The following is a 114588-nucleotide window of genomic DNA, read 5'->3' on the forward strand; positions in this document are numbered from 1 at the left end:
GTTGGCAAATTTATGCTGCCAAAATCATGCTTCTTTCTCTTTCGTGCTTTGTAGCAAAAGATTGAATTTCAATTGGCCTTGCATCAGTCATCAGGAAAATTGTTCTAATATACAGCTCTTCTTGCTGTTTCTTATATATTTATCATAACAAGAGTTGTTAAAGTTAAAGCAGGTAAGCCCTTGGAAGAAAAGCTTTGAAGTAGAGACTATTGGTAGTGAGAGAAATGTCATCTAAAGAACGGCAGGTGTCATCCCCGCTGATTGAAGGAAAAACTCTTCGCTGTGAACACTCTTCTATCTATCTAAAAATCATATCTTTTTTAAAAAAAAATAGGGTAAACTGTCCCTAATTAATTGAAATCAAACTAACAAAGGAGGGAGACAAAAAATCTGACCTCTTATGTCTGATAAACTCCAACAAAAAAGATAAACAAAAGCTCAATCCGGCATGTGTACACTCACCTATGCAAAACCATATATATATAAAAACTCCTAGCAAATAGCAAACCCTCAGCCAAGAAACCCTTAATTAAAGGACGAGATGAAGATGGTAGCATTGGCAGACAGTTGTGAAATACCAAGAATAGAGAAAATAGACATATCGTGATGCTTCTTGTAAGGATGAAAAGAATGCAGAGCAGACTCTCTGAACAATTCCAAAAGATGATGTTGAGCTTCCAACACATTAAAAATCTTACATTCGAAACGCACCAGATTCCTAGTGATCCAAATAAACCAAATTATATTACAGGAGACTAGAAACCAAAGTCGACATTTAGGTTTTGGGAATGCTGAAACACCAACACCATTAAACACTTCATCAAGAGTACCCCAATGCGAGAATGAATGAGAAAATAGAAGACAAACCCATTTCCATAAAGCCACAATTTCATAACAATGCAAAATAAGATGTGTACTCGATTCCGCATGACTTCCACAAAAGGAGCAACGAGATGGAAATGAAAAACCTTGCCGTTGTAAAACATCATCAGTTAGTAAACGCCCATGAAGAGCCTTCCAAACAATAAGAGTTTTGCGGGGTTGAGTTGCTTTACTCCATATCACTTTACCCCAGTCTTTATGCTCACCATGATTTGAGAAGAAAACAAAAGCTTCTTTTGCTGTCAGAATTCTTGAGGAGGAATGCGGCCATAAAAGAGAGTCAGATGTGTCTGTATCAGGCAGAGCAATGCGCTCAATTTTTTCTGCTGCTTGAGGGAATGAAGAAATAAAATCTGCTGGGAGAACCCAATGAGAATCAACAATAACATCACATTCACCTTAGCATGAAGTAGAATAGAGCCACTTATTCCAACACTAGTAGTAAGAGCCTCACCCAACCAATTATCTTGCCAAACTTTTTTTAGACCCAACCAGACTGAAGATCTCTCGTAAGACTTAATAGGTTGTAAATCATCTTTCAAAAAACGAGCTCTAAGAAAAATAGAGGTTGGAGAGGAAGAAGAGAGCATCTCCCAACATCTCTTTATTAGAAGAGCACGATTAGCCTCAAATAGATCACGTAACCCCAAGCTCCCTTCCTCTTTGGGTTTACAACAGTGACGCCAAGCAACAAGAGGCATGCCCATTTTCAAAGGGTCTCCAGTCCAAAAAATTATTGATCCAAGATTGAAGGTCATGAAGTAAACCAGCCGGCCACTCATAAATCTGAAAACTATAAACCAAAATGCCTTGAATCACTGACTGAATAAGTTGTAGCCTACCCGCTTGCGACAACAGAGAACCTTTCCAAGAGGACAACTTGCATCTCACTCTATCTGCAATGGCCTGAAAATACACCCTCTTGGGACGTCCCTAGAAAATCGTAACCCAAGGTATGTGAATGGAAGAGACCCTTGCTTGACACCCAAAATTTTCCGGATAACAAAGCGTCTACAGTGAGCATATTTCCTAAGAAACACCAGCGATTTAGATTTATTGACTCTTTGCCCTGAATTCAAGCTATATTCCTCCATAAACTTCATTAGATTCTTCAAAGATCTCTTGGTACCCCGCATCAAAACCATAATGTCATCTACAAATAGAACATGCGAGGGTGGAGTAATACCAAGATGAGCTGACAGTAAATCAATAAGTCAATCCTCAACCAGCTTAGTGAAACCTCTACTTAAAACCTCTTCCGCAAGACAAAAGATAATATGTGACAAATGATCTCCTTGACGAACACCACGAGAATAAGGAAAAAAACCCTTCCATCTCACCATTAACTAAAATTGATAAGTGTGCAGACTCCAAAATTGCTTTAATCCAGTCACAAAAAGGATTTGAAAAACCAAAAGCCTTCAAAACCCGAAGTAAGAAATCTCAATCAAGCGTGTCAAATGTCTTTTGCACATCAAACTTAATTGCAATGTTACCACCCTTACAATTACGATCCAGGAGGTTAATGAGGTCTGCAATAGTGCGGCCACTAAGAAAAGCACTTTGGTTGGGTGAAATAATCCAAGTAGCAATACTTCCCAAACGGTCAGCTAAAATCTTTGTGATAAGCTTGAAAATAAAATTCGCCATAGCAATAGGACGCAGCTGCGTTACGGTGTCTGCTCTAGGGACTTTAGGAATCAAGATCATTAAATTGATATTGAAGTGGGGGAGAATGTATCCAGTATTGAAAAAACTCTGAACAACTTTGGACTACCTCTGTACCAACAACTGACCAACATTTCATAAAAAAAATTCCACCAAAATCATCTGGACTAGGAGAACTATTATGATCCATGGAACACATAGTCTGAAATATTTCCTCAGATGTGGAAATAGCTGTTAATATAGCATTATCCTCAGTAGTCACGAGATTATGAATTACCTGAGAAACTAGACCAGTGTCTCTTATAAAAGAATCTGATGTGAAAAGGCCATTGAAATAATTTACCACATGATCATTAATCTCTTTTGGGTCATCAATAATACTGTTTCTATCTCTCATAGTTGATAATGACTGTTTAAGATGCCGGACTTTAACCATTGCATGGAAGACAGAAGATTTTCGGTCACCTTCAGTAAGCCATTTTATCCTTGATTTATCCCATAAAAATTTCTCTTGAAGCAAAAGAGCCTCATGAACTTGAGCACTGACAACACTCTCCTTGGAAAGCAAGTCATCAGAAGGACCCAAGCTAGCAATTTCCCGTTGAATTATATGCAAATCATCAAATGACTTTTCCACCATTATGTTCACATCCCCAAACTCAGCTTTATTCCAAACCCGAATCCATTGTTTAAGAGTCCGCAACTTAGAAGCCAAAACAAACATTGGATTACCATAGAAATAAGAACCCTGCCAAACCTCATGCACCAAAGAAAGAAAACTTGGAATGATCTAGAACCGAAATGGTGATCTTTGGTTAGGTATAAGCTTTGAAAAGGACACTAAAAGAGGATAATGATCTGAGGAAAAACGAGGAAGAGTAGTGCACTCCAAATTGCGCCAAACATCCATCCAAGAGAAATTGCTAAGACACCGGTCAAGCCTCATTTCAACACTTGCACCAACACCCGTTCTATTCGTCCAGGTATAAGGCAATCCTTTAGTAGGAAGATGAACTAACTCACAATTAGTTGACATGTCCTGAAAGTCTGAACATGAAACGACATTGGGAAGAATTCCACCTCGTTTTTCATGAGCACCCAGGACACAATTAAAGTCACCCAACACTATCCATGGTCCCTGAAGAAAGACATTTTTAACATGAAGCAGATCATTCCAAAGCCGGCGGCGCTCTGTTACCGTAGTTCTTGCATAAACCCAAGTCAAAATATAATTAACATTCTCCAAAGTGCAAGAAATTGTGAGCTGCTAGTCTGTAGCTTGATAACATAAGAGCCAGATATTTGGAGGTTGGTCCCCCTTGTCATTCACAGCTGCTGGAAACATCTTTAAAGAATGTCAAAAGGAAGATTTAAGTGAACTTAAATTAATAAAAGGTTCAAAAATACCAATAATAGGAGGTTTTTATTTGCGAACCATCCTACTCAAGACTCGACGAGTGGGGACGTTGCCCATACTCCGAGCATTCCAAAAAATGATCTTCATAGGTTGAGGCGTGAGGTGGGAACCCTGCTACGAGCAGGGTAATGGTCAAATGCTTTTTCTTGTAGTAAATTCTCACGCATTTTTTTTTGCTTCTTTTGTTGGGATCTAGAAAGAACAACAGTCATACCATCCTCTGGCTCACGAACCACAGTTGCATTGTCCTCTGTCCTCGTTGAGGGGGTGGGGAATGAGCCATCAACATCATCTAAAGCCTGATTGGTAACCACCATTGAGTTCTCTACATCAAGGGTCTGAGCATTTGGCCCCTGGAACACTTGGTCTGCCAATTGCTCAATTAATTCATTAGCAACCCCCACAATAGCCTCATGAGCTAGAGTGACAAACTGATTTTCACTAGAAGTAAGAGTACATATCCTTGGAACCGAAGCTCTATCATATGGAGTACTAACTCTCCTATTGTATTTAATAGTTCTCTCTGCATCAATGTCTCTCCCATTGTCTTCAATAGTTCTCTCTTCATCAATGTCTCTCCCTTGATCACACAATGCTACCACTGTACATGTTTCTGTACGTGATGGTACCGTACCATTAATTTCAGTTGGACTAACTGATGGTTGAGTCTCTATACTTTGATCATTTGAAACATTCTCTTTTACTCTGTATTCTTGTCGGACCTTCGGTTACGAAATCGGCTTCTCAGAATGACGAGGCTTTGAATCACCTTGTAATTGTCTACAACGATCGGCCATATGCCCAACCATACCACAATAAGTGCACATATTCTCATAAACAATCTCAATAGGAAAACAATGTGCCTCACGCTTGACCATGAGTGAAGACGGCAGTTCGTTTGCAAGATCAACATCTACTAGCACACGAGCATAGTAACCGAACTCACGCTCCTTGGTAGCCTTGTCCAACTGCAAGGGCGTACCCACTCCACGAGCAATCTCCATGAGGTGTCGAGGATGCCAGTAATCTTGGCTCAAACCATACATCCTGACCCAAAGTTGGGCATGTGTTTGTGGAAGGACATCCCCCGGGAAAAAGTCAGGTTTCCATTGTGACAATCGGAAGAGACCATCGGGTAGAGTGCATGTACCACCCCCCAAATTCTGCGTAAATCATCCTTAGTGCCAAAGTGAATATCAAAGTAGCCATTCCCGAGTGGAACTAAACGCCATGTCACTGATGGCTTCCATAAATCGGTAAGTAAACTCTTGAGAACATATGTTTTCATTGGGACAAAACCCTTACGCAATAACAACCGACCAATTAAATTGGTTGTGAAGCTTTTCAGTTGCTCTTGGTAGAAAGCTTCATTGATCTTGACATAAATCATGTCTCCGCGTATGACCGGAGCAGGCAATTGGCTTAGAGAGACCGAAGACTCAATTGAGTTGGAGAGAATAGAGGCAAAGGTTTTTGCTTTGGGAACATGTTGAGGACGAGAAGCCTCCTTCAGTGGACACAAGAAAGTCCATGGACACGCGGCTGTACCTGCGCTCATCGCCAACATGGCAACGTCGGTGGAAATCTTTGCTTCTTCGGATGGTCCTCTCTGTAGTGTCGATACCCTGCACGTACGTTACTGTAAGAGTTCGTTTCTCATAATAGCTGGAAAACCGTATGCATAGTTTGATTAGTAGTTAGTTCGGTTTCCTCTCTAAAAAAAAAAATCATATCGGTCAATGCCATAATTCATTTAGGCAATGATCGAAAGGAAATAAACTCAAATCATGTTTTTCATTGTATCTGGTGTTTGGTGCTGCAGAATGTAAATAACAATTGCTTCACGTATGAGGTGAATGTTATCACACAAGAAGATTATGTTATTAAGCACAGTAAAGGGAAAAGCACGACTCCATATTGTCTGATATAATGACATTTTCCATAAACAATGAAAGGCAATAACCTTGTGGAACTTATATACTGTTTGGCATACAGTATCTAGTTGGAAGTAGTCTTGTCCTCTTGGAAAGCTGCCTTAAGGAAGTCCAAAATAGTTGATGCTAACTCGGCTTGGTGAGAGCTATAATAATGATCAGCTCCTTCTATAACGTGTAACTTGTGGTTAGGTATTATCTTGGCAAACTCCAGTGCATCTCCTACGGGGATCACGTCGTCATCAGATCCATGGACAGTCAATACCCTGCATATACAGAATCACCAATATCTTTGGTCATGCATAAGAAAAATCCAAAGAAGAAATAAAAAGGTAAAGGAAACAGAACAAGACATTAATAACGGTTTGCTTACCGGCAATCTTTGCTAATCTCAAGGCATGATTCATGCATGTTAGTATTCATGCGATCCAGCAAACTGTCCTCCGTCACACGACAATCAAAAGTTCCTACAAGCATCGCAACCATTATAATGTCAAGAGACTATACAGAAAGGATTGCCCCTCTTTGGTCATGCTTGTATCAGTGATTCAGTACCTGTCTTATCCTTAATATCCAGATATCCTTGCGTCTGTATCCTTTCCATGAAGTTTTTCCCTAAGAGTAGCTCAAGGCCTCCGTTCAGATCATAGCGTCCAGAAACATTGACAACCGTGCGAACGTCGCCATATTTTGAAGCATACAGAAGCACCTCATCCCCTCCTGCAGTAACATTACATGGTATTTTTAATATAGAGTTATCCAATATCAAAAACAGTAACAATTTGCAAGAAGCTAAGCTGCTAAGATCTGGTTGATACATAATTAACTTTTGGTGCCTCGCAAAGTAAGATGCTACACATTAATTAATAAGTCATGGACCTCATATATATTAATTTTTTTGATTCCCCTCTTATCTTATTACATAGAAAATTCACATATTCAGTGTCTGCAAGAACCAACGCACCTTTACTGTGGCCAAGAATTGCACTTACTGTATGGTTTGTCCTGGAGTAAGTGTTGGACTACAGCATGTAAGTCATCAACCTCTTTCCAGTAGTGACCAAACTGAAAGGTACCTTCACTTTCTCTATAATCCAAAATACCAAAACCAAGATAAGAACATACTAAACACTGAGCCAAGCGTACAACTACTAGATAAAAGAGGTCCCAAAAAACTGAATTCTTCACAGAAACATGTTAAATTCAACAACTTCTAATAGGATTAGTACACAACTTCCATTTCCAGCAAAATCGAAGCGGAAAACACTAATTCCATCATTTTCCAATGCAAGAGCAAGTTTAGTCATAATATTGTCTCCCTGATTTATATCCAATTTATCAGACTTTTCATGAATAATGCCAACAAATTACAAAAGCAACTTCAGCAATCACCAAGAATTTAGAAAAAGGAACAGAGGCAATTCATTAAGCAACAAGAATCAACCTTGTGGGATCGGGCTCCATGGCACAAGATCACAAGCTCTTTAGAACCGGTTTCATGCAACAACCCCACAAGCTTTTCACCATGTTTGTTGGTTATAACTATTTTCTGTGGCTCGCTGACTAAAACAGACATGTATGATAGAAGCTCTTACCTGGGTTCTGGGCTGCCTGTGCCTTATGGATTGTGCTGCCAGTTTGGTACAGGTTCTTGAATAAAATAAAACAGAGCTCTCTGGAATAGGATTTTTAGCAGAGAGAGAGAGACAAGTGGGAGAGGCCTTAATAGTCCAAAGTCACAGAATTTGAGCAGAAATGTGGGAGAATCGCACCCAACTCAACACAGTCGCGACTCTTTTATCATCCAAATATATCCGACACGTAGAGTCTAAAAAAGAGTGGTGCTTGGTGCTTACGCATTTGCCAATTGTGATGTTCTTGTTATTTCCATGGTCGACAAACCATGGACAAGTCATCGGCGATTCGATGGATATATATCTCCTTGTGAACAGAACAATGGCGTGCCGTTACAGTATGAGCGTCGACATAAGTTGTCCGAGTTGCTACTGTTGTTATGAAGAACAGGCGATAGTAGTCATGCACTCTTGTGCTCAAATTAAGTCTCGATGACATAGCAGAGTTTGATGTAACCTTAACATGTTCGTTGGTGAAATTCGCAGGGTCGGACGAAAAGAAAAGTATATTTTGGACATTTTATAGGTAAAAAGTGTGTCGGTAAGTGTGGATTGTAATTTAAGGTATGCAAATTTTACTATTCAAATTATATCATCTAAATGATCTCACGGTTAGTCGTTGGTGTCATCCTCACTTCATGTTTCATAATTGGCTATGCCAACCTATGGTTGAGGCAGATCTAACGTTCCAGGTAGATATAGATATTTTCTTAAATCTTTTTCCTTGCCTTTATGCTAACATTTTCCTAGTTACAGACCATGATATTGATTAAAATTTATATTTGGGCCGTTATATTTCTGTGGTAAAATCGCACAATGAACTGCAGCATCTTTGACATAACTAATGCAGATCGTAAGACAAATTCCTCAAATATGAGTTTATGCGAACGACAAATTTTTCAGGAAAGCAGTCGATCGATTCATGGGGAATAGATGTTTGGATCATGAAGTTCTTCACTATTATTTAATGCACCAGATCATGGGAAGACAACAAACTCAACATCGATCATTGATGGACAGTAGTTTCGAAAAAATATTCAAGCATCAGAAGATAAGCATATTAAGCAACAAGCTTAGGACACAGGAGACATGCACGAGATGAATTTGAGTGATGATTGATAGGCATAGAGTACCGAGCTAGTTGAAAGTAGGCTTGTCCTGCTGCAGAGCTGACTTGATGAAATCCACAACAACCGTGTCTAACTCAGCTTGATGTGATGTGTAACAATGATCAGCACCTTCTACAATATGTATTCTGTGGTTAGGTATGATCTTGGCAAACTCAAATGCATCTGCAAATGGAGTGGACTCATCAGCAGATCCATGGACTATTAGCACCCTGCATAACAGAATCTCCAATAAATGTATCTTGGTCATGCAAATGATGCAACAAATGAAGAATGAAAGAGAAAAAGGAAACATATGAAATAGTTTATAACAGTTCGCTTACCGGCAATCTTTGTCAATCTTGAGGCACGATTCATGCATATCAGTGCTTAGGCGATCCATCAAGCTTTCCTCAGTCACCCACAATTTATCACTTCCTGCAAGCATAGCATTAACCGACTGTGTGAAAGGCCAGCATACACATTCACCCCTGCCCCTAAGCAATCAACGCGTGCATCTGTTTCATATATCTATTAAGCCGCAAATTTAGACACAGATCACAACTCTTTGTACACCAAACATAAACTATGGTAGCATATTACCAATATCAATGAATCCTTCCCTTTTTATCTTCTCCATAAAGTCTTTCCCCAGGCGTCCTTCAATGCCTTTCTTTAGGTCATAGCGTGCAGAAGCTTCAACAACTATAGGAATGTCGTGATGCTTAGAAGCATACAGAAGCACATCACCACCACCTGAAGTAACATTGTGTAGCAATACAGTATTCTCAATATTGTTTCATCCAAAATCATCAGTTATGGATCTATGAAGTAACAGAGAAATTTACATACCTTTACTATGCCCAAAAATTGCACCGACTACATGGTTTGTTCCAGAGAAGTGTTGGATCACAGCATGTAAGTCATCAGCTTCTCTCCTCATGTGACCAAACTGAAACGTGCCTTCACTCTCTCTGAAAGCCAAAAGAACACAACTCAATCAGTTCCTCTCCTCATGTGACATAATATATTTTTTGATACAACTATGAGTATGAGATTGATTAAAGAGGATTACCACAAAAGCAGCTAAGTTCAAGATGTTTATATGAATCAAATACCACTAGCTTTTACCCATTTCCAGCAAAATCAAAACGGAAGGAACTAATTCCTTCATTTTCCAATGCAATAGCAAGGTTCTCAATAATAAAGTGGTCCTGGAAAATCAAGAGATACGGGCTATAAAAGTTTACCCAAACAGATTGAATGAGGTCTATATTATAATTCACCGAAATTCATCAATGTTGTGACAGCATTTTAGTCTGATGAAAAATATCAAGATATCATCATTAATGGAAATGTGAGAAAAAAAAAATCAAATGAGTCAAATCATCTACTCATTCCTAATCAAGCTGAAAAGTTTAAGCTCCAGAAAGACAAGCAAGCAATCACAAAACGGTCAAAACCCAACCTTGGAGGCTCGAGCTCCATGGCACAAGATCACTATCGCCCTTGAACCAGTTTCATGTAATAAGCCGACAAGCTTTTCACCATAGCTGTTGGTTACAATGACTTTCTGCTTCTGGCTCACTGAAATAGTGCAGTTCACAAAGCAACCACCAATCAAGTATTCTCTAAACAATTGCTAACTTGGTGAGAGTGATCTAGATTCTAGTCACAGAGATAAACATTTCACAGTTCCAGTCTGGCTCCCAAATTTTTTACTTTTGATGCAAAGTACAAAATAGACACACATATATCATACACTATGTCAAATTGCCAAAGTATGAGTGAGATAGTGAACTTCCCCACCTAGCTGCTGTGCAGCCTCTTGCATGTTATTCCCAGGTTCGTTTTGCACTGCGATTTCGATGAACAGTAATGTAGATACCTAGGAGTGAACAAACAACTCTTATGCAGCACAAACATATTATTGATTTGTAAAACACAGTGTTGGAATTTTATTCACAGTGCAAAAACCTCATTGAGGAAAAATAGCACCATGATTAACTGAAATTAATGTCAATGATTTACAAACAGTCAAGACGATCTCTTGTCCTATCTAGAAGAGTTCATTCAGCAACAATTCATCATTGTTGCAGTTCTAGACATCTTAGTTCTATATCACAACTAAGTCTAAGAACAACCTACTCTATACACAGTAGATTTTCTCTAAAACAACTCTATATCACAGTTGCAACCTCTTTAGGAGAACAAGAACTCTTTATCACAGTCTTGATCTCCACACAGGTTTTACTTTTATGATTTTGACTGATGATCAGTTATTCCATACTATCTACTCAGCTGTTGTGTTCCGCACATATCACTCCTGCATACCACAATGCAGTATGATCTGGTTTTTGCACACTTGGCTGTCTATCACACCTACCATAAGAGAATATCAATCAGTCATTTTATAAGCATGATCATGAGAATGAAATAAAACACTTTAGCAGGGAGACATGTATCTGTTACTGAGGTTGTTGCAGAATAGCAGGGAACATGTTCCCAGAAAAGCAGGAACAATTTTTCTACAGCAATGGAAGAACATGGAGCATGTTTTCAGAAAGTAAATTTTTAGCACACCGATCCTTCCTTGAAGGTTTAACACTCCCCCATAATTGATGACTTCCAGATAAACATTTTAATCATGAATGATTTTTGTTAAAAAGAGACAGAAGGATCTCACCGTGCTTGAGTTTTGCTTATTTCCTAAGTTGACTAGGAAAGCCAATATCTTCATTCTCCCCCATTGGCATTCATATTCAACTTTATTGAAGCATAACCTGCAAAACTCAACTGAACACAACCCAGCCATATATAAGAAGTTCGAAAATGTAGGGATCAGTTTCCATCCTTTCCCTTTTCTAAATGACAGAACAAAATTTAAATGTTTAGACCAAGGTACTTTTGTGCTTAAGCACTTACAAACCGAAAGCAGGAAAGTAAACGAAACCATACAATAAGCAAAGATGTTCAAAATGAAGTTTAAATTAAACTGAATCAGCAAGCATCTCACTCTACTGCTTCAACAAATTCTCCCCCATTGAATATGACTGCATATGGGTTCCAACGTGGCCAGCCTTTGGATGGTGCAATAGGAGAGGTGGCAGCAGCCTCCCATGGATCAATAGCTGAGGCAGTAGGAGCAGTAGGAGCAGTGGTAGAGGGATCAACGGTCTTTGGAGGAAGCACCAAGCGAAGAAGAGCTTGAACGATGAGCATTTGTTCCTGCAGTTGCACCTGAACTTGAGTGAAGATGTCAAGACGATCCAGGATAGAGGTGACAGAGGTGCGCATGTTTTCCTCCAAAATCATGAGGTATGTCCCAAAAGCTTCCATGGTGTTTTCTTCAGGAGGGATTTGAGGGCGCCAGGGTTCTCCTTCAAATCTGCAGGGAGGGATCATGCCAGTGTATCCTTCCATGTTTGGAAGAGGAGGAAGACGAGGCTCTACATGGGGAATCCGGATGCCAGGAGGAAAGATGGGGAGAGAATATGTCCCATCAGGATGAGATGGTGGAGAGGAGGAACGAGGACGCTTTGAGCGGCCAGAGGATTCACCAGGAGATGGTCGAGTATTTTTCTTTTCCTTCATTCTTTCGAAACCTGCATAAATAAAGCCAATACCGATAAGGGAGTTAGGGTTAGTAAATGCAAATGAAAGAGAGAGAGTCCATTTTTAAACTGAAGAGGAGGGTAACTGTAGCGCCAAAGTGGGGTGTGGACTAAGAATTGAAAACGTCCAGAACTATAGTCCACCAACTGTAACATGCACTATTTGATTCAATTACAAGTACCAGTACAACAAGACTTTGAAAAACGAAGCGTTCCTTGATAGAACAAAATGCCAGTCATAACTAAACCATTTTATCAAGTTGAATACTTTAAGAATGGCACTGATCCTTTAACAAGATTCTGGATGGATGTGATGAGATGGATGCATGTTAATTAAGGGGCATGTGAAAGATCACTGGCAAAGCACATTAACAAGGGATGGACATGCAAATATTTCTCATACCATAGAGTCTTTTCGATATAACTAAAAATATGGATTTTATCAACTGAACCAGTCAAGGCATCACCACGAATTCAAGAGTATCAGTAGAGTAAAAACTGTTCATCTGATAATATGGAGAGTAGAACAAGCTGAGTAGTTAATATAATGTAGCTTCTCAATATACACAACACTCCCCCTTATTCCATCCTATAACAATCTTTTGTGGTCTGATTTCTCAACCTTTGTAGCAAGCGGCAGGGAACACTCCCAAGTCATCTGACTTTAGGGTGCTAGGTATAACAAGGATACCATGAACCCCGAGACTCAAGTTGGAAATTGTTACCTGCATCCTCCAGTGGACCAAGTCATTCATGTTTTTGTCCCACCATCCCGATTAGGGCTTAACCAAGACAATGATTACTTTAGGAATAACCTGGCCAAATGACAGTACCTTGAGAATATAATTTTTATTTTTTTTATTTTTTTATATTATTTTTTTGGTCCTTATATCTTCTGTATATATATTTTTATCAATGACCAGCTTTTTCTTTTCTCCACAAAAATCACATTGTAGTTCATCCTGCTGATACACAAGATACAAGAGAGATGCACCAATGGTGCAGTCCAAAATCAAGGAAAAATTATTTCTAGAGAAAAAATGGTAGAGAAAAATGAGTCAGGTACCAAGTCAAGTTAAGTTCCAGTAATTCTGCATCACATATAATCATTTAAATGGAACATGAAGTGCAATTATGTGATGGAAAGAATTTAGTCAAGGTTCAGTGCAAATGCCAAGAGCATTTCTTAAGTACTCAAAACGAGCTGTATCAAGTGATTTAGTTAAGATATCAGCAAGTTGTTTTTCTGTTTCAACGAAGCACAGTTCAAGGATATCCTTTTCAACTAAGTCTCGAATGTAGTGATACCTGAGATCGATGTGTTTGGTTTGAGAGTGTTGTACAGGATTTTTGGCAATGCTGATGGCACTTGTGTTGTCACAGAATATTGTTAACTTCCCTTGTTGCAGACCATAATCTCTGAGCATTTGCTTCATCCACACCATTTGTGTGCAACAACTACCAGCTGCAACATATTCAAATTCAGCTGTAGATAGTGAAATCCAATTTTGTTTTTTGCTGTGCCAAGCCACAATATTAGTTCCCAAAAAGAAACAGCCACCCGAGGTGCTTTTTCCATCCTTCATACTTCCTTCCCAGTCTGCATATGAATATCCTGAAATCTCTGCATTAGATTCATAAGTGTAAAAGATGCCACAATTTGTTGTACCTGATACATATCGAATTACCCTTTTTACAGCTTCAAGATGTGACTCTTTGGGGTTGGCTTGAAATCTTGCGCACACACCAACACTGAATGAGATATTTGGCCTGCTGGCAGTGAGATAGAGCAAGCTTCCTATCATGCTCCGATAGAGAGTCTGATCTACTGATTTTCCTTCTTTGTCTTCATGTAACTTGGTAGTAGTGCTCATTGGATTATTAACCACTTTCTTACTGGTCAAGCCGAATTTTTTTACAAATTTTCTGCATAATTTGTTTGAGAAACAAACATCACAGAGTTCATCTGTGTTACTTGTCCAATCATTCTTTCTATCTTTCACAGAGCAAGCTTCCTATCTTGTTTCACCAAGAAATAAGTTGAGTTCTCCAAGATTACTCATCTCAAATTCACTAGTCATGACAGAAGCAAATTCGTTGACTAGTTTGTTTGAGGTAGAGCCAAAAACAATGTCATCTACATAGACTTGTGCTACAATAAATTCATTTTTAAAGATTTTAACAAACAAGGTTTTGTCAATTGAGCCTCTGACATAACCTTGATTAATTAAATGACAAGAGAGACGATCATACCATGCCCTTGGAGCCTGCTTGAGTCCATAAAGTGCTTTGTGTAGTTTGTAGACATAATCTGGATGGTGAGGATCAACAAAGCCTTTAGGTTGTTCCACGAATACTTCTTTATCAATGAATCCATTCAGAAATGCAGTCTTGACGTCCATCTGATAGAGCTTGAACTTCAAATAGCATGCAACTGCCATTAACAACCTAACATGAGCAAATGTTTCTTCATAGTCCAATCATTCTTTCTGTGAATATCCCTGAGCTACAAGCCTAGCTTTGTTTCTTATTACTGTTCCATGCTTGTCTGATTTGTTTCTAAAAATCCATTTTGTTCCAATAACATTTAGATTTCTAGGTCTAGGTACAAGTTCCCATACCTGATTTTTAGCAAATTGATTGAGCTCCTCTTGCATGGCTAAAATCCAGTCTGTGTCTAACAATGCTTCTTTGACAGTTGCAGGCTCTATTAATGATACAAAACCAAAGCACTTGATTATGCCTGAATCCTTGACATGACTGCTGATAAAACAGGTTAGAGCCTTCTCTATTTGATCACTTTGAGTGACTTTATTCTTGTTTCTTGTCTGAATTCCTTCATCCAGGTTTCCTATCACATCATCTTTGTTGTGATCTTTTTGCACTTGTTTGAACCCAGTTCTTTTTTGTGGAATTTGTTTGAGATTCTCATCTTCTTCATCAGCCCTTGATTTACTGTCATGTTCATCATTTTGTGCATCCTTTCCTTTTAAGTCACTCATGCCTTCATCAATATATCTATAAAACAGATCATCAATTGACACATTAACAGTAACTATGACCTTTTTTGAGACTTTATTGTATATTCGATATGCTGCACTATTTAGATCATAACTAACAAAGATACCTGGATCAGTTCTAGATGCAAATTTGTTTAGGGTCTCACCTTCTCTAAGGATGTAGCTTGGACTTCCAAATACATGAAAATGACCAACACTTGGTTTTTTACCTTTCCAGATTTCATATGCAGTCTTGTCACTTCTAGCTCTAATGAAAACTCTATTAGACACATAGCAGGCAGTGTTCATAGCTTCAACCCAAAATTTTTCACTGAGTTTGGCTGAATGCAGCATTACTCTTCCCATACCAAGTAATGATTTGTTTTTCCTTTCTACAATTCCATTTTCCTGAGGAGTTCTTGGAGCTGAAATTTCATGAAAAACTCCATTCTCATGGCAAAAGTTAGTAAAAGACACATTCTTAAATTCAGTTCCATTATCTGACCGGATTCTGGCCAATTTCAATTTTGAATGTTGTTTTTGTCTGGTTAATTGTCTACTTAATCCAAGAAAGGAATCAAATGTTTCAGTTTTGTCAACAAGAAAATGCACCTAGGTAAATCTTGAAAAATCATCAACAACCACTAGAATGTAAAATTTACCTGACATGCTTGGTGATTGAGTGGGTCCCATTAGGTCCAAATGCAGTAGTTCCAAGCAGTGAGTGGTTGCAGTGGAGTTTACAACCCTGCGTGATGCCTTAGTTTGTTTACCGGATTTGCAGTGACCACACATTTTATCTGTTCTTCCACTTAATTTTGGCATTCCTCTAAGACACTGCTGATTTGATAATTTTTGAAGATCCTGGTAGTTTACATGACCTAGTCTCCTGTGCCACAGCTCAAAAGTTTCATCAATAGTAATAGTTTTAAGACATTTGTTAGAGAATAAAACAGATGGATCTGTTGAAGCATGATAACAATTGTCTTTTGATCTTTTATCTCCTAAAACAATATTACCTTGATCATTGAACACAATGCATTTTTTCTTGTTGAACCACACATCTTCAAAGTCATCAGTCAATTGACTTACACTTACCAAGTTTGTAGCTGATAGAGCGTTTTGTTAAAACGTCTATAATAAACCCTGTAAAACATCATCATTAGTATAGAATAAGCAGGGATCGTTCTTTCCGGGGAATTGAAGGGAACTCTAAACTTTTAGTGTTAACAAATAATGGGGGGTTTGAGATTGATTATTAGCTACTAAAATAAAACCTAAATTACTATTTACAAGATCGACTTCTCTTTAACAAACTTAAACCAAATTTACCACTACACCACATAATTACAAGTTCGAACCTATCATGCATTCTAATTCGACCAATTACATACTTTTTAGACACCAATACAATTAGAGTCTTATGAGATCATCTAATCATGCAAGATTTCAATTAACATTTAGATTGACTTAGGGCCTAATCTAAATTTGCATGCAATCGAATTCAATAACACTTAGAGTAGAAATCAAACAAGATTACATTTAAGCACCAAATATTTGTTGGAGACATGTTTCATGTATGGCGTCACCCACCATGGTTTCACATGCAAATTTCCAGAATTTTTTACCACTTTTAATCAACACAAACCGAACCTACTTAGGGCATGATTCGATTTGTGTTAATATGGTTAATGAATTTAGCACTCAAACACAATCTTAGGGATTGCATGCAACCACTAAATTCATATGCACATATCTGAAAATTATCTAAAAGTATGAGAAACATGATTAGAACACAACAATAGAAATACAAACTCATTAATTATAAGAACATAGATTCGGCATAGTCTCAAAAAAAATATCAAATATAATTTGAAAATTCTAAAACAAATACAAAACCAATATTTCCACATAAATAACAACTTACAATCTTCATAGACAAAGAATTGTAGATTAACACAAATAGACGAAGCAATAGAGATGAGTTGCGAGAATCACACGTTGTAGGAACCTTGGAGTTGTGTCTTCAATAGTGAAACTCGGTGGAGATGATGATAGTTTTGGGGTGGACGGCTTGGCTAATTTGTGAGGGAAATTTATGGTGGTGTTTTAGTAGAGTTTTGGCTCTTGAATGCTAATGAGAAGTGATGATATTTGAGAGGTGAAGCCATATATATATAGAGGAAAGATGGAGGGTTTGAAATTGCTTCTTTCTTCCTATAATAAATGTCATGCTTTAATCCCTTAAATCATGGAAAGTTTTATTCCCTAAAACATGCCATGCTTTAATCCCTAAAACATGTCATGCTTTAATCCCTAAAACATACCATGTTTTATGCCTTTAATGATCATCTTCTATTTAATTGTTGCATGACTTGGCTCCATCTTTTTTTTTTTTAATTATCTCTTCAATCCAATCTGAAAATAAGAAAATAAAATCATAAGTAAGAGATAATTAGTTTCAAAACCTAACAAGGATTCCTAGTCAAACTAGGACTCTAAACCAATTATGCTTTTTTAACTCATGTAAGCACAAAAATGCATCAAATACCGCTCAAGACTCTTATTACGACTCAATGACTCAATAGTACAACAATAAGGGCTAAACAAAATACAAATTGAGGTAAAAACATGTTAAGAACGTCGCACAAAGTGCTCCTATCAGTAGCCAGTCCTGCCACATATAATACATTCTTCAGTTTTCCCAAATTTTCTGATTCAACAGTTCCCTTACCTAGAATGATTGCTTTTCTTGCATCTCCAAATGTTACTTTTCCAGTAACTCCTTCCTCCTTAATGTCAGTAAAGTAGCTTTTGTTTCCACACATATGTCTTGAGCATCCACTATCAATGTACCACACATTTTCATTTCTGGAGTTTACAGCAGTTAAAGCAACTAGACATGTGGCCTCAATGTGCTTCATAGTAGGATCAACAGTTGCTAATAAACAGTTTCCTTTGAAGACCTCCTTTTTCTTCCAGGTCTTAGCTCCAATGTGATTTCTTATCCTGTCATTTTTCTCAATAAACTCATTAGATTTAGGAACACGATTGCATTTGTTTTCCAAAATTTTTAGTCTAAAAAATACTTTATCAAACATATCCTCATTTCTTATGAAATGTCTATCATGTTTTTTACATTGTTCCGAGAGATCACTGAATGAGAGATTATTTGTTTCCATCGAATCAGAAAAATTGATTTTCAGTTGATTTAATTTCTCTTCCAAGGACTCCAATTTTTTTGTTAGCATCGACTCTATTGAACAAGTGTTAAGTTTTGATGAGAGTACCTGAATTTTCTCACCTTTTGGTTATGTGTCTTTGCTGTCATTGCTAAATTTGTGACTATCTTCATTTTTGCTTTCAGGAACAAATTTGAGAACCGATGCACTTTCTCCAACATAGCCTAATCCAAAACTTTTCTTGAATTGTCTCCCTGCTCCAAGCATTTTGACAGCAAGATGATAACTGTACTGAAACTGCTTGAATTTATCATTTGCTTTAGTAACCTGCTCCTGCAAAAGTTCTTTCTCAAGGGTGAGTTCAATAATAATATTTTGTTGATTATTTACCTGTTTTGATGAATTATCTAATTTATCCATTAGTGATTTTCTCTCAAGTTTCCACTCATCCTCAGTGAGTGTATAAGACAATTCTTTCAATTTTACTTCAAAGTCCCTTTCTTTTAGTTCATACTAACTTTGTTGTTCATGACTCGCTAGTTCCTGTTCATCTACTGTTCTTTGAAGGGAAGATACTTGTAGTTCAAGATCAATGTTTCTGGTATGCACTGTTTCTACAATGTCACATAGTTTTGTATATCTTTCATTTATGTCAGAATAATCATCATCACTGTTTACCTCAAAATTGCCAAGAACTTCTGATTCAGAGTCAGAATCTGACTCAGACTGATCAAAACTCAGGGAGGCTACAAGAGCCAGATTCTTCTTTATGGACTTAGGGGAATACTCCTCATCTTCACTTTCAACATCACTCCATGAAGCAGTTAAAGCCCTCTTATTTTCACCACTGTTTTTCATGTTACCACAGTCAACTGAAATGTGACCTAGACCACCACATTCATAACATTTAGGTTTAAAATTAGGATTTCTCCTGAAATTAGTCCTACTTTCTCTTAAGTCTTTTCTAGTTTCAGAAAACCTGTTCTTTTTATTCTCATAATTTCCTTTGGAAGTACTAGGATTATTATTTTTGTATTTTACGATTTTCTTAAATTCTTTGGTTAATAACCCTAACTCGGAAAGTTCATCACTTATCTCTTTCTTCTTAGTTGCTTTCAGTGCTAGATTTTTTGACTTCCTTTGATCTATTTTGTCATCCTCATTTATCTCAGCTTCATAAGTTTTCAGACTTCCAATAAGCTCATTCAAGGAATAGGTCTCGAGATCTCTTGATTCTGAAATGGCTGCTTTTTTCATTGCAATTTTTTTCGGTAAAGATCTCAAGATCTTCATCACAATATCATCTTGAGAGATTGCCTTTTTTTCATTTATGCTCCTTATGCTGCTAGTAATTGAAATCACTCTCTTGTAGAATTGATCAATAGTTTCATCCTCCTTCATCTGTAAGTTTTCAAACTCATGTAACAATAATTGTAACTTATGAAGTTTAACCTTTTTATTACCTTCATAGGTGAGTCCAAGAGTGTCCCAGATTTCTTTTGAGTTTGCACAATGCTTGATCAGTGCTCGATCATCTTCTGATAAAACAATAAATAATGCATTTTTTGCTTTATTTTCAGCTTCACTGTAAGAAAGTTCCGAAGCAGTCCATCTGTCAAATTTCTTTTCCTTTGCTTCTTCAGATCCTTCAGATGCTTCTTCATCTTTGGGAGGTGTCCATCCATGTAGTATACACTGCCATGCCTTAGAGTCTTGCGCGGAAATGAATGCTTGCATCATGCCTTTCCAATCATCAAATCCTTCACCTTTAAGCAGAGGCGGCATATTGATTGATGTTCGCTCCATTAGTCCCTGGATCTCACTAAGTATATCTAGTGGACCAGCTCTGATGCCAATTGTAGATACCTAGGAGTGAACAAACAACTCTTATGCAGCACAAACAGATTATTGATTTGTAAAACACAGTGTTGGAATTTTATTCACAGTGCAAAACTTTTTGTCACAGTCTTGATCTCCACACAGGTTTTACTTTTATGATTTTGACTGATGATCAGTTATTCCATACTATCTACTCAGCTGTTGTGTTCTGCACATATCACTCCTGCATACCACAATGCAGTATGATCTGGTTTTTGCACACTTGGTTGTCTATCACACCTACCATAAGAGAATATCAATCAGTCATTTTATAAGCATGATCATGAAATAAAACACTTTAGCAGGGAGACATGTATCTGTTACTGAGGTTGTGGCAGAATAGCAGGGAACATGTTTCCAGAAAAGCAGGAACAATTTTTCTACAGCAATGGAAGAACATGGAGCATGTTTTCAGAAAGTAAATTTTTAGCACACCGATCCTTCCTTGAAGGTTTAACATTCCCCCATAATTGATGACTTCCAGATAAACATTTTAATCATGAATGATTTTTGTTAAAAAGAGATAGAAGAATCTTACAGTGCTTGAGTTTTGCATATTTCCTAAGTTGACTAGGAAAGCCAATATCTTCAAGTAAATATGGTTAAGGGATAGCAACAAAGGAATCGAAGTTCAGGAATTGAGAGTAGTAAGAAAGGAAATGGAACTTACAAGTCTTTGCTTCCGGATCTTCAGTTCTTCACAGCTGAGTTTGGTACCCTAGTTAGTACCAAACAGCTTATATTTATATATCTATATATATAACTTTTCACATAAGGAGTTATTTATCTTAGTTTAAGTTACGAATTTTCATTTTTGACCAACTTTTAGATCGATTTTTCATATCACCACCGTCCAATATCTAAGTTATAACATATAGATTATCTCCAAAACATTTCAGCCGATTTGATGATCGTTAAGGTATCGAACTAATCAAAACCAATGGATGTATTGAATTTGCCGAACCTGAACCGTTCATATTTTGAGTAGAAAATCGAAGTTATGAGTATCTTAACGGTTATGAAATCGGCTAAAATTTTGTGAAGATGATCTATACGTTATTACCTAGATATTTGACGGTGGAGATGTGAAAACTCGATCAAAAAGTTCGTTAAAAATGAAAATATGTACCTTAAGTTAAGATAAGGACATTCTTACTTCTGGAGCAAACCATGTAGTCGGTGCAATTTTTGGGCATAGTAAAGGTATGCAAATAAATGATTGAACGAAAAATTTATTTGTACGCAGCTGGTGGCTTAAAAATTGAGGGAGATGATTGTTGTTCACAACACGTGAGAAAAGATGCAATATCTGTAAAAAATAAATTTTTCGTTCAATCATTAATATGAAAAGATGGCACATTATTCAAACATTTCGAATATCAATAATCGGAGCTTTGCCAATCATTAGTGAAGAAATGGACAGGTGAAGGACGTGTTTGCCTCAGAACAATTGGGGTCAAAATCACGGCAGCTAGCTATGTCTTCAGATGCAGAGCTACCTTTATGTAGTCCACAACTACTGATCGGTGCCTATTCAGTTTCTGAGGCGTAACAATGATTTTCTCCTCGTAGAATATGTACATTGTGATTAGTATTGTCTTCAAAAAAAAACTCTAATGCATTTCAAAACGGGATGCCCTCAGAACACCCTGTTATGGTCGCCAATAAACCTACGGATCATGCAGAAATTGCAAACAATGAACAAAGAGGAAACAGTTTACAGTCTGATTGAAGGCGAGAGCATAAGTTTACAGAGCTCTTCTTATTGTATGAGTTTCTGCATCAAGTTTACATTAGAAGTAATTATATGAGCTTCTTTTGACAAGAGCTTCTTTCCCCAAGTCTCCATTTTTAGAATTCTTTCAGGCAAGTCTACACCAAGAATTCTTACTTTGGCTAGTCTTCTCTGACCAATATGATACCATCTGCGAGAAGTCCCTATTCTATCATTTGACTCCTGCTATTCTAAGCTAGTATGTCAGTCATATATAGGCATATGGTGGGGATTTGCACAAGGATGAGCTCAACGAAGAAGCTGTGAAGACCAAGATCACATTTGCATATAACTAAGAAATTTTGCCAAGAATGTCAGTCCCGGAAGGGTAAATGCACCAAGGAAGAATTTGTCAAAATGTTGTAGATATATACAATGATAACAACAAACCAGACTCTTAGGCTCTTAGCTGTGAGTGCCATGATGTCATTGATATGGAAGGCGATTACTGAGCAGAAGATGTAGCTGCAGCCGTTCCATGATAGCGTGGTGGCAAGTTATTGTGGGAAGCTTGGCTCTTTTTTCCTGGCCGATGATTTACAGCATTCTAATGTTATAATGGAGTCAGGACTCGGGACTGATCCTTTTAAACTGAACCTTCAGTGTCACAAAATGATTTTTCTTGTGGACAGAATAAAGTTCACATCAAAGCACGACCATCACTGACAATGGCCGAGTTAATTTACTGGTTTGCATCCTTAAGATTTCGACTACTGCGAACAGATCATGGCAACGAAATGGAGTTAACTTCTTCAGGAGAGAAAAGTGTAACGGTTGAACCCTTGAAATTTTCTCAGAACCACAATGATAAGATACAGGTTTTACTAATAAGCAGACTTATTGCAAAGCATATATGACTAATATGAGTGCATCAACTACATCCACTTCATGGATCACCCTCCAACACATATAACAGGTACAGTTCAGGAACTTATATTCTGATGGGAATAGAGTACCTAGTTGGAAGTAGTGTTGTCCTGCTGCAGAGCGGTGTTTATGTAGTCCACCACAACTGAAGCTAACTCAGCTTGATGCGAGGTGTAACAATGATTAGCACCTCGCACAATATGTAATTTGTGGTTGGGTATTATTTTGGAAAACTCCACGGCATCATCCACAGGGATTATCTCATCATCAGATCCATGCACCGTTAACACCCTGTACATACAATAAACTTGGTCATGCAGAAATTCACGAAGACAAAACAACCAAAATAGATAATTGATTACAGTTTTCTTACTGGCATTCTTTGCCAATCAGAAGGCATGACTCATGCATATCAGTACTAAGGCGATCCATCAAACTTTCTTCAGTCACGCGGAAAGCAACACCTCCTACAATAGAGAATCTATTTTATGCGTAGAATGCCAACATAAAAATAGCTCCTTATGTTTATTATGACTCGTAATAATCAATCATATTGCTAAACCTTCCTTTCACTCCAAGATAATTATAAATACAAACGGATGGTAACCTGGCTCGTCATCATTTGCTGACATGTGATCACAGTAATATGTTTAAGGAATAGATGAATTCTTAGACAATAATCTGGGACCTTCACATGCTTAGCGTTGTGCGTGCTTATGTGTCAACAAAGTACCTGAAGACAAACCACCATAACTGCAAAGTTTATATCAACATTTATCCATTCCATCTCTGGTCTCAGATATTAATGTTAGATTACCTGTGTCATTCTTGATATCGAGAAAGCCTTCCTTCTTGATCGCTTCCATAAAGTCTTTCCCCAACCGTTCTGCAATGCCTTTCTTCGGATCATAACGTCTAGAAACATTGACGACGGTATGAATGTCATGGTAGTTAGAAGCATACAGTAGCACCATATCACCTCCTGTAGTAACACTATTCAGCAACATTTTTGATCACATGTTACGGGAATTATGTGCTTTCATATGGTCTTACACCCAATATCAACAGAAAGTGATCTATCAACAACTTTGGTGATCGTCATCAAGAAACAGTAACTTTGGTGACAATTAAGCTGCTACTATCATATAGCCCTAAAATGAGTCGCATTCCAAATTTGCAAGAATGACTATTGCTCAAAGATGCCTTCACTTTCCCTGCAATCCCAACAAATTATTACAGTTAAAGCAACATCACTGTAACTTAAAGATCTGAATTTACCAAGACTCTTCTTCAGTTCTTCATAACAAGATTATCTACTAATTATGAGGTCACACTTACAAGGTCCAACAGTTCAGTAAACAAAACATATATAGTTTTATCACAGAACCTGTTAATATAAGTGTATACAGTTCTTTAGCACTGACACATTTCCAGAAAAATCAAAACGAAATGAACTAATTCCTTCATGTTCCAAGGCAACAGTGAGGTTCACCATAATAGGGTCATCCTGGATTCCTGGAAATCAAGAGAGACACATGCTATCAACCTTGCCCGAAATGAAGCCAACTCAACTTTAAAGTTTTCTTATCCATGATAGATCATTAGCATATAGTCATGTAGTACAGACATAGCTCAAAATTCAAAGCTTTTCTCTAAAGAAGCTAAAACTTAATATCAAAATGAAGAAAAGAGCAGACCTTGGTGGATGTGAAACCATGGCCATAGAACCAGTGTCATGTAACAAGCCCACAAGCTTTTCACCATGTTTGTTGGTTATAATGATTTTCTGCTGCTGGGTTACTGAAACAGTGCAATTCAGTCTTTTAGCACTTTACACACAAGTAACAAAGACTCATAGTTGACCAAAGACTCAAAGATAAGATATTTTGAAGAAATTGATTACCTGGGTTATGAGCAGCCTCTGCCATTTGTTCAAGATTCTCTCTTTTGGGTACGATTTTGGTGAAGATGGTTGATGTTTAGTGAACACAAAGATAACGGCCTTTTGCTTACAGAGCTGTCCTCAGTTTAGTCTTCCAGACTTGGGTCTTCGGTAAGTGACTTAACTAGAGTCTGGCGTGAGAGAGAGAGAGAGAGAGAGAGAGAGAGAGAGAGAGAGAGAGAGAGAGAGAGAGAGAGAGAGAGAGAGACGTCTTTGGCTGTTATCCATCTTTTGCCGAATGATTGGCGGATGAAATTTTCCATAGAATGATCTAAAGTTGAGAACATATTTTCTTAATTAATCTGAAGAAAAATTTACTACATTGACAGGAGTTGCAAGAAAATGGTTCCATACAGATGCCCGAAGTTTATAAGATAATCCCTATACACGTATGAAATTTGATTTGCACACAATAAAGAGTGTAATTCCTCTAGAAACATAATTGAGGTCGATATGTATCTAATTTCTCTGGTGGAGCACCATGTTGGCCAAGAAATGTCGTCGGCAGTTAAGAACTTCAACGCAAGCCCTAAGAATGGTCAATAGAAGAAACTGCAATTTGTATACTGATCCCAGACAAAGACTAAGAGGTAGACTTGTCCGGTTGCAGTGATGTCTTTATGAAGTCCACAACAACTGATGCCAATTCGGCTTGATGTGAGCTATAATTATGGTTAGCTCCTTCCACAATATGTAATTTGTGATTAGGTATAATCTTGGCAAACTCTAATGCGTCTTCAACAGCGATGACTTCATCAGCAGACCCATGGACGGTTAACACCCTGTATAAGCCGAAAAACTTGGTCATGCACAAAATGCAAGAAATAAGATCAAACAGGAAGGAAGAGGAAAATGTTAAACAACAAGACAGATTTAGCCCTAGTTTTGCTTACCGACAATCTTTGTCAATTCGAAGGCATGCTTCATGCATATCTGTACTTAGGCGATCCATCAAACTTTCCTCAGTCACTCGATAACTTCCTGCAAGCACATATCCATTAAGTATGTGTAAGAACACTATCCCAGCTTGTGTCGCTGTTGTCTATGAGAGTGATTGCAGTATATACTACTACAGGCTAGTAACGCAGCCAGGATAGTTTATCTCTAGGTTAACAAAAGCACTATTCTTCAGACATTGTCTTATCAGTCACTTTGCCTAGTAAGTTATCAAGAGCAAATATAGTCTGCCTCAAAAGTTGCCACTTTAACCAGTATTATTTCAAAACCTCATGGTAGGAGTGTAAGACATAATTCTCTCCCTTGTTCAGAAGTTGGTCTTTCAACATTGCAATGGAACCACGATTCCGCAAAGATTAATGTAGGGAAAGAAATAGGAAAAATGCATTATTGTACAGAACTAAGATAGTATAGGCCAAGGTAGATCTAGAACCTTGGATATGTTCTTACTAAATAAAATTGCAGATGACATTGTAGTGATTGTACTGATTCCAGAAAGTGAATGAATACATAATCTGAAACAGTTGAAAGATTATATTTAGGCCATTTTCTTCCCTACAGTAAGAGCTTTTGGAGAAAGCACCACAGAAAAAGTAGAATTATCAAATTACCTCTCTTATCGTGAACATCAATAAATCCTTCCTTTTTGATTGTTTGCATAAAGTCTTTTCCGAAGCGTTCTCTAATGCCTCTCTTCAAATCATAACGCCCAGAAACATTGACAACGGTACGAATGTCATGATACTTGGAAGCATATAGGAGCACAGCATCACCTCCTGTAGCAGCATTTTCAGCAATGATTTTGGCACAAGAGAAACAAAAACTATTTTTCCAATATTACTGGGTGGTATCTAACTGTGAAAGATGAAACATATATCAAAGTATGAAAATCAACTTTACAGGAAAACCTCAAGCTAATTCATGGTAAATAGTGTACAAAAAGCCAAATTTTAGTATATTAAAATGAGTTTTACTAAAGGGACTCACCAAGCTAAGGTACAGTAAAATATCCTTTTGTTAAGTACCTACTCTGATTATAAGGCAGCCCACTGTACCTAGCAGAAGAAAGATTAAGGTGCAAGACTATGTCTTTGTTTTGCAGATTACCATACATTTAATGATAAAAGTAAGTAACATTGTTCTAATTTAAGTGCTAATGCTGAGAGAAAGGAGGCAATTAAACGTGAACCCATATCTATACGGGGTGGGGGTTGGGTCTCATTGTTCTAGTATGCATATCGGATGGTAATATACCTTTGTTACCTTTAAGCCATAACATATTCCTGTATGACAAAGTTATTATTTTCCTGGTGGCAACAATGATAACAATCCAAATTGCTAAAAAACCCAGATTGGAGCAAAGTCGTTCACACAGAACTCAGATATCTTGAACACATAACAAGTTCGAATTCATCATAACCAACTTTCCAACAAATGAAGCACAAGAGTACAAAAGGGAGTTAAAGGTATCAAAGGTATTAAACTCAGATATGATATCCTCTTTAGTCAATAAGAGTAACAGAATCAAAGGTATTTGTTTTTTCACAAAGATTGCAAAGCAATCGAACACACCTTTACTGTGCCCAAGGATTGCACTTGGTACACGATTTTCCCCAGAAAAGTGTTGGACTACAGCATGCAAGTCATCGGCCTCTCTACGATAGTGACCATACTGAAAGGTACCTTCACTTTCCCTAATAACAGACAAACCACAGCTAAATCAAAAACATTACAATGTATATACTGAACTATATATTCAAATAACCTATTAAACTCAAATACCGAATTCCACAGCCTTACCCATTCCCAGCAAAGTCAAAACGAAAGGAACTAATTCCTTCATTCTCCAGTGCAACAGCAATGTTTGCAATACTCTTCGTTTCCTGAAAAGCGAAATAGAGCCTTAAAACATTACCAATTATAAAACCTACCAAGCATTATAGTTTTCAAATGAATGAGGTACTGAACTATGAATTAGATACTATAACCAATCAAAATTCCAAAGCCATTTTCTTAATCAATGAAGCTGTAACTCAATCTCAAACTAACCTTGGAGGATCGAAAACCGTGACATAAGATAACAATCTGCCCTGAACCTGTGTCGTGTAATAAGCCCACAAGTTTCTCACCATGTTTGTTGGGTACGGTGATTCTCAGTTGCTGCTTCACTGCAATTAACAAACAAACCACGTTTGTAACTTGATTCCTAAAACATCGGCATTCAAATGAAAGCTCACCTGTTTCAGAATTCAGACCTATAAGATTGATTCTCGAATCAGAATCTAAATATGAATTACCTGGGTTTTGGGCAGTCTGGGCCATTCTCACGATTCGTTTTGGGCTGCGATTTTGGTAAAGGGTGAGTTTTGGCGATGGGAACTTTGGGGAAGTTAAAGAAAATGAATTTGAGAGCAGCATTAAACTAATTGTATAATTAGAGACAGGTGGATGACTGACTTTCCCTCGAGGACCTAGGTGATGGCTCTTCTTTCTCTCTTTGTTCTGCAACACAGTTTTACAGAGGTCTAACTCTTTAACTCGAGCATATTTGCTTGTGATTGGCCAGAAAACAAGGAGTTCCTACAAGTTCCAAGTTGGATGGAAATCCTTATATGCACAGTGAGTACAATGTAATTTTGCTTTTAAAAATAATAATTTATTAGTCTAAATTTCCAGCGTTGTTAGCAAAACTACTTAACGAACTAGGCCACAACTTACCGACTCCTTACACAATAATTACAAGTTTCCATTACCGACTCCTTATACATATTCACAAAGGGAAACGCACAGAAGGTTTTGAACAACTAAATAAACTTTGTCTGGATGTCATTGCTTCAGTTGACATTGTATATAGGTTACAATAATTACAAGTTTCCATTAAAAAACGGGATATCCTTACTTGGGCTATTGGTCTTGCGTCCCGTCCCACCAAAATCAAACAGGACGGGGAACTAACGATGCTAGATTGCAATCTCGTCGTCCCGTTTTAATAAATTTCGGAACAGATTCGGGATTACATGTATTTACACCCTATCTAAGATCATTAACGACTCCTTATACATACATGTTCAGAAATATTATAGCTTTATCCATGTTGGCATAACATGAAAATAAAGTTCGAAAACTACAACATAATATTAAAAACATGAAGATTTTAGAAGCATTTTATGCTTTGATTGTATTGTTTAAATCCTCATATTTTCTATGTTATTCTCTTATTCATTATCATTTTGACTTATATTATTATTTTAGGTGTTTTTGAAAGCAAATGAGAGGATTATGGAGAAAAGATGCATTCAAAACATAAAATCTGCCAGTGCAAAACAGTCAACTACGACGGATTATAGCGGGCAACTCACATGGTGGAAAATTATGAATCATATATCGATGGAAATCCCTTTGAGTCTACTTTCCAGATCCGTTGGAATCACATCAATATCATAAAGTTATGCACGATTTAGCGAGCAAATGTCTGTATGGCTGATAATCACGTTGTGGATCGAAAGTTATATTTCAAGGCTCGGACCACTCCAAGCAGCCCATGGACAACTTTTGAAGTATAATTCTGACATATATAATATTATGGACGCAATTTATGAGTCAAGTAAGATAAATCCTATAAGGAAACAAAGAAGACATCCCTAGTTTGAGAAATAAGTTTGTAACTCTATAAAAAGGGGTTTTCTTCCTCTTCTCCTCTTCTCTCTCTTCTCCTCTTCTTTCTCCTCTCTACCCTATGGGACAATAACCTCTATGTTTTTATGTAGCTAAATTCTTCTTGTATGGACGAGGTTAGAAACCCCGAATATGTGATAGACATGATTTGATTATTGGTTTCGTTATAATTATGTTTTGTTATTATTAAGTTTTTGAAGACGTTTATTTGGTTTTGTTTAATGAAAAACTATTACTTGTTTATGTTCATGTATGCACAACATAGAATATTATGAACTTGTGAGTGAGGCTAGAATTAGATTGACTGATCTCCTAAACGATTAGAGGAATAGGACAATAGGTGAAACCAAATAAAGAGGATTGCATACTAGGTAGGCGTTTCCACACTAGTAGTTTGCACATTTGTTTTGATCAAACTTTCATTGTAGTTATTTCTTAGGATAATTCAATGAAGGGATAATGTCTATACCTGGATTGGTTATTCTAAAGATTACGTAACGGTGTGTCATCTTGCTCTAGTAGTTGTGGGAAGTAATAAGAACTTATGCACTGCGTTCATGATTTGTTCTTGATTGAAACCGATTCTTAACTTAATAGTTGAACCTAAGATTTTACACATGTTTTGAACGTATTCGGTGGTGGACAACTGAATCCATAATCTCATATCCATCTGATCTTTTATCAAGTTTGTTTTAATTGGTTATTAATTTTTCTTATTTTCTTTTTATTATAATCGAAAAACCCCAAATTCATTGATCTAGTTAGTTTAGTTTAATTGCTTTTATGTTCTTGTTATTTAACGTAAATTGTGAAAGTACCCTTAATTTCTGGTATCGAACAATCTCCGTTTATTCTATACTACGATTGACAATCTTTTACATGGTTAATTTTGAGGCTATCTTGACCCTATAGAAGACTGGCGTTTCATTATGTAGGATAACTCTCCCAGGTGCTTGGAATAACAGAAAATATAAATTACGAATTACAGTATTTTTACGAACTAGAAAACTTAAACAGGACTTGGGCCTTGGAGGGCCGAACATATATATTTGGCTATATTGCTATAAGCCAAGCGACACACTCTTGTATCGTTGGCATACTCTATTCGATCAAAAGGACATGTTGTGAATCTGAAAGAAGATGGTTACGCTGCACGCCTACTAGTTGGCTAATTTCCTTCATCCTCGTGTCAAGTTGTTGCATAAATTCTTCTTCAAGCTCTTCTATATCACCTAAACTTCCGGCTTCCTTTGGGGCAATGTTCTTCACTGTCAGCATGATCGATACATTCATATTACGGCAGAGAGTCTTATCCATAGCAGCGCCACACTTTCACATAATATCCGGATGAGGACCAAAGCTTTTTCTAGGTTTTCGACGGTCACAAGGAGCAGCTTTCTTTACACGTTTTGGGGATTTCGGGTTAGGATCATTATGAGAAGAGTAGTATATCCATTGGTTTTCTCTTAATGGAATTACATGGAACATGAGGAGGAGTGTGGTCTATAGTCTATACTCGTGATATCGTAAAAACTATTATCGCTCAGTAGACATGGAGCAGGATCAGTGATCGGCGTAATGGCAACGTACTGTTTCTTCATGTACTCAGTACGTAGTCGTGCTGCTACAGCTGGAGACAACATGATTTTCTAATGGACATGGAGCGGGAGTAGTAGTTGTATTGCCGAGTGTTTGTTTTGTTGAACCTTCCTCTTTGTCATCTTCTTTATATGATGGGAACAGATCAAGAGTAACCAGACTAGGGTTTTTGTGTTCATGATTATTCAAGTCGACAATATCGCCACTATTCGTTTGCTCATTATTCATGTCCGGAAAAAGATCGAGAGGTACCACAGTGGGGTTTCTTGGTTCATCATTCAAGTTGGAAAGGACCAGAGACGCCACACTAGAGCTTATAATTGGTCGATCGTTCGAATCCGCGAGAAGAACAAGAGGTGCCAGCTGACAAGTACTTTCGATGGGCTTAACATTCAAGTCCGGGCGGACGTCTAGCAGTACAAAATTAAGAGGATCACTGATCGATCTCAACCAAGAGTTCTTCTTTTCCATTTTTGAAACAATTGGAGGCGAAATAAACTTTTTGAATGATTGATTAATTAATGAGGATTTCTTGATTATATACGTATAAAGAAGCCTGAGATTAATTGTGGTTTGTAACTTTGTATTGACTCTTATTGTTCCTTGGAGGTAGGAAAACTCTTTCAGCTGGGAAAGTTTTAAGCAGAACCGTACTTAACTAACTTTTTCTTCTTCTCAATTTTGCTCTTCTTCAGTTCTGCTTGGCTTTCGTCTCTGTTCATTCTTGATTGAGTCTTGGTATTTCTCTTTGGAGTCTAGTTTAGGGTTTTCTCATTCCAGAACAAATCTTGTCGATCTCATCATCTACCTAAACTTTCTCCAACCTTCTTCAACACCAAAACGTCAAACCTCTACCCCGAGAAAACTCTAAATCCACTTCTACCCAGTTCTTTCTTCCAGCTTTACCAATTACTGATTCAAAAGCTCAAAGCCTCAACGACAACAAAACAAATACTCATGGCCTCGATGTCGTCGGTGTCCATGACCAAGGTGGAGCCATGGTCGTCCATATTCTTCGGTATCGTCGTCGGTCTCATCGCCGTCACCGTCAGGTGTTGATCTTCTCTATCTCGCAGAGGTTATAGACGCGGAGCGTGGGGCATATTGGGTCTCCGCTGGAGAGCTTGCCTTTTTCTTATCTGAGTCTCCTTTTCAACTGAAGAACTGAAGAAGATGAGGACGCTTTGTTCAACAGGGTCAAAGTGGGAGGGAATAAAGTAAAATATATAAGCTATTTTCAGATGTTTTAATTATGCGGGACCCATCATTTTGCCCGACTTGGAGAAGAGTCAAGAATTGACTGCGGGCCTGGTCGATTAGGTTTTGAACTTTTGATCGGGCAATGAACATGCGATGCATTTGACAAAATCCTGATTAGGAGGCAAAACCGTGGTCTTGCCAGCCCCGGTGCATTTGCTCTTACCTATTTCCAGCCGATCTGATTCGATCAATATTTACTGAATAAAGTTGCTCTTACCTATATAAACAAATTAATAATGATTTAGTCGCCAGATGTCAATTAGGTAGTAACATAGTATATTCTATAGAGTAATTATTCTTTGTATATGAAATATTACGTGACACTGCTATGTGGTGTACTCAGCCAATCAGATGACTCCATGGTATGATAAATATGAGAAATTTTTAAGTTCTCCCGGAGAACCACATGGTAATATCTAGTGGTCCTCTATTCTAATCGACATTTGACCCTCAGGATTTAATATAAAAAATCATATTTAAGTCATTTTATTAAATGTTATTTTGAGTTTCTTTCTAAAACCCTAAACCATACACTCTAATACTCTAAACTCTAAAACCCTATACTCTAAATCCTACACTCTAAAACTATATACCTTAAACCCTAAACTCAAAATTATAGTTTAAAATCATCAATACCCATGAATGTTATCTCACAAATAATAAAAATATGTAAAATTATAATTTTGGTGTAATAAATCTACATGTCAAACTTTAACAGGTGAGGATGACCACTAGACATTATCACACGGTTCTCCGAGAGGATTGAAATTTTTTTCGATAAACATGCACGCGATGAAAACGGAAAATATTATTTAAATATAAGTAACCAATAAGAAATAAATACAGTAAAAAATAGACCAATAATATTAAATGGGTACGTCATGTAGACTATATACCAGGTATATATAATAATTTTTCTTATAGCCGATAAAAAAACAAACACAATATCTTTAAATGAAATGTTTTAGCGCCACAATATGGCGCTAGATTTGACGCCACAATCCTATGAGGCATGCCACATAATCTTATCACGTCAATAATTAAAATAGTCATAAAATATCATTTTTAACAAAAATACAATCATATCCATGTTAATTCAACGGCTCTAAATTATTATAAAAATATAATTTTTTCTTTGTCATTTATTCTTATTTTCATTACGATAATGCTTTCAAAATATTTTTTTATATTTTACAAAAGTATGCTTATATATATATTTGTGTGTGTGCGGGCGTAAACTCATTTTCAAAATAAAATTATTTCATCCGCGAAAAATAAAGACATGTGTGCGCGAAAAATATATTTAAAAATAAAATTATTTTGTCCTAAATAATTTTGTTGGATATTTTTAATTTGATAGAATATATATATATATATATATATATATATATATGGTAATTGTCGGCCATATATGATCATTGTCGGCCAGTATTAATTTTCATGAAAAAAATAATTTGTTACCTAACATGTCCCATAAAATCTAATAAAGTGTCATAAGATTATAATGTTGTTTTCATTATTTATAAGGTAATTTTTTGAACAAATATAGTAAAATAATTTTCGAATAAATGTAAGAATGTTACTAAATCGTTTGAAATTTAATTTATATTTACAAAATATGGTATCCGAATTATGTCCATGAAAATATTTCTTTTTTTTTATTTTTTTTAATTTAATAATCATAATGAATAAATATTAAACAAGTATATGATTGTCTTTTTGTTTAAAAATTACTATTTTAATTACTGATGTGACAAAGTTATGTGGCATGTCACGTAAGATTGTGGCGCCGAATCTGGTGCCCTAGCAATGCTCTATCTTTAATTAGATACCAATACATAGGATCCTCGTAGTTGCGATTTAATTGACTAACTAACAATCAGAGTAGAAGATGCTCTAAACAAAAGTATAGACAAAAGAAAGATGTACCAAAATTCATATGAATGTTTTGGTTATTAACCATAGTGCAAGCACTAGTGGTGATGCATATGTGTAAACGCAGTTTTCTGCAGTTGAGTAAAAATAAGAAGTTATATAATTTCAATTCAGATAGCTAGGATTTATACAGATTTGAGTCATTTGACAAATGACGGAGGGCCATAAGATCGATGGGATAACTATTAATTATGTGCCGTGGCTATGCTTCTCTTACATATCGCCCTCTTGGGATTCATCAACGACAAGATGCCTTAGTCAAGGATTTGACCACCACCAATTCAAAACGTTTTGGTGGAGACTTGTACGTGGATCCAAGTTTTTTCTTCTTCTTCTTTTGGGTAATCCTATATATTAGTCCTATAATAATTGAGTTTGTATTTTCCCAGGAACACTTCTCAATAAATTGATTAATGAGATTTAAAAGATGTTCACACATCTAGTCGGTATAGGTGATCAGGATGAATTTCACCATTATTTAGATTTTAACATCACATTATGAGACTAATTAAACAATGAACTTTGAGGGTTTCAATAGATCTCAACTTCTAAAACTAAAATCCAATAGCATGTGACCATAATATTGATCATCACGTGTGATTGATCGTGTGATCATCTGTGAAATTTAAGGGTTAAAAATTTAAATAACCTAATTATCAAAATCTTTTAACGTGACATCGCTCTTCCTTCTGCTTTACAAGAACAAGCTAATAATAAAGTGTATCAACCTTGCACGTACACTTAACACTTAACCTTTGATTTCATTACCTTTTTTTCTCTAGGGTACGAGTCTAATAACGTAACTTGAGCAAATTGATAAGGCTGCGAATATTAAACAACCCAAATTAAACTCGTAGATAAAATAAGGGTGTCTCTTGATAACCAGCAGTCCTTGCGGCAGCTCGGACTTGTCAAATTTCTAGAGTGATAGAATGGTATATATGAAATTGAATAATCGATGGTGCATGCAGGCATGGTGTGAAATGCAAGAGTAGTCAACCAGCTATACCTTGTAGCAAGACACTTTCATTTACGCACTCCCGAAAGTTTCCAACGCTACTTGAATCTAGCTATAGCTAAGTGAAGCTTCGATCGGCCGGATCGATCAGTTGAACATAGAGCAAGTGTACGTACACCCGTTTTGCATTCTTCATATATACTCTTACGTGTTAGCAATTAAAAGATGACTTTCAACTAGAAGTATTTAGTCATAACCTAATACAATCGAAAACAAGCCTTTAAGGCTTTAACGAAACATATGCATAATACAATTCCATTAACTATATATAAATTATAAGGGTTAGATATTTCTTCAAAGAATTTAACTATGCTATAGATTGTTAATGTATACTCCCTCCGTTTTTTTAATATAAGTCGTTTTAGGTTTTGATTTTCATTTCAATATATAAGTCGTTTTAATTTTTACTCCATGATATTTTCTAATTTGTCTATGAGCCACAATAATGACAAAAATTTTCATTGGGAATCGGTATCAATTATCATTAATTTCATTGTGGGAATTTATATCAATGAAGCCTTGAATATGAATTAAATTGTCATTATAATTGTTTCTTAATCTGTGTGAAAACTCCTAAAACCACATGTAAGACGAGTTTCAACTTCGATAGGTACGTAAATGCGAGATCATATATGTTGGAAGTTACAAGGAAATAGTGATTTTACCATGTGGGAATTGAAATATGGAGAGAGAAAAGAAACATATATATAGAAGATGGAACGGGAACTTGATCGAGATGTGTATAGTGTATACATGCATGAGATTATGAGAAGGAAAAAAAACACTCAGAAAGGGACAGTATCGTCTGCCTTCCTCCCTTGACCTTCTTAAAATCTATAAGAGAATCCAACCCAAGTGGCCAGGGATGCAGATTATTCAATATATAAGGTCATTGGGGTAGACTTTGACCACTACTTTTCTGTTTTCAAATCTCAAACAACTGATCGAGCATGCTATTAGTACAAATGTTATTATTGCTTTCCCTTCCTGCCTGGCTGCTTCTCATATTTCTCTCTCCCTCTCTCGCTTTGCTTACTCGATTGCTACTACTTTTCAAGTTTCTCATCTACTACCACTTTCCTTGTTCCTAGTCATAAATCTTCACTAAACAAACCCCCACCTCCCCCCCTCTCTCTCTCTCTCTCATGACGCAAATCTGTACGTAGCTGCGTAGCAAGGGACCTCTTCTTCTAGCTTCTTGTTCCAATTTCATGCCTCATCACTACTTTTCAACTCGATATCTCCGTATTCTTTGTATCCTTGTCAGCTTATTAGATTCTTCTGTATATGGGACACTCATATATATAGCATATAAGGACTCTTTCTATTCCCTCTAGACGTCCTGCATATTTGTCAAAATGAAAGACCAGGCCAGAAGGAAACACAGTCAATTCAGACACACTCAATCAAATCGGTAGCAACAGAGATACCTCTTAGCCTCCGGCCTCCGGCCTCCATTGTGCGTATCTGTATATGGACACTGCGTTCGAGCTCGATGAAGGTTCTCGCGCCAATTTTCTTAAGCTAGTTATGCAGTCGATTAGTTGCTCTTACATTTGCTTATGGCGGTCTTTTTTTCCCAAGTATGTATCTCACTTTTCCAGTTCTGGATCTGTAGACTAATATAAATATGCAGCCACTCATGTATATGTGAATGGTTATTGTAAATGTGCAGCTGTTTATTGTTTTTTGATGGTGTTTATGATGAAGAAAACCGACCCGCCAGCTCTTCGTCTTCTGGAGTTAGTCTAGCTCGGAGGCTTTTCGATGAGTATCGACGGTCAATGATCCCAATCGTCCAAAATGAGTAAGCACATGCATGTCATGATCAGTACTAGTCTTCTTATATAATTTGGCTGATATCAAGATTGATAAATTGATATTAGCTAGTCTGATTAATTTCTTTACAATATCCGATCAGATGTGTTCCAGGATTCGCTTTCAGAAATAGCCTTGCCTATGTAGAGCTACAAGAAACGGACCTCCAAAGACTGGCATCAGTTCAAATTCAGAATCAATTCTATCAGGAAGCAAGAATTAAGGTAGGTTGCTAGCACTATGATGATTCAGTGGATGTTAGTCATGTTACATACACTGATACACACATTTATACAAACACCCAATATATAATTATATTTACTCATTGCATGTGTACACCTTTCTCTTAGTACAGACTGCAGTTTTCATGGGGTGCAAGAGTGGAGAGATTGAACTAGGATTCTCCAATGTGTCTCAAGTAAGACTATCTTTCATTTTCATACACAAACTAATTAGCAGATAATTATCTGAATTATTGAGCTTTAATTAGTTTTGTTTTTAATTCGCAGATGAACGTAAAGAAAGAACTGATCATGAGAAGCTGGATGCTGGCAGAAGCTTTCTCTAAATCCCAATTTTCTCCACGTACAGTTGAAGTAGTTAGGGCAAATACTGAGCAGCAAAACCAACTTTCATCATCTACCTCATCTTTGAGATCGCCATCAACCATGGATAGCCCCGAATATTCGTCCCTCATCTTCAACACTATTCAAGCATCTACTGCTACTACTTCGCTCCATATCCCATCTGATCAAGTACTCTTTACTAATACAAACTTTACTTCATTATTCCAACCAACTGTATCACCAACTACAAACATTATTAGTAGTACTAGTACTAGTAGTAGTAGTCCTCATCAACAAACCATGCAAGCAATTTCTCGAATTCGAGGGAATGTCCAATTACCAGCTCCTGAATTCGAAGATGCTGAGATTACAAGAGCCATCCTTGCTGTCCTGACTTCTCCTTCTTCTTCCCCTTCTCCTCCTTTTTCTGTATCTCCACACCAATCAGTAACTCGAGCATTGAGTAGTGATTCGGCTCCTAGTCCTAGTCATCATGGCCTGCTTAACCCGAAAGCCGGCAGTGCTTTCAAGAATTACATCTCATCGCCATTGGCCCCAAGAACACAAATGAAAGGCGCTGCTAATTTAGGAGTGCGTAAGCAAACTATGGTGAAGCGATCGATTTCCTTCTTGAGAAGCTTAAATCTAATGAGAATTCGCGATCAAGGTATGCAGCAAGCTGCAACCCGCCCCACGACCAGTCAGTTGCATCATATGATATCTGAGCGCAAAAGGCGTGAGAAACTCAACGAAAGCTTTCATTCTTTAAGATCCCTACTTCCTCCTGGAACCAAGGTACGTCAAAACTCTTAATATGTAATGTTGTCAAGTCTGAAACAATTGTCAAGTACTTAAAATAACAATTTACAAACTATGATGATGACGATTGCGTACTGGCAGGTTTGGTTGTAAGGTGTAATCTTATGTTTAATTTGCATTATGCATGCAGAAAGACAAAGCATCGGTGCTTACAACTGCAAGGGATTACTTAACTAGTTTAAAAGCTCAAGTTGATGAGCTTAGCAAGCGAAACCAGCAGTTAGAGGCAGCTGCAAAGCTTAAAACTAAAGAAGAAGAAGAAAAAGATCCAGAAGAAGATCAAGAAGAAGTGGAAGCAGCTGCCTCCTCGTCCACCGAAAGAGTTAGTGTTACACTTACGCATGTATCTAGTTCGAGCACAGATCAAGATCATCAAATTATTGCCCTGCAAGTAATGGTGAGATCAGGAGAATGTTCGACCGAAGATATAGTAATTAGAATCTTGGAATTCTTGAAGCAAGTAAAGAACATGAGCTTGATGTCCATGCAAGCGAGTACTAGGAAAACAGAATTGCATCCCAATATCAACCGCGTGGTCTTGATATTAAGAGTTAATGATCAGGTATGCAATCTTATTTATCTAATTAATTACTAATTAGATTATATAACTGTGTCTGCAATCTGCATGCAAACCAAAACCTCGCTTAATTCCTAGTAGTTCTAGGAAAGTTCATAAAATAATAACTGCAACAAAAGTTGAAACTTTGAGATCGCTACGTAGCATTAATTAACTATCTTTAGGATGATTCCTAATTATATTTTGGTTGTTGTAGATTTAAATACTAATTGTCACTCTGGGTAAAGGTAATTTTCATAGCGCCATTTTAGCATGCGATCTAAAACTAATAATTGAATAACAGTATGAAATTATTAAATATACAGGACTTGATAATAATATAGGAAATGAGAAGGAAGGGGTCTTTACACTTTAATATATTACAAAATTAGTGATTAGAGACTAATTAATTAATTACTTTGTGCTTATGTAGGCGAACGAATGGGACAAGTCTGCCTTCCAGGAAGCAATCAGAAGGGTCGTTGCTGACGTGACATATAAATAATTGGAATTTTTCTTGTAGAATTTTTGACTCGTCAAGATTTTGATATGTGTATGGCTTTGTTCTTCGGATGAGAATCCTCTCTTGATTTGAAAATGCCTGAGTTTTTTCCTGATATTTTAAGACAGAATGAGATGGTGACACGTGGATTTATCGAATCCAATGGTCTACAATTCCAATTCATCTCCTTTGGTTTCTTCTTTCTTCTCTGTAATTAGAAAAAAAATCCATTCCCTTCCCTTTCCCTTTGTCTCTCTTCTGTTGCTCTTTGGTTTGTCTCCAAAATTATGGATTTTGTCAGTACTTCCTCCATCTCATAGTCATAGATGAGATAAAGTGCTTCTTTAAGATCACAATTCTAATCAAAATCATCCATTTGTGTGCAAAGAAAATATGGGTTCTTACAATTTAACTCAAGAAACAGGAAAGGTTCAATCTTTGTTGAAATCTCCAATATCTTGACCAAATTTTGTGGGCAACAAAAGAAAGCAAAACATTAGATAAGTCATAATAGTTGAAACAATTCCAACATCGCCTGACTGTTCTGCGAGCTTTATGACATTTAGGGACACATATAAGTGGTTTCCAATGTTAAAGCATAAGTTAAAAATATGGTTTTAATTTAGTTTGTGGGTCTCCATAGTTCCGCTATCGATCTTCGTTGTTCTCTATAAAATCACTCGTTATGTTTGACGTGCATGCGTGAATGCTTTGACAAAATTGATGCTTTTGTTTATCTCTTTACATGGTTTTGAAACATAGTTAGTACGTGGGGTTTACAAATTACTATGATAAGTATGATTAGTATTTCCTTCATGTTTGAATTTGTTTAACATGCATGAGCGTACAGAAGAATGCAAGTTTGGTTCATGGCATACATATACATATACATGTTTTATTTTTTATACTTAAATTGGAAATTGGGTGAGGTTGGTAGAGAGAGAGAGAGAGAGAGACTGGGTCTGGGAGAGCTGGGAGAGCTGGGAGAGAAATCTTCCATAAACGAGAGAAGAAAAAAGAAAAGTTGTCAGCTATTGGATGAAGTTTTAAACACGTGTCGCCAGTTTCTAGGTCAGCAAGATCAGGAGATATAATAGATCAGGAGAGGATCCGGATCCTTCTTCTTTTGGCATTGGATGCATGCTTTCTATTGAGTTTTTGGCCCTCACATCCGGCTATCTTCAACATCCGATTAGTTTCCCAACTCATAATCTATTTCATTCAATTTTTTTTGCTGCGCCTCTATATTTTCGATTAAAATTTTCAATTACATGTAATACGCAATAGCTAGTAACATGCACCTAAGTCTCAATTTATGTACTAAAACGTAGTGCACTCGATATGATCAAGTACTATATCGAAAAGACTCCACCACAAAACTACATGAAAAAAAAACATATTTATAAAATGAACACTAATAGTGATTGAACCTGTATATAACAAAGTAAACAACTGTAACGACCCCAAAATTTCGAGCTTAAAAACTCAAAATTCTAAAGTCGTTAAACACAAAATAATCTCAAATAAATCGAAATCATTAAAGTGTAACAGCGGATCAATTCTGAGTTCTCAATACAACTCAGACAACCAATTATTACAACCCAAATTTATAATCCATACATAAAATGGAAATGTAATAATCCTCACAAATCACTCACAAATCTCACAAATAAAATTACACAAATTCTCACACACAAATCCACGCTAAAACCTCACCACAAGTAGGATACGAACGACGTAGAGCCTCTGTAGTCGTCACTCAACCTCCACTAATCAGCACCTGCGGAATTATCCCCTACACCATCGAATTGGTGCACCGGGATTGTAAACACAAACCCGGTAAGCTTATAGCTCGTATGAGTAAAAATCGAAATATAATTCGCATATCAAAATATACGAAAGATCACAAAACAACAAATATAAATGCCCTCATGAGTCAATGGACAGCCCATCTGGTTGTCCCAAAGAAATATGAAATGAAACGCTCATGAGAAAATTAAGTAACTCTTCTGGTTATGTAATAACCCTAAATTTTAGACAATGTTAGTTTGATTTGGAATTCTATAAAATTTCGAATTTTATTAGAATGAACGTATTTGGTTGCGACGTTAGTAAACGAGAAACGGAAACGTTCTCGGAACGTTTAAATTGAAAAACGTTACATTTCAGTAACGTTTATATCGACTTTTATTCCGTCGATCGGTTGCGAAAACTTCCTTCACGAAAGTTGTAGAGCTCGTCGATACGAGTTTGTGGATATGTGACACGTTCGAATCGGCCGTCGTACGTAAAAGTTATTAACGACGGAAGTTAGTTTCCGATTTGGAAAAGGGTATAAAAGGAAAGAACTGAAGGGTTAGGGTTTCCATTTTCGGAAACCCTTCACCCCGCCTCCCTTTTCCCTTTTCTCTCTCTCCCCCTCGCGATTTTCTCCCTCCCCGAGCTCTCTCTCCCTCACTGACCTCGCCGGCGATCTCCATCGCCATTCGACCGTGGCCTCCACCGCCTAGCGCAGGAGCACCGCACGGCCCTTCTCTGCAGACCCCGAGGTCGACGCGTCTCCTCGCGATGTCGTTAACCTCCGCGCTCCAACCCGAGACCGCAAGCATCGCGCCACCATCGAGCACCACTTCGGCGACGCAAGGGCACGGGGGAGAGCTCCACGACGCCGATCCTCTCCCTTAGAGCCCTCCACTATCGACCCAGGGGCACCCAAGTCCTCCCCGAGGAATCGAAGGTCCACCTACGATCCGAGCGTTTCCGACATCAAATCGGAGGTTTTAACTGCGATTAAGGTATGATTTGTTGTTATTGATGGTTGGATGGTGATTGTGATGAATTTTGGGATCGAATTGAGGAGATCGGAGGTGTGTGAGGAGGAAGGGTTACCGCCGCCTAGAGGCGGCGCGTGGAGGAGCGTGGGAGGAGTAGGAGGCGGCCTAGGACCGTAGGAAGGAAGAGGGGAAGGAGGGGGAGAGTTTGGAGGCGGCGGTGGCGTGATACGCACCGTGGTTTGCCTCGGCGCGTGGGCCCCACGCGCGGCCGACCGGAGGTGGCGCGTGTACCACACGCGCCGCCGTGTGAGGCGGTGTAAATAGTTTTGACTGAAAGGGTATTTTGGTAATTTACTGTGTAACGGTAAATGTAAATGTAAATTTTATTTACTACGGTAAATGTAATTAATTTTTACCTTCGATAAATGTAATTATAAATTACTTTCAGTAAATGTAAAAAGTAATTTGTAAAAGGGTAATTTAGTAAATTTTATTTACTGAGTTGTATTTACATTTAAATCGTACGTATACGTATTAATGTTTATACGTACAGAAATACGTATTAATATTTATACGTACAGAAATACGTATTAATATTTATACGTACAGAAATACGTATTAATATTTATACGTACAGAAATACGTATTAAAATTTATACGTACAGAAATACGTATTAATATTTATACGTACAGAAATACGTATTAATATTTATACGTACAGAAATACGTATTTAATATTTATACGTACAGAAATACGTATTTAATATTTATACGTACAGAAATACGTATATAGTATTTATACGTACAGAAATACGTATATAGTACTTATACGTACAGAAATACGTATTAATGGAGTATTGCACAGTAACTGTGAATAGTGAACCGTGAACAGTAACTTCGTATAGACCAAAATTGCTGAACAGTAACCGTTTATTACTGTTTTGGCATTTAAAGGTTTACGAAACGATTCTAAATGCATGTCTTATCTTTTTAAGGTGATCGCTAAATCGAGGAAAGGAATTAGCATCGCGAATTGTGGAATTACGCTCAAGTCAATAAGGTGAGTAAAATCTCACTGAATTACGAATCTACCCTCGTGGTGATTCAACATTTTTGCAAGTGTGTTTATTTAATGAATTACAACATGTATATAACTTAGTGGACTACGTATATATATAGTATAATGGTAATAAATACATATATATATAGTTCATTAAATTACATACTGTTATTAATTCATTAAAATAGTCATTTCGGTGACAGAAAAATTGTGCATGTGTGATTTTAATGGTACGATATGATGTGAGATTATCGTACGTAATTTTTCAGGTGTTTATGAAATATGACATGTATATGATATAGTGGACTATGTATATATTGTATAAATGGTAAATAAATACGAATATATATAGTTTGCTATATAATATACTGTTATGATTTTTATTATGGATATACTGTGAAAGTTTTAAAACGTACAATATGATGAGTGATTATTGTACATGATTTTATCACGGAAAATGTGAAATATTGTGATTTGTCTTCGGACGTGATGTGTGGTACAATATGATGTGAGATTATTGTACATGTGATTTTATCACGGAAAATGTGAAATATTGTGATTTGTCTTCGGACGTGATGTGTGGTACAATATGATGTGAGATTATTGTACATGTGAGGCAAGTCGGAACCTAGCCTTTGGCCGGGCGAAAGTTACGATACAGTTAGAGCTCTAGTCTGTCTGCCATAGTACTGCATGAGGTAACGGGTGGTTATCTGATCATGGGTACTCAGCTTGTTTGGATGTTGGGTGGCGGGTGGTTACCCAACATCAGCGGTATACTAAGTGAGGGGTAACGGACGTGTACCAGCGCTCATTAGTTACCATTTTGTGAAAGTATTAGAGTAACCAGATGGGTTGCTCGTTTCCTCATGATTTTCATTTTACTGTGTTGATGTGGAGTTGTGTCTTTTATGAGACGAGAGTTATTTTAATATTTTACTCATACGAGCTGTAAAGCTTACCGGGTTTGTGTTGCAATCCCGGTGCACCAAATTCAATGGTGTAGGGGATACTTCCGCAGGTGCTGAGTAGTGGTGATTGAGTGACGACTCCGAAGACTCGGAGTCGATCGCATCCAGTCGTGGTGAGGTTCCAGCGTGGATTGTGTGTGTGATTTGGTGTGATTTTAAATTGTGAGGTTGTGAGGATTATATAATTCCATTTGTTATATGTTGAATTATCATTTGGGTTTGTAATAATCGGCTTGACTGAGTTATATTTTAAACTCAGATGTGATCCGCTGTTACGCTTTAATGATTTCGATTTATTTGAAATTATTTGGTGTTTAACGACTTTAGAATTTTGAGTTTTTAAGCTCGAAATTTTGGGGTCGTTACAGGTTACCCAATGCATTTATAATACGGGTACCAAGAACACTGGTACACATCTGTTACCCCTCTCGTAATACACCGCTGATATTGGATAGCCACCCGCTACCCAACATCCAAAATAAACTGAGTACCCATGAGCAGATAACCACCCGTTACCTCACATGCAGTACTAAGGCAGACAGACTAGAGCTCTAACTGTATCGTAACTTTCGCCCGGCCAAAGGCTAGGTTTCGACTTGCCAAACACGTACAATAATCTCACATCATATTGTACCAAAAATCAGGTCCGAAGACAATTCACATTTTAACAATCTCAATGTTAAAAATCACGTACAATAATCTCACATCATATTGTACAATTCAAATCACATGCTCAATATAATCACAATAAAATCATAACAGTATATTATATAGCAAACTATATATATTCGTACTTATTTACCATTTATACAATACATATATAGTCCACTATATCTTATACATGTCATATTTCACCACACATGCTCAATACACAAACTTCCGTCATCGAAATGACCATTTCTAATGAATTAATAACAGTATATAATATAATGAATTATATATATATATATGTACTTATTACCATTATACAGCATATATGTAATCCACTAAATTGTATACATGTTGTAATTCATTATTAAATACTCTTGCGAAAATCTTGAATCACCGCGAGGGTAGATTCGTAAATATGTGAGATTTTACTCACCTTATTGACTTGAGCGTAATTCCACAATTCCCGAAGATAATTCCTTTCCTAGATTTAACGATCACCTTGAAAAGATAAGAAAAGAATTTAGAATCGTTTCGTAAACCTTTAAATGCCGAAACAGTAATAATCGGTTACTGTTCAGCAATTTTCGGTTTTACGAAGTTACTGTTCAGTGTTACTGTTCACTGTTAGTATTCACGGTTACTGTACAAATATACAATTAATACGTATTTCTATACGTATAAATACGATATACGTATTTCTGTACGTATAAATATTATATACGTATTTATGTACGTATACGTAATGTTTAAAAGTAAATACAATCTCAGTAAATAAAATTTACTAAATTACCCTTTTACAAATTACTTTTTACATTTACCGAAAGTAATTTATATTTACATTTACCGTAGATAAAATTTAATTACATTTACCGTACGTAAATAAAATTTACATTTACCGTACACAGTAAATTACCAAAATACCCTTCTGTCAAAACTGTTCACATCGCCGCACGTGGCGGCGCGTGTGGCACACGCGCCGACACTCCCAACGGCGCGTTTCACGCCACCGCCACCCCAAAACTCATCATCTCCTCCTCCTCTTTCTTCCTATGGTCGCAGACCACCCCTAGACTGCCCCATACCCCCTCACGCGCCGCCTAAGGCGGCGGTGTTCATCATTTCTCCCCTCCTCCCCGATCTCACTCCAATCTCCTCCACAATCAACCAAAACATCCACAATACACACCACAACAATCACCACATCATTTAGAATTGAAACCTCATCTATTATTGGTCTTGGAGGCACCGAAGCTCGTCGGAGAGCTTGGTGCAGTCGTGCGGTCCGGCGAGGCGCGACGAGCTTCACGGCAGCGAGTTGGCTCGGGTCTTGCTCGGTGGTGCGCTGCGACGTGCCTGCGATGTGGCTGGTGCCGGCGGTGAGGAGCACGTCTCCTTGAGATGGAAGCTTGGTGGTGAGACCGAGAGAGGTGAGGGAGAATCGGGTGAGAGGGAGAGAGTGAGGATCCGTCGTGCGGTGATCGGGGTTGCTTGTAGATGACCTTGTGAGGCCGCAGGGAGTGGCGGTGAGGGACACGGCCGGCTGACGGAGGAGATCGCCGATGCAAGCTTTTTCGGAGGGGGAGAGGTCGAGCTCGGGGAGAGAGAAGGAGAAGGGAGGCGGGTCGAAAGGAGAGAGGGTGTAACGACCCCAAAATTTCGAGCTTAAAAACTCAAAATTCTAAAGTCGTTAAACACCAAATAATCTCAAATAAATCGAAATCATTAAAGCGTAACAGCGGATCACATCTGAGTTTAAAATATGACTCAGTCAAGCCGATTATTACAAACCCAAATGATAATTCAACATATAACAAATGGAATTGTATAATCCTCACAACAACCTCACAAATAAAATCACACCAAATCACACACAGAATCCACGCTGGAACCTCACCACGACTGGATGCGATCGACTTCGAGTCTTCGGAGTCGTCACTCAATCACCACTACTCAGCACCTGCGGAAGTATCCCCTACACCATTGAAATTGGTGCACCGGGATTGCAACACAAACCCGGTAAGCTTTACAGCTCGTATGAGTAAAATATTAAAATAACTATCGTCTCATAAAAGACACAACTCCACATCAACACAGTATAATGAAAATCATGAGAAAACGAGCAACCCATCTGGTTACTCTAATACTTTCACAAAATGGTAACTAATGAGCGCTGGTACACATCCGTTACCCCTCACTTAGTATACCGCTGATGTTGGGTAACCACCCGCCACCCAACATCCAAAACAAGCTGAGTACCCATGAGCAGATAACCACCCGTTACCTCCATGCAGTACTATGGCAGACAGACTAGAGCTCTAACTGTATCGTAACTTTCGCCCGGCCAAAGGCTAGGTTCCGACTTGCCTCACATGTACAATAATCTCACATCATATTGTACCACACATCACGTCCGAAGACAAATCACAATATTTCACATTTTCCGTGATAAAATCACGTACAATAATCACACATCATATTGTACGTTTTAAAACTTTCACGATATATCCACAATAAAAATCATAACAGTATATTATATAGCAAACTATATATATTCGTATTTATTTACCATTTATACAATATATACATAGTCCACTATATCCTACACATGTCATATTTCATAAACACCTGAAAAATTACGTACAATATTCTCACATACACATGCTCAATTTTCCGTCACCGAAATGACTATTTTTAATGCATTAATAACAGTACGTAATTTAATGAACTATATATATATTATGTACCTATTACCATTATACTATATATATGTAGTCCACTAAATTATATACATGTTATAATTCATTTGATAAACACACTTGCAAAATGTTGAATCACCACGAGGGTAGATTCGTAAATTCGGTGAGATTTTACTCACCTTATCGACTCAAGCGTAAATCCTCAATTCCCGATGATAATTCCTTTCCTCGATTAATGATCACCTTAAAAGAATAAGAAAAGAATTTAGAATCGTTTCGTAAACCTTTAAATGCCGTAACAGTATTAATTGGTTACTGTTCAGCAATTTTCGGTTTTACGAATTTACTGTTCACGGTTCACTATTCACGGTTACTGTGTAATACTCAATTAATACGTATTTCTGTACGTATAAATACTATATATATTTCTGTACGTATAAATATTAAATACGTATTTCTGTACGTATAAATATTAATACGTATTTCTGTACGTATAAATATTAATACGTATTTCTGTACGTATAAATATTAATACGTATTTCTGTACGTATAAATATTAATACGTATTTCTGTACGTATACGTACGATTTAAATTACCAAAATACCCCTATCGGAAAACATTTTCACACCGCCGCAAGTGGCGGCGCGTGTGGCACACGCGCCACCTCCGGCGGGCCGCGCGTGGGGCCCACGCGCCGAGGCTAACCACGGCGCGTATCACGCCACCGCCGCCTCCAAAACCACCCTCTACCTTCCCTCTGCCTTCTCACGGCCTCACACCGTGCCTAGCCCCCTCTACTCGCCCACACGCGCCGCCTAAGGCGGCGGTACCTCCCCCTCAATCCAACCTCCGATCTCCACCCCAAAACATCACAAATCCACACAAATTTTCAACAACAACATCACAACCATCAACCTAGGCTATACTCACCCCGATTTAAGCTCGAAGACCACCGGAGACGTGCGTAGGAGCGGCGGAGTCGGATCGTGTTAGGCGAGCAACCCACGTTCGTCTGAGCTTCGATCTCTCTGCAAGGGGGGTGCTAGGGCGGCGTGCGATGACAACAAGCTGGTCACTGATCCCTAGTTCTGTCGGCGACGTCGCGTGGAACGACGGAGCTTCCCTCCAAGCCTCGGGTTGTCTCGAGGATGCTAACGGCGGCGAGACACGATGCGGCGAGCTAGTGGGTAGTTGAGAATATCCACGCGAAGCTCCTTGGACCGGCGGTGATAGACACGCAGGCCGGAGTTCGCCGGATTGAATCGAAGAATTTTCTGAAGGGGGAGGGAGGAGTTTCGGGGAGAGAGAGAGAGAGAGAGAGAGAGAGAGAGTGTGTGCGGCGGAAATGAAGGGTTTCCTGTTATGGAAACCCTAGAAAGAAAACAATTCCTTTTTATACTAGTTTCCAAATCGGAAACTAACTTCCGACGTGAATAACTTTTACGTACGATGTCCGTTTCGAACGCGTCACATACCCACGAACTCGTATCAACGAGGTCTACAACTTTCATGAAGGAAGTTTTCGCAACCGAGCAACGGAATAAAAGTCGATAAAATCGTTCGGAAACGTAACGTTTTTCTTAACAACGTTCCGAAAACGTTTCCGTTTTTCGTTTCAAAACATCGCAAACAATAAGTTTCATTTTATTTGAAATTCCAAAACTTAATAGAATTCAAATTAATTCAAAATTGTATTTGAAATTTTAGGGTTATTGCAGAGGGAGGGTTTCTAATTATGGAAACCCTAATCCCATAAATATCTATTTATACTAGTTTCCAAATCGGAAACTAACTTCAGACGTTAATAACTTTTACGTACGTCGTCCGATTAGAACGCGTCACATATCCATGAACTCGTATTGACGAGCCCTACGTCTTTCGTGAAGGAAGTTTTCGCAACCGATCGACAGAATAAAAATCGATATAAACGTTACGGAAATGTAACGTTTTTCAATTTAAACGTTCCGAGAACGTTTCCGTTTCTCGTTTAATAACGTCGCAACCAAACACATTCATTCTAATTAAAATTCGAAATTTTATAGAATTCAAATCAAACTAATATTGTTTGAAATTTAGGGTTATTACACAATTCAAGTTCACATGTTCCTTTAAGACTGATTTGGAATCGATCTAGGTAATTATAAATACAATAGTTAATTAAGTTTCGAATCTATCTAAAACTCATGTACGATTTTATATAGGACAATCGATTTTTAGGGACATCCACCACTTTGAGTCCACCAAAAATTGGTCGTTTGTTTTCGTAACTTTCCTTTTAGGGTTCTAGAGACCATTTTTAGTTTCTTGCTGGTATCGATCAGTGTCGCCCAAATTGACCGTGCATATACAGAGGAGCCAAGCAAATACTGTAAAGTAACCGCCAGGAATGAACAAATCAAACAGAGATTAAAATTGATTGATAATTTTGAATCTTTTCATCTTTTGAGAAGTTCAAGACATTGGTCCAGCGTCAAATTTTCACTTTTTCAATACCATATATATTATTCTACAGCACCATGTCAATGCCATCATGGGTGGTTGGGAGCTTTAGGTTATGATAGATCAAGATGTATATGCACGAATCCGAATCCTAGTATACATATACCAACCATGACCTATCATGCATGTTTAGTCGTTTAGAAATTCCAAAGGTTAGTCAATCACTTTTCTAATTTTGAGACGGCTGTTTTGACTAGCTCTTGGTAATGTTCTATGGCATATATGCACTTCTTCAGGAGTAGCGTAACAATTAGACCATGGTATTGTTCTCTTTAATCTAATTTTGGACACCGGAAAGATTTCAGTTGACGACGAAACTGCTAATAAAGCCGGTCTGGAATGAGTTCCAGTCTTCATGTCTTTTAAGATATAAATTGATGTATGCCATAAGTTAACAATATTACACGTTGCTTAAGATTATTATAACCATTCAGGCTAAACCCTCGCTCACCATAAGATGAAAAATCAAATTAACTACCTATTACTGTACGTGCGTACAATTTACGTCGTACATAAATTTACCGCATGGCTGATTACGCAAGTAAAACTAGTTGGCTTTCATGGCTGTATTTTGATGATAGAAGAGAGTTCTTTTTTTTTTCTTTTTTCTTTTTAGTCTTAGGCGGAAGAGAAGTCACCCGATCAACTATTTCCTTGATCTGACTCCCAGAAAGAGTCTCTTGCTCGAGTAATGCATTAGCTATTGCATGAAGCTCTTCCAGATGAGTCTTCAATATGCTTTTCGCATTCTTGTAAGCCTTTTCCAACAGTTCTCTCACCTCATTCTCAATAAGAGATCTAGTTTCGGCACTCAATGTACTTCCGCCTTCATCGTAGTCGTGGAAAACATGCCCAATCTTCAAGCTCATTCCATATCTTGTGACCATATCTGTTGCCAAATAAGTTGCCTCCTCGATATCAGATGATGCGCCCGAAGTAACTTTATTTTCTCCAAATATTAGCTCCTCCGCCGCACGACCTCCCATACAAACAACAAGCTCAGCAAGCATCTGCTTCCGCGTACTTATTATCTCATCATCGTTGTCGGTCAGTTGCGTAACCATTCCAAGAGTCATTCCTCGTGACACAATCGTAGCCCTTTGAATCTGAAGTGCCCCATCGGTATGAATGGATACAAGTGCATGTCCGCTCTCGTGATAAGCTATGAGCTTTCGTATTTCATCAGATATCGATTCAACTGCCGATTTTTGCTCGGTTCCATCTGTGATCCTATCCGTGGCATCTTCAAGATCAGCCATACTCACTTGTGCAGAACCATCAACTGCTGCTTTCACAGCTGCAATGTTAACCAAGTTTGAAAGATCAGCAGGTGAAAACCCAGTAGTTCCTCTAGCAATAACGCCCAAGTTTACACCATCTGCCGCAACTACTTTTGACATGTATGATTCCAATATCTCCTTCCGGCCTTTAACATCTGGCATAGGGATATCAACTTGGCGGTCAAATCGTCCAGCTCTCACTAGGGCTTTATCCAATAATCCAAGGAAGTTAGTAGCGCCGATGACAATTATACCTTCGTTTTGTTTGAAGCCATCTAGTTCAACTAGCAGCTGGTTCACAGTAGTCCTATAGCGATCATATCTTCGTGATCCTCCAACAGCATCTATTTCGTCGATAAATATAATACAGGGGGATCTCTTCCTTGCAGCATTGAAAAGATTTCTCACTCTTGCAGCTCCAACGCCCGCCTCATCAAACTCGCTACCACAAGTTTCGTAGAATGGAACGTTGGCTTCTGTTGCAACAGCTCTGGCTAACATGGTCTTACCTGTGCCGGGTTCACCAACAAGTAGAACACCTCTAGGAATTCTACCTCCTAAGCGGGAGAATTTCTACAAAAGAAGAAGAAATCAATCAGTTTAGATTACTAACGTACGATAGCTAGGCTCGATCCAATTAATATTAATTATATTATATCCGCATATATGAATTCAAATGTACCAACCTTGGGATTTCGAAGATATTGAACAATTTCCTCCAGCTCAGCTTTAGCCTCATCAACACCCTTGACATCTTTGAATGTAGTATTACATTTTATATCGCTAGGTTTAGGTTCTTGATCAGCTCCTGCAGCTTTCGTGACCAAACAACCAAGGATTATACTACAAAATAAGCTCCCTACTAGTGTGAACATACCAGCCATAAATTGCTTTCGGCTGACTACTATCTCGGTTAGAGTAGCAGCAGAATATGAGACGAGCCTCAGCGCAACATGTTTTTTCTTAAGAACTTTAGGACAAAAGTTTCCTGGCCGTTGTAAGCCCATATCAACAACCCAAGTTGGACTGAAATTGGACTGAAATGCAACAAGAGGAACAATGGGATGGGTCGGATGATTCCCAATAAAAGAAACTTGAGACGTTCGGGGAACACGACCGCGGCTAATCTTTCCAAGATTAGGAGTATCACCACCCTTAGTGAGGGCAAGGGAAGCAGTAAAACTCGCGGTAATCGCAGCAATAGATGCCATGGAATCGGATGGAAAAGAATGCTAGGTTGTAGGCGTGGAGGCTACAACTAGGATATGGTGAGGGAAAAACTCTCCTAAGGTTATGTTTGGTTGATCAGAGGAAGACCCTCCTGTTTGATATAATAATTGTTTACACTTCACAATCTTATATGTATGTTTACTAGGTATATATAGACACTGAATTTATGATGATGAACAAAGCAGAACATTGTGGGAATCCCTTTAATGTTTCGACTTGGAGCCTTTTGCCGAATAAGAAAAGAAAAAGGAGAAGGGTGTTTAGCTAGTACGTACTGCTAACCGAATTTTTTTTTTAATTATCTTTTCTCTAGTTGCGATCCCAAAAGCTCTGTTTTATCTTAAATGTGAGTTAAGAAACATGAATTGGTATGCAAGTATATGTAGGCATCTTGATGATAAGCAATTACAAACAGCCTCGGAATCCCTTTAATGCTTCACCTTGGAGTCTCTGGCCGAGCAAGAATGGTCTCCCATAAATGGATGTAAAAGAAGACAACTTACTATCCATTATCCATATAGGTTTCTATTTTGCCTTAAAGAGGATTTTTTTTTGCTTGAAATTTAAGCAAATTTACAAATTTTTCTAACAATCGAGTTGATTGTTTGTTAATTTTCTATCCCTGTATGTTTGAGAAGACGCAGGTGCTCCAAGTTCATTGTTCTCAAACATAGTACAGTAGTGCTGATAATAACTAACAGTGCAGAGAATTCATATAGCTACAGCATACAACTGAACATTTAATAACCACCAAAGGTGAATTAAGATTTTCGAAAGACATACACTCTAAACTGCCCCGGAATATCCACAAAATTTCACTACACGACCTAATGCCCTATATAGTGATAAGTAACGATACTGATATACAAGGGAGCAAGTGAGCCTGAAACAAAGGCTTCTTGACAATTCTACTTGAGCCAGCTGAGCGGGAGAATAAGGCAGTAGCTCCTCAAGCATTACTTGAAGCCGTTGAGTTGACACTTTTTTAGGCTATCCAAACACTTTACGCTCCAACTGCTGTAACTGCATCTTCATCAGTAGAATCTGGTGAAATAATTTCCTCAGTTAGACCTTCATCCAAAGGTTCGGTTTCAAGATCCTTGTCTTCCGCAACATCAATTAGCTTCTCCCTCAACTTCAATGTGAGTTCTTCTTTAGCAGCATCATCCTCGGACAGAAACCTTTTTAAAGCATCTTTGCCATGGAAGTTTCGACCATTTAAATTATAATGTGCACCACTCTTTATGATGAATTTGTTCTTTAATGCCAAGTCAATGAGCTCTGATTCACGACATAAACCCTTCCCAAACTCAAGCTCTAACAGAACAGTTCTAAATGGTGGAGCAAGCTTGTTCTTCACTATCTTCACTTGAACCTGACTACCTACTGTCTGCATAACAAATCGATCTCTTTCAAAAGGATGTATCAACGCCAATACATCTAATCCTACAACCAAAAGATGAAAAAGACAATAACACGCATGCCATAATATATTTATATGTAGATTAACTAGTAGCTAAATTCAAGACAAGAAAAACTTCGGACTCATTAACAGTAATCATTTTAAAAACAGTTCAGATTTAATTAATACCATTGATAACAGTTACCAAAGACAGCATCACTTCTACAAACAAAGTTCAAATCTATTCACAAAATAGACAAATGGCATTTGTACATACCTCCTCACCCTTCTTGATAAGCCCTATTCGCCTAACATTTAGGCGTACTGATGCGTAGAACTTCAAAGCATTGCCACCACAAGTAACTTCTTGAGGTCCACCAAATCCTCCAAAAGTCGAGAGCTTAGACCTGACCTGGAGATAAACAGAAACTATTGGAGAAGCATTTTTAAAATGTAAAAGAATAGGAACAGAATAAAAACCCAAAAAGTTCAAGTGAGTCTGTAGACCAATATTACTAAAATTACAGGTTATTTTCTATATAATTATTACTTTTCTTATTATAGTAGCAATAATATCAGAGAAACCCAAGGACTGATACCTGATTTGTAAAGATCAATATTGTCTTGGATAGAGATAAAGAGTGACTTAATTTGCGGAGCGCCTGACTCATTAACCTAGCCTGCATTGCCATATGAGCATCACCCATCTCCCCATCAAGTTCGCCTTTAGGCACAAGGGCAGCCACCTGTCATCTTACGGCATCCATATCATCTATCAGGGCAAGTCATTGTGGAATGTAAAGAGAAACTGTGTCTAGGCAAGTACAATGTGCCAAAGCTGATACGAAGAGGAACATTCAAAATGGATAACCACAAGGAATCCAAAAGAACACGCCAACCACGTTCAGATAACAAAATAGAACTCCATGGATAAATTAACCACATTAATATATATGTTAGCAAAGAGCACCTTACTTACACTGTCAACAACAACAACATCAACCGAACCGCTCCTAATTAGAGTGTCTACAAGACTGAGGGCTTGCTCGCCACAATCCGGTTGCGATAGAAGTAGATTCTCGGTCTTTACCCCAATCCGCTGAGCCAGTGTAGGATCAAGAGCATGCTCAGCATCAACAAAAACACAGTAACCTACATGAAAAAACAATGGTAATTCCCTACACAAAATTAGAAGTTCTGAACTACACAAAAAATATGGTCAAAACCTTTTCTTCAGTAAATGTCAAAACATGTTCTACAGGAAAAAAGGTGTGTTCCACATACAATAGCCAAACTAACTATAGATGATGAAACATGTCACTTTACCTCTAGATTAAAAGTAGAAAGTATCATAAATATGGAAAAACTACATCAAACAAATCAGTTGTGTACTAGGCTACTAGTCAGAGAAAGATAATATGTGTTGGGGATTCAACGTTACCTCCTTCTTTCTGAGCTTCAGCAATTACATGTAACGCGAGAGTAGTTTTCCCAGATGCCTCAGGACCGTAAATCTCTACAACACGTCCCTACAAAAATTAAACTAAGGGATATCACAAACAGAGAACCCACTCCACATTGAACTACAATATCTGACTATCAGCTATACGAATCCTATACAATTCAACCGTTTACCTTAGGAAATCCACCAGTCCCCAGTGCTAGATCCAGAGAAAAGGACCCCGTGGATACAACTTCAACATTTCTAGGAGTGCCGGCGCGACCAAGCCACATTATAGAGCCTTTTCCAAAGGAATCCGTAATCTGATCAAGCGCTTGCTGGAGGGCTTGATCCTTCTTGGACATATTCTCTCCGCCCGAGTCACTTCCGTCAGACTTGGACTTCTTTCTCCCTACAACCATAATATACAATCCCACATCAAAGCATGTCTTATGCAGCATATACTCCAACAAAGTCGCTCATTCGAAACAACTTCAAAAACGTAGATTTTAACTACTTTTCACCTCAAAAATCATAAAAAAGGTAAAAAGCTTAACATTTCACAGAGTAAATTGTTGAAGGCACAAAACATAAGAACAAAATAGAGCGAGGAAAGTTAAAGGAAGCACCTTTACTGGAAAAACTGCAAAGCTGAGAAGAAGTGCCCAGTAGTCCTCGTCTATATCCCTGCAGAACAAAACAGAATCAGATTCACACTCAGCCACTTCAATGTTCCCAAAAATAAAAAATTAAATTACTAAAAAGCCAGAAGCTTTGAGTAACGGAATGAAGAAATGAAAACCTGCGGCGGTAAGAGGAAGCGTTTCATAGAGAGAGCGTTTTGGAGAAGCCTCGCCATGGTTGAACGGCCTCCGAGCTTCGAAACCTCCGCAGCTTTCGCCGGGAATCAAAATAGAGAGAGAATCGGTGACTGAGAAAAGTAGAGATTAAGTGGGGGGAGATTGATTAGAGGAGTAGGTGGGGTCAGGCCATGGGTATATGGAAGGGGAAGGGGAGGGGGAGAAGGAGAAAGGGTTCCCTAGGGTTTTGGGTTTTTGATTTCCCTCCTTTTTGTGTGTATCGCATCCTGTCTCCACTCTGAGACTAGACCTGACGGTTTGGGCCGGGTCACGACTTTGTATGGGCCCAGGCCTCCAAACTATGATCAAATAGTAACTATTACTTGAGGTTAAATTCTTTCGATTTACTAGTGGATTGATGTATGATTTCTTAATCAGTGGTCGACTTGGTAAGGTCATCTTCAACCTATGGTGCTACATGTAGTCCATGGACCATGGCTAAATTATAGCACCCTAAATTGGCTAGCGTCAATTGGAAGTAAATCTTTAATTCTTCTTGGTGGCTAAGGGGATTAAGGGTTGTGACAAAATCCTCTGATGTATTTGCTGAGAATTTTTAAGATACAGATTTTGCTCATAGCGGGAAAAAACGGAAAATGATGATATTATTTTGATGGAGCTTACAATACTACGTTCGAAAATTTCAATGTTCCGTTAAGTTGCTTGAAACGCAATCGGCTTCTCTAATTGATCTTATAACTTGCAAACCATGATCTAAACCGTAATTGCCCAATAAATACTTGAACCCAGTTCTGGAGCAAGAATAATGCTTTCTGAAAGTACTTGTTATTGTCATATTTTGAATTGGTTTAATTACTTGGTTCAAGTCGACTGGATACCCATAATTCCACATCAAGACTAGCCATATAGGGCAAAAGATAATTACCAACCCCATACCATTAAAACAATGAAACATGAGCCTGAGACACTTTCAAGTTGCCTTCAATCAAATGCCAAAGAATGAGGCAGAAACCAGAATCATTTAATAAAATCGAGGACCAAAAATTACACGCATCATTAATAACCAACTTCAAACCTTGTCCATGAAATAGTAATATGATTTAACAAATCACAACCATCCCTCATACTGTGTCCCTAAAGAAACCAGAAAAGAAAGGAAAACCAGAATAAAGACTCCCACTAAGAACACAAGGTAAATATATATATTGAATGACCAAGCACCATACAAAACTGCCCAACAACCCTCTTCTTCCACAACACTCTGAACTCTCACTCTGCTACTCCCTTCCTTCATCAATCAGATTTCATCTACTGCTGTTTGCACTCTGGCGGCCTCTCACCTTGTTGAATATCACCAAGTTGTGCTTTCGCACTCTTCTGACCTGACGCCTGTGGAATCGTTCACCCATTTTACAAAGAATAAATGCCACCATTTTTCAAAGAAATTGATCAAATCCTGATATGAAATAGATTGCTAAACTGAAATTATACCTTCTTTTTGGCCCCACCTTCATCTTCATCATCGTCCTCATCCTCTTCTTCCTCATCTTCCTCATCGTCCTCATCTTCATCCTCGTCATCATCGTCCATGTCTATATCATCATCCTGGATAGCCTCTCCAGTAAACCAGGAGACAGCATGCGGGATAATCTTGTCCCGAATGGTTGACCTAGGCATTGTTAAAACCGATAATAGAATTATTAGGTCAACAAATTACGCTATAACTCCAAACATCAAGCAACAGCTCATTTAACAAGAAAGTGCAGAGACTGCAATCATACAAGAACACAGTTATGCACTCACCCAATATCATAATCTGATTCCATCTCATTCTGGAGCTCCTCAGCCTATTGAAAAAGAAGAAGAGATAAATAACCACAAAGGAAAGGACATCACAAACTATCAAAGATCTTAGACAATATGATGGTGATTGGCTTACAGCTTCTTCATCAATATCTTCATCCTCTTCAGGGACTTGAGGTGGACTGAAGAAGTTGAAGAAGCTCTCACAATCTTCAGTTTTTGTAATCGGCTTATTGTTCTTTGATCCCTTCTTAGGCTTCTTCTTAAGGAGCTTCTGCGTTAAACACTTACCCGGATACCACTCAATTTCAGTCCTACAAAGCACAAGGTGAAAACCACATGTCAAATAAATTGAAACAAGCATGCAGATACCATCCTTATAACAGATATGAAAACCTGAAACTAAGATGTCATCATAATCGGAAATGGGAGCCAAACTCACCCAATTGCCTTCTCAAGAATTGGCTCATCATCATCTATCATATGATAGATCTTCCTCAAGACGGTGTTCTTGAAATAGGGATTAGTGTCGAAGTAGAACTCAAGTATAAATCCCTTAAGGTTATCCATCCTGGACCACTTGATGTCCTTCAGATATTTTAGGGCACCTTCATCACGCTCTGTAATCTGATTCAAACAAATAAGATGAATAAGTTAATTTAAACTGCATAGACATTAAATACAAACACTATACACAAAGCAGTGAAAACACCCACCTCCTCGGAGAGTACATCGTTGTTTTTCAAAGCATTCAGCCAGAAATCAGGCACTCCTTTGACTGCAAATTACATAAGAAACAACGATTACATACATAATTGTCACAGAACATAATTCATTATGATAAAGGGCCTGGTCAATTATAAGACTGTACCTTCAGCATCCTCTTCATTTGTGGGTGCTTCAGTAGCAACTCCTTCAGCTTCAGCGGCACCAGTTACAATCTCGTAACGCTGTCAAGTAGATCATTAAAAGAATACTTTAGAACATCAGAGATAACAGGAACCCAACAAATCCTATAAGAATCACAAATCAGCCCCTAATGCATCTTTTACATAGGTCAGGGCAGCCAACAATGGACAATTCACAGAGCCACCTAGGCATTTCAATGTAACCTAGTCATATCCGCTATGAATTAATCAGGATAGTGCACACGTTACAAGGAACCTTCAAACTTTTAATGCATCAGGACATAACAAACAAAATAAAAGTCATGCCAATAATATGCACTCAAATACCTTGGTGTAAAGAGGCTGATACAACTTCTGATACCTAGCTTCCAGAGCAGCTCGCTCCTCGAAAAACTTGGCCTCCAATTCATCATGTTGGCTCTGCAATTCGAAAAAAAAAATTAAACAATTTGAGTAAATGGAAATGTTTCTCATCACCATATAAAGCATCACAGACCGAAACACAACGACACGAAAATCATACCTGGATTTCCCTAAGAAAATCAACACGCTTCCTGACATTAGGAGATAAGCTCCTGAGGACCTCCTCCACATGCTGGCCACCAGCTAAACTCTGCAGATTACCAAAACCCCCAACTACATCAGCCAATCAATCACCTAAACACTGAAAAAAAAAGGCTCCGAAAATCGAACTGACCTTGAAAGCGTTCAGGATTCCTACATGGTCGTCTTCCTTCAGAGCTGTAGTAATCAAAATCAAAATCAACATCATAATCACAAAAACGCAGTGCAACTTAGACAAACCACATCTGATTACAACCGTATAGAGAGAGAGAGAGGGGAGTAGTAGAGCTCACCAGTGGCGAGATCGGCCATGTTGATGTTGTTGTCCTGATCGCTGCTCATTCTGAAAGGGTGGGAGTTGCAGAGAGAGAGGGAGCGAGAGGTTGAAGAAGAAGGCGGCAAAAGCTAAAACCCTAGAAGCGGTGCGAGGAGTGAGAAAGGAGAGAAGAGAGAAAGCGGAGGGTTGAGGCCTCCGTTAAATCCTTTTCTCCCTCTATTTAAACCTAACACCTGGGTCTCTCTCTTTATGATTATACTCGTGCTCTGCTGTCTAAATATTTTTAAATTTGGGATTAGTGTTAATTAATTTCTATGTTAGTGAAAAATGCATCCGGCCCAGTTTGGTATACGGGGTGGGGTAGGTGGATCTGGGGATAAAGGCCCAAGGGCCAGATGAGGAAATATTACAAGGTTCCAGAGCCTTGGTGGTGATTTTTATTTCGGAAAGATGATGTTACTTAGATGGACGCTGACGTTAAGTGTTCGTTATGAAATTAATCCGCGAAACTTAAAAGTTGTTTACGAGAGTCAATTTGGGAAAAAATAATAAGGTGTTTTCGCGCTTTAATTTGTTTTGCTTTTGTAAATGAAACTTTACGCGTATGTTACGAAATCTAGAAGAGTTATTACGAAAGTGTTGATTTTAGAAACGTGTAACATGCCCATAACTTTACTCTCGTGAAGGAAACTTTACGTGTGCCATGATAGTTCGTTATGCAAGTGTCTTACATGCCCATAACACATCAAAATTCGCGCGTTAATTATTTTGCCCTCTCGAAAAAGCTTTGTATGCACGTCACAAATGCAAGAGTTCTTCACAAGAGGGGCGTTTTGTAAAAGCCTCATGTTTGGATTTACATGGTGAGATGTGAAATTAAATGCAAATTATTGACTAAACTGTGACAATTTTCTAGTAATTGACATAAACAGCAACCAAATTAAAGTTATGCAACAAAGTATCATTTATCTACTATCTTTGCAAAAGAGCTATTTTAATTAAGTATCAAAGATTGAATACCAACTCTGTAAATCCATCATTACTCCTATTACAATATCTCATTGTTTTGAAAATGACATCAAATCTGAAGGTACTGCAAGCTAAATCGTGAGTTGGATTTGTCTCACCAAACCTCATAACCTAAGGCAGGAGCCTTAGCCAGCCTAGGTTGGGTTGGATGAGTTCTGTCCTATAGTCTTTGTCCCGATTTGGCTGCATCAAGAGACGTCTTTGTAGCGAATGAAGACATTTCTAGTGCTTTTAGAGTCGAGCACATAGAACATCTACGATGCAGAATACATCTACACCTTCAAATGGACTCGTCCCTAAAGAATACTTGCTTCCTCTGATTGGGTTCAAGAATCAAGAAATTAGATACACATAACTGAAATATAAACTTCTTTCATAAACTAAAAAAAATCCATCCATTTCCCACAAAAAAAAAATCCATCCCATACAATAATTTTCTGGAAAATATGTTATATAGTAGCTGGATCTCATTTCTCAGTGTTTAGCCCTACATTAAGTACATAATCTCTTCACAAGCTGCTCTCTTTTCCAATAATAAGAACAATTCAGAACCGATCGATACCATGCTGCTTGTCCTGCAAGCCGATATGGAAGATTGTTTCTTGCAACCTCCCTGGTCCTAAAAAAAGATACAGAAGATATATTTAAGAAAACATCTAACAAATTTGTAGAAAGTGAGTTTTATTGAGTTCTTGCGCCGTCTTAACCATCATTAACATCAGCACTTTCCGCTTCTTTTTCTTCAGCAGTTTCAGCATCTTTTGCTTGATCACCACTGCCTGGCTTCTCAGTAGCCAATATGCGTCCACTCATAGGATCTACAGGCCGTGTGTCACGTGGCCCACCCTTACGTGCCATTGCCATCATTGGCGTCGGCGGTAACAATCCTGCCCTGAAAAGAAGGCGTTGCACAGGATCTGAAGGCTGAGCTCCAACAGATAGCCAATACCTGCAGAAGGTGTGAAGAAACTGAGTGGATAGAGTGATCGACTTACAGAATCACAAACTAAATTGCTAATTGCTACTCCTACCACAATTAATATAGTAAATACTGGCAAATCAATGGTTGGCCTGGCTAATAATTAAGTCATTCACATCTATTTATCTCCTCAGATGCATAAATCGTGTTTACAAATGCTATATAACAGAAATCATGAACTGCTACCACAGGAATAACTGAACATAATAGTGGTTTTCTATAAAACTCATTTCACCTTCTTCAACTTTCTAATATTTTCCCGCTAACTAAGTTCTTGTTGGCTAGCTATAGCCAACTGACAAGCAGTTAATCCAGAAAATCCAGATCAGTCTTAGATCCCAACCTTTTCCAAAAACAACAGCCCTCCATCTAACAACAACTTTTGATGACTTAATTTCTAGTTCATTTTTAGTAAGCAAACACGGGACGGACTTATAGACTTGATCACTATAAAGGGGGCAGACTAATACATATAAGTGATATAGTGATATGACATCTGCCACAGCTCACAATGCATATATTACTTCACACCTTAATCGTAACAATCACGTGATAGTTTGAGTACATACAAAGAACATTAAGCAAAACCAATAATCCGCTCAGAGCATATACTGCTAATTCATATGTTACTGTATCGAGACATATAGAAAACATCAAAATCATATTTGAGAAGCTAGTACCTCAGCGAAAAATGATACAAACAAATCGAGACATAAAAGAAGCTCACTTACTTTACTCTATCAAAGTTCAGACCCATCCGTTTACCCCCATCTTGGCCTGTGCAAAACACATACACATTGCAAAACAATCAGCATCTCTCAAATCACAGTAACCCAATACCAAAATCATCAATCTTTCTCTCAATTCTGAAATGTAAACTACTAAACTCAATCATTCCTTGCAAAAACCAATCCCAATTCATCATTCTGATTCAGAATTCACACAACTCAGCCCTACCAACTTAAACACTACATTTCTTGATCATACAGTAGCAAAAACCTATAAGAATCCAAGAACTAATCGCGAAAAGAAAAATTCCCAAATAGAACAAACCTGGTAAAGGATTGTAATAGCCCAAAACCTCAAGGTGCTTGCCGTCTCTCGGCGACCGGCTATCGGCCGCCATGACCCGGTAGAACGGCCGGTTCCTGCATCCGAACCTCGCCAATCGGATCCTCACCACCATTTTCACCTCCTCCACTATCTCAGTCCTTCTAGGGTTTAAGCTTCTCCCATCAAATATTTATACATAGTTGGGCCTGAATGTATTTAAAAAACTATCTTGGGCTCAAAGCCGGCCCATGACCCCCGGAGGCGGTTCACACCTAAAACCCTTTGGAGCTTGGTCCTGAGGAAATGCCGATGGATGAACTGCTGGAATTTGAGAACGGGAACGATGACAGCACGCCTAAACCGTCAGCCGGAGCATTTGTTGCAAATGATAGTGTGAACGGTGACCAAGAACAATTTGATAACTCTCGACGTGATGCTACAGTTGGACCGGAAATTGAAGGAGAGTCTAATGAATGCATAAGTGCGCTGTCGAAGATTAACACGGCGGATGTAGAGCCGATAATCATCCAACAGAAAGCAATGGGGACTTCTGTGTCTTCTAGTGGTGCAGAGGAGTCTCTTATTCCGATTGCTGAAGTTGCAGGGTTCGAGGGGCCAGAGCTCGCCAACCGAGAGGTACCTGGAGCCTTCAGTTTCTTGTTGGACAAAGATATGGTTGGCAATGCTTCAAAGCCTAGTGAGAGCAGAGGTAAAAGTTTGTCTCAGATAGCTGATGATTTGGAAGAAGAGCATGAAATGCAGTCAAAGGAAAACCAAATGGAAATGGTTTCCACTAGAAATGCTCCGAATCATATGAATGATGGAGATATGGAAGAGGGAGAAATTTCAGATGATGATGGAATGGATGACATATCAACGGATATGATCTTGTATGATACAGTAAGGCCTGAGGAAAATAACAAAGTTCAATTACTAAAAGATGTCGATGATCCAAGAGAGCACTCTGTCAAGGAAGCAACTGTCAAAGAATTTGACTCCAATTCCTTTCTGTGGAGCATTGCCGACAATGCCCAAAATCCGAGAGGAGAGGAACTCAGAGAAAGTAGAACGAATCCAATTGGTAGACCTGGAGTTGTCCGGGGGGAGACTATGGAAGCTGTAAAGGAAGGTGGCTATGATCCTGAACTAGAATGTCAACGAATCGAAGGGGAAGATAGTGGAATTGGGAGGGGTATTGGCTATGAAGAAGCTTGTACTAATAACCAAGCATCACAATGATCACATGAAAAAATCTCAGAGAACAATGAAGCTGGAAGCTGCGGAATTACCTATGATGATAAGGTATATCTTTGACTTTCATAGTTTGTTTCATTTTCTCAGTAAATTCTTTACTAGAAGAGTACGGAACATCTGATTAAATATGTTCATATGCGGAGTAGAAATTCATACATCCTCCATGTTGCTCTTTCTTATGGAGAATGAATGTGAATTACACCTCTGAGCATAATGTCTGTTCTTTATCTTGTATTATGTTGGTGCAGCCTTGTACTTATTTTGCACGCCAGTCGTGCATGAAAGGGGATAACTGTGAATTTGATCATCAGCTTTCTAAATATCCCTGTGATCAATTTGTTAATAATAATGGCTTCTGCATCAGAGGTGATCGGTGTTTGTTTTCACACAAGGTACATTATTTCCCAATAAGATGCTATTAGAGCTACTTGTAAATATTATTTTTTTTCTGTCCTTACTTCTTTCATCTGCTACCAAACAAGTTAATGAGTTGATCATATTTATAATTTCTTTTTAGATTCCATCCAAGGAAGAAGGTGCTATTAGCAAACCTGAATCGGTGCCTCCCTCCGTGCAGAGTAGTTCCAGGTCTGCACAAGTAAAGATTGGTAGTCCATTCCAGACGAATGCGTTGCCCCACCCCCCAGGGACTCATTCTCACAATAATACCGAACTGAATATGGCAAGGACTCTGTTGGAACAACCTATAATGTCTACGAAAGGATTCAGCTTCCTTTCTACCGGAACACCATCGTTGGTTCATTCCAGTATGTTGAAGCAAGGAGTCTCAGCCCCATATAGGAATACTGGGGCCAAAGCTGGGAACCTGGTGCAACAAAGTCCATCAAGATCCGTTCCGAATACCAAAGAGAATACAACGACATCTCCTTCTGTAGTCACTCCCAAAGGGATACACTTTTTATCATTTGGAAAAGCATCACCAGATGGTTATAGTGGCAAAAACCAGGATCACCATTCAAGCCAAAGTGTGCGAGAGACTGTTCGAATCTTTAATGTTGCGCCAAAGGTAATCCAACTTGCACAACCAAAGGCAGCAGACTTTCTATGTGTGGCTCCCGTAACTCATTCTAGTGATGGAAACCCTTTTAGCTTGACGTCAACTTCAGATTATGATAACAGAACAGGTTTTGGTGAGGGTAAAAGTGCATTTATTAAACCCCAAAACTCAAGTGCAATCTCGTCGAGGTTGCCACCCTCTCCACTTACTACAGGTCAATCTTCAGATTATACAGCATCCAGGTTTAAAGACACGGTGAATCAGAGGGCACTCTTTTCAACACTTGCATTTGCAGCAAAGTACGAATCAAAAGAGACCAATCAATCAATTGGTTCTAGTTTTGCACAGGTTGATAGGGAGACCAAGCAGAATGACTCGGGGAAAGCTTTTAACATATTGGATTTCTTGTCCAGTATTGGCAGTACAACCAAGCAGTAAATGTGATATCATGGTGTATGACAAATATTTTAGCCTTGGAACGGATCAAATGGGAAGATGAGCTTCTGCATCCAATATGTAGGCTTTTTTTCATCAGTTTGATCAGAAAAAAGCACAGGGTAATTTCCAACATCTTGTCATCCTGAAATCAGCAGACATAGTAAGTCACTCTTCTAATTTAGCAGCTGTCTACACGGTACAATTTACATCTTTCACTACTGTAAGCAATAGAAAACAGTTTGTTATCAGGTAAAGGCTACATTTTGTTTGTCTTTTACAGGAATTTGGTGGGTGCAATCGTGGTGACTGATAATTTTCGTTGTGCGATTTCAGCTGGGATTAATATTGTAATGGTTACAACTATTGTTGCTCAGTGGACAGCTCTCTGATATCATTGATTCACTTCCATCGTAAAGTTGAGTCTTTGGTGATATCTTACCGTCAATTTCTTCGTCATTTTACCCTGGATCTTCTTTGAATGTATTGTGTAGGAGACCTAACTTTTCTCCTGCATATTATATTGGAAACAGGTGGTCGTCATAATGTAACCTTCTTTGGCTATGGAAAACTGGGATTATCCTCCTGTCATATTTGGCGTCAATCTTAGGTATTAGCTTCACTTACCAATTTTCTATGCATTGGATTATGTGTTAAGAGCCACTATGTACAATTATCGGTTTAACGCCGTACTGTGACTTGTTGTAACTATCAATGATATATTGCGTATATAATTTAATAAGCTGAATTATAAATAATTATAAATCAGAAATGAAGAACACGAAAGAAATTCAACAAAAATACCGAACGATTTGTGATGGATGAACTAGTCGAGACGTGTGTGATACTACACTGTCCTTAAGACGTTTACGCCTCCTCTACCGGTGCAAGGATGCTTGGCGCTTGTCTCCCAGGATATAACGACTAAACAATTCTAGAAAGTTGCACTACTAACTAGAACCCTCAACGAACTCGAAAGGTACATCTATCTATCACCAGAGAAAGAACTAAGAACTTTGATAGTGGGAGAAATGTGTTTCGAATGAGATGATTTTACAATGAAAGGATGGTGGCTATTTATACTGTGAGGATTTGCAATCAGCAATTAATAAGATGGCTGTTATAGAAATCAAAAAATCATAACACACAATAACTCAGTTGTTACAAAAGAAGAATTTGAACAGTCAAAACCGAATTTTCGGAAATGCAAAAAGAATCTGCGTTCCGACCCTCAATTCGGTGTTGCATTCGTGTCCGCAGGTCGCACGGGCATACACGAGTTTCCCTTGCGACCTAGGATTTGCACCCCCCCTGCGCGTGCGCGAGAGGGTATAAGGGGGCTTACACACTTTACAATCCATACACAATGGATTCTATATAAAGTCTTTTCAACACTTCTCTTTTCCAATGTGGGACAAATACCATTCCCTCATTCTAAGTAGCCATCTTTGAGTGACAATTTCTTATTCACCCACAAACCAAATTATACAAACAAACATATGATCTTGTAGCCCTCATTATGGAGAACTCAAATCTATGTTCATCTTTGATTAATTATAAGTTTAACTTAATTTAATTAATCAATTAAAATTTGGTTTTAAATGGTTTTTCCAACCATTTTCCAACATGACTTGGATCCTAAAAACTCGTACGTTTCTTTTTTTCGCTAATAATGCAAGTAGTCCTGGATCTGATGAAGATCTGCACTGATGTTGTCTCCAATACAGGAGTCCAAATCATATTATTTGTACCGTGTAGTTGTGGACTTGTGGTACTTGACTGAGTTATGTCTCATATAGGCTCTACTGGTCTTCTTCTTCATAGCCAAGACCATGTGCATGAATTGTTCTATAGTTTTTACAGGAAAGAGTGGACCTTTTTTTTGCTTCAATTTTGGGGGAAAAGGATAAAAAGCATTGAATTGTGGAGGAAGTCTGGTTACTGTGGGACTATGTACCGACTTGGTAGACCGTGGGGCCATTAATAAGGACTTACAATATGCACCCTCATTTCTTAAAATCAAATTCATTGAAAAGGTCACTCCTCTGTAGTCAAATCTAATGATGTTGGAGCTCCTCCAAATTCCAAATTATCATATGCTTTGTTCACTTTTGTGGCAGTTTTGAAAGAATTTCGAGGGAGTTTGATTTAATCAGTTGTCTGGTGATATCATACTTTTTCTCTGGCTGGAAGTTGCTTCTCTTTTCTTTTGGGGCCTAAAGGAGCTTGAGAACCCGTGCGATCTAATCATAGACCCTCCACTTGAGCCAGACCAATTCATAACTAGGCCTCTTACCGTAATGATTCATTCCTTGAAATAAAAGGAGAAAAGAATGAACTAAACTTTAGTGAATAATTCTAAAAGGTAAATTTCTACTACGGTAACTGATGTTTGTTTATTTAGACAATTTGGTACCTGATGTATGAAAATGGACAATTTAGTACCTAAAGTTTTCAAATTTAGGCCATTTTGGTACTTATGTCAATTTAAACCATATTTTCAGGGTTATTTTAGTCATCTTATCTCTACTTTACTTCATTTTTTCATACTGCCAAATTATCACTAAAAATTTGATAACTCATTTACTTAATATCTGTGATGATTTACGCAAGGTTCAAATGTTATCGGAGATATTTTATGTTATCGGAGAAATATCACAGATACGGGAAAAAATAAAATATTTATCCCTAAAATATATCGTTTTTTTTTAATGGAGATACCGGAGGATATATCGGAAATATCAGTGAGATTTTGTATCTTGGATTTACGTATATAAGTTTTCATAATGTAGCTATCAATCTAAATTAATTTTAATTATAAGTAATTTAAAATATATATTTTAATAAAAATTACAATTGTATAAAAACAATTTATTTCCTTTGCAGAAAATAATTAGGATACAATAAGTATATTAAGAAAAAAATGTATTTTCGATATATGCGAAGTATATGCTAAGTGGAGTAGATATATCAATTTAATTATCTCCAAAGTATTTAATGAGTTTAGGGCTAGAATAACAAAAATAATCCTAAATAAATGATCAAAATTGATAGAGGTACTAAAATGGCTTACAAATGAGAACTTCAGGTACCAAATTGTCTATTTTCATACATCAGGTACCAAATTGTCAAAATAGTCATACTTTTAGGTACCATAGGAGGAATTAATTATGGAGATGATTAAGGTGGAATAACCGGAATATAGTTGAGATTCAAATGCAAGGATTAGGGAGGTGATTAAGGTGGTTAACCAACTAACACGGACTTTCCTGAATTTTTCGCTCCTAAAAAGATTTAAAAGTATCTTCATTCTCTGCATCCTTTCTTCCTTCCCAATTCCAACGAGCAAGTCTCTCTAATGGCGACCTCTCTGAAAACCAATTTCATGCCTCCAAGCTTGATCTCGAATCTTCAACAAGTTTTGGCTCTCAAAAGCGAGGCTGGAGAGAAGCATGCTTCTGAAGCAAATAAAGTTTCTTGTAGTTCTTCATCTTCATCTTCAAGTTGCTCTTTGCTGCCTTCGGAGGACACGAAAGATAAGCAGTGTCCAAAGCCAGTGGTTTTAGTCACAAATGGAGAGGGAATTGAGTCTCCTGGTCTCACATATCTCGTCCAAGCTCTCCTTGATTCTCATCTTGATGTTTATGTCTGCGCACCAAAATCGTTAGTTCTCTGCATAACTTCACCTTAGTTTCATGTTTGAGATATGAATATAAAGTAAGGTGTTCTTTGCCAAATGCAGAGATAGATCAGTGGCTGGCCACTCTGTGACTGTCGGTGAGACAATTTCAGTGTCTTCTGCACAAATCAATGGCGCCACGGCCTTTGAAGTCTCCGGTAAAGCTTCTCTTTCTCTTTGCATATACTTATTTATTAATCCGGAATACACATATATGTAATTATGAGCTTGATCATTGGATTATTAGGGACTCCTGCCGATTGTGTCTCTTTAGCATTATCAGGCTCATTATTCTCCAATTTTTCAAAACCTGCCTTGGTATGCTACTAATAGATATGCAATTAATTTCTTCAGATTTAATCAACTCAATGAAATGCTTACTAGAGATTCGATGTTCAGGTAGTCAGTGGCATAAATAGAGGATCAAGTTCTGGAATCAACATGTGAGTGTAAACATTTGTTTGCTCAGATCTGTTGTTCTAAATCTACTAAAGGACATCTTTCGTAGAACATACACCACTTCAGTTTGCTGTGGTTAAGTTCTTGATAAAATGTGCTGTTTATGGCTTGATAACAGGTTCTACTCAGGTGCTGTTGCTGGGGCTAGAGAGGCATTGCTATGCGGTGTACCCTCTCTGTGTTTATCAATGAATTGGTGATTACATCTTCCATTCGATTATGTCACTGTTTAGTTTTGTTTATTACACATCAATAGCAGTACAGTAGTGTAACACTGTGTCTGATTTCAGGAAGAAAGATGTAAACTGTGAAAGTGATATGAAGGATGCAGCAACTGTGTGCTCACCGTTGATATGTGCAGCTGTAAGAAGCATCCAGGAAGGACTTTTCCCTAAAAGTTGTTTACTCAATTTTGAGATCCCTAGTTGTCCTTTGAGAAATAAGGTTTGTTCTTCAAATTGAAACAGTTATTCATGAGGGTTCCATTGTAATAAACAAAATATAATTGAATAAGTACTTCGATTTAATAGGGCTTCAAAGTGACCAAGCAGAGTCAGTGGAGGTCTTCTATGAGCTGGAAAGCTGTGTCAACAAAAAAACATCATCCTCCTGCAAATTTCATGTCCAGTCAGCAAAGCCTTGGTATTCAGCTAGCACAGCTCGGGCGTGAAGCTTCAATAGCTGTAAGTAGAACTAGTTTCTTTCTTGGCTATCAAGTAATGATGTTATGCAGTTACCGGTCATTTTTTACGGACAAAATGCTATAGCTCCTCTGATCCTTCAGTGTAGCTAGCACTTCAGTGTTGATATGGTTACTCTTGAATGGCTTACCCTTTCTGGGATGTTTTCAGGGTGCAGCTCGCCGCTTGAACTCTCAGCGCAAGAATGAAGAGATTGAATCAGTTGGTGTAGCCAGAAAAATGTGCTCCCAGAAAACTATAAAATTCTTTCGTTTAGAGGTATAAACAAGTGATGAATAATTCAAAATGCCAGCAAATCTAACCCTGATAGAACTGTTAGCAGTTCTGTGTTTTCATTTTTTCAATTGAAAACTGGAAAACAACCAAATGAGGTATGTTTATGCATCTGAAGCTAAACCGTCAAGTGCTTTTCGTGCAGTTCTTAGAGGAGCAGCAGGAAAATGTAGATAAAGATCTAGATATCAGAGCACTTGAGGATGGATTTGTGAGTTTAAATTCGATTCATTTTTCAAATACATGTATCATAGTGTCTTACACTGCTGATTCAGGTTTGCCTTATGGATGACAGGTCGCGATTACTCCAATCTGTTTATCTTCATCTATTCAATCTGACATTCAAATGTCAGTATCAAATTGGATTTCGAGTGCCGTACTTTCCAAGAATCAGTTGGCAATATAGTATGAACCAATATGTATTAGTTGATGCTTTAGCGTTTGACTTGTATTGCTGGAGACTGTGATCTGCTTTGCTTGTTATTGGATTATCTTACGAAGAAATCAAATCTCTATATATGATTGTGTGCATCGACAAAACTGGTAAGGGCACAAAAGGACTTGTGAAATATGATCCCAATCTCAAATTTCTGCTGGTTGCATGAGAAAATTTGGAATCATTCCCCCAATTTCATTCATTTTTTTAGCTTATACTGCAATATTTACTAAAACGGGAAAAGCGATTGAGGTATCAAATTTGTATTGGTCACATGAATAATCTGGAATCATTCTTCCATTTTCATTCCTCGAGAGAGGGAGTTTAATAGTCCGTCTTGACTCGTGTTTCTAATTTGATTCCAATGATTCAACAATTAAACATGTTATGAGAGCGACTCATTCTCTTTCCCATTCCTTCTCTTCTTAAAGTTCTATTTTCTCATCTCATTCAAGTTTAATAAAACTGTAAAGCCACTAAACCAGTTGACCGTCAAATGAAGAATCGACAGCTGGACATCGTAGACCAGGTTATCTACCGGTAAAACCTGTTTATTTCTGGACTCTGGAGTAGCTCCAAACTGCATATCAGTAAAGACTATTAGACTTCGTGTCTGAAGTGTAGTGGGGAAGATCATGTCATCCAGGGCCGGCCTGGAGGAGGGCAGGCTGTGCAACTGGGCTCAAGGCCGAAAGTACTAATTTTTGTATGTTTGCTTATTAATTAAAAACCACGCTTTGTCAATCAATATCATGTTTATCGTATTCTCCTCTTCTTTTTCTTCGACCTTCAGACTTCAGTACTTTACAATTCAATCTTTTTATCTTAAATTCTTAATCTTCTAGACTTTTCTCTTATTATGAAGAATACCCGTTACAAATATCAAAGAGTTCGGCTGCCGATTGATGTTCTCTTAAACGAAAACTTTTTTCTCTGCTACCTCTATAAATTCATGATCCTTCACAATTCTTCATCATCTCTTAATTTCGCACACTCAATTTCTAAAGAAGGTTATTCTAATATTCTAAATTTGACGGCTTGTGAGTTCGGAGATTCATATAATTCTATATTTTTCTTTCTGGTTTTGTCATTGAAGAATGTTTTAAGTTTTGTTTTGAATTTCTAGGTTCTAAACTCCAAATTTTTCTTCTTTTTTTGAATAAAAAAATTGTATAAGGGCCATTTTTTTCCGTATTGGGCCTTGAATCTCTTAGTGCCGGTCCTGATGTCATCTTATGGTGAATCACTAATCAAACGTGGTTTCTTCTCCTATATCTGTTGTTTGCGAGAGAGAGAGAGAGAGAGAGAGAGAGAGGAAGTGGCGAAATGCTAATTCAGTGTCGTATGCTAGCTTGGGAGGTTCAGCTGTGCAAATCGGAAGCCCACACTTGTGTATAAGTAGATGAAGACATGTTGGCAACCCGGTAAACGTGGCCTTGTTCTAGCTTGCACTTTCTTAACACAGTCACTTGGAAAATCCAGACTGAAGCGGTAGAGATTCATCTCCTGTGTATATATACATGCATGTATAACACCGCCATTTTCACTAACCGCCATTTTCAACTTATTATTCGGTTCACTAAAACCCCTGTTTCAAAATGGTAGCTTCTGATGGTGGTGGTGATGGATCTTGTTCACCGTTGATTTCACAACCCAAAGAGGCTTCAGCAGACGTTATGGAAGTTAAGGAAGAAGAGGAAGAAGAAGAGGCAGTGAGTTGTAAAGGTGGTGGTTCTGACGGGTCATCTTCCTCATCTAATTCCACTTCACCAAAGCTCACTAAGCAAATGGATCAAGCAAACAAGTCCCAGGAGTTGCTGAAACCAGAAGTCGTCCAAGTCAAAGAAGAGAGCATTGAGTTTGTGGTGGACGATTTTGATGGAACAGAGTACTTCAATTACGGTAGTGGATGTGATACCAATGGATCATATTCTTCATCCTCTTCAATGGTGTTGCCTAAACCCATGGAGTGTTTGCTGGAAACTGGGCCGCCACCTTTTCTGAACAAGACATTTCAGATGGTGGATGACCCGGAAACCGACCAAATTGTGTCATGGAGCCAAGCTCGCCAAAGCTTCATTGTCTGGGGCTGCCATGAGTTCTCCAAGACCCTATTGCTTAAGTACTTCAAGCACAACAATTTCTCAAGCTTCATTCGCCAGCTCAATACTTATGTGAGTTCCTCTTCTGTAAACTTCCCTTTGATAGTTTAATTTGATTCATATGTGACTTGATTCATTTTGATCTTTGTTTTAGTATACTTGTTGCTTATTGAAGTTTGAGCCTTCACTTGAGTTTCATTTATATGTGACTTTAGAATATTATGATCTTAGTTTTAGTAGATAGTTGCATGTTGTTGAAAGTAAAAGTTTGAGCCTTTACCTCAGTTTGATTCATATGTGATTTTAGTACATCTTGATCTAGTGCTTGTTGCAAATTGAATCAAGTGATACAATATCAATATCAGTTGACATGGTCTAGTTATGTGGTGGTTGTACTAATTTTGAATTCAGGGATTCAGGAAGGTTGATCCGGATAGGTGGGAGTTTGCAAATGAGGGTTTTCAAGGAGGGAAGAAGCACTTGCTGAAAAGCATCACGAGAAGAAGCAGATACAACAGGCAGCGACCGGGAAGCAATGTCTCAGCTAATTCAACCCGAAAAGCCAGTTTAGAAACCCAACTCGAAACTCTGAAGAAGGATCAGGATGTAATGGAAGTCGAAATCTTGAATCTCAAGCAGCAACAGAAGTACTCGCAGCATCAGCTGACTGCTGCCGAAGAGAGGATCCGAAATTCCGAGTTTAAGCAGCAAAGATTGCTGCTTTTCCTGACCAAGACAACAAGGGTACCCAATTTTGTGGAGCAGCTAATGCAAAAAGGAGCGGTGAAGAGGGAGCTCGAGGGACGCGATTTAGGAAAGAGAAGGAGATTACTTTCAGCCCAAAGGTTCGAAGATTTTGGTGATGGTGGAGACCAAGTTCAAGTACTTTGTGAGCACTTGCCGAAAGCAGTGGTTCCTCAACAGCCAGAAACCCCATTGCCAGCTTCCTTGGTTGATAAGTCATGTAGTCCATTTCAAAGTAACAAGTCACAGACAGAAATGCACTCTGTTTATCATGATATGTCTGAGAAAATGCTAGAGGAAAGTTCAGTTCTTGATGATGAATGTGCAGTCAATGACTCAAACTTTTACCAGGAATTGGAGGATTTAATTATCGGGCCACACGATTTCGATGAATTGATTGTCTAGCCACGTGATTGGAGTCCATGGTAGTATTGGATGATCAAACAAGCTGCTTGTGTTGGTTTAATGCCTTGATAAGTTGATATCAAAGGTAAATATAATTATCCCTTTTCAATTTGAATGTGTTTCAGTTTCGTAACGGGTAAAATGTAATATCTTTCTGGGAAATCATACAGCTGCGAAGATCTGAGAATGGAGATGCAAACCGTTCAGGTTTCCAGGTGACTCGAGGACTCCTTGACCAGCCATGGCGTCCTTTCTAGTAGTTACATACTTCTGTCACCTTAATTCCCTTGTTTTTACATTTTCCCCAAGGCCTAGATTGTAGAAATGTTTCTCCTGAGGTATCAACTTGTCATATATTATGTAAATTAGAACATATTTTGTTTTTGCTTCGATTCATAATAGTAGTTATGGCCTTATGGGATATATATTGCTTCTGATTCTCCATCAAAATAGAATGATAAGGCAAAAGCATTTTGGATACAACTAGGAACTGAGTTCCCATTCATCATTCATGATTCATGCATTGACATTTTGCAGGATACAGCAAGAACTCTTCTTACAATATATGATACACAATTATGATCTTGAGAAAGATGGTGAAGAAGCCAAGAATAAACATACAGTGATACAGAATGATAGAGGTTTCTGCCCCTTTCGGGTTCTTCTGCCCTTTCAGACTCAAATGTTAATCAATGAGGGTGAGCTTAGGCCTCACTGCCCTTACTGATGTAGAAGATGAGGATGATGACATTCCAGAACGATCAATATCCTGTTTATCTTCATCGAAAGCCTTACTTAGCACTTCTTGGATTTCCATGTACCTCCTCTTTGTGAGCCTTACTTCTGGAGTGTCATTGCCTGTGTATATAAGCTGTGACATGTCATCGCCATCCATGATCTTGTTCATTACTTCTGAACAACGAGGAAAGAACCGTTTCCCAAGTTCCACTGTCCACATGTATAAGAGAACCCTATTAAGACTTTGAAGCTAAACGCGAAACATTGGTGATTGATTTTTCTAAAAATGATTCTTACCAGATTGGCATAGTGCTCTTAGTCTGGCAAGGTGTTCTTCCTTAACCTTGAAGGGTGCCTCGTTCAAGTCCACTGTCGTTGTCCGGGATCCGGCAGGATCATTCAGGCTCCGGCAGTCTAGTGGAAATGCTGGAGTTTCGTCGAGATGAGTGATACCCAGTACAACCTTTGCTTCCATGGGGAACAGGTACCTTGCAAGTCCCACTGACACAAGACACAATCAGTCAAAAGATGAGTTTCAGGGTATGCATTTGTGTTTTAAGCCTATGTGCGTAGCTGAATACAAGTCATATGTAAAGAAGAGGAATGATGGTAAGTATTCACCTCTATTCTCAAGGTACAAGAGCTTCATACGCAGATCGTCACCCGCCATTGCAAGTGAAAGAGAAGCTTCTCCAAGTACTGGATCCCTCCTTTCTGCTTGCTCCAATATCTCTATACACAACCGGTCATTGGAAGATTTTCCCTCATCATTCGACTTGAAAAAATCGGCAGCTCTTGTAAGACGCTTAGTAATCTGAAGAGCTTTCCTGCCATCTGATGTAAGATCCGAGGGACGAGCACCCTTTGTAAGCAGTGACACAATGATTTTAGGCTCCTTCCTCGCCGCGGCAAGGTGCAGCACAGTGTAGCCCCTCAGGTTCCTGCAATTGACATCTGCGATTCCGAGATCAAGCAGCTCGGCTGTGGTCTTTGCATCACAGTATGCCACAGCATAGTGAAGTGCATATGCCTCATCAAGATTTGTATGCCCCTCTTTCAACAGCATTCGAACCAACTCAACATCATCGGAGTCCAAAGCCCTATGTATCCTCCTTGTGTGTTTGTCCGGAACGTTACTCGCAGAATTACTGCTCCGCCTTAAATCCGTGATTTGTTTCACGGATTGTTGAGGCAATGCTTTCTCAAGAGTGACAGTATCAACATCAGACTTCACTATCATCTCAATACACCTCCTCACCAACACCTCACAAGCATTGCCGCACATATTCGCAACATATAGAACCACCAACACATCATCTATGGCTGTTTTCTCAAGAATATCAAGCAAACACCTCTGCAATTCCAACAGAAAATCAACAGTTTTGCTTGCTAAACATAAATATAGCTTAAACTTGAACAAACTAATTTTCCCGCCTTTTTTACCTGGTAAAGAGTGACCAGTTCTGAGATTTGAAATTTTGAAAAAGCATAGAGAACCTCCACCATGAAATCAACAACAGGGCGACAAGCGACATGAGAACAAGCGTCGTCTACACAAACACATACGCCTTTAGGCAAAGACCTGAGCTTGCCGCTGTACAAGTAACCCAAAACAGCCAAGAGCGAGTCCAATCCGACATCGTACTCCTTCGCCAACTTCTTCAGTTCAAACCTGGTAGAGCTGCTACCTTCTTTCGCAGAGAACACGTTCCTGAAAAACGAGCTCCTCGCAGCGAGGATGCAGCGGTGGACAGGGACTTCCCGGCCGTTGCTGACTACGATTGTTGCGTCGGCAAAGAAATCAAAGTCAGATGAGTTAACTATCAGTTCGAGGCTATCGGAGAGGTGCTTGAGGGATGTTATATCAGGAGGAGGTGAAGAAGAAGAGGGATAGTGATGGTGAGCTATACTTAGGCTACTGCTTACAACCTCATTCGAATCCGAAACACAAGTTTTTGTATTTCCCATGGCAACGTACCAAAGATGAACTTGAACATGAAACTGGAGAATACTGGTTTGGTAGAGCAAAGGCTGCTTAAATATGTGAAAGGAGCCATGGATTTTTGATACATCAGATGATCCATCAGACGAGTGAAGAACATGGCTGACGATGAATGAATACAAAAGTCAAAAATCCTCTCTCACTCAAAAAGGTTACGAATTCAATTGGATTTGTCCCTACATTACGATCAATACACAACTCAGAGCTTCACAACCACCAGATCAAAAAGTGTTAGTGTTGGGACTCAACAATATGTACTGTATGATATTCCGCTTAAAGTCTTTGAATCTGTTGGAGAGTTTTTGGGGATCGTCATGACTACCGTTTTGCTGTGCCTTATCTCTTAAGGCAGGGCTTCCACATACCCTGTTTCTTTGTATTCTAGCTCTAGTTTAATTCACAGAAAAGAAGTACTCTGACTCTAGTATATATATTAAAAGGCAAACTGATAGGGTTTGGATAGAACTAGCAGAAGATATGTGATCTGAAAATCTGGGTTTATTTAAATACCACTTCCAACATACCAGGCATTGAAGGGAAGAAAATTATATTTCAACATGGCATTGGTATATAAATTCCTCCCATGTAGGTGTTTGTATTCAAATTGATTTCATATTTAAAAACTTTGCAATAAAATGTCAATAAAAATGAGTAAGAGATGTTACAAGTTTATCAAACCCGGCTAGTCTTTGTTATTACTGCTAGGAGATCACACTTTCTCCAGCCCTTTTCCGATCGACACAGCCAATCCGCCTTCCTTATTATTGGGTGAGGAGACTGGACTCTTCTCTTCTTTCTTGGGATGCATTGTCTGGACAATGGCCTCAATTTCTTCCTTTGCTCTTTCAAAGACGTTAGGAGCCTTGACGTGGTCCACTGGGGTAGTATTGTCGAAGCCATCGCTTGTTCCGTGAGTCTCTTTGTTGTGAAGCTTTGGCGAATTGTCATGGTGCATGAATGTTTTAATCTTTCCCTTGGCATAATCTAGAAATCTAGGTGACTTACCATTATTTTCTGCAAGCATGAAACATAATCTCAGGGCTACTAAAAGACACAATTCGTTTGTTAAACTTGAAGATGGCATCACAAATGTAATTTGTACTGATGACATAACAAATCGGATACTAACAATAGGGCCTGTTCAACAAAAATTGCCAAGAAACCATCTAAGATAAGCAACATTGTCATGAATCCTATACCTGATTTTGTATCAGCCTTTTCCTGTGTTTTAATTTCAATAATTGGATCAGATTCCTTCTTGGAATGAATTGCTTCAACTACAGCTTCCAACTCCTCCTTCACCCGCTCAAACACATTTGGAGCTTTGACTTCCTGTAATGAGGTCTTTTCATCGATGTCTTCACGCAAGCCATGAGTTTCCTTGTAATGGTGATTTGATTCGTCTGTGTGATGCAACATTGCTTCAATCTCTTCCTTTGCTCTCTCGATCAAATTTGGTGCCTTTACTTCTGTATATGTAAGACATAGTAGACATTCACAACAAATTTGACCCCATCATTCAACAATCCATACACTTTTATAAACAAGCAAATGAAACCCCTGAAGAATCATTGTAGTTAAATTCAGCACATCCCAAAACAATCTCCAATCTCATCAGACTCCAACTTCTAAGTACGCATAGTTCGTTCATATAATCTCAACCCATCACAGGGAAAGAAGAAAAAATCCAATCTTTGCAATATTATTTCAAGTAAATGAAGTATCAAATTGCACGATTAAGCAAAAAGAGTATCAGCCTATTAGGATCAGAACGAGTAATTGCAGATTAGAAAGCTGGAAAAAAAACTCGTACCTGATGAAGGTTGCGTTAAACTGGGTTTGGTTTCGGACTTTCGGCCATTGATGGTTGGCAGACAGAAAGATAGAAGAGGTTTGAAGAAGAAAATAATAAGATGAGTTTTGGGACAACGCAACGGTTGGGTCCTACTTAACAAACAACCTTAAACAAAGTGTAACGGCGGCGGCTCAGATCCGCTGCCAGGTCAGAATTGTGGTTCCATTCCGATTTGCTTGTTTTTTTAGGTGTCATTATCGGCGAGGCGATAGCTCGCTGTTTTTTTATTTGTTTTAGGGTAAATTATATAGTAGTAACTTAAATTATAAAAAGATTAATGAAAAAATTCAATTATAAGATGGTCATTTTATTTAAATGTAAACTAGCGTTTACGCACGCGTCTGCAACAATGTTCAAGTGATACCAACAAACATTGCTTGCAAAAAGAAATTGTTCTCAAACTAAAATCAAATTGTGCAATAAAGTTATAAGGTTGCACACTCAGATATTTTAAAAATTGTTTTCACTTCTTCTTTTTTCATGTAGGGATATCAATTTAAATGCAAATCATCTAAACAACAAACATGTTATATCTTTACAAAGACCCCAAAACCAAATATCCCAAAGATACCTAAGGAAATGAAAATTCTCAAATTATATCTTTTTACGTTGGCTTGAGTTAGTCTCTACATTGATAACTGATTTCCCATTTATTGTGGAGAGAGAGTCTGAACTTAGTTCAAAGTTGTGGAAGATGTGGAGGGAGGGGGGGATTACGGGCAGTTAGTTTGAAATTTAGGTTTTTCTATCCTGATATCTTTCCCCAGTTTTTTACTGTTTTGTCATTTCACTATACAATTATAGCTTGGTTAATCATTATTAGGAAGGGCAGTAAAAGGAAAAAAGTGTTTGGCAATTCCATAAGACCTATTGGCTTAATTAATACCGATTAGAAAAAGTTAACAAGTTTAAGAATGAATGCATCAAGTTTTGGAAGGAAGTTGATCCTCCTTGGTTATATGTCTTGTTCATGTAATGTCTAGTTAATTTAGGGGTGTGGTAATCTTTTTTACTTGCTTGATCGGGCAGAGTTTTTGTCAAGGCCACATTAGTCTCTAAGAAGTAATGTCCTTTGAGTATTAATGAAAAAAATTTTACGATAAAAAAATAATTCGATAAGTTTTAAACAAAATTAGAAAATAATTACTTCTTTTATTTTTTCTGACAATTTTGTCATTTCTCACATTCTTCATCTTTCTCTTTTTTATTCTTCTTCTAATTTTGGTCATAACTTTACCGTCCGGCGATGGATTTGAGCGGGTTGGTACCGTTGGAAAGATATATCATCTCTCTTTCATTTGATATCATAATACCCACTCCGAACCGACCACCATACAAGGTCCAGAAACTTTCACAAGGCATTGTTGTCGTCCATGATGTGCTCAAAGCTTTCCTGGCGAAACTGAAGCCCAAGGCTTTATAAATCTAGCTATTCTCTTCATTGTGAGCACATGCATACCGATCTCCTTTGAATATTAACATAATTATGCGGATTTACAAATTTCTCTCAGCATGTCACACTTACAGTCACACATGTGGTCACACTTGCCGTCACACAACCAGTCACACGAATAGCTACAATATTAACATTATGACTGTCATTGCATCTAGTAGTGTGACTACCCCTGTATCTGGTAGTGTGACTGCACTTGTGACTGAATTATATTACTATATTGTGACAAGAAAAAAATATGAAAAAATAAATAAGTAGAATTAAGGAACATTTGTCTGTTATTATGTGATTTTAAACTTCTCAAATCAACTAATACGATTTAAATATCGATATCGATGTTGTCGTATAAAATACCAACAGTCACACAAACAATTCGTCAGTTATACTATCAGTCACACCGCCTATCACACAAAACATTCGTCATCTACACTATTAGTCACACTACCAGTCACACCACTAGTCACATAAATATTATTCTGTGACATGTAGCGTGACGCGTAGTGTGACAAGTAAATTATACTTGTAACTGTGACCAGTAATGTGACAGGTAATGTAATGGGTAAAATAATAGTTACAAAACCAACCACACAACTAGTCAAATTATCAGTGACACCTACTAATTTGAAATCCACACCCATAAGTGTAAATTTCATCAAGCTTCTTCCTCGAAGCCACCATTGCTAAAGCAAAAATGTCAGCAATCGAAAACCCAACACACATCAAAACCAAACCAAATACGACTACTATTTTGAAATCATACCAGAAAGGTGAGAAGAGAAATTGGCGCGGAAGTTAGGGGATGATGAGTTGGAGACGACCTCTTTGACCACAAATGGGGAAGCCACCTCTGCCGAGCTACCTAACAATCTTGGAGCAGTTCTAGTTAAATTTGAAGATAAAGAATAAGGGGTATGGTGCTGAGCTCATGTCAATGGATAAGTGAATTGAATTAGAACCCAATAAGCTTGTTGGTTTCATTGGCCGACGGCAAGACATTGACGTTGGAGACAGAGCGAGAGAGAAACTTCGTGGTGACGTCAGACAAAGAGTCGTTGAAATTGACGAAGGCTTAGCGGGGAAAGGCTCAGTGGCCGGGAGTTTGAATTCGGAGCTCCGCTTCGGTGTCGAATATTGAAGAAGTAGGAGATGGTGTCGCTCTTTTAGATTTAAGACCAGTGGGAACTCTGTAAATATTAACACTTCAATGGCGAAGCTCTAATAGATTTAAGAAATTGACTTTTTTATAATTTACAAACTTTTGATGACTTTTTTATAATTCCACTACACAAATGCGACTTTTTTATAATCACCCCTATATTTTAAAAGGAAAAATAAAAATTCACACAAATCTCACAAACAATTTTTTTTATAACGTATCAATCCCCGGTCTGATAATCTATTACACGTTTCTAGCTATTTCAACTTTTCAAATTAACGGATCTAGTTACATGCAACTGATATTTGTTCGGGAGAGAGCAGGAAGGTTGATGGGGGCAATATGTCCATCTAGAACTTCTTATATGCATGACATGCAAGTACACGGTACAAGCGTAGTCATTCATATGTTATGTTCACAGTGTATCTATATTTGAAATCACATATATATCTTACTATGTTGCATCGTGTGTTTACAACTTGTGTGCGTACTAAAGACTCACTAATACTCACCATGGACAAGCGCTTTCCTTACTAATGGTCTATTGGAAATGAAGTCGGAATCAGGTGACTACTGACTCCCTAGTGAGTAGTGACCTACTGACTAGCCCTAGATAGAATTTTTCTATGAGGCCTAGCCCAATGATTTCTCCTCCCCAGCCAGGCTTGCATATATGGGCCAAGTCCCCAACTGCCGCAAGTTGATCCAAACAGATAGAGAAGCATCAAATGAGAATCTTATAATAAAGATCAAGTCATGAATTTTAAATAAACGGTTATATGAAATACACATTGAAATTTAGAAATATTAAATAAAGTTAAAAACACCTATCCAATCGTTTATTTGAAAGTTCTTAGTTTGTCCTCGTTACAAAATTCCTATAGAGTAAATTTTTTACTCATTTAGTAGCAAATGTACCAGATTTAGGGGCTCGACGAATCTTAAAATAATTATGTATAAATAGGCATATGGCTACTGTCTCCATAGGCAGCTAGTCATAGTTATCGAAAAAAAAAATTTGAGTCATAATAAAATTATTTGAACAACTATGATGGTGAATAATCAATTAAGACGTACGTACAAACGTGTGATAGATCATGTGGAGAAGATCAGATTTGCTTGTTTGACAAGCATGTCGAAAGGACATACATTATTCCAATTTTTTTAATTGACTCTTGACTATAACTAGTTGAGTTATATAAATAGCTACCTTGCAAGTGTAATAGAGTTATGTACAACCTTATCATGTAGTAATGAAACACGCCTTCTACTTCATAAGCAATAACCTAAATAACATGTTCTACAATCGTGTCTTTGCTATTGACTTGCTTCAGTTTCATGGACTAGTGATAGTGAAATTATACGTTTCTTTATATATAGCACAGAATAGAGAGTCGTTAATATTAGTAGTTTAGTGGTCGTTGGTTTTGCCCAAATACTAATATGAATGACTCTCTATTATATATATATATATATATATATATATATATATCGTAATTTCATATGACAAGTAGTACAAATGTCATCATCCGGTCATTAGGAATAGTGTTTTATCTACAATTGTGAAGTCCCCAGCTATCCCATCATTTATCATGAAAATAGAATGCTTAGCATCACAAACTTACATTCAATGATCTTTTAAGATGAATTGATGTTAGTAGAGGTGGGCATAAAAAACGGAAATTTCGATCCCGTTCTGATCTCGTCCCGAAATTCATAGGGAAGGGACGGGACGGGACGGGACGGAGGTCTAAAAACGTTCGTCCCATCCCGATCCCGTCTCATTTCATAATAGTGGGATGGGACGTGGGACGAATAATTTCTATCCCGCTTCGTCCCATCACACCTTTAATGAAAACTTAAAAATTCTTATACATTTGTATCAAAATGAAACTAATTTATGTTTTTATTAACTCTAAAATTATATCAACTCAAATAATAATGGTAAATTATAATTTTTTGAACAAAATATGCATTTTTTTGTTAAAATTTCATTATTGAATGTTACTTTGTTATGAAAAAGTAAAAATATAAGTTTTTATTTAACTTCATAGGAATGTGGGATTTGTCTCGTCTCGTCCCAACCAGGATTAATCCCGAGTGTGATGCATTCTTAAAAATTCTCGTCCCGTCCCGATTCAAAAGAGTAGGATGGGACGTGGGATGAGCCTCGTCTCGTCTCATCTCGTCCCGTGCCCACCCCTAGAATGTTTTGCTTTAAAATGATTTGATTGATTTAGTTGTGTTCGTATTGTTTAGGTGTTTGATGCTTTCATCCAACAATGCTGATCGAGGCGTTATCACCCCCGCTTGCCAAGTTCAAAACTAATCCAGAAGATGAAGCAGTTGGTCGTGTTTCCTCCAACATGGGTGATCTCTCTCATCATCATCACCGCCAATTAACCGATGTTAATTACAAGGAGCCAAGGAGGGGGTCATTCCAAACATTTTCTTTGAATTTTTTTGTTTAATCAGATGATAATTATATTATTTTCCAGACATTCAAGAAGTGTTTTATTGGATGTATTGTGGGGCACCAATGCAAATATCCTCTACGGCTCGACAACCTCCTAGGGTAGGTTAATGTTATGTTTCATTAGTGATGACTGTTGCTGCAAACTGAAAATAAAAATAATTCCATAATAAAGTCATATATTTTGCCACCCCTTGGGTTGTTATAGCCTTGGGCCTTGGCTTGGGTTGTTATATCTTATGTAGGAGTGGGCATAAAAAACGGAAATCCCGATCCCGTCTCGATCCCGTCCCGAAATTCGTAGGGACTGGACGGGACGGAGGTCTAAAAACGTTCGTTCCGTCCCGATCTCGTCCCGTTTCATAATAGTGGGACGGGACGTGGGACGAATAATTTATATCCCGCTTCGTCCCGTCCCGTCCCACCTTTAATGAAAACTTAACAATTCTTATATATTTGTATTAAAATGAAACTAATTTATGTTCTTAATAACTCCAAAATTATATCAATTCAAATAATAATGGTAAATTATAATATTTTGAACATAATATGTATTTTTTTGGTTAAAATTTCATTATTAAATGTTATTTTGTTAATGAAAAAGTAAAAATATAAGTTTTTATTTAACTTTATAGGATGGTGGGATTTATCCCGTCCCGTCCCGATCCCGTCCCGTCCCAACCGGGATTAATCCCGAGTGAGATGCATTCTTAAAAACCCTCGTCCCGTCCCGATCCCGTCCCGATTCAAAAGAGTGGGACGGGACGTGGGATGAGCCCCGTCCCGTACCCACCCCTAATCTTATGTGCATATTGTAATAGTTCCAATCAAAAGTTAGAGCCCAAGGTGGCCTCTCACTTGATTCGGTTGTAATCCCAGAGGATGATTCTCATCATATCTATCTGCACATCGGAACCATCCTTTTCCTTCAAGCTCCTTCTTGCTAGAAAAATACTAAACGGCTTCTCGAACCATCTTGACGTCGAGCACATTCCGAGCTCGTCTGATCCCAGTCATTCCACCCGCTGATCTCGGCGACCAATATTGACCAGCAACAAGCCACTTGTTTGGAAGGACTCTGATGACGTTGACGGCATTCTCCGGCTCGCCGGATGTTCACCCCAGTCAATTTTTGAATTAAATTCAGTCGCCCCAACACGTCATTAGCTAGCGTCGAGCTCCTTTACACTCTTGTCAGTCTCCAACTGCTCTTCGGTTAGGGGTATCATTCGTAGTGTGGTCTTCATATTCACACGAGATGAGTCGTAAAGAACTGAGATTGACTGATTGAAATTGCTATATCAAAATCAAATAAGCTGCATGATATATAAGGTCAGCAAAACATAAAGAAGTCAAAGAAAAGGAGATTAATTTTATTCCGCTCATCTGCATCTACTTTTATACTTGGTAATATTCGATCAGTCGACCATCCAGTCATCCACACACTTATCCAGTTTCCTTCATATATTCATCATTAAACATGAAATGTTTAAGTTTCGGAATGTTCACTGAGATCTTCACAGTGTGCCCCTGATTATCGTAATGAATTTAAGGTGCTTTTCCTGGACGTAGATGTTCTTCAGGTTATGACATCCATGCAGAATCAATTCGTTAACATGTACATCTGGAGATTCTGAAACCAATGTACGTAACAGATTCAAGATTCGCACATTCAGCTACATGGACTTGACAAAAACTGTTTGGGAATCGGCGACTTGGCGACCCGGTTTGGTTCGGAGATCAAGCTCGGGTGATAGTCTTGAATCCTCTTTGATTTGGATGGAGAAGCCTCCGGATCTGGATCAGAGAAGCGTCGTCATGGTTGATGTAGGTGTCGATTTCTGGAGGCATTCAGAATTCAGAGGTTGATAATATTAAAGTCCTTGATGGCGGTGACTGGCCGGTTGATGGTTCCTCCGTTGGCGGTGGGTGGTATGCCGCTGCCAGGAATTGGGCAGCGGGAGGTGTGAAGGTGACGGCAGGATGGTGGCAGATCCTGCCCTTCCTAGGGTTGCTTGTGAGTTGTGACTGAGCTTGTTGGGCCATTTGGGCTTCGACTATGGTCACCTCTGCCTCAGGCCCGCCAAGTTGTCAGCGCTTGCTTCTCCTAGGCTCTTTTGGGCCGGGATCCAACTTGCTAAGGATGAAAGGCTGATGGAGAAGTCGGATGCTACTGATCCTACGGGAAAGAAGGATAGTTATATAATGATTTGGTTGTGAAAATTTATCTTGTTTTTACATCATTTGTATGTTTTTGGTTTTGTGTTTCATGACCATGAAAAAGTGTGAATATTGGCTTTGTTGGCTAGTTTTACTTAAAGATAGCTAGTATGTTTACTAGTTTTACTTATGGATAGTTAGTTATTTGAGTCGGAAGATATATCACTTAAATGTTGACATTTGAGTGTGTTATTCTGATTCTACTTGTTGAAATACAATTTAATTAGACGTGTCAATTAAAAAAAAAAGCAACAGATCTAGTTGGTAATTACAACCGATATTTGTTCGGGGGAGAACAAGATGGTAGATGGTTGCAATTGAATACCACTATGCCCACCTAGAACTTTTATGCATGACATGCAAGTATACATCTTAATCTTAGTCATTCATATATTAATGTTACAATGCATATGTAGTGAAGTCATAGATCTTACAATATGTGTATGGTGTCGTATATTTAAAAAATCCCTAAATATTCTCTAGTGTTCACCACAGACAAGCGCTTGCCGTACTCTCTAGTGTTCACCATACATAGTGTATTTCCAGCAATGTTCTAAAAAACGGTATAGGCGCTAGGAGGTCACCCACCGCCACGCTTTTTGCCTCGGCGGCCATTTGTGGCGTTTTGTGAATTAGGCGGCCGCCTATGCGGTTCTAGGCGGTCTTAGGCGGCCATATTCAGTCCTAGGCGGTCTAATTGGCTCTATTTAGTCCTAGGCGGTCAACCATCATTTGACATTAAAAAAACTAAAAGATGCCGCATCTCTCACTCTTTGTCTATTTTATGAAAACTGAATCTTATCAACAGAAGAAGATGAAAGAAATATGAATATTAAGTTTGAGTATGATACTTAATGAGTTAGGAAATAATTTGGAGAAAAATAAATTGAGATTTAGTATTATTGCATTTGTTTTATTATTTATCTTTTCTTCAAATATTTTTATGGACTTTCTACTTAAGTTATGTGAATTTAGACTATTTTAAGTATTTTTAAAATTAATATTAAACATCATTATATATTTTTAATCATTAAATAGTTTAAATATATGTATAAAAATAAATAAATATTTAATAATTCAAAACCGTCTAGGCGCAGCTTAAGAGGCTGCCTAACCGTCTAAGCGCTAGAAAGTGGCTGTCCTCCTGCATACCGCCTAGCGCTTTTTAGAACCTTAATTTCTAGTAGACAAGTCGGAATCGGGTGACTACTGACACCATAGTCAGTAGTGTGTGTGAGTAGTGACCTACTGACTACCGTAGAAAAGCACAATTCCTTCTATGAGCCAGCCCAATGATTTCTCCTCTCCACCAAGGCTTGCATATATGGTCCAAGTCCTCAGTTGCTGCAGTTAATCAAGTTGATACAAACGCAGAAACTTTTTTATTATAAACAAGAACACTGTTTTCATCTTTCCACGAACAGTGAAGACTTGAGGAAGAAGGGGAGCAGACAGACATCAAATTTGAAGTCCTGAAGGTCAAGAAGAATATCTTCGCCCACATTATCTTAAGCATTACAGGCTGCATCATATTGGCCTAAACACATAAAAAAGGAATCATATATATATATATTTTTCAATGTAATGAAACATCGAAATTTAGGAAAGTTCAAGCTAAACCGATCGCGAGGCGGCTAATATGATCGACCTAATTAAGTGATCAAATCCATCTGTCAACCTAATTTTCCAGTGTATCTCAACATTTTCCATTTTCCTTGCCCATCATTTCTTGGTATCTGCCTTAACACCACGTGGTAGCATATTAAATTTTCTCCTTAACTAGCTACCAGACAAGGAGATAACTAAACAAAATATCTTAAACAAGATAATTCGGTCTGTTTGGTTGAAAGAGTAGTGATGTCCCATGCTCGTTTTGAATACTAGTATATATGTATATACTTATCTATCGAGTTGTGTGTTCAATTGTGCTCAACCATAGTTGAATACCTTGAATTGTATCACAAATAAAGAGTAATTAGATAGTTAGTTGATGTTATAAATGCATACAATATCATAGTGTGAACACATTTTTATAAGCATTAAATCTAGACATGTCTATGACCCCTAAACTGGAATTTTTGTTAGGAAACATATGTGAGATCTTGATGAATACATACGGACCTTCATATCATCACGGTCAAAGAAACAAGAACCAGAAGGACAATAATGCATGGTTGATTCCAAGCTATTGAATACAGGTAGGTATATTTATTCAATACTTGTACATATGTTGGATCATGTACATTAGATATACTCGTATTTATGAAGGACCTTACTCACCTTAGTTTATTACAATTTGACTTTACCAAGAAGAAGAAAAAACAATAACTAAGCAGAGTTTCTTTCCCTCTAACTCTCTAAGCTAGTAAAACTGTTGGTGGTAAATGACGGCCGGTAAGCTACCGTGCGCTTCATTAGGTATGGCCCCTTCAAGAGTGATTTTGGTACAATAACAATGTTGGTGAAAGATGATTCATACCATACTCTTATTGACTATTTACTTAAATACATAGAGATAATTCATAATTTGAATAAAAAATAACATTTTGATCCTCGAACACATAATTTAATTTAACCTAGCTAAAGCGCAACATCCACTAAAACAAAGATTCATCTTCTCAAATCTCAACCATTTTGGGGGCTGGAAAAAAAGAAGAAATATTTCTATAAAGAAAGCGCGTAGTAGATTTGCGGCTTGAAGACTTGACGGAAATACAATTTTAAAAAAATGATAAAATGTGTAACCAAAACCATGCACACGTTCGTCAGCAGATTGATTAGTCGACTACCCTGACAGCCTGTGGCGGGAACTGGGGACAAGTGGACTATCTCAACGGCTAGTCGATTTACCGAACTACCCCTTCCCCCGTTTTCCAGGAAATTGTTGGAATTGACTGATTTGTCCTCTTGTAGACCTGTACCCCAAGAGAGAAGAAATCTTGGTCGTGTGCATACGAGTCGAGTATGTGTTTTGTTTGTTTCATAATGAAAACTCTTTCCTCAGGACACGTTATCACGTATTATACGTTCTTGGTTGAGACTTGAGATTCACATTCGTTTGTTGCATGTATTTCCATTCACATAAAATGGAGCTGTTTTGGGATATATAGATTACTACACACTTGGGGCACGTTTACTTGATGTGAATTAAATAAAGTGAGTGATGATTTCCCGATTATAGTATTTTAGCGTTTACTTACACATGATAGAATTGTAATATAGATGGGTCTCACCTCTTAATCATAAATTAAATCTTTAATAACTTAGATTTGAAAATCTAAGGGAGGAAGTGGGTATAGGAATGAAACATCAGGAATCAAAATTTATTCCAATAATACCCTATATTAATTTCAATGGCCATTTAATTTCAAGATGTAATATTTGTATTAATACGTAGTCTCATGATTATGAAAAATCAAAACAGTACCGCTTGACTTATTAATTTTACATAACTTCTCAACTAAGGCTATCAATACGAAAAATTAGAGAAAACCGTATATATAAACATATAAGACAATTTACAATAAGAGTGACTAAAATGTGTAAATGTCTTTTTTAGGATTATTATAGAAATCAAACTATAAAATATTATATTCTAAATTATAATTCCATATGGTAAGTAAACAACTTAATAAAAATGAAAATCTCTCTACTTATTTCATTATGTCTCTCATTCATTTACCTTCTTATTCCTAATGAAATTCATCTTGAGTAAGTAAACATACCCTTCGTATGTGATATACTTGACATTATGAATTCTAACATGATAATGAAATCTAACGTGATATATGTTCATGCATGAGTATCGTTCACCAAAACATTAAAAGTAACACCATGATAAATTATATGGAAGATTAAACATCGATGCACCATGATCATGATCATGCATATACACTAATCAAAATGTGTTTGATGTGTATTTTGCTATAACGAAAATGATCATGATTATAACCTTATCGATTAAAACTATGACGATTTATAAATTCGTATGATTGATGTGTCCCATTGGCTGATATACGATACAGTTAGAGCTCTAGTCTGTCTGCCAGAGTCCTGCATGTGAGGTAACGGGTGGTTATATGCTCATGAGTACTCATATTTTTGGATATTGGGTAACGGGTGGTTGCCCAATATCGACGGTGTATTACGAGAGGGGTAACAGATGTGTACCAGCATTCTTGGTACCCGTATTATAAATGCATTTGGGTAACCAGAATGGTTACTTAATTTCTCATGAGCGCTTCTTTTCATATTTCTTTGGGACAACCAGATGGGCCGTCCATTGACTCATGAGTGCATTTATATTTGTTTGATTTGTGAATTTTCGTATATATAGTAATATGCGAGTTATATTTTCATTTTACTCATACGAGCTGTAAAGCTTGTGTGAGGATTTTGTGTAGTGGATAACTCCGCAGGTGTGGATTAGCGGGAATTGACGGACCGCTCAGAGGACTTGAAGTTATTTATCTCCAGCTTGTGTGAGGATTTTGTGTGACTATCTTGTGAGGTTGTTGTGAGGATTATACATTTCCATTTGTTATAATGTTGAATTATAATTTGGTTTGTAATAATCGGTTTGACTGAGTTGTATTTTGAACTCAGAGATGATCCGCTGTGGCATTTTAAATGATTTCGATTTCATCGAGATTGTTTGGTGTTTAACGACTTTGAAATTTTGAGTTTTTAAGCTTAAAATTTTAAGGTCGTTACATAGTGTTTGAGGGCTTTTGGGTTTAATGTTCGAGGACTTCTACGTTTTGAGCTCGTGGCTTTCTGGGTTCGAGGATGAGGCTTTATGGGTCGACAAAAAGATGAAGTTTTCTATGTATTCTTCAATTTAAATTTTGGTCCCAAATTTTTGGGGTTTTATCTTTTCAATTCATTTTTAAGGTTGAAATGGTATTCATTTCAACTAATAGCATATCTACTGGCATTTTCTACTGGTAACCTCTATTCATCTTCTTTTAATTTCAATTTGGTCCACAATATTGGGTATTAGGTTAATTCTGTTTGATTTTGGGGTTCTTTGTTGGATATTGCTTTCGGCATTTTGGAAAATTAGGAATTTGATATGACAATTTGTATTTTTGATCACTATTGGAGTATGTATTCTTGAATTATCTCTATTTTTTGTCTTCTTGGTTTCTTTATCTCTTGTCTGGGATTTGCAGGGTAATTTAATTATTAGTTGATTGAATCCTTTTAATTAGCTTCTTTTGTTCTTATTCAATAAGAATGAAGCTAGTTTGAAGAAGGACAGATCAAGTTGCTTTGCATTCGGAACATCCTAAATGAAGCAAGGTAATAGTATTATAAGTTCTTATATCTTAAACCTTAATTAACTTGTGCACATGGCAAGGTAGCTACTAGATCATTTTTATAAGGACTTCATCATTTTTATGAACCTTGATAAAAAGAGGACTCATTTCATGTTTTTTTTGTTGCGTAAACCTAGCTTTGTGTTGAAAATTTCAAAATTCATTCTTTGATTTCGTGTTCAAAATTGTTGTGTATGTATTCACCACATACTATTTTCATCCATAGTAGACAGTGTGGTATATAGTATACGACTACAATTAGAACTGACGAAGAAAGAACTGTTATGTCAACATCCTTGCATGTTTAGACCTATTTCAATAACCTCATTTCAATTGGTTCTTTATGTGCTTTATTTTTTGTTAGTTTGTGCTTTTTATTTGCTTGTCATCTCTTAATACTCAGGGTGACTGAAGAGGGAGTCGATGCAACTGAAAGAATATGTGTGATGAGAAGCCTATGGGGGAGGTAGATGCAGCAAATGGCAGCAACCTTTTGATATCCATTGGTTTTTTTGATATAAACACAGGTGTGTGCTCTAGTTTCTAAAACAACAACAGAAGAGCAAAACATATGACGTCCGAAGAGTACAACAACAACACATATGAAAACAAATAATATGTTAAATGATGCTATACTAACAGTTAGATGACATATATATGGAAAAAATGTTACATGAGAGGTTATATGTCGCCTTATATCAAATATCACGACTAATATTTGTTCTTTCAAAAAAATTACAACGACATTTATATGTCACTAGAAGACCTAATTAAACAACTAAAAGAGGGTTTCAAATGTCACCTCGTATTGAAAATTCAAATATGTCGCCTAGTAGCCTATTGCCGTTATAGCTATAAGGCGACATATAATATTTGTCGCTGGAAAGAATATTAGGCGACATATAATATCTGTCGCTAGAAAGAATATCAGACAACATATAATATATATCGCTAGAAAGAATATCAGGTGACATAATACTTTTTTCACATATGTTGCCTAATACACTTTACAGCGCCTAATAGCTATAACGACGACAGACTAGTAGACGACATATTTGAATTTTCTCCAGCGACACAACACATATGTCGCCTGAAGACATAATTGGCATAATAATATGCTCAAAAACTCTATCATAAGCATTTAAATGTTTCAAAGGAAAAAATAAAATGCCTATATGACAATTGGTTTGAATGGTAGAAAATGCTGGCTATAAACTAAGTGCAATAAGTGAGAAATAAAAAGTGACGAAAATGTCATGAAAATGGGTGGGAAATAAAGCCACTAACGATGTTAATTGATGGAAAGAACTAAAATTAGCTTAAAATATAAACTTAAAATACAAATGCGATAACTTTCAAACATAAGGTATTAAAAGTTAGAATAACCAATAATTAGTGTGTTGTTTGTTGAATTATCCCTTTCACTTATTATGGTTGGATATATGTCCAACTCATAAGTGTTTACGCACTTGAAATGTGAGGGAGCATTAAGACATAAGTCTAATTAACTCATCTAGAGCGTGTTTACTCACTATGAATGCAAGGGAGTGAGAAACATCAAATGAGAATCTTATAATAAGGATCAAGTAAGGAATTTCAAATAAACGGTTGTATGAAATACGCTTTGGGATTTCAATATCAAATGATATTAAAAACACTTATCCAACTATTTATTTAAAAGCCCTTAGTCATCTTTTTATTCAGGGTTATCCTATTAACACACTGTAAATTACTATTCACACACCTCTTTCATTATCATATCACTATAATTTAATTTAACTTACAAATTTACCTCTAAAATTCGCTTCATATTTAGCTCACATGTGTGAATAGTAATTTTGAGTGTGTTAACGGCAAAACCCTTTATTTATTAATAAACTTTGTAAATGTACCATATTTAGGGGCTCGATTAATCTTAAAATAATTATGTATAAATAGGCATATGTGATAGAAGCACTTTGTGCAACGTTCTTAACATGTTTTTACCTCAATTTGTACTTTGTTTAACCCTTATTATTGTACTATTGAGTCATTGAGTCGTAGTAAGAGTCTTGAGCGGTATTGGATGCATTTTTGTGCTTACATGAGTTTAAAACGCATAATTGGTTTATATTCCTAGTTTGACTAGGAATCCTTGTTAGGTTTTGAAACTAATTATCTCTTACTTATGATTTTATTTTCTTATTTTCAGATTGGATTAAAGAGATAATTAAAGAAAAAAAAAAGATGGAGCCAAGTCATGCAACAATTAAATAGAAGATGATCATTAAAGGCATAAAACATGGCATGTTTTAGGGAATAAAACATATCATGTTTTAGGGATTAAAGCATGTCATGTTTTAGGGAATACAACTTTCCATGTTTTAGGGATTAAAACATGACATTATTATAGGAAGAAAGAATCAATTTCAAACCCTCCATCTTTCCTCTATATATAGATGGCTTCACCTCTCAAAATGGGATCACTTCTCATTTGCATTCAAGAGCCAAACCTCTACCAAAATACTACCTCAAACATCATTCACCAAAAGAGCAAACCATTCTCTCCCATATACAAATTCCATCTCCACCGAAATCACCATTGAAGACACACCTCCAAGGTTCCTACAACGTGTGATTCTCGCAACTCTTCTCCACGGGTTTGTTCGTTTTTGATTTTTGTACAATACTTTGTCTATGAAGATTGTAGTATGATGTTTGTGTGTGATTATTGTTTTGTATTAAGAATCGAAATTTTCAGATTGTTTTATTGGATTTTTGGTTCTTTGCCAAATTGATGGTTTCCTATAATTAATGAGTTTGTATTTCTATTATTGTGTTCTAATCATCTTTCTCATACTTTTAGATAATTTTCAGATATGTGCATATGAATTTAGTGCTTGGATGTAGTCCCTAAGATTGTGTTTAAGTGCTAGATTCATCAACCATATTGACACAAATCGAATCATGCCCTAAGTAGGTTCGGTTTGTGTTGATTAAAAGTGGTAAAAATTCTGGAAATTTGCATGTGAAACCATGGTGGGTGACGCCATACATGAAACATGTCTCCAACAAAGATTTGATGCTTAAATGTAATCTTATTTGATTTCCACTCTAAGTGTTATTGAATTGGATTGCATGCAAATTTAGATTAGGCCCTAAGTCAATCTAAATGTTAATTGAAATCTTGCACGATTAGATGTTCCCCTAAGAGTCTAATTGTATTGGTGTCTAAAAAGTATGTAGTTGGTCGAATTAGAATGCATGATAGGTTCGAACTTGTAATTATGTGGTGTAATGGTAAATTTGGTTTAAGTTTGTTAAAGAGAAGTCGATCATGTAAATAGTAAGTTAGGTTTTATTTTAGTAGTTAATAATCAATCTCAAAAACCCCCCATTATTCGTTAACACTAAAAGTTTATAGTTCCCTTCAATTCCCCGGAAAAAACGATCTCTGCTTATTCTATACTAACAATGATGTTTTACAGGGTTTATTATAGACGTTTTAACCAACGATCTATCATTTTGGCGCCGTTGCCGGGGAATTGAGAAAGTCTCAATTCTTTGAAGTGTTAATTTTGTACTATATTGTATATTTGTAAAAATAAATTCGTGTAAATAGTACAGTGAACAGTATTCTTCAATAAAAACAATTATAAGTTTTTTTTTTACACCTAAAAAAAAAGTAAATCTCTGTAAATTTTTTTTTACTTTTTTTTGTAAAGTGTAAAAATGTAAAATACTTGTAAAAAAAAGTAAAAATAAATTTTGTACAGTAAATAAAAAAAGGAATAATAAAAATAAATGTATATGAACAGTAATCAGTAACAGTAAAGTACTCACAGTAAATAAACAAACGTGAACAGTAACTTTGTAAAAAAAATTAACTTTTTTTTATTCTATATTTTAGTGATAAATGTTTTAATTTTGTTGTAGTATGCATATATGATACTTGATTACAGTTAGATAATTAAGGAAACTAAAATGTTTATTTATGCTTAGTTTATTGTAAGTTATAAAGTGAACGGAATATGTAAAGTCCATTTTGTTAATATTAGCTTTAACCCTCCATTTGTATCTTGCTAAGGTCACTTGGGGTTGAGAGCGGCTTTTATTAACACTTTGCGAGCAGTCTAACACACAAATTTATTCCAAGCTGAGTAAGGGGCATGCTATTTTCATTACCCTGGTTCAAGGTTTACAAAATTGGATCTCAGAGGCTCATAGACTGACATACATCTCGGTGATGGAGTCGATTGGGAAAACATCCTTTCGAGGATGTGGCCCCCGTGGTGTCCAACAAATGAGTCATGCCTTGTGACTATCTATGATTCTAGCTATCCAGCCTTCTGAAACAAAGGAATGAGTTTGTGTCTAGACGACATACTTAGGCCGCACGTCCACCTCACTTTATAACTTAGAAAATAACTTTGTATAAATAGATGTATATAGTTTCAAAAGAAAATGATATTGTAACTTTTAAGGTATATCGGATAAAGCAAGACCCTTACCTGGGACTATTTCAGTCCATTGCACAGTTAGCTCCTCTGCTCCACGTACCTTAAATGTTAGGATTGTGTGTGAATAAAATCAATTAGACTTAGTAATACTTTACACTTGTAGATTTTGTAAAAAAAAAAAAACAATCAATCTGTAACAAACAAAGAAAAGAAAACGAAAGTGAAAAAAAAAAAAGAGTTTGTATTTACTTATACTTGTATTTCATACTTTGTAAAGTACTAATAATTGTTCTTTTCAGGCTCATGAATGTCCAAGATTAGTGGTTGGTCCGAAGAGTTTAATGCACGCCTGAAAAGAATTCAGCCTCAAGATCAGTTTGATAACGTTTCCATTGAGTCAGATTCATTTCAAGAAGAAAGAGACTTTGGGTTCATTTCGCCATTTCCAGGTTCATCAAGTTGTGGTAGGCTCAATCCATTGTTCTTTGAGGATTCAGAGTTAGAATTGTTGACAAGTCCGTGTCCTTTGGGCCAATTAAATTTCGATTTACCTGATCCAGTGCCCACAGTTCAAAACCGAACAAAGGAAAACCTAGTTCCAAAACCAGAAATGGCATCGATCAGAGAGCAGAATGGCCAAGTAGAAGGAGCAGTTGGGGGGACATCATCCTCTAACATAGCGTACCCTGTTCCAAAGGAGGGCAAGACGAGTGATTTTGAGTTGAAGAGTGGGTTCCTGCATCATTTGCCTAAGTTCCATGGACTCTCAGGAGATGACCCCAATCAACATCTCACTCTGTTCCAGTTCAACTGTGAGACTATGTGCCCTAGAGGAGCAGACATTCAGATTGTGAAGATGAGAGCGTTTCCTTATTCATTGGAGGATCGTGCTCAAAAGTGGTTGTTTGAGGTACCTGCTGGTAGGATTACTTCATGGACAACAATGGTTAATGAGTTTTTGTCGAAGTATTTTCCCTCATCAAGGGTGACACACATCAGGAAACAAATAACAGGAATCAAGCAAGGACAAGATGAGTCATTCTACAATTACTATGAGAGGTTCAAATCTCTTGTAGCATCATGCCCAGCCCATGGCATTAGAGAAGGTATGTTGCTTCAGTATTTCTATGAAGGATTGCTACAAATGGAAAGAGAGTTCCTTGATTCAGCTGCTGGTGGATCGTTTTTGGACAAGAGCAATGTAGTAGCAAAAGATCTTTTGGAGAAGAGAGCTATGAACAACCAACAATTTGGAACATCTGCTAGTTCTACACGGCAGGTACATGAGACTAACTCGAGTTCAAGCTCTGCTCTAGAGGACAAGGTTGATAAGTTGTCCAAGATGATGAATCATTTCATGAAGACTAGTGGAGCTCAAGTTTGTGGAATCTGTACGGATGGGCACCCTACTGATCAGTGTCCTCAAGTTGCTTCTACTAGAGGGTATGAGGAGGTCAATGCCCTTGGTTATCAAGGAGGTCAAAGGTACAATCCATTTTCGAATACCTACAACCCTGGCCTACGTGATCATCCAAACTTTCGGTGGTCCAATAATGAGAATGTACTAAGGCCACATCAGAATGCTATGCAATTTGGGCCTCGTCCGGCTGGTTTGTTTAGACCACAAGCTCCACTACTCAATGTTCCACCTCCCAACGTGGCTAGTACTCCTAATTATGATGAGATGTTGAAATCTTTAGTTGCTGGACAAAGTCAATTGAATACCGTGACTCAAACTTTGGTGGTGGGTCAACAAGCGAATAGCAAAGACATTGCGGAGCTAAAAACGCATATGGGCCAGGTAGTAGACTTCGTGGGCCGTTTTTCTGAGCAAGGAAAGTTGCCAAGTGGTGTCATACCTAACCCAAAGAATGAGCAAGCCCAAGCTATCATGACAAGGAGTGGGCTCGAGCTAAAGGAGCGGCTTATTATTGCTAGGAAGGCCCAAACAACCCATGTTCTTGAAGAGGGTGATGAGATGACTATGATGAATGTCTTGGAGAAAGATCCATCTACCTCCAAGAAGGAGAGTGTGCCGATCCATGAAGCACACAAAGGTACAAATGCTAACTCAAATGAATTAGTTAAAACTAATCCTATTTCGTATGTACCTTTCCCTTCTAGGTTTGCAAAGAGCAAGAAGGATAAATCTGATGAGGAGGTGTTAGAAGTCTTTAGGAAGGTGCAAGTTAACCTTCCATTGTTAGAGTGTATCAAGCAGATCCCTAAATATGCGAAATTTCTTAAGGAGCTTTGCACTTCAAGAAGACAAATTAGGGAAGAAAAGGTAGTGAAGATGAATGAGACAGTTTCAGCTGTCATACAAAGGAAGCTACCCCCTAAGATGAAGGATCCGGGAAGTTTCTCTGTCCCATGTAAAATTGGTAACACATTATTTGATAATGTTATGCTTGATCTAGGTGCTTCGATAAATGTCATGCCATATAATGTTTATCAATCACTAGGATTAGGACCTTTGAAGAATGATAATGTGATTATCCAATTAGCAGATCGATCTAACAAGTACCCTAAGGGGTATGTTGAGGATGTCCTTGTGCAGGTCAGTCACTTGATTTTTCCTGCAGATTTCTATGTGCTAGACATGGAGGTATCACCCTTGGAAACAACTCCACTACTTTTGGGGAGACCGTTCATGAGAACTGCAAGGACATGCATCGATGTTGCAAATGGGAGTTTGACGATGGAGTTTGATGGAAATGTTATCAGCTTCAACATTTTTGAGGTAATGAAGTACCCAGTTTCTGACATTAACTCGTGTTTTTCTGTGGATGATTCTATTGCACAAGTTATGTCAGAGACGTTGGAAGCATAGCAATTAGCTATGGAGCAAGGGGCCGGATTTGACAAGCATGGGGACCGTGTCCCAAGAGAGGAGTGGGCTGACTTTGAGCCCAAAATTTTTGAAATAGTGAATGAGCTTGAAACTCAACCATACAAAAGGTATCCCTCTTTCTTGTCAATTCCCATTTCCACTAATAAATTGTTACCATCTGTGGTACAAGCCCCAAAGTTAGATTTGAAGGAGCTTCCAGATCATTTGAAGTATGTGTACCTTGGAAAGAATGATACTCTACCAGTTATTGTGTCATCAACACTGAGTAAGCAACAAGAAGCTAGATTGATTGATGTGCTTAAGAGGAACAAGACCGCTATTGGATGGACTTTGGCGGATATCAAGGGGATCAGCCCTACAACTTGTGTTCATAGGATACTTTTAGAGGATGGCGCCAAGCCTACACGTGATGCTCAGAGGAGATTGCACCCACCAATGATGAAAATCGTGAAAGAAGAGGTGATCAAGCTGCTTGATTGTGGAGTGATATATCCTATCTCGGACAGTCGGTGGATTTCACCAGTGCAAATTGTGCCTAAGAAGAGTGGGGTGACTGTTGTGAAAAATGAGGCGAATGAGTTGGTACCCCAGAGGTTGGTGACCGGTCATAGGATGTGCATTGATTATAGGAAGTTGAATGCTACAACACGCAAGGATCACATGCCTTTGCCGTTCATGGACCAGATGTTGGAGAGATTAGCTGGACACGAGTTCTATTGTTTTCTAGATGGGTACAGTGGGTACAACCAGATATGCATTCATCCGGATGATCAAGAGAAGACGACATTTACATGTCCATTTGGCACTTTTGCCTATCGACGCATGCCTTTTGGTTTGTGCAACGCACCAGGTACATTTCAACGATGTATGCTTGCTATTTTCTCTGACTTTATCGAAAATAGCATTGAGGTCTTTATGTATGATTTTAGTGTTTATGGAAAAGACTTTGATGCATGTTTAGAGAACTTAGAGTTAATCTTGAGAAGGTGTGTAGAAACTAACCTTGTTCTTAATTGGGAAAAATGTCATTTCATGGTGAATCAAGGGATAGTTTTGGGACATATTATATCTGCTAAGGGTATTGAGGTAGACAAGGCTAAGGTTGATATTGTGCATCACTTACCCTCTCCCACAACTGTGAGAGAGGTTCGTTCTTTCCTTGGTCATGCAGGATTTTATAGGAGATTCATCAAGGATTTTTCCATGGTGGCGAGACCTATGTGTACCCTATTGCAAAAGGAGGTGTCGTTCATATGGGATGATGCATGTGAGAAAGCGTTTGTGAAATTGAAAGAGTTGTTGACTAGTGCACCCATCATTTGTCCTCCGGATTGGAACTTGCCCTTTGAATTGATGTGCGATGCTTCAGACTATGCAATTGGGGCAGTGTTGGGCCAAAGAAGAGAAAAGAAGCCTACAGTGATTTACTATGCATCTAGGACTCTTAATGAGGCCCAGATAAATTATTCGACTACTGAAAAGGAGCTTTTGGCTGTAATCTTTGCTTTAGAAAAATTTCGATCATATCTTTTACATTATAAAGTTATTGTGTATTCTGACCATGCAGCCTTAAGATATTTGATGACTAAAAAAGATGCTAAGCCCAGGTTGATCCGGTGGATACTGTTGATTCAAGAATTTGACCTTGAGATTCGAGATAAGAAGGGAAGTGAGAATGTGGTGGCTGATCATTTGAGTAGGATCGTGCAAGATGAGGAAAGAGAGCCACTACGTGAGACTTTCCCAGATGAGCAACTCTTTGGGATGAATGTAAGTGTGCCTTGGTATGCATACATTGTCAATTATTTAGTTACTAAGACTTTTCCTAGTACACTTTCGCATGCTAATAAGGCTAAATTGAAGAAAATGGCTAGACATTATATGTGGGATGAACCGTATTTATGGAAACAATGTAGTGATCAAGTCATTAGGAGATGTGTCCCAGAAAATGAGCATAGGTCAATTCTTAACTTTTGTCATAATGAGGCATGTGGAGGTCATTTTGGGCCTCGTAGAACAGCTTTGAAGGTGTTTGAATGTGGATTTTATTGGCCTACTATTTTTAAAGATGCATACATGTTTTGTGTTTCTTGTGATAGGTGTCAACGGACAGGTAAGATTGGTCCAAGAGATCAAATGCCCCTTACTCCTATTATTACTGTCGAAATTTTTGATGTGTGGGGTATAGATTTCATGGGTCCATTTCCTTCATCTAGAGGATTCGTGTATATCTTATTGGCTGTTGATTATGTGTCAAAGTGGGTGGAGGCAAAGGCCACCAAGTTTAATGATTCAAAAGTGGTTGCAGGTTTCTTGAGAACTAACATATTTTGCAGGTTTGGAGTACCACGTGTTTTGATAAGTGATGGAGGTTCTCATTTCTGCAACCGGACAATTGAGGCATTGCTCAAGAAGTATGGAGTAACCCACAAAGTTTCGACACCATATCATCCTCAGACAAGTGGCATGGCAGAAGTGTCTAACAGAGAAATTAAGAGAATTCTGGAGAAAACTGTAGGTCCAACAAGGAAGGATTGGAGTGATCGGTTGGATGATGCATTATGGGCCTACAGGACCGCGTACAAGACGCCTATTGGGATGTCACCATTCAGATTGGTGTATGGGAAGGCATGTCACCTTCCAGTGGAGTTAGAGCACAGAGCATGGTGGGCGGTGAAGAAGTTCAACATGAGCTTGGATGAAGCAGGTCTACATCGAAAGTTGCAGCTCAATGAGCTTGAGGAGATTAGGAATGAGGCTTACGATGCTTCGTGGATTTACAAGGAGAAAACCCGTGCTTACCATGACAAAATGATTAGAGGAAATAAGTTCCAAGTGGGCCAGAAAGTTCTGTTATTCCATTCGAGGCTTATGTTGTTTCCAGGGAAACTTCGTTCGCGTTGGGTTGGCCCATTTGTTGTTACTAACGTGTTTGCTCATGGTGCAGTTGAGATTAAAAGTGATACAACAGGGAAGGCATTCAAGGTGAATGGGCATCGACTTAAGCCCTACTATGAGCCATTTGAGGAGCACACGTATGAGGAGACAATTGTGAGAGATGCGCCTAACGGAGAATGAACATGAGAAAGTCTAAGCTGAGAGACTATAAAACTCAAGCGCTGCATGGGAGGCAACCCATTTCAACCGTATCTGTGGGGGAGTCGTCTACGGGAGTTTGAATTTTCTAATCCCTTCACTCTTATGGTTGACTTGTATATGTGTTGATATGTGATCTTATTCTATGCTTGTGAATTACATTCTTACTATTGAGCTTACATTGAGGACAATGTAATTTTCGAAGTGTGGGGTATGGTTGCAATTTCATTGTTTGTTTGTGTCATGATAAAAAAAAATCTAAAAATAAAAAATAAAAAATTATTGCTTTATTGAGTCTTAGGATGCCCCTAAAGTCTAGGATGATTATGTCTCTAAAATACATAGATGATGGTTTTGCATTTCGTACGAATTGAATTGTAAGTTTCATTGATAATGTGGATTTGGTATGAACATGTGAGATTTGGATTAATTGATTATGACATACATGTTTTGGTCAGTTTAAAGTCCATAACAACCTGTGAGTTTTTGAGCCTATATGTACTTTCTTCATGAGATGTAATTTGAAATTTCGTGGTTGTTTATGAACCTCACTATTCTGTGCATATTCAATAACTATGTGTCATAGCTTTTAATGGACTCTAGAATTTACTAGAACTCACTTTTGTGATTGTTGAAACATTTAAGTCATAAAATGCTCTGATTTTGAAAATGATTTATGGATCATTTCTAGGAATACCACCACTTTAGCCAAACAACCATATATCCCTATATGTGCCCTGTTTGGGACCCCTTAGTTGAACCACATTTGAGCCTACATTGAGCCTTTTATTCATCACATATGTTATCTCCATGCTTAGTATAGTTACCTCTACCTTGTCGTATAGATTTGGCAGAATTCTTATTGAGAAGATGTTGTGATGATACATGAAATAAGTGTGGGGTGGAAGCATTTGAAAAAAAAAATTCAATAAGCTTTTAAGCAAGCATTGCCGGAAAAAAGAAAAAAGAAAAAAAAAGAATGATGAACTCGGCAAGAAAAGAAAAAAATGTTATGTTGTCTTTCATTTGTGATTTGGAGTTGAGTTGTAATTGAAGGTCTAAAAATTTTTACTTGACCTTTGTCCATGTTCACTTTGTGGTTAGAATGATGATTGTACCAAACTTGTTATAGTCGGCCCTGATGGTGTGTGGTGTCATAAGGATGATGTTTACTCTGCTAAGTCTATAGGATTACCTTTGTGATTCCTTGATATTCCATGCCTTTAGCTACGCCTAAACATTTACCTTATCTAATGATCCTAATGATTCTAAAAATGAGCAAATCTTGGTTTGTGGAGATGATCACAAGAGTTGAGCATATGGTTTTGGTCCATTTGTGCACTTAGTTGTTAAATGAGGTTTTCCTATGTTATTCACAAAGTGCTTTCATTTGTTGAAATATGCAAGTTATTTGATGCCTTAATATCCTTTCTCTTGCATATACTTATGTGTGAATTATAACCATGAATCTGAGTGAAAAGAAGAGAGTATGCCTTGTGAGGAGGATTGGATTGACTAAACATGTTAAATGCTTATTGTCTCGTATCTGACTAATTCATACTATGAAGCATGTTTATGAAACTTGGAATTTATGTGTTTACATTCAAATGCTTAAACTTGAAAACTATGTGTTTTGAGATTCTGAGACAATCATTTAGGGGCAATAGTGTCTCATTTAGTTTTGTTTTGCTAAGGGACTAGCAAAAGCCAAGTGTGGGGTAGTTGATAGAAGCACTTTGTGCAACGTTCTTAACATGTTTTTACCTCAATTTGTACTTTGTTTAACCCTTATTATTGTACTATTGAGTCATTGAGTCGTAGTAAGAGTCTTGAGCGGTATTGGATGCATTTTTGTGCTTACATGAGTTTAAAACGCATAATTGGTTTATATTCCTAGTTTGACTAGGAATCCTTGTTAGGTTTTGAAACTAATTATCTCTTACTTATGATTTTATTTTCTTATTTTCAGATTGGATTAAAGAGATAATTAAAGAAAAAAAAAGATGGAGCCAAGTCATGCAACAATTAAATAGAAGATGATCATTAAAGGCATAAAACATTGCATGTTTTAGGGAATAAAACATATCATGTTTTAGGGATTAAAGCATGCCATGTTTTAGGGAATACAACTTTCCATGTTTTAGGGATTAAAACATGACATTATTATAGGAAGAAAGAATCAATTTCAAACCCTCCATCTTTCCTCTATATATAGATGGCTTCACCTCTCAAAATGGGATCACTTCTCATTTGCATTCAAGAGCCAAACCTCTACCAAAATACTACCTCAAACATCCTTCACCAAAAGAGCAAACCATTCTCTCCCATATACAAATTCCATCTCCACCGAAATCACCATTGAAGACACACCTCCAAGGTTCCTACAACGTGTGATTCTCGCAACTCTTCTCCACGGGTTTGTTCGTTTTTGATTTTTGTACAATACTTTGTCTATGAAGATTGTAGTATGATGTTTGTGTGTGATTATTGTTTTGTATTAAGAATCGAAATTTTCAAATTGTTTTATTGGATTTTTGGTTCTTTGCCAAATTGATGGTTTCCTATAATTAATGAGTTTGTATTTCTATTATTGTGTTCTAATCATCTTTCTCATACTTTTAGATAATTTTCAGATATGTGCATATGAATTTAGTGCTTGGATGTAGTCCCTAAGATTGTGTTTAAGTGCTAGATTCATCAACCATATTGACACAAATCGAATCATGCCCTAAGTAGGTTCGGTTTGTGTTGATTAAAAGTGGTAAAAATTCTGGAAATTTGCATGTGAAACCATGGTGGGTGACGCCATACATGAAACATGTCTCCAACAAAGATTTGATGCTTAAATGTAATCTTATTTGATTTCCACTCTAAGTGTTATTGAATTGGATTGCATGCAAATTTAGATTAGGCCCTAAGTCAATCTAAATGTTAATTGAAATCTTGCACGATTAGATGTTCCCTAAGGGTCTAATTGTATTGGTGTCTAAAAAGTATGTAGTTGGTCGAATTAGAATGCATGATAGGTTCGAACTTGTAATTATGTGGTGTAATGGTAAATTTGGTTTAAGTTTGTTAAAGAGAAGTCGATCATGTAAATAGTAAGTTAGGTTTTATTTTAGTAGTTAATAATCAATCTCAAAAACCCCCCATTATTCGTTAACACTAAAAGTTTAGAGTTCCCTTCAATTCCCCGGAAAGAACGATCCCTGCTTATTCTATACTAACAATGATGTTTTACAGGGTTTATTATAGACGTTTTAACCAACGATCTATCAATATGGCTACTGTCTCCATAGGCAGCTAGTCATAATAAAACTATTTGAACAACTATGAGGGTGAATAATCAATTAAGACGGACGTGCAAACGTCTGATTCATGATCTGATTACATTTGCTTGTTTGTTTGTCAAGCATGTTGAAGGGACATACATTATTCCAATTTCTTGAATTGATTGTTGACTGTGACTAGTTGTGTTATATAATATTGACCTATAGCTACCTTGCAAGTGTAATAGAATTCTGTACAACCTGATTCATGTAGTAATGAAACACGTCTTCTACTCCGCAAGCAATAACCAAAATAACATGTTCTACAATATTGACTTTGCTATTGATGGACTTGCTTCATTTTGATGGCCAGACTCACGCTAGTGAAAGTGAAATTATATGTTTCTAGTGAATTCCCTCCATTGACTTAGTCGCTAAGAGGCTTTCTATGTCTAAGGTTGTTGGTCTTGCGCAAATGTTAATATTAACGACGCTTGTATCTGTGCTATATATAAAGACTAATTTAGTCAGTGGCAGAACCATTATTAAAAAGTGGGTATGGCTAGTTTTACTCCAATTTTTATTATAGAAAACTAAATACCTAAAGAATATGTAAATAATATGTAGTAACTAAAAAAAGATAATCAGAAAAAAATAGGGTGATAATAGAAATAAATTAATATAGAGTTTAAAGATAGAAAATAGTAAACAAATTAAATTGTACATGATAGAGAATTTTTTTTGAAAGGGATAAAGAACTGGGAAGGAAGAGATAGAGACAAATGCAATATAGAATTTAGAGATAGAGACAAAGTTGTAAAGTATAAGAAATTAAGGATGGAGAAAAAATTTTGAAAAGGAAAAGAACCGTAAAGAAGAGGAAGAAGAAAAAAAAGGATAGAAAAACGCATAAGAAGGAGGGTGAGAATCGAACTCAGTGTACCACATATAACATATATATTAGGTAATAATTGCAGGTGTTTTTCGATAGGGCTATAGCCCTACTAGCCTTATATGTGGTTTCACCCCTGAATTTGTATTTAATATGATAAGTAGTACAAACGGCATTATCCGGTCATTTAGGAATAGTGTTTATCTACAATTGTGGAGTCCCTAGCTATCCCATCATTTCTCATGAAAATAGAATGCTTAGCATCACAAACTTGCATTCAATGATCTTTTATGATGAATTGATGTTGGATCCTTGATATTGAAAGTTTGAAACCTTATGGGTTATTGACCCAAAAAAAAAACCTTATGGGTTGAAACCTTGAAGGGTGGCTGAGCTGAGACTACACGTTGGAATAAGGAAAGGGTATTCTAGTAAAGTGGTACTGGCATGAGTCCGTAAAGGAAGGGACATAAAAATATGAGAAATCAGACGCAGTGACTGTGACAGCAACAGTTAGCAACAATGGTTACTGTACAAGGCGACTCTCGTTTTAACAGGCGCGTCCATGAAGACCAAGACCCAGTTGAAGTTGCTGACTGTTTTTATATAAAGAAAAAACCAAAATCCCAGTTCCTCCACAGAGTTTAAAACCAAACCACTTCTGTGTTTCTTCAAGGAAACCAGGAAAAAGCTACCAAGCTTCCTTATTTTGACCGCCCATTTCTTCTTCCTGTCTCCCAAAATTTCCAATCTTTTGTGGAAAACCTTTATAACCCACCTGTTCACACTCCCTTAAACTCCAATCCAACAGATAGAAAAGCTGGTTTTCCTATTTCTCCAGCTTTGAATTGCTCAAACCTCTCGTGCTCTTTGAAATAAAGAAAACTCAAAACGTTGAAACCACCACCAGTCTCTCTCATCTAATTCCAAAGCAACACATACCTGTCCGCTCCTTTTTCCAATTCCTTACACGTATTTGAAGGACTAGTTGGGGTTGGTGTTGGTTTCTGAGACTATATAAGTGAGGGGATAAGCATGTCAGAGTCATAACAATCACTTGTCAAAGATTTGATCTTCAAGCTAAGTTTCCCTTTCGGATTCTCCAAAACCCTTCATCGTCTTTTGAGTCTGATACCCATCAATTTTGGTGAATTACCAATTTTTATGGGGCAGTCTCATTCCTTACTTGCCTTGGCCTGGAAAGAAATTAAGAAGCACAACTTCTTCGATTTTGTCTACAACTCCAGTTTGATCAGTCCCAATGTTGGGGGTGTGATACTAAGAACCCACAGCTTCAAAAGAAGTTCTGAAACCAAAACGGAAACCGAAACCATGACCGTCGCCGATGAGTCTAATAAGTTGGGTGGCCTTAACAATTCGAGCCGGCTGAAGGACTGCAAGCCTGAAAATGTAATCTTGGATAGGAGCCTCTCGTTTAAGGAAATGTTGGGGACGGAAGTTTATAAAGGCAAAAATGAGTTGAAGCATAAACCGATGCCCGCACTTGCTGTGTCTCAACCGGATTATATGTTTTCTCCTAGACCGGTTAAGGAGCTTGACACTGCAGCAGTCACACTTCAGAAGGTTTACAAGAGTTATCGAACTCGAAGAAACCTGGCAGATTGTGCAGTGGTGGCTGAGGAGCTATGGTAAATATTAAGTCACTTGCCTAGTGCGCTTCAGTTTGAGTTGTGCTTTGCTTAAAAATGGTTTGATTGATTTGGTTGTGTTCGTATTGTTTAGGTGGAGACGCACATTAGATTCTCCAGCGGGGCCTAAAGAGATGTGGTAATTATCTAAGCAATTGGTTGAATTTGTTATGTTTCTTCTTTGAAGTAATATATGGTTATATTAATTCGATTATTTTCAAATGCTTCAGGTGGAAAACCTTGGAGTCTGCAGCTCTCAAGCAGAGTTCTGTGTCATTCTTCAATGTTGAGAAGCCAGAAACCGCCGTTTCCCGGTGGGCAAGGGCCAAGACTAGAGCTGCCAGGGTGTGTTCTTTTTCTTATACATCATGTGTTTCATGTTTCTTTAGCTTATTGGAGGTATTCATTTGAGTTCTTACACTTTTCAATTTATTATTTCAGGTGGGGAAAGGTTTGTCAAAGGATGAGAAAGCACAAAAGTTAGCTCTTCAACATTGGCTTGAAGCTGTAAGTTAACACTTCATCTATGGCCCAAGGCTACAGTTTTCTAATGAAATGAAATTTAAACATATGTTCTTTGTAATGTAAACGTGCTTGATCTGACATTAAGCTGTTGCTTCTGGATGTCTTCTACAGATTGATCCACGCCATCGGTATGGGCACAATTTACATTTCTACTATGATTTGTGGTTTGAGAGTGAGAGCACCCAGCCTTTCTTCTACTGGTAAGTGATGGGCCTTAATTTGATTTGCCTTCGCCATATGAACACATGTTTGGTCATTTTCTGATGTGATCTTTGAAACTTACTTATCAATTTGTATAATGCAGGCTGGATGTTGGAGATGGCAAAGAAATAAATCTTGAGAAATGCTCGAGGACGGTTCTACAGCGCCAATGCATTGAGTACCTCGGACCGGTTAGTTCCAAACTTTCTTTTCAATCTAGTTACGGTTACATAATTGCTGCATGACCATAAATATCTGATTTGTTATCTTTGTATTTGATGTTTCAGAAAGAAAGGAAAGCTTATGAAGTAGTATTGCACGATGGGAAGCTAATATATAAGCAAAGTGGGAACCTTGTTAATAGCACTGACGATTCGAAATCCATATTTGTGCTGAGCACAACAAGGGCTTTGTATGTTGGTCAGAAGAAGAAGGGTCAGTTTCAACATTCGAGTTTTCTATCCGGAGGTGCTACTACAGCAGCTGGAAGATTGGTTGCCCATGATGGAGTTCTTGAGGTACTAAATTATCCAATGCCCTCTGAAATACATACCACATTAAGCATCTGTTTAATTTTGATCTTAATTTTTATGTCATGTTCTAACTTGGTTTGTTATATCAGGCTATTTGGCCTTACAGTGGTCATTACCACCCAACAGAAGAGAACTTCATGGAATTCATCAGCTACCTCGAAGACAACAATGTCGATCTCACTAATGTCAAGGTACATTGTCTATACGACATAAATTCAGCGTCATCAAATTTGTTCACTATATGATATGTTGTTGTTAGTTTGTTACATTATTGAGAGTGCATAAGCTAAAGTTGCTAAACTCACTTAACATGTTTTCAATTTTCTCTACAGAGGTGTGCGATTGATGATGATTATCCTTCAATGAGGAAAACTGAAGGTGAACTAACAAAGCAAAACTCATTGAAGTCATCGCAATCGGAAGGGGCAGCCGCAACCAGTGTCGATGACCTGACCAAGAAGGCACCGATTGCGGCCGTTCATTCTGAAGTAAATAAGAACGTTGATGGTGGCATTGCTAAACCACCAATGTCCCCCATGGCTAATCGCTTGTCTTGCAACTGGTCTACTGGAAATGGAGCCAGAATTGGGTGCGTGCGAGACTACCCTAGTGAACTACAAACCAGAGCAATGGAACAGGTCAATCTATCTCCTCGTGTGGGTCGTTCGATGTCCGGCCCAATTCCATCTCCTAGGCCCAGTCCAAAGATCCGCATCTCACCTAGGCTTGCATATATGGGCCTGCCAAGTCCAAGGCCTAGGACCCCAATTGCTGCAGCTAACTAAGTCTGATATTGCTAGGGGCACTCCTTGTGCCAAAATTTTATTCATTATAGTTTGATTTTTTTTCCTGTACATGCCTCCATTGAGCCTAGCTTTTTTCTTTAACCCAAAGTCTGATGCCTGCAAAATTTCCGGTCCAGATGGGTTCAATTGATTCTTTCATTATAAAAGGAAATTCATATGATATACTAATTTTGTTCATCGGTTGGTCTTTTGTCATTTTTCATCTATATGTTCTATTTTCACAAAAGTTTACAAAGCACAGTACATAAACAATGAGACAATTAATACCATAGTCTGTAGTTCTAACTTGTAGGTATATTGACCAAAACTTGTAGGTATATTGACCAAAAACTTGTAGGTATATCAGTATATGATCTATAAAGGACAATTATCAATTTATCATCATAGATTCTTAGAGATTAGAGGAGTCAAAGTAAACTAACATGGTAAACTTGTAAGAAAAGATTAGTTTTGAATCTTGTTGAGTTAAAATGCATAGTTGTATAGAGTTTAATGACTCAATCTTCATAATTGAGTAACAAAAAGTAAACTAACATGCTTCTCTCTGTTCTGTCTTGGCAGAGAGACAACACAGAAGTGAGTAATCAAATCACTCGATCACATCTTACTGCGCCACTGACATACCCCAAAAATCAGAAGAAAAAAAAAGTAAAATCTCACAGACCTCAAGAACGAGTTTACCACCACCCACCCTGCACCGAACCAAATCTTCTCCCTACAACTCTGCCTTTGATGGGATTAGATAAACATTCTTTAATCATAATACACATAATTTTTTCCCTTTTGCCCCTGAATTATTGTCCATCTAATATGATTAATCAGCCTATATGATTAAAAATGTCATTTATAGAAAAATTAACCTTTATAATTAGTTTGAAGAATCGAGCATGGGGTGTTATTAGTCTGTTATTAATTTTTCGACGCATGATTGTCACAGTAGGAGTCATTATCCAGGACACACAGTAGAGAATGCAATACGATGCTGGTAAAAGAAACATAAACCCTGCTGCTAGAGTGCTAGTAGAAGCCAGTCGTAGAGAAGCAGCTAGCTCCATTGAGCATATATTCCAAGCACTCTCCCCCATAGTGCTATAGAAATATAGACCAGTACATGCAGAACCCCCCAGTTAGCTATCTCTGTAGCGCTAGCCCAACCACAAAGCTCTGTTTCCGTACGGCAACGTAGCAATGGTAGGAATGATAAGTAGGGACTGATAGTAAAAAACGGCTTATTGCTGAAGCAGCCAAACCAAAGAGAAAAGGAAAGAAACGATTAACGTGGGTTGGGTTGGGTTGATCGATCGAGTGGCAGAAGTGCTTTTAACTGACTCTACAAGCGCTTTTATGAGCAAGTCATGCAAGGCCTCTTCGTCCTCTAGGCTCTACATTGGATAGGCTATGCTTAGGGAAAGGTACTGTTGGCTGTTGGCAGTCACTGCATGCATCTCTGTCTTCAAGTACTCCCATCACTGCGTTTTCTGGGTTTCTGCTTCTGGCTTCTGCTTTTTACAATATTTTCTTCCCTTCGTTCAAAAACTTGTCTTTGACCTCAATCACCTCATCACTGTTTGCTTTCTAACTATGACCATTGCATTATATCTGCATACATCACCCCACCGAATACTAATAGTCTAATACCATACTCCTTCATGGCTTCGTATGGCTTCATTACCCTAGCTAGTAATCCTAGTATCGAGCACTTTATTCGTAATCTCTTACAACTTTATATACAGTAGATACATGGTATATATAAGTATATCACAAGCTATCAAACTATGTCGAATTGAAAACAATATGCGAATTATCTATACTATTATAACCAAAATATATTTTGTCAACCAAAAGCTATATGAAGTTATAGATAAATCCTTAGATCATATACTAATCGAAAATTGAAAAAGAAATATAAGAGAAATTTTTTTCATATAACTTCCATATATTGTAACCACCCCACTATCTCCACTATTATTTGTAAAATCCCTATTTATTCTAAAAAATAAAAATTTATCACACCCATGGGTGTGTGTTTATTCTAGTATACATAATCATTTAATTGAAAACAAAGTTTACAAATGATAATTCATCTTTAAGGAAATGATATTGTTTAACCTTAATTTAACAAAAAGTTAAATTTTAACCAATTTAGCCCAAAGACCAATACATGTGGCCCAAATTATTTTATGTTTTTTTATTTTACATGATATGCGGATTTCTATTTGACAAAGGAAGTTGTTTACCAAGATTACAAGTAATCATGAGAAATTTTTTCAATCCTCCCGAATAACCACGTGACAATGTCCAGTGGTACTCCTCACCTGTTACATTTTAACACGTGGATTTATTACACCAGAATTATAATTTTACATATTTTATTTATTTGTGAAATTACTATCATGAGTAATAATAATTTTGAACTAGGATTTCAAGTTTAGAGTTTATGATTTAGGGTACGAGGTATTATAGTGTAGGGTTTAGGGCATTAGAGGGTATAGTGTAAGGTTTTAGAAAAAAAACCTAAAATATTATTTAATAAAAGAACTTAAATATGATTTTTCTTTTCAAATCCTACATGTCAGATTGTAATTGGAAGTGGGGGACCACTGGACATTGTCACGTGGTTCTCCGGAATGACTGAAAAAATCCTCAAGTAATCGAGCTGTTAAAGTCGGCAAATAAGTGAGAATCCTTGTTGTAATCCGAATCAAACTCTCTACGGAAGGAAATCTATAATTCATAAAGACGAAAAATTATTGAAACACTAATATAACTATTATATAAATAGATGAAGAGCATAGAAGAATAACACAACTCTCAACATACAACTCAATACATTTACTAAACAAGACCCATCTTACAAACCCTATTCAAGTCCTACCCGAGGCAAACCAGCGAACAACTACCAAACAACTAAAGACCTCACGTCCTTAGTAACCTAGTTACCTATTTAAACTCTGTTTACTCACTCCATAGTGATTAAGTATCAATATCGACTCGTATTGAGACAAAAAAAAGACTTTGACAGACTAATCGACCTACACATTGGACCAAGCAAAGGAAAGTTCTCAATTTTCGTTACATTCGCCGACATTAGATATCTCAATTTTCGTCGCATTCGCCGACATTAAAGGTTAAGATAGCACAATCGCATTCAACAAACTCTCATACGTAAGTACTGGTTTTCCTACGCACACATCATGCCCGAATTGGAAACGTTCGATTATTTTAACTCACATAGAGCGCGAACTGATATGAACACATTATTAACATAAAATGACCTGACCTGCGCATCGTTATGATGACTCTGTAGCTGAAAGGATATAGGCCATGGGAAAAAGGCCGTAACCTTATTAAATTTACTTGCCCACTTTGAGTTAATGGGGTGAATTTACTTTTGTGGTTGGAGAGGAGGAAAGGGCTGAAGCCATTTTGATTTTTGAATATGCTGCCAATGGTCAATGACAGTAGAGTGTTCTCGGTTACTGATTCAAACTAACCTGTGTATCAAGTTCCATTGTTGTTGAGGTATCTCATAAAAAATTTAAACTATGAGCACTGGTATGCTACCATTTTTGGTAATGAGTCAGCTGTCTTCCTTTCAATACAGTTACCACTTACAACTGTTCCATCACCATCATCAACAAACTCATATAATCTTCAAGACTCATAAGTAATGGACGGCTCTTGATCTTAGAGATTGCCTCACCCTGTCACCTAGATGGACTGTGTGTGCCTTCTCCATCAACCCTTATGTCATTTGAAACTTGAAATGTGCCTAAAATTTCTTCAAGTACTTATATATATATTTATATATCTTGATATTGACATATGGGTAGTAGGGTAAATTAAAACATTGAGATTCTTGTGATTCCTCTCTTTATTGATTGAAATCTCCAGTTATTCAATGAGATAAAGCTTTCACACAGGGGGTGAAAATCATTGAAGTGGAATTTTTTCTCTCTAAAATCAATGTGTATTACGACATGTTCCAAAGTTTTTAAGTTGTTAGATTAGAGCACATATGGAAGTAGTAAACATTAAGTAATTCAAGAGTTAATGGGTTTTGTAAGGGAAAAACTTGCGTACAAACTAGTATATACGTGTGCGTCAAAATTCTGGTTTATTTGTATAATTTAGGAATATAAACACATGATTTTAACCGTTTAAAAGTTTAGTTTATTACTAAAGATCATTTTTGTAAAAGATCAACATAAAAAAAATCGTCTTCATAGTCGATTGCATCAAACAAATTGACGGTTGATCATGAGACTACTAATTTTCACCATAATCGTTTATTTGTTTGATGCAATCGACTATGAAGACAATTTTTGTTTATGTTTATCTTTTACAGAAATGATCTTTAGTAATAAACTAAATTTTTGAACGGTTAAAATCATGTATTTATATTCCCAAAATGTGCAAATAAATGAGAGTTTGGACGAACGCGTACATACTAGTTTGTACGCAAGTTTTTTCCGTTTTGTAATTCAAAACTAGCAGAAACTGTTTATTGAAGCAATATGAAGTTTTCGATTTAATATTAGAGCAAGTTAGTTTGGAAG

General features: G+C 37.6%; 18 protein-coding genes across 28 annotated transcripts; 5 read left to right on the top strand and 13 right to left on the bottom strand.

The window, feature by feature from the left end:
- Positions 1 to 2325: 2325 nt before the first annotated feature.
- Positions 2326 to 3274, bottom strand: LOC126793750 (uncharacterized). The gene is made up of 2 exons (XM_050520371.1): positions 2683 to 3274; positions 2326 to 2573 (listed from the first exon to the last, which is right to left on the bottom strand). Exons 1-2 carry the CDS (start codon positions 3272 to 3274, stop codon positions 2326 to 2328), a joined length of 840 nt encoding a protein of 279 aa, XP_050376328.1.
- Positions 3275 to 4050: 776 nt separating this feature from the next.
- LOC126793761 (uncharacterized) lies at positions 4051 to 5013 on the bottom strand. Its single transcript, XM_050520383.1, has 2 exons — positions 4737 to 5013; positions 4051 to 4637 (listed from the first exon to the last, which is right to left on the bottom strand). Exons 1-2 carry the CDS (start codon positions 5011 to 5013, stop codon positions 4051 to 4053), a joined length of 864 nt encoding a protein of 287 aa, XP_050376340.1.
- An 813-nt stretch (positions 5014 to 5826) lies between these two features.
- Positions 5827 to 7817, bottom strand: LOC126793779 (putative uncharacterized protein YDL057W). Its single transcript, XM_050520405.1, is given in 9 exon segments — positions 5827 to 6167; positions 6275 to 6368; positions 6457 to 6621; positions 6866 to 6897; positions 6899 to 6986; positions 7136 to 7220; positions 7346 to 7464; positions 7497 to 7551; positions 7758 to 7817. Coding segments are annotated over 9 exon segments (900 nt in total). The 3' UTR covers positions 5827 to 5965.
- Positions 7818 to 8594: 777 nt separating this feature from the next.
- Positions 8595 to 21018, bottom strand: LOC126805077 (uncharacterized). Its single transcript, XM_050532173.1, has 8 exons — positions 20985 to 21018; positions 10451 to 10498; positions 10110 to 10228; positions 9773 to 9855; positions 9494 to 9615; positions 9245 to 9397; positions 8986 to 9079; positions 8595 to 8874 (listed from the first exon to the last, which is right to left on the bottom strand). Exons 2-8 carry the CDS (start codon positions 10473 to 10475, stop codon positions 8673 to 8675), a joined length of 798 nt encoding a protein of 265 aa, XP_050388130.1. The 5' UTR covers positions 10476 to 10498; positions 20985 to 21018; the 3' UTR covers positions 8595 to 8672.
- Positions 18950 to 20242, bottom strand: LOC126793790 (uncharacterized). Its single transcript, XM_050520416.1, has one exon. The coding sequence runs from the start codon at positions 20240 to 20242 to the stop codon at positions 18950 to 18952; it is 1293 nt and encodes a 430-aa protein (XP_050376373.1).
- On the bottom strand, positions 21001 to 25008 carry LOC126805078 (uncharacterized). Of its 3 annotated transcripts, none has more exons than XM_050532177.1 (6): positions 24859 to 25008; positions 24653 to 24755; positions 23773 to 24470; positions 23329 to 23422; positions 23045 to 23246; positions 21001 to 21018 (listed from the first exon to the last, which is right to left on the bottom strand). In XM_050532177.1, exons 3-5 carry the CDS (start codon positions 23960 to 23962, stop codon positions 23045 to 23047), a joined length of 486 nt encoding a protein of 161 aa, XP_050388134.1. In that variant the 5' UTR covers positions 23963 to 24470; positions 24653 to 24755; positions 24859 to 25008; the 3' UTR covers positions 21001 to 21018. The 3 variants fall into 3 exon arrangements, with proteins under 3 accessions (XP_050388134.1, XP_050388133.1, XP_050388131.1); XM_050532176.1 differs by lacking the exon at positions 21001 to 21018 and adding an exon at positions 21898 to 22801; XM_050532174.1 differs by lacking the exon at positions 21001 to 21018 and having other exon boundaries at positions 23773 to 24169; positions 24294 to 24470.
- A 173-nt stretch (positions 25009 to 25181) lies between these two features.
- Positions 25182 to 28415, bottom strand: LOC126805076 (uncharacterized). The gene is made up of 7 exons (XM_050532172.1): positions 28152 to 28415; positions 27904 to 28022; positions 27655 to 27737; positions 27427 to 27548; positions 26466 to 26630; positions 25791 to 25878; positions 25182 to 25679 (listed from the first exon to the last, which is right to left on the bottom strand). Exons 1-7 carry the CDS (start codon positions 28270 to 28272, stop codon positions 25481 to 25483), a joined length of 897 nt encoding a protein of 298 aa, XP_050388129.1. The 5' UTR covers positions 28273 to 28415; the 3' UTR covers positions 25182 to 25480.
- Positions 28416 to 36378: 7963 nt separating this feature from the next.
- Positions 36379 to 39836, top strand: LOC126790680 (putative transcription factor bHLH041). Of its 4 annotated transcripts, none has more exons than XM_050517015.1 (7): positions 36379 to 36924; positions 37017 to 37148; positions 37263 to 37383; positions 37515 to 37577; positions 37669 to 38520; positions 38675 to 39106; positions 39534 to 39836. In XM_050517015.1, exons 1-7 carry the CDS (start codon positions 36815 to 36817, stop codon positions 39603 to 39605), a joined length of 1782 nt encoding a protein of 593 aa, XP_050372972.1. In that variant the 5' UTR covers positions 36379 to 36814; the 3' UTR covers positions 39606 to 39836. The 4 variants fall into 4 exon arrangements, with proteins under 4 accessions (XP_050372972.1, XP_050372980.1, XP_050372993.1 ...); XM_050517023.1 differs by having other exon boundaries at positions 36379 to 36842; positions 37052 to 37148; XM_050517036.1 differs by having other exon boundaries at positions 36380 to 36924; positions 37052 to 37148.
- Positions 39837 to 50787: 10951 nt separating this feature from the next.
- Positions 50788 to 52745, bottom strand: LOC126793823 (ATP-dependent zinc metalloprotease FTSH 4, mitochondrial-like). Its single transcript, XM_050520454.1, has 2 exons — positions 52221 to 52745; positions 50788 to 52107 (listed from the first exon to the last, which is right to left on the bottom strand). Exons 1-2 carry the CDS (start codon positions 52743 to 52745, stop codon positions 50788 to 50790), a joined length of 1845 nt encoding a protein of 614 aa, XP_050376411.1.
- Positions 52746 to 53449: 704 nt separating this feature from the next.
- LOC126788247 (DNA repair protein recA homolog 3, mitochondrial) lies at positions 53450 to 56659 on the bottom strand. Of its 2 annotated transcripts, none has more exons than XM_050514219.1 (8): positions 56410 to 56659; positions 56237 to 56294; positions 55802 to 56019; positions 55608 to 55695; positions 55137 to 55318; positions 54766 to 54912; positions 54444 to 54578; positions 53450 to 54154 (listed from the first exon to the last, which is right to left on the bottom strand). In XM_050514219.1, the coding sequence occupies exons 1-8, from the start codon at positions 56464 to 56466 to the stop codon at positions 53768 to 53770; spliced, it is 1272 nt and encodes a 423-aa protein (XP_050370176.1). In that variant the 5' UTR covers positions 56467 to 56659; the 3' UTR covers positions 53450 to 53767. The 2 variants fall into 2 exon arrangements, with proteins under 2 accessions (XP_050370176.1, XP_050370183.1); XM_050514226.1 differs by having other exon boundaries at positions 55146 to 55318; positions 56410 to 56655.
- A 769-nt stretch (positions 56660 to 57428) lies between these two features.
- Positions 57429 to 60195, bottom strand: LOC126791238 (nucleosome assembly protein 1;2). The gene is made up of 11 exons (XM_050517698.1): positions 59997 to 60195; positions 59837 to 59880; positions 59663 to 59752; positions 59467 to 59559; positions 59103 to 59181; positions 58948 to 59009; positions 58674 to 58858; positions 58368 to 58545; positions 58232 to 58275; positions 57920 to 58097; positions 57429 to 57817 (listed from the first exon to the last, which is right to left on the bottom strand). The coding sequence occupies exons 1-11, from the start codon at positions 60043 to 60045 to the stop codon at positions 57737 to 57739; spliced, it is 1083 nt and encodes a 360-aa protein (XP_050373655.1). The 5' UTR covers positions 60046 to 60195; the 3' UTR covers positions 57429 to 57736.
- A 1228-nt stretch (positions 60196 to 61423) lies between these two features.
- On the bottom strand, positions 61424 to 63188 carry LOC126791474 (30S ribosomal protein S16-2, chloroplastic/mitochondrial). Its single transcript, XM_050517937.1, has 4 exons — positions 63042 to 63188; positions 62720 to 62765; positions 61717 to 61958; positions 61424 to 61628 (listed from the first exon to the last, which is right to left on the bottom strand). The coding sequence occupies exons 1-4, from the start codon at positions 63172 to 63174 to the stop codon at positions 61555 to 61557; spliced, it is 495 nt and encodes a 164-aa protein (XP_050373894.1). The 5' UTR covers positions 63175 to 63188; the 3' UTR covers positions 61424 to 61554.
- A 1359-nt stretch (positions 63189 to 64547) lies between these two features.
- LOC126794171 (zinc finger CCCH domain-containing protein 65) lies at positions 64548 to 66400 on the top strand. 5 transcript variants are annotated; one of them, XR_007672127.1, is made up of 3 exons: positions 64548 to 64687; positions 64813 to 66166; positions 66282 to 66400. XR_007672127.1 is itself a non-coding variant. In XM_050520848.1 (3 exons), exons 1-3 carry the CDS (start codon positions 64574 to 64576, stop codon positions 65749 to 65751), a joined length of 960 nt encoding a protein of 319 aa, XP_050376805.1. In that variant the 5' UTR covers positions 64548 to 64573; the 3' UTR covers positions 65752 to 66393. The 5 variants fall into 5 exon arrangements, 2 of the variants coding, with proteins under 2 accessions (XP_050376805.1, XP_050376789.1); XR_007672129.1 differs by having other exon boundaries at positions 64813 to 65947; positions 66032 to 66393; XR_007672128.1 differs by having other exon boundaries at positions 64813 to 65911; positions 66032 to 66393.
- A 2688-nt stretch (positions 66401 to 69088) lies between these two features.
- Positions 69089 to 71375, top strand: LOC126793351 (uncharacterized). Its single transcript, XM_050519848.1, has 10 exons — positions 69089 to 69411; positions 69491 to 69585; positions 69675 to 69745; positions 69827 to 69870; positions 70005 to 70082; positions 70177 to 70330; positions 70417 to 70569; positions 70738 to 70845; positions 71006 to 71071; positions 71156 to 71375. The coding sequence occupies exons 1-10, from the start codon at positions 69107 to 69109 to the stop codon at positions 71264 to 71266; spliced, it is 1185 nt and encodes a 394-aa protein (XP_050375805.1). The 5' UTR covers positions 69089 to 69106; the 3' UTR covers positions 71267 to 71375.
- Positions 71376 to 72851: 1476 nt separating this feature from the next.
- On the top strand, positions 72852 to 74849 carry LOC126791495 (heat stress transcription factor A-2-like). Its single transcript, XM_050517955.1, has 3 exons — positions 72852 to 73470; positions 73810 to 74632; positions 74718 to 74849. The coding sequence occupies exons 1-2, from the start codon at positions 72895 to 72897 to the stop codon at positions 74545 to 74547; spliced, it is 1314 nt and encodes a 437-aa protein (XP_050373912.1). The 5' UTR covers positions 72852 to 72894; the 3' UTR covers positions 74548 to 74632; positions 74718 to 74849.
- A 383-nt stretch (positions 74850 to 75232) lies between these two features.
- On the bottom strand, positions 75233 to 77253 carry LOC126793832 (BTB/POZ domain and ankyrin repeat-containing protein NPR1-like). The gene is made up of 4 exons (XM_050520465.1): positions 76729 to 77253; positions 75907 to 76639; positions 75583 to 75786; positions 75233 to 75495 (listed from the first exon to the last, which is right to left on the bottom strand). Exons 1-4 carry the CDS (start codon positions 77251 to 77253, stop codon positions 75233 to 75235), a joined length of 1725 nt encoding a protein of 574 aa, XP_050376422.1.
- A 510-nt stretch (positions 77254 to 77763) lies between these two features.
- Positions 77764 to 79322, bottom strand: LOC126795750 (uncharacterized). Its single transcript, XM_050522518.1, has 3 exons — positions 79101 to 79322; positions 78487 to 78756; positions 77764 to 78301 (listed from the first exon to the last, which is right to left on the bottom strand). Exons 2-3 carry the CDS (start codon positions 78704 to 78706, stop codon positions 77997 to 77999), a joined length of 525 nt encoding a protein of 174 aa, XP_050378475.1. The 5' UTR covers positions 78707 to 78756; positions 79101 to 79322; the 3' UTR covers positions 77764 to 77996.
- Positions 79323 to 106979: 27657 nt separating this feature from the next.
- On the top strand, positions 106980 to 110206 carry LOC126805136 (IQ domain-containing protein IQM1). Its single transcript, XM_050532245.1, has 9 exons — positions 106980 to 107964; positions 108059 to 108103; positions 108195 to 108309; positions 108406 to 108471; positions 108601 to 108689; positions 108794 to 108881; positions 108978 to 109208; positions 109313 to 109414; positions 109556 to 110206. The coding sequence occupies exons 1-9, from the start codon at positions 107480 to 107482 to the stop codon at positions 110006 to 110008; spliced, it is 1674 nt and encodes a 557-aa protein (XP_050388202.1). The 5' UTR covers positions 106980 to 107479; the 3' UTR covers positions 110009 to 110206.
- Positions 110207 to 114588: the final 4382 nt, after the last annotated feature.

The sequence above is a fragment of the Argentina anserina genome, chromosome 1, assembly GCF_933775445.1.
Source record: "Argentina anserina chromosome 1, drPotAnse1.1, whole genome shotgun sequence".
Lineage (NCBI taxonomy): Eukaryota > Viridiplantae > Streptophyta > Magnoliopsida > Rosales > Rosaceae > Argentina > Argentina anserina.

Bases quoted from the DNA above. Each gene is read 5' to 3' on its own strand.
- LOC126793750 (XM_050520371.1), bottom strand. From the start codon at position 3,274: ATGTTTGTTTTGGCTTCTAAGTTGCGGACTCTTAAACAATGGATTCGG. The intron at 2,574-2,682 runs GTTGGTCAGTTG...TGATTCCTAAAG, and splicing joins TGGAATTTTTTTTATGAAAT to TCCCTAGAGCAGACACCGTA.
- LOC126793761 (XM_050520383.1), bottom strand. From the start codon at position 5,013: ATGTATGGTTTGAGCCAAGATTACTGGCATCCTCGACACCTCATGGAG. The intron at 4,638-4,736 runs GTGATTCAAAGC...ATCAAAGTATAG, and splicing joins TCGTTGTAGACAATTACAAG to AGACTCAACCATCAGTTAGT.
- LOC126805077 (XM_050532173.1), bottom strand. From the start codon at position 10,475: ATGCAAGAGGCTGCACAGCAGCTAG. The intron at 9,856-10,109 runs GTTGGGTTTTGA...TTGATTTTCCAG, and splicing joins ATGGAGCTCGAGCCTCCAAG to GACCACTTTATTATTGAGAA. The intron at 9,080-9,244 runs GTAATATGCTAC...CTATGCTTGCAG, and splicing joins GGAAGGATTCATTGATATTG to GAAGTGATAAATTGTGGGTG.
- LOC126793790 (XM_050520416.1), bottom strand. From the start codon at position 20,242: ATGGAGCGAACATCAATCAATATGCCGCCTCTGCTTAAAGGTGAAGGA.
- LOC126805078 (XM_050532177.1), bottom strand. From the start codon at position 23,962: ATGTTGCTGAATAGTGTTACTACAGGAGGTGATATGGTGCTACTGTAT. The intron at 23,423-23,772 runs GTAATCTAACAT...TCTCTATTGTAG, and splicing joins CGATATCAAGAATGACACAG to GAGGTGTTGCTTTCCGCGTG. The intron at 23,247-23,328 runs GTAAGAAAACTG...TTGTATGTACAG, and splicing joins CTGATTGGCAAAGAATGCCA to GGTGTTAACGGTGCATGGAT.
- LOC126805076 (XM_050532172.1), bottom strand. From the start codon at position 28,272: ATGCTGCTCTCAAATTCATTTTCTTTAACTTCCCCAAAGTTCCCATCG. The intron at 26,631-27,426 runs GTGTGTTCGATT...ATGCTGCTACAG, and splicing joins AATCCTTGGGCACAGTAAAG to GAGGTGATGCTGTGCTCCTA. The intron at 25,879-26,465 runs GTAATTTGATAA...ATGTGCTTGCAG, and splicing joins TGATGTTCACGATAAGAGAG to GAAGTTATCGAGTGACTGAG.
- LOC126790680 (XM_050517015.1), top strand. From the start codon at position 36,815: ATGGACACTGCGTTCGAGCTCGATGAAGGTTCTCGCGCCAATTTTCTT. The intron at 37,149-37,262 runs GTAAGCACATGC...ATATCCGATCAG, and splicing joins ATCCCAATCGTCCAAAATGA to ATGTGTTCCAGGATTCGCTT. The intron at 37,578-37,668 runs GTAAGACTATCT...TTTAATTCGCAG, and splicing joins GATTCTCCAATGTGTCTCAA to ATGAACGTAAAGAAAGAACT.
- LOC126793823 (XM_050520454.1), bottom strand. From the start codon at position 52,745: ATGGCATCTATTGCTGCGATTACCGCGAGTTTTACTGCTTCCCTTGCC. The intron at 52,108-52,220 runs GTTGGTACATTT...CTTCTTTTGTAG, and splicing joins AATATCTTCGAAATCCCAAG to AAATTCTCCCGCTTAGGAGG.
- LOC126788247 (XM_050514219.1), bottom strand. From the start codon at position 56,466: ATGGCGAGGCTTCTCCAAAACGCTCTCTCTATGAAACGCTTCCTCTTA. The intron at 54,913-55,136 runs GTGCTCTTTGCT...GTAAGATGACAG, and splicing joins TTGTTGACAGTGTAAGTAAG to GTGGCTGCCCTTGTGCCTAA. The intron at 54,155-54,443 runs GTATGTACAAAT...TTTGTTATGCAG, and splicing joins TTATCAAGAAGGGTGAGGAG to ACAGTAGGTAGTCAGGTTCA.
- LOC126791238 (XM_050517698.1), bottom strand. From the start codon at position 60,045: ATGAGCAGCGATCAGGACAACAACATCAACATGGCCGATCTCGCCACT. The intron at 59,560-59,662 runs GTATGATTTTCG...TTCGAATTGCAG, and splicing joins ATTTTCTTAGGGAAATCCAG to AGCCAACATGATGAATTGGA. The intron at 58,859-58,947 runs GTGGGTGTTTTC...TGTTTGAATCAG, and splicing joins ACGATGTACTCTCCGAGGAG to ATTACAGAGCGTGATGAAGG.
- LOC126791474 (XM_050517937.1), bottom strand. From the start codon at position 63,174: ATGGTGGTGAGGATCCGATTGGCGAGGTTCGGATGCAGGAACCGGCCG. The intron at 62,766-63,041 runs GTTTGTTCTATT...TGTTTTGCACAG, and splicing joins CTATTACAATCCTTTACCAG to GCCAAGATGGGGGTAAACGG. The intron at 61,959-62,719 runs GTAAGTGAGCTT...CACCTTCTGCAG, and splicing joins CTGAACTTTGATAGAGTAAA to GTATTGGCTATCTGTTGGAG.
- LOC126794171 (XM_050520832.1), top strand. From the start codon at position 64,574: ATGAAAGGGGATAACTGTGAATTTGATCATCAGCTTTCTAAATATCCC. The intron at 64,688-64,812 runs GTACATTATTTC...ATTTCTTTTTAG, and splicing joins GGTGTTTGTTTTCACACAAG to ATTCCATCCAAGGAAGAAGG.
- LOC126793351 (XM_050519848.1), top strand. From the start codon at position 69,107: ATGGCGACCTCTCTGAAAACCAATTTCATGCCTCCAAGCTTGATCTCG. The intron at 69,412-69,490 runs GTTAGTTCTCTG...TGCCAAATGCAG, and splicing joins TATGTCTGCGCACCAAAATC to AGATAGATCAGTGGCTGGCC. The intron at 70,570-70,737 runs GTAAGTAGAACT...GGATGTTTTCAG, and splicing joins GGCGTGAAGCTTCAATAGCT to GGTGCAGCTCGCCGCTTGAA.
- LOC126791495 (XM_050517955.1), top strand. From the start codon at position 72,895: ATGGTAGCTTCTGATGGTGGTGGTGATGGATCTTGTTCACCGTTGATT. The intron at 73,471-73,809 runs GTGAGTTCCTCT...TTTTGAATTCAG, and splicing joins TTCGCCAGCTCAATACTTAT to GGATTCAGGAAGGTTGATCC.
- LOC126793832 (XM_050520465.1), bottom strand. From the start codon at position 77,253: ATGGGAAATACAAAAACTTGTGTTTCGGATTCGAATGAGGTTGTAAGC. The intron at 75,787-75,906 runs GTGAATACTTAC...GTCTTGTGTCAG, and splicing joins CTTGTACCTTGAGAATAGAG to TGGGACTTGCAAGGTACCTG. The intron at 75,496-75,582 runs GTAAGAATCATT...ACATGTGGACAG, and splicing joins AAGAGCACTATGCCAATCTG to TGGAACTTGGGAAACGGTTC.
- LOC126795750 (XM_050522518.1), bottom strand. From the start codon at position 78,706: ATGTTGCATCACACAGACGAATCAAATCACCATTACAAGGAAACTCAT. The intron at 78,302-78,486 runs GTATAGGATTCA...TCATGCTTGCAG, and splicing joins AAAGGCTGATACAAAATCAG to AAAATAATGGTAAGTCACCT.
- LOC126805136 (XM_050532245.1), top strand. From the start codon at position 107,480: ATGGGGCAGTCTCATTCCTTACTTGCCTTGGCCTGGAAAGAAATTAAG. The intron at 108,104-108,194 runs GTAATTATCTAA...CAAATGCTTCAG, and splicing joins GCGGGGCCTAAAGAGATGTG to GTGGAAAACCTTGGAGTCTG. The intron at 108,472-108,600 runs GTAAGTTAACAC...TGTCTTCTACAG, and splicing joins TTCAACATTGGCTTGAAGCT to ATTGATCCACGCCATCGGTA.